At 44.1% G+C, this 144,179-nt stretch overlaps 1 protein-coding gene across 1 annotated transcript; it reads right to left on the bottom strand.

Annotated features, from left to right (window-relative positions):
- Positions 1-9,838: 9,838 nt before the first annotated feature.
- Positions 9,839-77,072, bottom strand: AASS (aminoadipate-semialdehyde synthase). The gene is made up of 24 exons (XM_066591841.1): positions 76,940-77,072; positions 71,832-72,049; positions 44,185-44,361; positions 40,488-40,572; positions 39,745-39,812; positions 39,383-39,529; positions 38,787-38,865; positions 38,588-38,715; positions 38,280-38,428; positions 36,845-36,967; positions 36,652-36,763; positions 30,260-30,319; positions 30,102-30,169; positions 27,859-27,980; positions 26,228-26,357; positions 24,998-25,108; positions 20,561-20,669; positions 20,168-20,308; positions 16,957-17,124; positions 15,887-15,982; positions 13,356-13,471; positions 12,910-12,998; positions 10,936-11,112; positions 9,839-10,286 (listed from the first exon to the last, which is right to left on the bottom strand). Exons 2-24 carry the CDS (start codon positions 72,039-72,041, stop codon positions 10,168-10,170), a joined length of 2,784 nt encoding a protein of 927 aa, XP_066447938.1. The 5' UTR covers positions 72,042-72,049; positions 76,940-77,072; the 3' UTR covers positions 9,839-10,167.
- Between the last annotated feature and the right edge of the window lie 67,107 nt (positions 77,073-144,179).

Here is a 144,179-nt window from a genome sequence, read left to right on the forward strand (position 1 = left end):
TAGTCTTCATTTATCTAATTTTTAGGAACATGTAATATTTTGATCGCTTTTTATTCCATTTTTCTAGTGGAAAGATTAACAAAATCTGTAATTGTCATGTTTTTTATTTTCATTTTTCACTGCATTCTCTGAGCAGTATAAATAATATATTAAAGTAATTCTACAGGCCAGTACGATTATGCCAATACCAAATTGTAATATTTTTTTTTCTTTTTCGAGACTTCAGTTTAAAAAAAAGTAATGAGTTTAAATCCCCCTCCTTTTGCCATATCTATAATAAAAAAAAAATCTAAAATCATAAAATAAAAATACATATTTGGTATCGCTGCCTCCGTAAAACTCCAATCTATCAAAGTAGTGCATTATTTACCCCGCATGGTGAACGTAGTCCGAAAAAAACATAAAGAACGCCAGAAATGCACTTTTTCAGTCGCCCTGTCTCCCAGAAAAAATGCAATAAAAAGCGATGGAAAAGTCGTATGTATTGCGAATTAGCACTAACGTAAACTTCAGGACATCCTGCAACAAATGAGCCCTTGCTCAAGTAAGTCGACGGAAAAATAAACAAGTTATTGTGCGCAGAAGATGCAGCAGAAAAGAATTTTAAAAATTAAATGTGTTTGAAAAAAAATACAAGTGCTGCAGCAAAAAAAAACAAAAAAACTATACAAGTTTGGTATCGTAGTAATCGTACTGACACATAGAAAAAAAGCTATCATGTCATTTTTGTTGCAGTTTGTGCGCCGTAGAAACCAAAACACACTGAAAGATGGCCGAATGTCATTTTCTTTTCATTTTACTCCACTTCGAATTTTGTAAAAGTTTTTCATTATATGGTACTTTAAATAGCACCCTTGAAAAGTACAGCTCGTTCCGCAAGAAACAAGACCTCATACAGCGATGTCGATGAATAAAGGAGTTATGATTTTTTAAATGGGGGGGAGGAGAAAAAGAAAAGGGGGGGGGGGAAGGGGACCCATGTCATTAAGGGGTTAAATAATGTACTAACTTCCTTCTCTGGGTCATTACGACACAGGGATACCACATGTGTAATTTTGTTTTTCATTTTTTACAGTTAGGCCCCCTGTCCACGGCAGTTTATTCGCCGGCGGTAAACCGCCAGCGAATCACATTGGCCGACGCTTCCCATAGCATTACTATGGAAAGCGCCGGCACCTGTCCACGAGTTGAGAATCATTGCGATTCTCTGCTTGTGGCGGGCAATTCACAGCATGCTGCGAATTGCCCTGATTCCCCGCAGTCAACCTATCTATTAGATAGGGCTGACCGGCGGAGGTTCGCCGGCGGCTCCCGTGGCGGAGCTTCGCCGAGGAATGCCACATCGCCTGTGGACAGCTGGCGTAAAAGGGAGAAAAGTGTTGTTTATATAATAATTTTTTTCCCTTTTTTTTTTTTTTTTTTTTTTTTAAATGTTTTAATTTTTTTTGTCCCTTTAGGGGACCTCCACAGAGACCCATCAGGACCCCCTGATCACATTCCAGGGTCCAATGGTGATAGCCCTTTACATGCTGCAGTAGCATAGACCGTGGCATCTAAAGGGTTAACACAGCAGAGATCAGAGGTTTTCTCCCATCTATGCTGTAAGAGCTGGTGCCTGGCTATCCTCTGACAGCCAAGCACCAGCTCTCACTGCCACAGAAACTATCAGCTGGCTTCTGACAAGCCGATGGTCTCCATGGCAACCTGTAAACAAAGCAGTGCAGGAGTTTGAAAATAGAAGCTGGAGATTGCTGGCAGATCGGTAACATCTTCCTGCTTCTATTTTTAACCCCTTAGTGATCAAGCCTGTTTGCGCCTTAATGACCAGGCCAAATTTTGCAAATCTGACACGTGTCACTTTAGCATGGAAAAAACCAGAAAGGTTTTGCATATCCAAGCGATTCTGACATTGTTTTTTTGCCACATGTTGTACTTCATTTGGGTGGAAAAAAAAGACCAATAGAATTTGTATTTCTTTATTAAAAGCGCCAAAATTGGGAAAATTTTGAAAAAAATCGTCATTTTTTCACATTTCCAACTGCAATATCTCAAATATGTGCAAACATAATTTAGAAATTTTTGCTAAGATATATATTTCCATCCGTTTACTTTATTTTGGGCGCACATTGGAAAAACGTTTTTGTTTTTTTTAACCATTTAGGAGACGTACAAATGTAACATTACTTTTCAGCATTTTGAGGAACACTTTGTTTTCCTACACCAATCCAAGATTGGAAAGGCTCATAGGAGTCAAAATGATAGATACCCCCACAAGTGATCCCATTTTAAAAACTACACCCTTTAACGTATTCACTGAGGGGTGTCATGAGTATTTTAACCCCACAGTTTTTTTTCAGGAGTCAATGCAATTTAGAAGAGAAAAACTAAAATTTCATATTTTTGCAAATATGTCATTTTAAAGACAGGACTTTTTTCTATAGTACACAGGAAAATTAGGATTTGCACCCCAGAATGGATACCCCTGTTTGTCCCCACAAGTGACCCCATTTTGAAAAGTAGACCCCTTAACGAATTTATCTAGGGGTACGATGACTTTTTTGACTTCACAGTTTTTGAATGAATCTAAGCCAAGCCGAAGGAAAAAAATTACGATTTTCATTTTTTTGGTAATTCTGTCATTTTAAAAGCAGTTTTTTTGTACAGCACATATATGAATGAAGACTTGCACCCCAAAATGGATACCCCTGTTTCTCCCGTGCTCAGAAACATACCCATTGTGGCCCTAATCGTATGTCTGGATGCACAATAGGGCCTAAAATGAAAGGAGCAACCGGTGGCTTTCGGAACAGAAATTTAGCTTGAAGATTTAGTCCCCATTGGCCACTTGTAGAGCCATTGAGTGACCAAAACGATGGAGAACCCCCCACAAGTGACCCAATTTTGAAAAGTAGACCCCCTAACGAATTTATCTAGGGGTATGTTGACTTTTTTGGCTTCACAGTTTTTGAATGAATCTAAGCCAAGCAGAAGGAAAAAAATTATGATTTTCATTTTTTTGGCAATTGTGTCAATTTAAAACTGTTTGTTTTGGACAGTGTACATAGGAATGAAGACGTTCACCCCAAAATGGATTCCCCCGTTTGTCCTGTGTTCAGAAACATACCCATTGTGGCCCTAATCTACTTACAGGACACATGGCTAGGCCTATAATGGAGGGAATGCCTGGGCAGAACTGAATAAATTCCAGGCCCCATTGCCCACTTATACAGAAAAAAAATTGACATCCTAAAAATAGTACCCAGAAGCTGGCAGGATCCATGGAGGATAATCGCATCTGGATTCAAATGCGGAAGCCTCCGAGAAGATGTTTCATCTCCCCCCACCGATCGCATCGGTGAGGGGAGATGAAACTGCCACTTTTTAAAGAACTTTTACGTGATCGCCATTATGCATTGGATAACGGCGATCACGTGACCAGTAACCGCATACCGCGGCTCCCCGTGACATCTCCAGGCTCTTGGCTACCTTTGGTAGCCAGCAGCAGGGAGATTTTACATTTCTTGGGCAATCTTTCACTTTTACGCATGCGTCCGCCATCATGCTGACGGGCGCATGCGCAGAAGCTGGGGTAAGGTCCACGGATCAACATCCCACCAGGGAATAAATCCGGGACCTTGGGTACGTAATTTCATCCCCCCTTACGGATACAATCCGTAAGGGGAGATGAAACTTTAACTTTTTAAACTTTTAACATTTTTTTTTTTACTTTTTAACTTAATATGATCACCGTTATCTGATGGATAACGGTGATCATATGACTGGAAACCGCATGCAGTGGTCCCCAGTCATATCTCCCTGCACTCGGCTATCTGTGACAGCCGGGTGCAGGGAGATTTTGAATTTGCCGGGCTCGCCGGCTTCTGCGCATGCGCGCCACATCGGCACATCGCAGAAGCCAGCGGGGGGTCCCGACACCGGCCGGAGGACATCGGCGGACCTGAGGTGAGTATTTTCACCTCCCCTCATGGATCGGATCCATGAGGGGAGGTGAAACTTTTCTTTTTTTACACTTTTTTGCACTTTTCCGCGATCGCCGTTATCCATTGTATAACGGCGATCGCGGTAACGGGGACCGCTCACCGTGGTCCCCGCTGGCATCTCTTGCCTCCCGGCTACCTACAGGAGCCGGGAGCCAAGAGATTTTAAATTTCCCGCGCCGCAGGGCCTTCTGCGCATGCGGCTGACGTAATGCCGCCTGGCGCGCAAGCGCAGAAGGACGGCTAGGGGGCCCGAAGCATCGGGACAGCAGGGAGCCGTGCCGCGGACCTCGGTGAGTAATTTCAGCTGCTCCGATGGATCCGATCCATCGGAGCAGCTGAATCTTTAACTTTTTGGGCACTTTTATTTACTTTTTTGCGATCGGCGCTATCCATTGCATAGCGCCAAATCGCAATGCCAGGGGGGGGGGTCCGAACAGCCAGGGATGACAGCTCCATGCTGTCCGCTACCTGCGGACACCGACAGCATGAAGCTGTCACGTCCACAGCCCGAGGGGCTTTATTCTCTGCAGGACACGTTTTTACGTCCTCAGAGAATAAAGCCCACTTCGGGAGGACGTAAAAACACTATGGCCCGGTCGTTAAGGGGTTAAAGTCCTGCACTACTCTGTGTGGGTCTATGCAGGCAGAGCGCAATGCCACAGCTTATTGCATTGTGCTCTGCAGCTCCCATAGTGAAATCTTCCGGGCTATGTCGCTATGGGCAGTGGAGCTAGTCTCGGAAAATTTCTGGGCGTGCCACTCAAGGGGTTAAGACCAAAAAAAAAAAGCTGTAAGCTATTTAAGGCCAGCTTCACATAGGCGATAAAATAGCATGAGATTTGTGCGGTTTTCTGTCTCACATTTTATGTTGATTGTGGTTTCAAGAGTCAATGGCCATGAGAAAGACCATGCAAACTTAAAAGGAATCACTGTATTATTATTTTTAGTGAAAAAATATACACAACCTGAGAAAGTGAATCACTATTATATGTCATCAATCTGTGATCAGTGCAGGTACAGGCATTGACCCCCACCATTCACATGAATGAAAAAGCCTATGTGCCTGAATCTCCCTCTTTTCGGACACGACTCTTCTGCAAGAAAATGCAGCTCAAATCTCCCTCAGGGATGTATAGCTTGTGTGGGTGATGTTGTCATGTTCTACAGATGTCACAACCAGAGTATTAAGATGCAGGGCATGAACACGAGTGTAAGGTCAGACTACACAGAGGATTTGCTATTCGTCTCTAACCATGGTGCAGCAATAAGCTAGTGGACACAGGTCTTCACCTGAGCAGTATACACTATAAAATGGTCAGATATTTTCAATAAAGGTGCTTCAATTTCATTTTTGAATCATTGGAACAAAAAGGAAAAAAACGCACATACTTTTGGTCAGATTCAAATATATTTTACTGCGTTGCTCATGTCATTTCCATTGGTATTTTTTCAGTGTGTTTTATTTTAAAAGGTTGCAGTCACACATGGCGGCTTTTGGTGCAGATCCACAACAAATTTCAGCCTTATAACCGAAGGGGTGAAGTCTACTGCAGATCCATGTGAAAATCTGCACAAACGGTACAAAACTTGGTGTGGATTTTTCACTGTGATAAATTCACACCAAATCCACTTTGTGTGAACGCACTCCTAAGGGTGAGGCCTCGTTCACACGGACAACAAAGTCGCGCGATTTTCTCGCGCTGCGACAATGCTACAAATCTCTTGTATGTGAAGCCCATGCTGCAACTTCTCCCCGGTCCCCGACACAGTCCTTCAGCATCTCTTCTGGACGGGGGTAGGAAAATCCCCGCCTCCAGAAACCGCTGCCTCTGACTGGTTCAAAAAGGGCTTTATGGCTAAAAAAGTTTGGGAACCACTGGTCTAAATGATCAAAGTTTGATAGTATTAGGGCTGGTTAATCAAACTAATGGAATTAAAGCGTAATTGTTGTTAGCTTACAGCTGCTGAAAAGTGTCATATGCTAGTGTGTTTTATACTTTGTCACACTTAGGTATTCTCATGCATCAAACACCTGACTACAATTTAGGGGCGAAAAGGGAATCCTGTCAGCTGGATGAAACCTGTGAGGGACTTCCCACACTGTTAGGTGATACTGAAGTAATAGCTGTGGGAGCAGCAATAGTGGGGGGTCTGGGGACTGCAACAACTAATGGCATGTAAATAGAAACAATCACAGTTTTTTATGGCCGTTTTCAAGGCCATTTACTGAGGCCTCATGAGAAACAGCTTCAATCAGCCTGAGAGAAGTTCTGCTTTCAGACAGACATCACTGCATTTGCTAAGTTTAATAACCAATGATAAGAGAATTTTTCAGATCCTGCTAATATGTCTGATAATTTATATTATCCATTTGATCGTCTGTTATATTCCACTTATTTGTAAAAAACCACCATCTGCCACGGGAGTATACGAATCTCTTGCGCACAGATGCTGCCCATAGAGAATATGCTAGCCTTACACAAGCTATTCCTCTCAAAGGGAAGTAGAAGTAGGGATAGACCGTGCGGTTAGGGTATTGAAGGGTTCAAAAAAAAAGGGGAGAGAATGTTAGCGCAGCAAATATTTATCCATTTCTTTATCTTATAACCATGTCTCAGTCTGACATTTAATAAACTTGTAATTTTCTATAACCAGAGCATTCCAGACATAACATCTTAGTTTTGCCAAACTGGTGGAAAACAACCTTGGTTATTAAGCAACTTGTGACAAGAAATTCAGATTGGTGACTTTGACATTATAAGCACCAGTTTCCCAAGGCTTTTAAATATATGATACAGAAGCATACTGTACATGGTAGAAATAGGGTTGTTAACCTAACACTATAATATGAGATGCAGCACTAATAAAAAGGGGGAACTATCTCAATTACACAAAGCTTAATTTGATATTTTGTAGTTCTGTGAAGTACATCATCTCATTCTTTTTAGGGTTTGAAACACCTAAATATACCTGGAGCATCGGTATTGCGCCAACAGAAAGCACATATGTAAATCCATTAGTTTAATTATAACTAACTACCACCTGGCCATTCTGACAATGGACAGGACATACAGCCCTTGTCCTCCTCCCCCTTACTGTAAACTGTATTTACAGAAAATCTGTACAAACTAGCACAAATCTTCTCCTAAAGAGTACAATTCACACTTTAGTACATTACTTTTTCATAGTAATCTTCCTCCAAGATTCATTATACAGCTAAAAATTCTACAACAGTGCAGTCATCCCATAGGATTAAATGTGCATCTGGTGGGATGCTCATGACAGCATCGACTAGGGGCATGTTAGCAATTCAATTAACCTTAGGAAATATTAAAAGATCTTCAGTAATAGTGTGTATATATATATATATATATATATATACACACACACACACACACACACACACACACACACACACACACACTGTTGACAAATGATATATGAAACAGCTGTAAGAATAAGGCCTCATGTCCACGGGGAAAATCGGGCCCGCTACGGATTCTACATGTAGAATCTGCAGCGGGTCCCTCCTGCCCTGCGGACATGAGCGCTGAAAATAACAATAAATAAGAATTTACCTATCCGTAGCGGGCGGCGAAGCTCTGCTCTTCCTCACGGCCGGATCTTCTTTTTCGGCCGGCGGATGAATTCCTTACGCCGGCGGCACGTCGCCGGCACGTCGTCGACGTGCCGCGCGCATGCGCCGGGCACATCCGCCGAGCCGAAGCAAGGGAGATGCGGCCGTGAGGAAGAGAAGAGCTTCGCGGCCCGCTGCGGGTGAGTAAATCCTTGAAATTCCTATTTTAGGTCTCCCGCGGATCCGGACGGCTTCCATAGGCTTCAATAGAAGCCCGCGGGAGCCGACCCCGCGGGAGACCCGCACGAAAATGGAGCATGGTCCAGATTTTTTCATGCTCCATTTTTTTTTAAATCCCTTTTATTGACGATCCGCGGGTATTTATCTACCCGCGGGTGGTCAATGCATCCCTATGGGGTGCGGATCCGCGCGCGGGAGATCCGCTGCGGATTTTAAATCTCATTTTGCCCGTGGACATGAGCCCTAAAGGTGGCCTGCACTGAGCACAGCATGCAGCCAACATCATTATTTCGGGAAAGTATTATACCAAACGCAAGGGGAAAAAAACATTTTTTCGCACTTCACAACCTCTTTTTAAGGTTTTAAAAATGGCTGCCAATACAATAAAACAAATGCAGAACTACTACTGCAGCTCACAACCTCCCAGTCTCTTTAATAAAGACTACCACCTGACAACTACAGTCAGAGGCCGCAGCCATGACGTGCCATTCCCCTGGCACCAACGTTCAGATGCCGAGAGCCATAATGCCAGAACGGCACCTGACCGGATGCTTCGGAAGGGTGGTAGCCATTTGTAAACAAAGACGGGGAGAGCTGCACCGCTCGGCTGCCAATGCAACAGGTAAGTAGTACTTCGTTTATTGTTTTAATGCATTTGCAGCCAATTTTAAATACATCGCACACCCTTTAACTATGTGATGGGAAAACAAAGTTTATGTTGCATACATGCAGTAAGAAAAATCAGTCTTGTGTTGCTCTGCAAAATATCAGTTTTCTATTATCTATTAAGAATTCCATGTAGCGCAAAGGTTACAGCAATGGCTTTGTGTTACTGGGCTAGAAAAGGTCTACAAAGAACTTCACCATAGAAGCAGTTGAGTGTTTGGATCAGCGATTCCGGTTTTACTGACAACAGAAGGATGAAAAATTCATAAGTCTCCAATTTATAGTTTAGTCGACGCAGACAGAACTGACGGCATCCCAACTGGAAGCTTGTAGATCAGTCATGTGTCTCTGGTCCTGGGTGAGGGATGACCAAAGGTTTCTTGACTTTACCAACATCAGAATATTTCATCTTCATATATCTATTCATGGTTTTGGAGAGCCTGAATATTTTTACATTCATATCTTAGAATATCACAGAAGTAATACCATATATTCCGGTGTATAAGGTGACGGGGCATATAAGATGACCCCCCAGCTGTCGCCTTATACGCCGGAATACGGTGTAAAAAAAACAAAAAACACACACACAAAAAAACCCAAAAAAACAGTACTCACCTCCACCAGCATTCTGCGGCGCTGCTGCAGGCTGTCAACTCCCTCCTCGTCCCTGACAGAGCATTGCTTTCTGGATGCGGGGCTTGAAATCCCCGCCTCCAGAAAGCTAATGCTGTGATTGGCTAACTCACGTGCCGTCAGCCAATCACAGCCATTCAATGACATCATTGAATGGCTGCGATTGGCTAACTCACGCGGCGTCAGCCAATCACAGCCATTCAATGATGTCATTGAATGGTTGTGATTGGCTGACGGCGCGTGAGTTAGCCAATCACAGCATTAGCTTTCTGGATGCAGGGATTTCAAGCCCCACATCCAAAAAGCAATGCTCTGTCGGAAACGAGGAGGGAGAGACAGCCTGCAGCAGCGCCGCAGAGTGCCCTGGGAGGGGAGTACTGCTTTTTTTTTTTGTATAGCCAGCGTAAAAGACGACCCCCGACTGCAGAGCAGATTTTTCGGGGTTAAAAGGTCGTCTTATACGCTGGAATATACAGTACTTGGAACATAAAATGCATTTTGGTCATTCACTGCACAGTATCGTAGATTATTCAAAAGGTCTCCATTCCGTAACAGACAAAATGGCCTTATTGCCCACTGCTACCAAAGTTCAGCTTTCATTTCTAAGACTAAGCTGGAAAAATGAAAGCTGTATTATGGCGGCTATGAACAATAAGGCCAGTTTTTCCATTAACCAAACAGGTTTAAAATAAAGCTGGGTATACTGCAGGCAACACAGGAGGCACTTGGTATTGTTTAATGATGGTATTATGTATTTGGGGATTGATCTGAACCCTTCAAGCAGCGGCAGTGTTTCCATTAGGTACTTTTGTGAAATAAGACCTGGTGTACTATCCAGTGTGTTACCTATGGATGTAGTTTGTTCATAGTTTACAGTACAATCACATAGTATTACATTAGCTTTTTCCATAGATCGTATGTACATTCAGCATTGGAACTTTGGTTGTAGAGCATTCGCTGTCTTGGACATCTTGAGGCTTAACATCCAAATGTAACAGTGATGAAGTATAATCCAGTGTGTTCTGTATGGTATATATTTCATTGCAGCAATTAAAGTGAAAATGTACTCTTGGTATTATAGAAAATGCCTTCTTCTGTAACTCGTTCCAAGATTGGTCCATAGATGTTCTTAGTCAAAGGGATTACCAAGCCTTTGCTTTCAATTTCACCTAAGATAAAATAAATAAAAACATGACTAAACCCATGGTAAAAGTGTACACGTACAAGTAGGTAACAGTATCACAGCGTGGACGACACCATTGAATATGGCCGACATGCGGCTTATAAATAGTGTCGTAACCAAGCATCCAAATCAAAGCAATATGTTGTACAAGCTTGAAATGTCAATGTACATTCTCAATCTTTAGGAGCAAACCAAGGTTCAGAAAGTTGGGTAACCATGGCCAAACTGCTAAAACTGCCAACAAAGAGCATACAAGATAATGCAGATGACACTTTAACAGCTGAGAGAAACTTTGAGGTTGGAGAAATAATGAACAAAATGGTTAGCTAGAGCTGTTAGACAGTTATGTGCTGCTTGGTGAGAACAATAAGTCGGCTGTCTGCACATCATCGCCTACACACAGGCTGCTGCCATAACCAGGAAGATGCGGTCTACTCCTCTGTGTAAGCTTGACATTACCCGCATGTAGCAGTTTAGATGGTCTGGTTATATTTTATAACTAAAGAAAAGGTATAAACAGAGATGTGCGGGAGAACAGAGGAACACAATGGTTATTGAGTAAGATACGAATCTCGTATGGCTGATACATTTTAGCCATTGCAACTTAGCCCTATAATACACACTGCACTACCCACCGTCCAAAACCATTTTTGCAGCGATAGCTGTTGGGTATCCCACAGTTTTTGCCATAGCAGAGTAACCATTAACTTCCCCATACACAACCAGGCTAATATTTTTTGATTCCAGATGTCCAGAAGGGTGCCTGATGCCAACATCATTTCTCATGACAATCATATCACGTTCTCCTGGACCTGAGAAGATAAAAATAGCAGAGGTTACAGACTGAACAATTTGGAGGAACCATGTGCTACAATGCGTTGACAAGAACGGGAATTTCGCAACTTCCATTTACAGAATTCTTCTTTATTGTTGCCCCCGTGTGCAGAAACAGGGCAATGTCTATGCCGCTCTGCAGTGCTCATCTTCCTTTGCAGGACTGGAGCTCACAGAAAAACTGAAAGACTAGTTTGCTAAAGGCGACAGAAACATCCCGCCAGACATGGATTAGCCATAATTTGGTCAACTGATTACAGATTGCGTTACATAGTTTTTATCCATTTTGGTACCGTCACGCCAGGCTTAACCCCCCTAACATTACAGGACGCAAGTTTACATCCTGAGCGCATGGTACTTAACACAACAGGCCGTAAAATTTACTTCTTGTGGATGGGCAGCAGACCTCCGGCTGCAATAGTGGGGATAGGTGAGAACGACGACCCCCCCACTGTTAGGCCTCGGTCAGATGAGCATTTTTTTTGCGCACCAATAGGTGCGCCAAAAAAGCGCCACTCACATCTGCTGAAATCACGTGACCGGGCAATTTTTTCATCTGCAGAAGACCCGAGCTTCATGCGCATAAAATTCACCCATTCACTGGAGCAGCTGTGCTTGGGGAAGCGCAGCAACTCCAGAAGCAGAGAGTGAAGAAGCTCCGCAGGGCTTCAGGATTTCCCCATAGCAGGGAGAGAGAGTGGAGCTATGGGGGATTTTCCCATAGCAGGGAGAGACGGAGTGGGGCTATGGGTTAATCCCACATTGCTCCACCCTTTTTTTCTGCAATGGGGAAATTCCCCATAGGTCCTCTCTCTCCCTCCCCCTCCCTCCCATTCTCTCTCTCCCTGCTATAGGGACCCCCGAGGGATATCCCCATAGCACATAGAGTGGGTGGGGCTACAGATTCTCAGATAGATTCCCCATAGCAAAACAGAGGGGTGGGGCTAGGGACAGATCCATCTAGCTCCGCCCCCTCCTCGCACACTCTTGGGGGAAGCCCTCGGGGAAAGTCTCGAGAAATCCCTTGGGGAGAGAGTCCCCCTACTGCCCCAGCTGCTGGGGAACTGCCACACAGGGGGGCAGGAGGAATACCCCGCAGCTTACAGCAGGGCATTTAAAAGGTGCTGCTTAGAAACACATTTTAAATGTCCTGCTGTAAATCCCCGTTAGTTCCTGCAGGGATAAGGGGACTCCCCAAAGGTGTTCTGTTAAATCCTGCGGGGACTAACAGGAGTTTATAGTGGAACATTTAAAATGTGCTTCTGAACAGCAGGTTTTAAATGTCCCACTGTAAGCTGTGGAGAAATCTATTCCAAACGCAGGAGTTTCTATTAACTCCTGCTTCCATAGGAGTCTATGGAAACTCCTGCGCAGCGCACACCAAAGATAGCCAATGTTCTATCTCGCATGCCGTTTTGCGCTACTACATTCTTCAAAGTGAGCGATTCTATAAGAACCCATTGGTTGTTTTAGAAGCGCTTTTTTTGTGCACCCAAAAACAATGCTCATCTGACCGAGTCCTTAACCCCTCACATGCCTCAATCAATTTAGATCACAGCATGTAAAAAGGATGGCAGATGGAACACACTCCCTCCGAAACGCCATCAGTCCTCTGGTATTTAATCGTGGAGTACCTATGAGTTGCCATGGCAACTGGACACCAAATATGTAGCAAAATATGCAAAACCTTGGCAAAATTTGTAGCGGAGCTTCCACTTGTGTGGTCATACCCATAAAGTTCAAAACAGTGTGACGTTAAGTGAGATCAAACCTACCAAAAGAAAGCATCATCTCCAAATGTTTAGCCAGAGCACCAACAATGGAATCTGCTACAGGCACTGGTTCATCGCTTAGTAATCCAAACCTGTTCAGGCAAAATACAATTGGAGTTACTGAGAAAACTACAGAAATGTAAATTACAGCCAGTCATTATGACATTAGGGTTCGACTAAATATTATTTAACCAGGACGTTCGGTGATGACAGCCAATCGCTGCCCAGAACAAAGAAATCACTATGACTGGAGGAACAGGTAGTAGTCACCCGTCATGGTATCCCATCAGTGCACACAGATGGACAAGGTGCAGTGGAGGACATGTTTTATGTTACATGTTATGAGTATCTCTGGTAGAGGTACAATAGCTCCGTATGGTTAAATCCACAAGCTTTGCTCTACAAACACTATTTTAGAAGAGTTGTGAAGTAGAAGGTAGAGCTCTTACCACTGGACAACCTCCATGTTGCTGTCATTCTTTCCTACTTTATTATACACAGCTTCTTTAATGTAGTCCATACTGCTTGTGGCTGGAACCTTCAGCATATGACAGAGGAGCTCCTTCTATATATTGGGGTTTGAAAATACATTTTAGCCATTGCAATTTAGTCCTGGTATGCTACATTCATACATGATATAATGAGTCATTAACGGACATACATGTAAGGTTTGCCAAAACACCTTCACCAATATTATTGTCTTGCACAGGAAAGACTAGCTTTGCAATGAGTTTTCCACTATGGCTTTGTCATTTAAGGTTTTTATTTGTGTACAATAAAGTCATTATATTCTTATGTTGGCGTGATCATTTTTTTCTTTTTGAATTTTTAAAAAATATCTACACTGGTTTAGAATCAGCACAGATAATAGAAGAACATTAGAAAACAACTAATACAATCAACATCAAATAAGAGTCAACAGTCCTTTATGTTGGACTATCAGCAGATATCACTGAAGTTTTGGCAGGTCCCAGCCAATTTCCCTCAGTGCTCTCTGTAAACGTATGGTTAAGGTGGCTAAATGCCCAGTTTTGTTAAATTATCTATCTATCGAGCTCTCCAGAACAGGAGCAGCATCTTTCCATAAACAGCTTTCACTAACCTGAAATATCAGTGCAGATATAACGTCTAAGGTTGTTTGGCTGCCTCCTTGACATGACCTGGTACAAATCTGGCCTTGGGTAGAAATGGCCTCAGCCAACAAATATATCCACTGAGATTCATTTATGCAATTAGTAATAGTCTGCCTGATGCTAAGTTTTTTTTTTTTCTGGAATAAAAACTGGCACCTTAACCCCTTGAGTGGCGGGTTTCCTACCACCCTGTCGTGCCCACCAGGGCAGGTTTTTTTAAATGGTCTAATCATTGAATTTCAACTAATTTTGCAGTTGCGTCTCAAGAGCCATAACTTTTTCATTTTTCCATTGACATGGCCATATAAGGGCTTGTTTTTTGCGGGACAAGTTGTGATTTTTTTAAACAGGGGGGAGGAAAAAAAGAAATGGGGAAAAAAGAAAAAAAGGTGCCATGTCATTAAGGGGTTAAATAATGTATTAACTTCCTTCTCTGGGTCATTACGACGCATGGATACCACATGTGTGATTGTATTTTTGATTGTTTACAAAGTAAAGGGAGACAAGTGTTTTTATAATTTTTTTTTATAATTTAACTTTTTTTTTTTTTTTTTTTTGTCCCTTTAGGAGACTTCCACAGGGACCCATCAGGACCACTTGATCACATTCCGGGGGTCCGATGGTGACAACCCTTTACATGCTGCAGTGACAGCCCTTTACATGCTGCAGTCACATAGACTGCAGCATGTAAAGGGTTAACACAGCAGAGATCGGAGGCTTTCTCTGATCTCTGCTGTAAGAGCAGGTACCTAGCTGTCCTCTAACAGACAAGCACCAAGCTCTCCCTGCCACAGAGACCATGGGCTTGCTTCTGACAAGCCGATGGTCTATATGGCAACCTGTAAACAAAGCAGGAGATTGCCGGCATATCGGCAATATCATCTGCTGGTTTTTCAAAGCCCTTGCTTTGTTCTCTGTGGGTCTGTGCAGGCAGAGCACAATGTCACAGCTTGTGGCATTGTGCTCTGCAGCTCCCATAGTGATACATAGCCCGGAAATCTTCCGGGTTATGTCGCTATGAGCAGTGGAGCTCGTCCCGGAAAATTTCCAGGCGTGCCACTCAAGGGGTTAAGGCATCATGTCCACGGGCACGCATGGTTTCCAAGTGTGGAATCCCGCAGCGGATTCCACCTGTACCCACAGCCATGAGGCGTAAAAAGACATGCTGCACTTTTTACAAAAACAATTTCCTGCGAATTCGCGTCACAGACGCAGTGTCACCTGTGTCTGTGCCGCAGACTGGACGGCTTCCATTGACTTCAAAGGAAGCCGTCTGCACGAGAAACAGCAGAAAATGGAGCATGCTGTGTTTTCTTTCCCACGCGCGATCCGCATGCCGGGAAAAAATGACATCCGCAGGTATTACCTGCGGATGCCCAATAAATGTCTATGGGCATATTGAACTGTGGATCATCCAGATGGATTCCACAATTCAATTTTGCCCGTAGACAGGAGGTGTAAGGAGGATCTGTCACGCCAGCTGCCTCTCCACTTCTAGTAGTGCAAAAAGACTGAACCAGGGAGTCGTTCAGAAACTCTGCCCAGGGCCCAATCTCTACAGGAGCTGTAGGAAGGACCCATCTTTCATTACTTATTCTACTAGTAAAGAGGCTGCCCAATTGTGTGCCGCCTCATTTGATAATAAATCCACTGAGGCCAGCTAATTAAAGAAAACAAAAATTAGACAAGTGCCCGGCTGCTATACGCCAAGGCTCTTATTCTGCCCCACCAATAAACAGCTACGATATTGCTGACGATCATGGGAGGTTCTCAGATAAAACTTATTACACAGCCCATATCCATGTATGCATTTATGATAAAACAAGCCACCTGGGGTGCTTACTTACCCATGTTATTGCTGGTGCATCTATAGCTAGCAGTGGGCAAGGATCGGCATTTATTAATCCCAATTTCACAAAGCCACTCATTGCCTTAGCAAATCCCTGGAAAAAAAGCCATGGATTTAGACAGCAATGATGCAAAGCCCTTATGTGGTCTTTAAATGCAATAAATTGTTTTTGAAAGGAGAAAATTTTGTTCCACTTGTGGTCAATGAATCCTGCTCAAAAACTTTTGATGTACTAGTAATTAATTGCAAATACATTTTAAAAAACAAAAAACCTTTTCATAGGAAACCATAAAACAATTAAATTGTTAGGAAGGAATGTTTGAAATCCCCCCCCATATGAGAGAAGTAGCGTATATACTTGAGTATAAGCCGCGTTTTTCAGCACATTTTTTTACTCGAGGTAAAAAAAAAAAAAAAAAAAATGCAACACTCACTTCCCAGGCAGCGCCTGTGTCCCCGGTGCGATGGTCTCCCCGGCAAGCTGCTTGAGAATTCTCCCTGCTGTCATCTCCCTGCTCAGCTTTGAATTACCCCGCCGTCAGTGTTGTGTAAGAAAGCGCTGTGATTGGATCGAGCTCCAGCCAATCATAGCCGGTGCTCGACCATTCACAGCCATTCAGTGAATTACATCACTGAATGGCTGTGATTGGTTTATCGTGTGCCGGCTGTGATTGGCTGGCACTCAATCGAATCACAGCAGTTACTTAAACAGCGCTGACGGCAGGGGAATTCAAAGGCGAGCAGGGAGATGACAGCAGGGAGAAGTCTCAAGCAGCTTGTCACACTGCCGGGGAGACCATCGCGCCGAGCACGCAGACGCCGGCTGGGATGTGAGTATTGCACTTTTTCTCTACCTAGTATGTTCTCGAGAATAGCAAGGTTTATACTCGAGTCAATAAGTTTTACCAGTTTTTTGTGGTAAAACTTATTGACTCGGCTAATACTCAAGTATAGACGGCATTAGCTTTTTCATTAAACTTTTCCTTCTCTTTGGGTCCACTCCCCCTTTGGCTCAAGAACAACCTGGAATTACAAATACAGTGTTTGTGATAAACAGCTAGAACTTACCTTGTATCTCAAAGTTCCTCTCATTAAGGTATGTGCTGACTGAATGCCATAGGGGTCAGCATATTTTGTACTATCTCTGTTAGGGAAACCTTCTAAATTCAAGCCAGGGAACCAGTCCATGTCTGTGACGGACTCAAGTAATGACCCCCCAGCTGCAATATTAACAACCTAAGAGAAAGGGACACAGAACAAAAGGCAAGTAATGTGGGGGAGAACGTGGAGAACTTATTACAACATTTAAGCAACTTTTATTTTACATATCTATATAATATTCTGGCATATCTCCATAAATCCCAGTACATTATGAATAGTAGGGCAGCCTGTGGCACAATGCCAGTGTCGCCGCACTCCGTGTACCAAGTCCTGAGTTGGAGACCTAGCAGAGGAATGTTAAAAAGATAGACTAAATAATAATTAGAGTTGGAGGTATTCCAGAAGAACATCTTATCTCCGTGCACACTAGCCGAATTTGTTTCACGCAATTAGAAATACCTCAATCATAAAGACATCGCCGATTTCTCTATGAGCATGTGGATAAATGTGCTGTCTCACTTGCTACATTACTTACTGGATTTTGGATTCATGGAAGATAAAAACAAAAAAAAAAAAAGTTCACCAGCCTGATCCACACTTCAAGGAGCAGCACAAGCTACGCCTGACAAGAGATGGGAAGGCCAGGAAAAAAAAAATATGAAAAATTGGGGGAAAAAATAGTTTTTTTCCCCAAAGCCATTTTTTAGGTTATATAGTTTGACTACCATGTCATAGATATATTATTTATCATTGGAACAAATTCTACAAAAAAATGGCTTTGGAAAAAAACATTTTTTTCCCAATTTTTCCCATCTCTAAGCCTGACCAGACAGAAGTAGGAAAATCATAGGAAAAAAAGACATTAGTCTAGCACTTCCAAATCAAAATTTTAAATAAAAAAAAACAACTTTATTGACTATAAATAAAAGTCTATTATGACAGCAACCCACATCAAAATCACTTCTGCTGATGTGCTTCTGACACCAAGCTGGCTAGGACACAGGGTTGGCGATGCATTAACAAAAGTGATTTTGTCATGGGTTGCTGTCAAAATGGACTTTTATTTATAATCAGTAAAATTCAGTTTTTAAATTTTGATTCACAAAAAGAGCAGAACTGACAGGTTCATCCCATATTCAAAAGGCTAATTGGGCTGATGCTCATGGCCCTTCAGAGATACTAGAGGACTCCCATTCATAATATGCAGAACTGTAGAACCTTAAAAGGACAGTATTTGGATATGGCCCCAAAAACTATAACCCATCTCCCTAATTAACGTGGATATTAATTTGTGTTCCAAAACCTTTGCCAATAGATTGGCCCTTATTCTCTCCTGAATTATTCACAACGACCAGGTGAATTCTATACAAGGCCACAAGACCTCACATAATACAAATAAAACCATGACTCGGGTGAAAGCCAAATCTCTGCCATTGTCTCCTTTCCATTGATGCCGAAAAGTCTTTCAACCGTGTCCACCGGGGATTTGTGTTGGCTTTACTCCATCAGTTAGGTTTAGGCCAAATGTTTCTGAACAAAGTTCTAGCAGTATACACTGTCTCAACAGCGGAGGTAAGAGTTAATGGTCTTATCTCCCCCATCTCAATCTGTAAGGCCTCATGTCCACGGGGAAAATCAGGCCCGCTACGGATTCTCCATGGAGAATCCGTAGCGGGTCCCTCCTGCTCCGCGGACATGAGGGCTGAAAATAAGAAGAAATAAGAATAAACTTACCTCTCGCCCGCTCTGGATCCTTCCTTCGCCGCGGCGTCATCTTCTCTGCGTCGCGGCCGGATCTTCTTTCTTCGGCCCGGCGGATGCGCAGGACGACGTCGGTGACGTGCCCCGCGCATGCGCCGGCCCAAAGAAAAAAAGATCCGGCCACGACGGAGAGAAGATGGCGCCGCGGCGAAGGGAAGAACCGGAGCAGGTGAGTAAATTCCGATTTTTGTCTCCCGCGGATCCGGACGGCTTCCATAGAAGCCCGCGGGAGCCATCCCCGCGGGAGACCCGCACGAAAATGGAGCATGGTCCAGATTTTTTCATGCTCCATTTTTTTTAAAATCACTTTTATTGACCATCCAAGGGTATTTATCTACCCGCGGGTGGTCAATGCATCCCTATGGGGTGCGGATCCGCGGGCAGGAGAAGTGTTAAAATCCGCAGCGGATTTTAATTCTTCTTTTGCCCGTGGACATGAGGCCTAACACCCCACTGCACTGTTGCCCAATGTCCCCCTTATTTTATGCTATTGTGATGGAGCATCGGCCAAGGTGATACAGAACATCATATAAAGCTTCTCAGTTTGGGACTGACAGTTTAACACCGCACTGTATACGCATGACTTTCTATTATATGTCTCACAAGCCTGCATTTTTTTTCCTTCCATAGTGCAAAAATTTGAAAGCTTTGGTCACTTAACCAAGAGATTTTTCATTTTTCGTAGCGGCTTTCCATGAACCATAACTTTTTCTTGTTACCCGATTGTACCATATAGTAAAAAACTACTTTAATAAAACTGATTAAATATAAGTAATTAGAAATGGAAGTGCTCGGAGGACCTCTACTGTCGAAGAAGTGTTGGGGCCATGAAGTTCAGTGCAGGATACAAGTAGACAGCAGTGTCCTCTGTAGGAAGGGTTTTAAATGCATGATGGACAGCAATGGTACTCGCCTACCACATCAGAAGTACAAAGTGGACGTTCTGTTCCTTACTGTACAAGGATTCAAGCAAAGAACACTACTTTAGTAGCAGCAGTTTACACCTGGACATCTTCCTTTGGGTTTATAATGCTATATCCACTCCATTAGGGACCTCCTTTTCCACACTAGAAGTAATAATTCTAGGGAGAATACCCCTGTACAGAAAGTCTTCAATAAACCATCCCATGATTTTTTTCTGTCAGACTGTGAGAGGAAAAGGGACACTTCTATTGCCCCTGTATAAATTAGGAGATATACTAGGGTACAGAAGAGGCTTCATACACGACTATGGGTCCCCTTTTAGAGCTTGATCCATAATACAGCGATGTCCATGAAGCTTCAGCGTTTTGTCAACTTGATCTTCATACAGCTCAGCAAGATCTACAGCATCAATGCATTCCAAAAAAACAATGGACTTTTTTGAAGATCTAAAAATAAAAAGTTGCGAATACATAAAAACTGTATATCAACTGACCTCTCCATTCTTTAAATAGGTGGCAGGTTGTATTGTGTTCAAGAGAACACCCAGAGGACTCCAGCTGAACTTATATCTCAGGGGGTTGTCAGAACACTCAGGAGCCGGAAGACCTCCACAGAAAGAGATGTAGGATTCCACCTGCAGAAAACAAAACACCTCCATCAGCGGCGGCAGCATGCTGCATGTCACACCGGCCTTTGTCAGGAGGCTGGCAGGAGATACAGTTCAGCATTCATCTTAGGTTGCCATGTTCGCAAAAGTAAAATCCGGACTTTATTTACAGATTTATAAACATACCACTATTGGTGGATTGGATTTGATATTTATTGAAACGGAATAACCAGAAAGAGAAGCAGTCAGTGATGTATACATATATATCTCTGTACTTACCTTAGCGCCGACATCTTTAGCTTTATCAAAGCATTCCATGGCCAACATATGGTCAAGACCCGGATCCAAACCCATTTCACCCACGATGGTAATCCCAGCATCTTCAGCACTACAAGTACATAGAAATATACAGAATTGGCCACATATCCTGCTGCAAAGCAATACGTTTTATGCAAGCAGAGGACTCGGCAGGTGTGTAACTTCTTCGTGATGAAGCCTGTTTGCACCTTGATCACCAACTAACTTTTCTGGGTTTTTTTCATCGTTGAATTCCAGAAACTTGCTTTTTGCGGGTATTTATTTATTTAAATGCCATCATTTTTGTATACATATAATGTATTGGATTGGGGGGAAAAAATAAATTCTGCCATTTCTTCTTTGGATTTCCCTTTTACGACATTCAGTGTGCAAAATAAATGATGTGATATTATTTTCTGGCTCAGCATAATTCCAGTGATACCAAGTTAATCCATTTTTTTTTTAGGTTTTGCTATTTTTGAACACAAAACACTTGGTAACGCCATGCTATGGGGGGTTGCTTTTTACAGCATGAGCTCTAGTCTTCATTTATCCAATTTTTGGGAACATATAACATTTTGATTGCTTTTTATTCCATTTTTTTTTCTAGAGGCAAGATGAACAAAATTCTGGCGTGTTTATTTTTAACAGCGTTCACCGTGCATGTCAATACCAAATTTATAGCAGATTTTTTATTTTTTTTGTAATTTTTTCACACTTTTTTAAAATATAGATTTTTTGCTTAGCACTGCATTTAAAGACCCCTAACATTTTTATTTTTTGTCAACAGTGCTGTGTGCGGGATTTTTGGTGGGACGAGTTGTACTTTTTAATGGTATCATTTTTTTGATCCAGCCGACGTTTTGATCACTTTCTATTTAGTTTTTTGCCATGTTTGGTTTTTTTTCATGACATGTACTGTGTGGGCTAAACAAAGTACTCACTTTTTTCTCTGAGTCAGGCTAATTTCACACGGGCGAGCGCGATATGGGGTTGTGAAACCCCCCCCTTCATATCGTGCTCCCCATCATGTGAATTCTCCAAAGGATGTGAGGCTGTTTTCATCACTTTGGAGATGCAGGGATCCTCTGCCGCAGCTGTCAGCCGCGGTGGAGGATAACAGAGTTTCTCCCATGGTTTCAAAGGGAGACCTCACACTGTGTGCACCTAGCATGTGTATGATGCTGCCATTGGCCTCGTTGAAAACAATGGTCAGTGCAATGTGAGATCACGCACAAGATAAAAAAAATTTGTTTCAATTTGTTTCCTGCAGAGCATCACATTGTGGTGCCACGCGGGAAAACATCACTTACGTGTATGACCCCATTCAAAAGAATGGGGTTCATATTTGTGCGTCTTGCAAGTCACAAATCCTGTGTGATTTTAGAGCGCCCGTGTTAAGGCGGCCTAACTACAAATGCAGCGATACCACTTCTGTGTTTTTTGGGGGGGTTTTTTTAATAGTAAAAAGGGGGAAGTTGGGGCTTTAGCATTTTTTTTTACACTTTAACTTTTCATTTTTGCCCCACTAGTGGACTTGAATATCAGCATCTTGTATCATTCTTCTCTTCACTACAGTAGTGCATTAGAAAGCCTAGGAAGCTCAGCCAGAGTCTAAGCCTCACATAGGCTACCATTGTAGCTGGCAGACACAGAGGCTATATTTAAGCCTCTGGGTGCCAAAGCAACAAATTGGGACCCCACCATCACATTGTGGGGTCCAATGGGTGAGAGTGGGAGCATCCTCCCTCTGTTAGCTTTTTATATACTGACTATCATACTGACTGTGGTATGTAAAAGGTTAAATACCGGGGGTTGAAGGCTTCCTTGGTCCCCGCTGTTAGAGCAAATGTCATCCGACAGCGGCACACCTAGTCTCCCTGGCACGGGAGACCTGTGTCAGGCTTTTCATGCAGCCACCGTCAAAAAAAGACAGTGGCGCTGCAGAATAAAGCCCCTTAACGGCCGCCGTCAAAAGACGTATGGGCGGTCGTTAGGGACTGTTATATTTAATATTTACATACTATAGCAAAACTCCTTTACATGACAAACAGATTAGCACGTGTTAAAGCAAAAAGGTATATCCTGTTGTGCTTGCATGATAAAGCAGATAATGAACACAATTCCAGGGTTGAGCTTGCCAAAGTGAAAAGCATTATTACACTGTGAAAGCCAAATACATAATAATCTAGTGCTCTATGCTGTCACAGACCTTTAACGCATCAAGGACACGTGACTGACTGACACAAAACCCTAAACTGCAGAAATAAGCAACCGACAAGCAAAACATGCCGCAAAAAATGATTATAAGGGTATGTCCACACAGAGGAAAATCCACAACTACTACAGAGCAAAATCCACGTTACATGCAGATTGGCAGCAGACTTCACCCCTAGCGCTGAGAGGAGAAAACGGCAGTGAAAATCCACAGCATAAATGGACAATGCTGCAGATCTAAAGATAAGCAGATGTGATCTGGCAAATCCGCAGCATCTTCACAACATGTGAAGATGCCACTACTGTACATTACCATGTGGCATATACACTGCAAATTTTCTGCCGTGGATATGCGTGCAAAAAATCTGAAGTGCATAACAATACTAGCAAAGTGGATGAGATGAAAATATTATCCACATGCTGTATAAAACACCTGCAGTGCAGATTTAAAAACCACAGTATGTCAATTTACGCTTTTGATTTTCAGAGCAGATTACACCAAGAATTGGTTGTGGATTTCACACTGCAGAAAATTCATCCCTTGTAGCCATGCACTAAGGCTGTAGCCATATGGGGCTGTTCGACTGCAGATTTCCCACAGCGTAGAATCCACAGCATGTCTCCTGGAATTTGACAGCATTAAAAAAAAAAAAGTGCACTAAAATGGGTTTTTATAGCAGAAATGCTGAGGATTCGCTAAAGATGTTACACTTTGCACTGTAAAAGGCAAAATCCACAGTGAAAATTTGCAGCATAAATTGACATGCTGCAAAGTTTAAATCTAAACGAGTTTCATTAAAGGGGTTGTCCTGCGTCGAAACGGGGTTTTTTTGTTTTTTTTACCCCCCCCCCCCCCCCCCCCCCCGTTCGGCGCGAGACAACCCCGATGCAGGGGTTAAAAAAACAAACAGGAGAGCGCTTACCTGAATCCCGGCGGTCCGGCGTCTTCATACTCACCTGCTGAAGATGGCCGCCGGGATCCTCTGTCTCCGTGGACCGCAGGGCTTCTGTGCGGTCCATTGCCGATTCCAGCCTCCTGATTGGCTGGAATCGGCACGTGACGGGGCGGAGCTACACGGAGCCGGCATTCTGCACGAGCGGCCCCATAGAAGACAGCAGAAGACCCGGACTGCGCAAGCGCGGCTAATTTGGCCATCGGAGGCCGAAAATTAGTCGGCTTCATGGGAACGAGGACGCTAGCAACGGAGCAGGTAAGTATAAAACTTTTTATAACTTCTGTATGGCTCATAATTAATGCACAATGTACATTACAAAGTGCATTAATATGGCCATACAGAAGTGTATAGACCCACTTGCTGCCGCGGGACAACCCCTTTAAGATTTTGTGATTATTTTTGGGCACGACGTGTTGATCGAGATTTGTTTAATCCTCATCTACTTTGCTGCTACTGTAAATGCTGCGGATGTTCGGATGTTCTACCAGGAGTATGGCCTCACCGGACAGACATGCTATGGATTTTCCACAATGAATTTGCACACAGAAAAATCCACCGCACTTTACAGAATCAGGAAAGTAAATGAGATAAACAAATTTCACCAAAATGTGTAAAAAATAAGCACAGAATCCGCATGAGAGATAGCCAGCGGTGCGGCTTTAAATCCATAGGACGTCTACTTCTGCTGTGGATTTTCACCATGGATTTCAACTTTTGCAATGCACAGGCCAACTTCCATGGCAAATCTGTATGCAACAAATGTGCATTTTACTGTGGCAGATAGTCCTTGCCGTGTGGCTGTATCCTTAAGGAGAATAGTACACTTGTTAAATTTAGTCATAAAGAGCATAAATGGGTAACAAATTAATGGTTCAGACGAGGAAATCCATGGATAGCAGATTACTATGTCAGTACAAGTGAGGCAGTAAGCGCTGCTACTTACCTACTGATGAGGTAGGCAACGCAAGGAAAATAGAACATGAGACAAATCTTCAAAATGACAAAACAAATGCACTTTTCTATCCAAGAAAGTCAAGCTGATGAGAATTTTATTTTAAAAGAACTAGATGATCTGTATAGAATCATACTACTAATGCTGGAAAAGTTATATATGTACAAATATCAAGTCCATGTACCCTGCTCGGACCATCCGAGGGAGAGGGGGGCAATTAAATGGTTCTAGTTTTTGCAAATGATGCATTTTAAAATAACTGAAGATTTAAGAAAAGAAAGCAGCAAACCTTACCTTTGCTGGAGTTCTTTCATGGAGGGTGTTAAATAACTGGCAGTTACCAGGTTCACCTTATTCTTGATGCATTTCTTCGCCACTAATGGATGTGCAGAATAAGGCAGTAAACTATATTGTGGAAGACAAAATATAAGTGACAAGAACAGATACTGCATTGTTGAATGGGGTAAGTTACATATAAATCAGGCCACTAAGTGTAATGAATCATTTCAGTAAAGGGTTGACTTTTTTTTGTCAATGCAAACAGTCATTCTGCTGCATGTGGAAGACACAGCAACAATCCTAGCAGGAAATGAAGTCCTTATCAGAAGACAAAAAAAAAAAAAAAAGTATTTATTTTTTTATTTTCTATTATTTATCGGAGTTGTTATTGTGGCAGTCTTTGCCATATTTGTATCTGCAATCCTCACATCTCAAAAAACCCACTCTGTAAGGCTGGATTCACACGAACGTATATCGGCTCGGTTTTCACGCCGAGCCGATATACGTCGTCTCTCTCTGCAGGGGGGGGGGGGCTGGAAGAGCCGGGAGCAGTGCTTTGAGCTCCCGCCCCCTCTCTGCCCCTCTGCACTATTTGCAATGGGCAAAGGCGGGGCGGGGCTAATTCACGGAACTTAGCCCTACCCCCACCCCCGCCCTGCCTCCTTTCATTGCAAATAGTGCAGAGTGGTGGAGAGGAGGCAGAGAGGGGGCGGGAGCTCAGTTCCTGCTCCTGGCTCTTCCATCCCCCCCCCCCCCTGCAGATGAGGACGACGTATATCGGCTCGGCGTGAAAACCGAGCCAATATACATTCGTGTGAATCCAGCCTAAGGGTGTATACACTGGCGGCAGCATATTAGTTGCAACACATAAGGTAAAATCCACACAGATTCACTGTGGAAATCTTCAAACGTCTATCCCATGTGCAGGTACTCAAAAGGTACTATATGGTGTCAGTAGAGCCGAGGTCGAGCCAGCACACTCGTCCGTATTACAGGCACAAACGCACCTGTAGGGTACTTGCGTGAAGCCGGCCCTTCACTACGACCCATACTACTACCATTGTGTGTTTATGGAGATTACTTGATTTTAGGCACCTGTTTGCAATGGATGTGATTACAGCACCAGAATTCATTAACCTGTAGAGGTATGTACTTTAAACAATATCTTGTATACAGGGTGCTATTACTTTCCCAGAAAAGCAATAAAACAAACATTGTCAAATTTAAGAAAATAGCTACAGTAACCTGACAACAAGTTGATGTTTCTTCACTAGGGAGGACAACTTCTCTTCACTCTTGAAGACATCCAACTCCACTGGGGTCGTGTTGTTATACTTCTTTGATAAATGATCCACCTGATCTTTAATCATGGACACTGAAAAAACAAACATTAACTCAACATAATATCCCAAATATAAAGCACTTAGTATGGAAAGGAGGCTTATGCGCTGCAGCAGCAGTGAGCGGAGGAGGCTCCAGGCTTGGACAGACCACCTCTCCCACAATCAAAACACTTCTCTCCCAAGCAGCGTACAGACTGGGCAATCAGGGCAATTAGTGCTAATATAACCTTTGCACTCTGACACTGTGCCATGTGACACATCCTTCGAGATGGTAAGAGGCTTGACTGTACAACACAAGCAGGGGCTTCGAGACCAACTTATCTTTGTACAGCTGTTAGCAGAAGCCATCTCCTCGTGTGCTTCCAGAACATCAATCAGCACTGTCCCCCTGCAGCTTTAGAAGAATCCCATAGGAAGGATGCATGTATACATATATATTTCTGACTGGATGTATGGTGCGGCTTGTTAATTTTGTAGTGGGGAAATGGGGGTCAGTGCGACTTATTACTGTACTGTATTTATGTACAGAGGTAGGTTTTGGCCTTTTTTTTGCACACTGTTAAAAGTTTGAATTTCACCCCTGGGTATACATGCAATATGCCACATGCTTTTCATGTACAGTACATCCCATTGATTTAATATATAATGCAGAATCACTACTAAATAAGTTCTAGATAGTGAGTAGCAGGTTGCAAAATGGCCTGTGTTATGGAACTCCTAATAACCATGTGGTGTGTGCAGCTTGTTCCAATTTGAAACCAACTTAACACCATTTCTCAATCATTTATATGTTTGACTGGCAGGTTGGGGCTTCAGATGCTGTATTGGAAATGGCAGTAGGAGCTTAGCAACTAACTCTAGCTCCTGTCCCCTCCAATTGCAAAGAGGGGAGAGGAGGAGGGAAGGGGGTGGGAGTTTAGCAGACACGCTGCTAAACTCCCTTCCACCTCCCTTCTCCAGCAGCTACCATAGGCGTCTATGGAGATGGCACCATATTCTGGCCAGGAAGATAGTTCAGGAACTATCTATCATGCTGGCCAAGATAACGCATACTGTGCACATTTCGGCCAGGCACTTTTACGTCGTGGGAATATGCCCATCTGAACTGATGCATTGTAAACTCAATGCATCAGATGGGCAGCATATATCGGCCGGGTGTGAAAGCGCGGCCGATATACACTCGTGTGAATGAAGCCTTATTCTGCGGAAAGGTTATAACCTTCTTATAGATCTCTGGTTGAATGGAGTGATTGAAATCAATAGAGTGGCAGTGCCCATATGTTCTATCAGCAGAATGAGATTTTGCAGAGTTCAAGCACTTGCCAATCTCCGGTGCTCCCATTAAGATGAGCAAAAAAGCAATGCACATTTAGAACCCCCATTTTTTTGGACTTGGTCGGGGGCCTAGCATTTGGACTCCCACCAAGGTCATCCCATAACCTGTTGATAGGGGATAACTTTATATCTTGGCTCCACCCATGTTATTTTGTTATAGATGAGTAAATCTTAAAAGTTCAGAATACCCATGATTACCTGCAGTAATTTCCACATTAGGATCTCTTGTAAGGTAACTTATGACAGGCTCTGAAACATAACCAGATCCAAGTACCAGAATCCTCTTCTTTGATTCCACAGTCATTAGTTGGGCGTACTCTCTGGTAATTAAATAGTATAATCTCATTATCCTTCATAGATAAAGCAGCAGCATCTATGCGTGAACATAATAACCTAAGTGACTCTATCACAATAGTCATGAAGCAAAACCATCATATGTGTCCATATTTGCTTAAAAGGAGATCCTTGGACAGAGTAGTTCATCCAATAATCACATATCTTAAGGCGAGGCAAGGAGAGTTAAAATTCAGCTAGGATTTGTATACAAACCGGTTTAACTTCTTAAAAACTAGAATAGTGTTACATATATAACGTGAAACTACTGGTGCTTGGAAATTCACCAGAGTCACTAATGACTCTTTTACAAGGGCCGAGAATTTCACGATTCTCGTTTGTCCAGTGGAAAGAGCTGGTGACATCATCACCAGCTTGTCTGCACTTGGGCAGCCCGTCTAGACTGCCCCATTCTCGTTGAGATACGCTCAGTCCCCGGGCACTTAGGGAAGTGCAGCACTGAAAGAGAAGTTCAAACTAACCAATATCATTCTGTTCCGTTTATTTGGACGATTATTTGAACGATAATTGTTCTGTGTAAATGGGGCTTAAAGGGGTTGTCTCGCGAAATCAAGTGGGGTTATACACTTCTGTATGGCCATATTAATGCACTTTGTAATATACATCGTGCATTAAATATGAGCCATACAGAAGTTATTCACTTACCTGCTCCGTTGCTGGCGTCCTCGTCGCCATGGTGCCGTCTAACTTCGGTGTCTTCTTGCTTTTTTAGACGCGCTTGCGCAGATGGATCATCTCCCTTCGGCTGGTCTCGGAAGCATCTGCGTTTTGGCTCCGCCCCCTTGTACGCATCATCACGTAGCTCCGCCCCATCACATGCCGATTCCAGCCAATCAGGAGGCTGGAATCGGCACGTGACGGGGGCAGAGCTACGCGATGACGCGTACAAGGGGGCGGAGCCAAAACGCAGATGCTTCCGAGACCAGCCGAAGGGAGAAGATCCATCTGCGCAAGCGCGTCTAAAAAAGCAAGAAGACACCGAAGTTAGACGGCACCATGGCGACGAGGACGCCAGCAACGGAGCAGGTAAGTGAATAACTTCTGTATGGCTCATATTTAATGCACGATGTATATTACAAAGTGCATTAATATGGCCATACAGAAGTGTATAACCCCACTTGATTTCGCGAGACAACCCCTTTAAGTAAGAAATGTAGAAAAGGGAGCCTGGGCATCAGCATATCATCAGAGTAAAGGAGCAGGAGCTGTGAAAAGACTTTAAAACCCCATGGCTGTTGCCCGCTCCTCTGCCGTGGCCGGCTAGAAACTAGGAGGCACGTCCAGAGAAGTATCCGGATGAAGAAGCAGGAGCAGAGATCTGTTTTAAAGCACTGTGGCTGCTGGATATAGAAGTTTCCCTTTGCCTCGTGTCCCCCAAAATACATGGACACTGGTCTCTAGGAGGGTGGAAGTCTTCAGATGTATAGTCATCTCTGTGTAGCATCTCATATATTTGAATATATCCATATGGACTGTCAATAAAAGAGAACCCATTCTAGTTTAAAAAATTACTGTGAATGAAAGTTTACTTGAAGATTGCCTGTTACATGCCTTAATTGAATGAGGAAATCCTGAAAACATGACCTGTTGGGGGCCCTGAGAACTGCAGTTGGGTCACACTGCACTGTGCTACATTGACTGACCACCACTACTGGTAGCCACTGTACACTACAGTCAATGTTACAACTGAATGTCTGGAGCTGAAACAAACCCATCTTGATACAAACATAAATCGGACAGGACTTATCAAATCCATAATCTTTTCATCCCAACCCTGATATCTACTGGATTAGTATCACAGGAGCATTAGCTGAGATCACTGACTAGCATCACAGCCTCTGCTGCGGGGAACAGGTTCTCTTTAACCGAAGAGTGAGGACCAGGCAGTACAAATCTTACTCCCCTGATTAATCATCAGCCTTTAACTGGAAATAAGAGCATTTTTGTGAAGAACCCTGCAAGTTACAGTAAGCTCTGTACAGAAGTCTTGCATGACAATTCCATGTACTGTATAGGGTGTACATAGGTCAAACTATAAAGCAGGCTAACTGACACGGGTGGATGTGAACACTAGATGTTAATTGTACCTGCTCTCCCTGAGCTTCTGGATGTACTTGTATTTCGGAGTTAGTGAACCATTGCTTGCAATCACTGCCTAGGTTTACAAAAAAATATATATTATTAATATGTCCTCAAAGCACAGCATTACAGAGGATTAAACTGATAGAAAGGTACAGAGACTTACATCGCGAACAACAGGAGAAAATTTTTCCTGATCAATTGGTCTTTCAGCATTTGACATCAGCTGGAGAAAAAAAAAAAAAACATACATAATACATAGAAAAATAGAAAAAACAAACATATACATAGAAAAACAGAAAAACAAACATATACATGATACATAGAAAAACAGAAAAACAAACATATACATGATACATAGAAAAACAAACATATACATAATACATAGAAAAACAAGCATCTACACATAGAAATACTGTGGTGTGGATATAAACTGCACCGGGACTTTATCTAAGCCTACTCATGTACAACAATCAACTCCAACTCCTCCAAGTACCTTTTATCTTGTTTTTTCATGTCTTTCTGCTATTGCAGCTCCTGCAGTCGCACTGCTTATTTATTTACATGCTCAGACTCCGTGAGGTCACTGCCTCCTCCTCCTCCTCAGTTCCCATGAGCCTTCAGGCTGCTCTGCCAGCACTAGACATGCCCACAGTACACTCACTGGCCAGAGACATGCCCCTCCTCCCCAGAGCTCCGCCACCTCTCTTGGCTTCACAGGGAGAGCTGGCAGCCTCTGTATGTTAGCTCAGTCCTGCAGCATATACCTCTGTAACCCGATCCCTTCCCCAGCTGGCATGGACGGACTTGCCCATTCCCTGCTGCTGACACTTTACAGCTGGTATCTGCCAGTATCTAAATGCCCAAGGTTGTGCCAGTGATCCCAGCGCAGTAGGGGCTCATACACACGGGTGCACGCGAGCTGCGCCGGACGCTCTTGGACTCCACTCATCACACTTCTGTAGACTGCGTGAGATATTGCACTTCCAATTGTGGTCCATAATACGGACTGAACAGGATGAGCTTGACTTTTTTTCAAGCGGACCATTAGTCCACGTGAAACAACGCCATTGTTTATAGCCTAATTAGCTATAATGGGTCTAAAATACATAGAGGACACACGGATGGAATATACATGCGTGTGCGCGAGCCCTGAGGCTGCTATTACACCACAGTGTGGGAGAAACGCTGACTGCAGCCGGCACCTGGACTTGTCCTAGTGACTGAACTGAGGTGCCGGCTGCAATCAGAGTGCTTCCGCCTGCATTATATGGAGAAGCACTCATGGGGTTTGTTGTCATTTCAGATTCAACCTCGGGATTTTCCACATTGAATTCGCCTAGAAGGCTGGCTTCACACAAGCAACAAAAATCGCACAAGATTTGTGCGTTACACGTGAGTGAAGTTTTCTCGCATGGCACTGTGATGTGATAAACACATCGCAGCATGTTCTATCTTTCTGCGAGATCGCCTATTGTTGTCAATGGTGCCAGCGACAGTAGCTCTGGCCCAATTGAAAGCAGTTTGAGAACTCCATGATCCTCTGTGACAGCAGCGGCAGGGGATTCCTTCATCCCCGTGGGGAATGCCTTCGGAAGCTGTGGGTATGAAGGAATCCCCTGCCGCTGCTGTCACAGAGGATCACGGAGTTCTCCAACTGCTTTCAATGGGGCCGATGTGCTGCCACCCCATTGACAGCAATGGGATGAGGGGATTCCCCGCTGTGATGCGCGGTTGTTTTCATGTGAAAATGCCTCACATCCACAGGGCTTTATCACCTTCGCCCCTGTGTGAAACTAGCCTAAGAAAGCTGCATAAATCCAGCAATGCCACATACTGTATTTCTGCTGCACATTTAGCCCCATCATTGTACAAAATCTGTGTGAGACATTCTGACATAATTCCTTGCAGATCCGCTCGAAGTGTTCACATACCACTACTTGACCGCTATCCACATAGAAACACATTGGAATTTCGCCCATGGATTCAGCCTATTGTCAGGGCTACATTCAATGCAAAAACTGCGGCAGAAGAGCAGTAGAGTTCTGCCACGGATTTACGGACGAATTCCATACAGTAAGGTTCCTGACACACAGGCATGAAAATTCACACAAACAAACTGCGAGAATAGAACCCATTGCTGCCAATGGCTTCATTCTCACTTTCTTTTTCACACATCCGTGATTTCGCGTGCATGAAGAGAAAGGACCTTCCTAGAATATGCGCAATCGCGGCCGTAAAACTCCATATAAGTCAATGGGGATGCCTGAAAATTTCAATTCAACCTGTCTGATCACTATAAAAGCCTGAAGACCGCGCACAATGCCAAGTAGTACACAGAATATAACCCACTGATTTCATCTCTGTATTTTCATGCACATTTTGCATGCTCCCAAGCAAACAGAACGTGCTCTATTTTATATGTTAATCATTTTTATTAAATATTTGCATTAACAAGGTTATAGTAACATAATTAACCATCACTCTATTTTTGTGCACCATAAGTCCCCATGCAATACACAAGTTGATGCATGTAGCACTGCACAAATATGCTGGAAAAGAGCACATGTTGAACTGATTAGGCTGACTACCCATTTAAAATGTGGTGTGTCCTACATGCGCAAAAGAACATGCCCTGCGTTTGGGAAAAATACAGTAAAATACGCTGACAGGCCTCATTTATAGCACAAATACATTGCACTGAGGTGTGCGCAATTGTGCATGTGTGCGTGTCAAGGAGCTCCAAGACCAGCTTCACACAGGCTCAAGCACATTTCTCCCACGAAAACATGTGGTATATTTCCATGGTCAAAATTAGTTTTTTCCCCCTATGTATTTCACGCACAGCTGCGTTTGTGTTTATCTCTTTCTCTCTCTCCCTCCCCCCATTCTCTCTCTCCCTCTCCCTCCCCCCATTCTCTCTCTCCCTCTCCCTCCCCCCATTCTCTCTCTCCCTCTCCCTCCCCCCATTCTCTCTCTCCCTCTCCCTCCCCCCCATTCTCTCTCCCTCTCCCTCCCCCCCATTCTCCCTCTCCCTCCCCCCCATTCTCTCTCTCCCTCCCCCCCATTCTCTCTCTCCCTCTCCCCATTCTCTCTCCCTCTCCCCATTCTCTCTCCCTCCCCCCATTCTCTCTCTCCCTCTCCCTCCCCCCATTCTCTCTCTCCCTCTCCCTCCCCCCATTCTCTCTCTCCCTCTCCCTCCCCCCATTCTCTCTCTCCCTCTCCCTCCCCCCATTCTCTCTCTCCCTCTCCCTCCCCCCATTCTCTCTCTCCCTCTCCCTCCCCCCATTCTCTCTCTCCCTCTCCCTCCCCCCATTCTCTCTCTCCCTCTCCCTCCCCCCATTCTCTCTCTCCCTCTCCCTCCCCCCATTCTCTCTCTCCCTCTCCCTCCCCCCATTCTCTCTCTCCCTCTCCATCCCCCCATTCTCTCTCTCCCTCCCCCCATTCTCTCTCTCCCTCCCCCCATTCTCTCTCTCCCTCCCCCCATTCTCTCTCTCCCTCCCCCCATTCTCTCTCTCCCTCCCCCCATTCTCTCTCTCCCTCCCCCCATTCTCTCTCTCCCTCTCCCTCCCCCCATTCTCTCTCTCCCTCTCCCTCCCCCCCTATTCTCTCTCTCCCTCTCCCTCCCCCCCTATTCTCTCTCTCCCTATCCCTCCATACCATCTCTCCAAAATGCACACAAGCTCTGACCAATGAATACTAGGCTGTATTGCTGACTGTAATACTGAAGGACAGCGAAGTGACAGCTGGGCATGTCTGCCTGACCTTGCACTCCCACTGAGAATGCCCAGCTGTCAAGCCTAAAGTCTCCTGAGTTGCACTGAGAGCCAGACCTGAGCTCTCGGGCCCAATGTCCACAGGCGGATTTGATGCGCGGGAGATCCACAAATCAAGCTGCCCATAGGGATGCATGGGCGCCCGCAAAGCAGTGAAAAATCATGCAAATGTGTTTTTTTCCCAGCGTGCGAATTGCACGCATGGGAAGAAATCACAGCACGCTCCACTTTCTGGCGGATCCCACGTGGACAGCTGCCATTGAAGTCAATGGCAGCTGTCCGTTCCACGGACGACCCGCAGCTGTCGCTGTGGACGTGCTGCGGATAAACAGGAAATGAAAAAATAAAATAGCACTGCGCATGTGCCGGGCGCGTTGGCCAGCATGCCGGACACATCCGCTGTGCTGAAGAAAGAAGATATGGCCACGATGGAGGAGACCCACGCTGGATCCCGAGAGGTAAGAAAATGTCTTTTCCTTTCTATGTCTGAGGGCAAGGCTGGATTCCACTGTGAGATTCAGCAGTGGAATCCGTGCGTACAAGTGGACATTGGGCTTCACTGCGCATGCCCAGGCCGGAAGTCTGCTGAACTAAGCTGAGAAGCCGACCTCCGTGCACAGCATTACAGAGGTCGGGACGTCACCAGAACACTGAAAGTGCTACTTCAGGAGTCACGTGATCGGAGTTGCAGGGAGACAAACAGATACATCTTCCTCTGGTAAGTATATTGAAGTCTTTCTATGTGGATGATTGCTTAGAAACTGAATTATTGTTTTTCCCCCTTTAAGCAAGCAATTGTTTGGCATTTGAATTCTACACTTTGATGTATTAAAAGGTATAATTAACTGGGACAGTTATGGGGTTGTTCAAAAAGCTAAACAAAATAGCACCAGCAAATGGAATAAGGTTGTAAAAAAGGAAAAAGCTAAATAAAAATGGAAGTACTCACCTCCTAAAACTCCTTCAACTCCAGCACCAATTTGCAACTCAAGAGTGTGGGGCTGTTTTTTTACCCCAGTAAACCATAAACTATGTCTAAATCCTATGTTATCTCATTTAAAAGTGGGTCATCTTACATTGTAAAAGGCTGGAAAAAAAACCCTCACCCTTTAAAACCCCCAATACTCAAGTGTTCATGCACTGGTGGTCCCATGATGGACTTATATCCTTTTTTTTAATGAATCATACTAGCATGTGATCACTGCCACTAATCACTGTCTTCACCACAAATGCAGGAAATACCAGCATGTGAAAAACAAAAAAGGGATAGCACCACCGAACCATCAGGCCTGGAGCAGTGAGGGGATTTAAGAGGACAGCACTGTGTTTTGTTTTCAATCCCATTGCATTTTTCCTTTTCCTCTAAGACAAACTCTTTAAAACTGGGTTCACACAGGGCGGACTTTCCACACAGAAATTCCACCGACATTTTTAAACCCAAGACTAAGTAGCAAAGTGAATGAAATTTGCAAAACATCTCGGCCACACATTGCGGACAAGCTGCGAGGAAATCGACATGCGGTGCGGTATTCAAATCCCCAACATGTCAATTATACCGCCGGTTTCGCTGCAGGCCCTCTTCTCTCTATGGGGAAAACATTCCGCAATGTAATACAGGACAAGCCGCTTCGAGCTTGTGCAAAATATTGTGGGTTTTGAAGCAGCCTTTCTGCTGCGGAAATCTTGTGGAATTTTCCGTGTGGTCCCGCTGCAGACATTCCGCAAGATTTCCGACCTGTGGGAACCCAGCCTAATGGAGGATAAAGAGCACTAGCTGTCACAAACAAAGAGCAAGTAAACTCCCTGATGAAGGGAGTGGGAGGAGGCAATAATATGAACAAATGGTGGCTCAGTGGTTAGCACTGTTGCCTTGATTCCAATCCAACAAAGGACAACAACTGCATGGAGTTTATATGCTCTCCCCGTGTTTACATTGGATACTTTGGTTTCCTCACAAACTCCTTTAACATACAAATAGGCGAGTACAAATTGTGAGCCCCAATGAGGACAGAACCGGATATCAAGTGATGTAAAGTGCTGTGTAACATGCATAAACTGTATAAAGGCAGTTTCTGATTTTTGTTCTACAGTTGTAGTAAGAGATAGCAGGATCTGATCTGTCTCGCTCTCCCCCTCTGTGTAGTCTGTTAGCTTGTCTGCAACCCCATCCTCCTCACTGAATTAAAAGCTGGTTGAAAGGGGCAGGACACCACTTCAACTTCTTTCTCAGGCTGTATAGCAGATAGAGAATTAAGCTTGGTCTTGCTTTAAAGTTGAAGGTGTTGTCTCACAACAGCTGATACCTAGAATGCAGCCCCAGCACATTCCAGAGTGTCCACAAGTCTGGGGCTGTTCCATTAAAGTTAATGGAGATGAGTTGCATATATATGTCCTCTGCTACCCCACAGCTGTGGACATGCCGAGGATACATTCTAGGTATCATCTATTGTGAAACCCCTTTAAAGATTCTTGGTTTAAAACAGCCTGAAACAGAGCCTGTAGAAACACAGTTGAGAGAGCTGCAAGAACATGCTGCTCTCACTTCATGCTTCATTTCAGCCTGCTATCTTGGGTTGTATTATGGCTAGAATTAAAGATTCTTGGCTTTAAAACAAGCTAAATCAATGCTCTTTCTGCCTTACAGCAAGGATGTATCTCATATGTTCTTGGCTACTGAAGTGCCTCCGTGCAAGTATGTAGGAGATACGTACTGGTCAGGGAACGGATTGGATCTATGAGCAAGACTATAAAATACATCAAATAAAATCCTCCATACACTTACCATCTCCTCAATGTATGGGAACAACAGGTCCCCAAAATACTCAGTTGCTTCAATTGGAAGCTGTGCAGGCAAATTATCGATCGAGCACATCAGAATTCCATTTCCTTCAACACTAGAAGATACAAGTTTGTTCCACAAATAATTAAACTGTTTCTTTCTGCTTCATATGTGAAAATAAAATTACATTGCTTACCTGTCATGAATGATATGCTGGTCAGCATCATACATGCAAAAAGGCGTATCAATTGTTGTACATTCAGTCATGAACTCTATGGATCCCCCGGTGTCTGCAGAGATGTCTCCAATGGCTAAAAGTCTGGAGAAATAAAATAGGTACAACATAAAGGACATGTAATCTAAAACCATACAGAGTGGGATGCTGATGTGCAATTGCATCAAAAGGAGACCATACTTGGGAAAAACATACTGTGTAGGGGCTACCATACATTATTACAGGAGATTTAGTATATGAGCTCTCATCGCGGGCTCTCTAGTGCCACCCATTGGATAGCAACCATGTAAGTCAATAGGGGAAATTTACTGAGGACGCCATTTGCATCACTGGGCTTATTAGAATTTCCAGAACAGAATAACGAAAATCTTAACATTGCCCGATGCTAGCCTTCAGTTAACTTTAATTACAAATATCACTGGTTCATCATACACATCCAATCTAAAATCAAATATACAAAATGCTTTAAACGGAAAAAAAAAAAGATAGTTGCCAATTCTATTTTTTTCTTCCAGCGATTTCATGGATTATAAGTAAATGCAAATTTTCTCCATTCTAGTTTAAACCTTTCCAATCCAATTTGTATCCTGGTTTTCCTAGGGGGCTTACTCTTTTTCTGCCATTATACAACGGCGCTATATGCTGGCTAAAGCCAGTACTGCACGAGGTGACACGTTGGATAGGCTCCGACAGCAGAGTGGCTGGCAATCTAAAGTAAGAGAACCCCAACGGATGTCTTCCAACATCAGAGCTGTACAGCCTTAAATCATAATGTCTTCAGAAGTCAGACAGTGGATTGGAAAGGGTTAACCTACAAGGCCTTGCATCCTATATACAATAGATGCTGATATTTCAAAAGGATGATTTGCTCCCATAAATTTGATTAAAAGACTGCATTTCCTTTAGCAAAAAGATAAAATAAATTATATTATTGAGACAAATATTTAGTTGCACTAACTGTATAAGTTATCTCTATCCATATACTCTCTTAGGGCATAATAGTGGGTGGTCTTCCTCCATGAGGCAAAGCGGAATGTTGCTAAGTAAGAGCAGCTCCAAGGTCCTCCATCTATTAAAGGGGCACCATTCAGGAAAAATGGAAAAATGAAGCACAAAAGGTTCTCCCGACAACATGGACCAATGGTTTCCATTCACTTCACCTGTAGTGATCAGCTCATTGCAAGGTGAGTCATGGTTAGAAAAGATGTTGCCTTGGTAGGACAATCCCATTACTAATGCCTTTAGGACAGGCTATTTTATTTTCCCTCCCCTTTGTTACAGGTCACTTAAAGATTCTTTGGTACATAAAATATATTATGTCTATGCAGAATATAATATAGCCCTGAGGTTGTATACATGTAATCAAAACCAGGTGAATCCAGACAGCATTGCCTACTTGTGTGGTAGCACCGGACATCCTTCGGTGACAACTGCAGAAGACTTAACAGGAGCTAACAGCCTTTGAGCATCCTGTCTGTTGAGCAAACGGGGGGTATGTGGATCCCAATATATTCCATTAATCAGGCAGGTTGTATAAGGTGCAATCTTTTTGGAAAAATAACACAAATAGGAAAGAGGGTCACAAAGGTTGCTATGTCATACAGACTGAGTAATAAATAAAGTGCAGATAGGTAGACTTTAATATAGGATATTGATTAATTAACGCAGTCATCCATTAATGTGTATAACGTATCTTTAACTTACATCAGTATTAAACCTTGATGTGTAAAGTTCTGGATTCCTGTCATATTCTACTGGGTCGTACACTCCATCGGTTTTCCTTACAAGGTGGTGATGACGACTTAATACAGTTGCATACATTTTCCTAAGATCTACAGAAAAGAGTAAGTAATGAGGTGGTAGGAAATTACATAACAAAAGCCTTCCAAGAAATGTGTATTACCTCCAGTCTTGGAAACTTCTTTTAGTTCATGAGGTTCAACAAACTCACAGGGCAATTCATTAAACATTTCCTGAGCTCCCTAATTTACAAAAGAAGATATACTTATGAGAACAGGTATCAGCATGAGCTACATAAGACGTACAATGCTGTAGTGGAAAACATTAAGGGCTGCATGTATAGTAGTGTCCAGCTGTATGCACATTACTGAAAGACTGGACAATAATTGACATTTTATCAGAAATGGTCACTAACTTTCAAACAACTATCTGAATGCCAATGTGATCACTACCAAAACCACGATTTACTTGATTTACCTAAAATGACATGTCCGTGCTGAAAAAAAAATCCTCTAAAAAGTGTTGACCAACAGAGGTCACCCTTCCTCCTAACTTGCTGTCCATTACCTGTTAGGTCAGGTGAGATTATCTCTGTTACTGGATAGTGACCAAAAGCAGAACAGGAAGTGACATAGGGAAAGAGGGGGTGGGGGGAGTGGGGTGGAATAACTGTAGAGCTTTCTGTGTGCCATCACTTGTAGCTTACTACCTTACGCCACTCCTTTATACAAACACAGGGCTAAAGTTACATTCTTTTACCTTTGACACATTGCCTGTCCCCGTAAACACAAAGGTCAGAGGTCCAATAGATTTTGGCATTAAACCGAGAGATATTTCATATCCCGCATCCCTCACAGCCTGGACTGCTTGGCTGCTGTTTCGGTAGTTGTGAGCCATACCTATGTGCTGCAAAAACATTTCCTTCATTAGACAAAAAACATAGAAAAAAGATACAATAGAAGAACTGCAACAAAGAGTAAGAGTCTCTTTAAAAGGAAAAGTCCGTTTATAACGTTTTTTTCCCCAAAAAGCCAAAAATCAACTGTTGGTATTTTATTTGGATGTTTTTACAGTCTATCAATTGCAATTACAAATGTACATTTTACACAGGCACAACTTACCATGAAAGGAGTGTGGTGTCCCAGTGCAAGAAATCTCAGGCCCAACCCATGCAACATGTTGATCATTCCTGCATAAATGGATTGAACATGTTCAGAAGAGGTTTTATTTGCTGACAGTCCATTCTTGGGACAGCAGATCCGTGTGTTCACCACCTCTTCCCTGTGCGGTGACACAGATCATTCACAGAGGCATGTCTGATATCAGAACATAGAGGAAAGGCAGTCACATGGACGTCTGGATGTTACGTCACTAGAATGGGATGCCACTGCAACCGCATTGTCTATGAATCACTGCAACTTTTCAAGCGCGGAATTTCAATTCCATGTTTTATTTGTTTTTGGTGGGGGTCCACACATGAAAAGAGCGGAGGTCTTGCAGGCATACCACCATTCCATTCACTTTAACAGAACCACTGAAAATTGTCGAGTATAAATGGTCGTCAATCTACAAGGTGCCCTTTGAAATGAACGCAGTGGCTGTGCACATGCATGAGCTTCACTCCTTAAGGATCTGGGGGAGGAGGGGTGGGGGCTGGTTATTCCTTATCCTGTGAATACAGCATAACATCTTAACCTGGAACAACGCCTTTGATTGACATTTTTTGCATACAAAGGTTTTGAGGGGTTTTTCTTAATATGTCTATGAATTCATATTTCTATAGGTTGTTCACCAAAAAGTGTCCCCTAGACTACGTGATGATAAATCTAAGTGGTGACAATTTCAAGAAAAGGAGTACACGCACCTGCTACACCAGCCCACTGTCCAAAGGCCACAACTCGCATCCCCCTATGATCCATCATTTTTTCATAATCAATGAGTCGTATTTCCTTTGAGAAAACAAAAAAAAAAATCAAAATAGAAAAACTGGAACAGAAACTAATAGCAAGTAATTTGTTTCTTAGAGGCTACAGACACATTATCACAGAAAAAAAAATATATTATTTGCTTCCCAAGTACAAAATGAAGCAACCTTCTTCATTAGAAATTTTCTGTCTGCAAATACTAGCTAACTATCCTGCTGAATCTAACATAGATCCAACAGAGGACTGCTACTGGCTGTCAACAGGAGAGGAGGGGAAGAGGTTCTATAAATCAGATCAAGGAGTGTAGAAGGAGGAAAGCATCCAAGTCTGCAGAGAGAGCAGATTACATAGTGTTTCCGCAAAAATAAGGCACCCCCTGAAAATAAGACCCCCCCTGTCCCAAATATAAGGCACCCCCCAATAGTAAGGCATTGTAAAGTGTGCAGGCAAGTCAAGAGGCCTGTCCCCTGCTGCCATCCCCGTTGTCTCCCACCTCCAGATGTATAGGTAGATCTGCAGACAGTCTGCTGTTGTCCTGTCCCTGCTGTGGTGTACGAGTGTGCTGTTGTGAGCTCCCCTTGCTGGCTGGAAAAGTACATACTGTACGTTCTGCTCCTGCTGTACATGTCTGCTGTGATGAGCTCCCCCTGGTGGCCGGAAGCTGTAATACCATCCCTGCTTACAAGTGGTACAGGAACTTCTGTCTGCAGACAGGTACGTTACTTTACAGCCCTTATTTTTTTATGGCTCTGTGTGTGAGTCAGGCAACCTGTGTGTGATTCTTAAGGCTGGGTTCTCACAGAGCGTATTTCCAGCGGAAATCTCGCAGTTTGGCCACAGCGATAAACAGCTATATTTCTGCCGGGAAAGCGCTGCTTCAAAACCCACGGCACTCAGCTGCTTGTTTTGAAGCGACCTGGCTGCATGCTTTTCCGTTTCTGTGGCCGGTGAATCCGCACCACAACACCGGCTTCTCCCAGCTTTGCCGTGACAGATTTGCTGTCCCATGTGGACGAGATTTCTGAGAAATTCCGTCCACAAAGCTGGCCAATTGAGGGATTAGCGGCCACAGACGGATTTGCCGCGGCGAAATAAGACACCCCCTGAAAATAAGACGTAGCGCATATTTGGGAGCAAAAATTAATATAAGACGCGTCTTATTTTCGGGGAAACAGGGTAGGTAGTAGATAGGGAGGAGGAATCATATGGGCTGTGTATAAGAGAAGAAAACCCACAGGAGACTGCAGGGGAAAGTCGCACATTCGTTCATACCAGTGCCTATCAGCAGATAGGAAAAGAGATTTCTCATGAGCTGTAGAAGAAAAACTAAGGCCTCAGTCACACGGGCATTTTGAGGCACGAATTTTTGAATGCATAACTGATCACCTAAGCGGGCGTCACGGTGGAAAAAAATGTGACTAGCAGCATTTATCCACTCAAAAGGCCTCGGTCACACGGGCGTTTTAACACTCAAATAGAGCACTGTCCGCTATTCCGCACTGCGGCTGTGACAGCTGCTGTCACAGCTGTGGCAGAGGAGCGTGATGTTCTCCCATTGAATTCAATGGAGCCGGCAATACAGCCGGCTCCATTAAAAGTAATAGGCTGCCAGCAAGCACTGCGGTGATTTTAGGGGAAAGGGCTTCAAATACAAGCCCTTCTCTGAAAATCAATCCAAAAATGTGTTTAAAAAAAATTTAAAAATTTATACTCACCTCTCTGCAGCTGCCGGGGCTCAGCAGCCAGCTCTTCTCCTGCACTGCTCTGAGAAGTATTCAGCAGGCGAGGATTTTAAATCCCCACCTGAATGGGCTGCCTCTGATTGGTTGAGCACTGTGACCAATCAGAGGCAGCTCTCAGCAATTTAATGACAGCTGAGAGCTGCCTCTGATTGGTCCTCGCACTCAGCCAATCAGAGGCAGCACTCACCCATTCATGAATGAGCGTTCGCATCCAGGGGTTTCACATACATAGAACACTGGTTTGCTGCAGTTACATGCATTCTGCGAACTGGTGTCCTACTATTTTCGCCGCAGGCGTTTTTCCGCATGTCAAATTTGCACGTGACTGCAGCCATTGAAAAGCATTGGTTCTCTCTAAAGCGAATTTTTTGAGACGCGGAAAAAAGCATGTAAAAACGCCCGTGTGACTGAGCCCATAAGCATTATAGGAATGAAGCTGTGCTGATACATGAGAGCTAGTGAAGGAAGAAGCATCCTGGACACACTTACGTCCAGCATTTACTATTGGGAAGGACACAACCACATGAGTAAAGTCAAACTACAAGCAGAATGCAAATGCATAAAACAAGTCTGAAAATGAATGAAGGAATGGAAATTACAGATTGACACTCAGTACAATTTTAATACAAGGTAACAGCAAAATGTAAAATGTTTTTTTCTTCATGTCAAAGCGTATGTATCCATAGCTTCTAAAGGAAAGCCTGGCAACTTTCCTGACATAGTAACATAGTATATAAGGCCGAAAAGACATCCAACCATCCGTTTTAGTTCAGCCTATTACCTCCAAATGTTGATCCAGAGGACGGCAAAAAAACAATGCACAATGAGGTAGTAGGCTCTAGGCTAGGGGCACATTTAACATATTTTCCACAGCAGAAACTCAGAGTTGGTAAAGAAACAAAAAAGTGTAACCAAAGCAAAGGAAAAAACTTGGTTTATGCCCAATCAGTTTCCTGGGGGAAGACAGCTGCATTCTATGAAATTGTCTTTACCTGAGGGTGAAGTCACACGAACGTATATCGGCTCGGCGTGAAAACCGAGCCGATATACGTTCGTGTGACTTCACCCTGAGACTTGGATAGCACATCAGATTCACACAAATTACTAGTTGGCCAAACTGATACTAATCAAATAATAATGATTAAATGTGAACAAGGTGTGCTGTAGTTAGGGTTTAATTTTTGTAAGATCAGGCTTTTGAACTGGAAAAAATAAAAACAAACAACCAACCAGTAAAATGCTAGTCGGTCTTCCAGAAAAAAAAAAATCAGGTCCAATGGAAACTAGTTTGCAAATTTGGAGTCAGTTCGCCTCATTAATCCATTAAGGACCAAGCATGGTAACTATACGGCGCTTAATCCTGGGCTTACAGCCCTGCTGATAGTAAAATTACAGCAGCGCTGTAAGCCTCCTGCTGCTGTAATCAATCAGAGGCAGGACGGCTTATAGGCTGTTAGTGACAGCTGATAACCCAGAGGAGAAGGCAGGAGGGGTTTTTAACCATTTCTGCCTTTTCCCTCCCCGAGTACGCAGCGCTCAATGAGCACTGGGTACTAGAAAGTGAAAGTGGAAGGGTTTCTTTCACTATGGGAGCCGGGGGGAGGGGGGAGCGGGGAGGTCATGTGACTGCCGGAAAGGGTAAGGGTGAGGAAGGGGGTGAAGAAGAAGAAGGAAAAAAAAAAGGACAACACAAAAATTAACAAAGAGCAACTCAAACCTCTTCAAGTCCATGGACCTTTGCACCCCCCCATTACAAAAGTGAACATAAGCTTGAATAACATAACGAATATCAGAAGGGATAATGCAGAAAATCGTAAGTTATGTAAATATATATCACATACATACACACGAACATTTCTTTTAATACAAGCACAAAATATGCGTTAATACTTACTTGTTTCAAAATTTCATCCAGCAATGACATATTTGCTTCTTGGGCCTTTATAGTATGAGAAAAAAAAGCATAGGTCTTTTTGGGGATGAGTTTTTCTTCTGGTGGTCTTTTCACGCCAACAATTAGTGATGCCTGCGAGATATCTTCCTGAAGAGCTCCACCAGCTTTAATATAGTCCTTAAAAAGAAAAATAAGTAAAAATACTCAGAAAATGTATTCTAGATGGTGGAGACACTGGCACAAAGCATTTTTATGTGGGGAAGTATTTTGGTACCACATACTTGGGAGTAATTTAAGATTCTCAAGGCTTCAAAAAGAGCTACAAACATGCATGAGAGCCGATTGTAAAGTAACGAGACTGATACAGGTTTTTCCAAGTGGTAGATCTGGCAACACCATCCAGGTATTTGTGAATGTCAAGCATCAACATGTCTAAACCTGCAGTTGGACAGCCATACTCTTCAGCATTCTGCCACAGTCGGTGAAAGCACTTTATAGGTGTCATCAAGGCGGATGAAGTAGTTATTTCTCTAAAAGTACAGTATTTCACCATTACATGCTTGTCCTAACATTTTGCGAGTTTCATTAGTGCCCTTCCCAAGCTTAACACAAAATTCATACACCCCTTCTATTCTCACAATGAAGTCAGAAGCGAACTCAATAAGGTCAGAGTTCGCTTCTGACTTCATTGAACAGATGGATTGGCCGCGCAGGTCGTGAAGATAGTGAACTTCTTCCTTGTCCTCCATGTTTTCTTGACCTTACATCTGGTGATTTTTTATCTGGCCGCGTGTTAATGATAGAGTCTACATGCCACCCTTACCACCCACCATGTATGATTTGCGAGTATGTATCACACAAGCCATTGCATCCTCATCATCACCTCGGCCATCAGTGAATCGGGATACTCTACGTGTATAGCAGGAACCTGACTACAGACTCGATGTGTGTCAAGTGGCAAAGGGGGCTCAGCTTCAGTACCTCTGATGTGGGAAACCTTTTTGATGCTGTGCAAGAAAACATTTTATGTCTTTATTTCCATTGACATCAAATTCATGTATCCGAGTGTCATTAATTGTGTGTCAGGGTTTCAAATCAGCAAGATAATTTGTAATAACGCTGCATTTTAAAAGTATATTTTTTTTGCAAGTTGGAATATGAAAAAAACTTGAAAGTTGAATGCTTCACAAGCAGTATTTGGCTTTAGCATCTGTAAGCCAAAACTAGGAAGGTCTCCAAAAGCAGAACATGCAAATCTTTCCCTTATACCTTTTCTCTGTAGATTCTGTTCTAGGCTTTGGTTGCCACATGCTGAAGCAAAATACTAATGTGTGAAAGGGACCTAAAAAGGAGTGCTCACAGACTTCCAGAACTGCTGGACTTGGTTAACTGAAAGAAAACATGGTAACAAGAGATCTGTCAACTGAACCAATTGGACGGATTATAAATATCAAGATGGAAATACAAAATGGAGTGTGGCAAAAGATGCCAGTCACTGCAAAAAAAGTTATGCACAAGTATTAATCAAAATATGAAAGTTATAAAAGGAAAGCAAGAAGGACATCAAAGGGTCTGGAAAGAAGTCTCAAAGTAATAAGCCTTGAGAATAGAAAACGTACAAGAAAAAAAAAAAAAAAAGAGTGGAAACAGGAGTCAGTATAAGGGCTCATTCACATGACCGTATCTGTAAAATGCTGCGTTTTACCGGTCTGTGTGAGGCGGCAGAGGCCACATATGGCAGCGAGTGCACAGACAAGCACAGTGTGACTTTTTAAAAAATCCCCCGCTCTGTTTCATAGTGGGGTTCCGTATGAATCTCCGCCCATATGCAATGTACTGCATATGGACAGCGTTACATATGCTGCCCATACAAAAGTATAGGGCTCACGCTGCATGGTATGCGGAGAAATAGAGCATGCTGCGATCCATTTCTCATGTGTCACGACACGCAGGGTTTACATGCTAGGTCATTGTGGCTGTAATACGTGCTGAAATCATGGTCATGTGAATGAGCCCTTAAGCTGAATTAAATGGGATTCACATGTTAAAGCCAAACAAAAACCAACAGAAAGGGGAAAAAAAGGCACAGGGTGTTAAAGAGAAGCAATTACAGTGTGGATGATGGGATGAAAGTGAGCATGCGCTCACATGGGCAAATTTTTAACATGCAATATCTGACCAATTGCTTTCAACATGTTCATTCACATGAGTGATTTATATCTCAGACAGATGGTCTACGATGGAGGAAAAAAACTAATAAAAATCGCTGCTTGTCCTATTGTAGGGCGATTCGGTTTCAAAAATCGCCCATTACATCTGCACTGGCAAAGAAGTCTAGAGGACTGCATATAGACAACTATTACATTTCCACACTCATTTACGATACGTGCTTGTATGTTAGGGAAAGCCCCGGGGGAGATGGCAGTCATTACTTAACCATCAATGCACCAATGTACAAAGGAACTGCTCTTATTCCATTGATAGAAAAGAGGCTTAGCAATGATAGTTTCTTTTTGGGAATTTTTCACCGATATAGCTGTACGAGAGCTTGTATTTTGCTGTAGAGTAGTATGTTAACAGCAGCATTTAATGTACCATATAAAATGTATTGAGGTGAAAAACCCATAATTCTATTACAGTCCATCACAGTCTCTTGGGTTTTGATTTAATGGCAACCATATGGGAAAAATTACGCAATATTTTGACATTCAGGACTTTTACAGACATTGTAATATAAATAAGTTTTATTTTTTAAATGACAAATGGACAAGGATGGGGTGAATTTTAATAAACTTAACTTCTTTGCTCTACTGGTGTAGTTCAATATGAGAACACTTGTAGAATGCACTGTAATACTTCTGTACTGCAGTGTATTGTGCATTTTCAGCGCTAAATCATTGAATTCTCTGCCACTGAAAGTCAATGACCACCATATGGCAAACTAAATACAGCCTCTTTGCTTCTACATATACTTACCTGAGTGCCCCAAGGATATACATTATGTGCAAAATGCTGGTGTAAAGTCAGTCAGCCAAGAGGTAACAAGGCGGAGAGAATTGTTAAAAAACAAGTCAAGCAAGAGGAGCCAAGTCTACCACAAAGCGTGCATAACTGTGATAAATTTATTGCATTTTTTTGCCTGCCTGGTCTAGCTTTATGCTCTCTACTGTATATTTCAGACATTAGTAAATCTGACCCATTCATCTTAAGAAAAAGCTAAAAGTTTTACTCCTTTCTAGTTTCATGTGAAATAAAAGAAATGTCTGTATGCTTCTCTTTTTATGTTTTCCAAGGTATGGCAATGAATGAAAAACATGGACATATTCTTCTCTATTAGTTTTTGTACTAGTAAGAAAGAAAATGCATCTTTCAGGAAAGACAAGTTGTCCTTGAATCACGGGAACAAAAACATGTTCATTCTAAAATGTTACATATATTGAATAATGCCGCCTAGCAAACACAATAAATGCTCAAATAGTTGACCCCCGCAACAAAAGTAAAAGTTGAAGAAATGCTGTTACATTTATGACAGATGAATGACTGAGCCCGCTCCATTTTTTTTGTTGATGCCTTTATGAATTGACATGATAAAACCCTTAAAAGCTCAAATGTGTTAATACGGATCAGTGGTCACACTACAAAACCAACAGCGTACATTTCTTGAGTACTATTCAGGTGCTGTTATGCACTTCTTTCCTTTATGTAGCATCCGCTGTCCTTTCAATGAAGACCATCCTTAAATGTTCATAAAGTACTCAAAGTAATCGTGTTTTTTTACGTGAACTAGGACATTTCTAAGAAGCCATTCTGTTATGAGCAGCTCACCCCTAGCCATCCAAGAAAGGGGAACGCAGCTCAAACTGGCTGCTAAACATTGCGAGAGATGCTGTTACATTACAGCGTACAGTCAAGACAAGATTCACACTGCAACTCTCAATTACACATCAGGAAGAAGATGTCTATACTAGTCAAGAACTTCTTAATCCTACATAATTACATAGATTCAACTTTTCTCAAATTGCTCTCCAACCCATGATTGAGCTTCCATGACAAACTTTCATTCTCGCTTGGGCTAAAGAAGGATGCATTCATAAGGCAGATCGCTCTTGACATGTCTCCAACACAGATGGGTTGCCCATTATCCAAAAATTCCTGGGCAATCCTTAACTTTGCAATCAGTCGATGAATATTGCATACATACCGTATCAAGTATACACTTTACAAGTCTCCGATAAACGAAAGCAAGAGGAAATGCATTGGACAGGAATGGCGACGTACAAGACTACATTCATACTAGCGTTTATTCGACTGGTCCAGGTCTATTAAAAATGGAAGTCAGAAACCGGAAGCGAGATGAATAGCATCTGTAAACTTTCTACTTACATCTTTTTTTTAATATCTAAGCAATGGTGGTGTGTGTACTTCAATGAAAATGGCTCAGTGGTTAGCACGCTTGGTTCACAATGTTGGGGTACTAGGTTTACATTTCATTAAGGACAACATCAACTTTGAAAAACTCCACACAGACATCACCCTTGGTCAGATTTGTACCTACAACTCCAGCACTGCAAGGCAGCAGTGCTCATGACTAAGCCACCATGCTTGTTCTTTCATTGCTAGAGAAATAGAAAAAGAAGAATAGACACAAAGAGAACATAGACATCAGCCTTGGTCAGATTTCAATTCCAGCACTGCAAGCAGTAGTTCTTCTCAAGCATATTAGCTCCGTCATTAGAACACACACAATGAAAACATACAATCTACTTGCAGATGTTGTCTACAGTCAGACATGAACCTAGAACCCCAGTGTCATAACGTAGCAGTGCTAGCCACTCAGCCATCATGTTTTTTTCTCCTCCTGCTTCTTCTTCTCTGGAATAAGAGAAGAACGAAAAGTGTCTTATCCTCCTCCTTTACTTTCTCCTCTGGAGGAGGAGAAGGAAGGAGAATAAGAAGGAAAAAAAACATGGTAGCTTAATCATTACCACTGTTGCCTTGCTGCATAAAGGTCCTAATTTCAAATTTGATCAAAGACAACATCTGCATGTGGGTTCAAATCTGACCAAGAGTGATGGCTGAATGGAGTTTTTTTTCCTTTAAAGCTGATGTTACCCTTGATGAGATTCGAACCTAGCACCTCAGCATTGCAAGGCAACAGTGCTAACCACTGAGCCACATTAACTGAAAAGGCACCACTGAAAAAAGAAATTGTCTACAAGTTCCACTCGCCTCCCATTGAGTACAATGCAATAGTTTTTTCTTTTTTTAATGATCCCTATATATTCTGTTTCTGAAACTGGAATTAAAAGCGCAACAGTCTGCTCTTTTGATCCAGAGTAAAAATAAAAGAATAGAGATGGTTACATGATACAGTTTTGAAAGCTTATAACACTATGATCAGATTCTCAAATTTTTCCATCCATGTATGAATTATCTACTGCAGTAGCATATCCATTATGCACATACTGATATCTATACATTTGAATATGAATTAAACCTCACTAGAAGCTAGTAGATACATTTATGTATCATGCGCTTCGTGCTCTTTAGTAGTATTTATGAGACTGTTTGCATATAGTGTGCTAATGAATTGTATCCATCAAGCCATCCCTTTGATTTATCTATGCACCCGCCCTTTATGCATTGTTCCAGTAGGTATGAGCTGGTTTTCAGTATAATGCATGTATGAATTTTATCCAGAAACTCATTTTCTGAATTATTCTTATATGCACTTTATTAATACTCAGTGATCTTGTTGTAGGCTCATTTGCTTGTAATTTTTATTTTCGGTATATCAGCGTATGCGCTTGGGTATGAAAGATTGTGTGTACTTAATGTTCATAAATGGCACTGTGAGGTGAAGGACTTTTATCAATTTCAAAGGGGTTGTCCCGCCGTGGCAGATGCATGTCTGCACTTCTGTAGGGCCATTACATTGTACTTTGTAATAAACGGTGTGCTTTGTAAATGAGCCATACAGAAGATTGATACTTACCTACAGTAGTGCAAACACCCCCCCCCCCCCCCCCCGTGTTGACAATCCTGTCGTCCCTGGTTCCAAAAAAATCCTCGCTTCATTCATTTTTAGAGATGAGTGAGCACCAAAATGCTCGGGTGCTCGTTACTCAGGACGAAAATCTCGTGATGCTCGAGGGTTCGTTTCGAATAACGAACCCCATTGAAGTCAATAGGCGACCCAAGCATTTTTGTATATCGCCGATGCTCGCTAAGGTTTCCATTTGTGAAAATCTGGGCAATTCAAGAAAGTGATGGGAACGACACAGCAACGGATAGGGCAGGCGAGGGGCTACATGTTGGGCTGCATCTCAAGTTCCCAGGTCCCACTATTAAGCCACAATAGCGGCAAGAGTGCCCCCCCCCCCTCCCAACAATTTTTACTTCTGAAAAGCCCTCATTAGCAATGCATACCTTAGCTAAGCACCACACTACCTCCAACAAAGCACAATCACTGCCTGCATGACACTCCGCTGCCACTTCTCCTGGGTTACATGCTGCCAAACCCCCCCCCCCCACGACCCAGTGTCCACAGCGCACACCAAACTGTCCCTGCCCAGCCTTCAGCTGCCCTCATGCCACACCACCCTCATGTCTATTTATAAGTGCGTCTGCCATGAGGAGGAACCGCAGGCACACACTGCAGAGGGTTGGCACGGCTAGGCAGCGACCCTCTTTAAAAGGGGCGGGGCGACAGCCCACAATGCTGTACAGAAGCAATGAGAAATCCAATCCTGTGCCACCTCCATCAGGAGCTGCACACGTGGGCATAGCAATGGGGAACCTATGTGCCACACACTATTCATTCTGTCAAGGTGTCTGCATGCCCCAGTCAGACCGCGTTTTTTTATAAATAGTCAAAGGCAGGTACAACTCCGCAATGGGAATTCTGTGGACACACAGCATGGGTGGCTCCCTGGAACCCACCGGCGGTACATAAATATATCCCATTGCAGTGCTGAGCACAACTGATGTAACGTCAGATAAAATACAGGTGGGCTTCGGCCCACACTGCATGCCCCAGTCAGACTGGGCTTCTTTAGAAGTGGACACATGCAGTTACAACTCCGTGTGGACCGACAGCATGGGTGGGTGCCAGGAAGCCACCGGCGGTACATAAATATATCCCATTGCATTGCCCTGCACAGTTGAGGTAACGTCAGATAAAATACTGGTGGGCTTCGGCCCACACTGCATACCCCAGTCAGACCGGGGTTTTTAATACATAGACACAGGCACGTACAACTCCCTAATGTGAGGTCCGTATGGACCGACAGCATGGGTGGCTCCCTGGAACCCACTGGCGGTACAAAAATATATCCCATTGCAGTGCCCTGGACAGCAGAGCTAACGTCTGATTAAATACAGGTGGGCTTCGGCCCAAACTGCATGCCCCAGTCAGGCTCGAGTTTTTTATAAGTATACACAGGCACGTGCATCTCCCTAATGGGAAGTCCATGTGGACCGACAGCATGGGTGGGTCCCAGGAAGCCACCGGCGGTACATAAATATATCCCATTGCAGTGCCCAGCACAGCTGATGTAACATCAGCTTTAATGCAGGTGGCCAAAAAATTAATTGGATTACACTGTAGGCGAAGGCCCAAAAAAATTGGTGTACCAACAGTACTAATGTACCTCAGAAAAATTGCCCATGCCCAACCAAGAGGGCAGGTGAAACCCATTAATCGCTTTGGTTAATGTGGCTTAATTTGTAACTAGGCCTGGAGGGAGCCCAGTTAAAATAAAAATTGGTTCAGGTGCAAGTTTCAACGCTTTAATGAGGATTGAAACGTATAAACATTGTTTACAAAAGTCATATGACTGAGCCTTGTGGGCCTAAGAAAAATTGCCCGTTCGGCGTGATCACGTGAGGTTTCAGGAGGAGGAGCAGGAGGAGGATGAATAGAATACACAGATTGATGAAGCTAAAAGGTCCCCGTTTTTGATGGTGATAGAGAACGATGCTTCCATCCGCGGGTGCAGCCTACGTATTGTTTAGGTATCGCTGCTGTCCGCTGGTGGAGAAGAGAAGTCTGGGGAAATCCAGGCTTTGTTCATCTTGATGAGTGTAAGCCTGTCGGCACTGTCGGTTGACAGGCGGGTACGCTTATCCGTGATGATTCCCCCAGCCGCACTAAACACCCTCTCTGACAAGACGCTAGCCGCAGGACAAGCAAGCACCTCCAGGGCATACAGCGCGAGTTCAGGCCACGTGTCCAGCTTCGACACCCAGTAGTTGTAGGGGGCAGAGGCGTCACGGAGGATGGTCGTGCGATCGGCTACGTACTCCCTCACCATCCTTTTACAGTGCTCCCGCCGACTCAGCCTTGACTGGGGAGCGGTGACACAGTCTTGCTGGGGAGCCAGAAAGCTGTCAAAGGCCTTAGAGAGTGTTCCCCTGCCTGTGCTGTACATGCTGCCTGATCTCCGCGCCTCCCCTGCTACCTGGCCCTCGGAACTGCGCCTTCGGCCACTAGCGCTGTCGGATGGGAATTTTACCATCAGTTTGTCCGCCAGGGTCCTGTGGTATAGCATCACTCTCGAACCCCTTTCCTCTTCGGGTATGAGAGAGGAAAGGTTCTCCTTATACCGTGGGTCGAGCAGTTTGTACACCCAGTAATCCGTAGTGGCCAGAATGCGTGTAACGCGAGGGTCACGAGAAAGGCATCCTAACATGAAGTCAGCCATGTGTGCCAGGGTACCTGTACGCAACACATGGCTGTCCTCACTAGGAAGATCACTTTCAGGATCCTCCTCCTCCTCCTCAGGCCATACACACTGAAAGGATGACAGGCAAGCAGCATGGGTACCCTCAGCAGTGGGCCAAGCTGTCTCTTCCCCCTCCTCCTCATCCTCCTCATGCTCCTCCTCCTCCTTCTCAACGCGCTGAGATATAGACATGAGGGTGCTCTGACTATCCAGCGACATGCTGTCTTCCCCCGCCTCCGTTTCCGAGCGCAAAGCGTCTGCCTTTATGCTTTGCAGGGAACTTCTCAAGAGGCATAGCAGAGGAATGGTGACGCTAATGATTGCAGCATCGCCGCTCACCATCTGGGTAGACTCCTCAAAGTTTCCAAGGACCTGGCAGATGTCTGCCAATCAGGCCCACTCTTCTGTAAAGAATTGAGGAGGCTGACTCCCACTGCGCCGCCCATGTTGGAGTTGGTATTCCACTATAGCTCTACGCTGCTCATAGAGCCTGGCCAACATGTGGAGCGTAGAGTTCCACCGTGTGGGCACGTCGCACAGCAGTCGGTGCACTGGCAGATTAAACCGATGTTGCAGGGTGCGCAGGGTGGCAGCGTCCGTGTGGGACTTGCAGAAATGTGCGCAGAGCCGGCGCACCTTTCCGAGCAGGTCTGACAAGCGTGGGTAGCTTTTCAGAAAGCGCTGAACCACCAAATTAAAGATGTGGGCCAGGCATGGCACGTGCGTGAGGCTGCCGAGCTGCAGAGCCGCCACCAGGTTACGGCCGTTGTCACACACGACCATGCCCGGTTGGAGGCTCAGCGGCGCAAGCCAGCGGTCGGTCTGCTCTGTCAGACCCTGCAGCAGTTCGTGGGCCTCTTCTCTCCTAAGCTGAGTAGTTTCAGCACGGCCTGCTGACGCTTGCCCACCGCTGTGCTGCCGTGCGACACCGACTGCTGGCGACATGCTGCTGCTGACACATCTTGATTGCGAGACAGAGGTTGCGTAGGAGGAGGAGGGTGGTTCAGTGGAGAAAGCATACACCGCCACAGATACCACCACCGAGCTGGGGCCCGCAATTCTGGGGGTGGGTAGGACGTGAGCGGTCCCAGGCTCTGACTCTGTCCCAGCCTACACTAAATTCACCCAATGTGCCGTCAGGGAGATATAGTGGCCCTGCCCGCCTGTGCTTGTCCACGTGTCCGTTGTTCAACGCGGTTACCTTGGCAGTAACCGCGTTGGTGAGGGCGCGTACAATGTTGCAGGAGACGTGGTCGTGCAGGGCTGGGACGGCACATCGGGAAAAATAGTGGCGACTGGGAACTGAGTAGCGCGGGGCCGCCGCCATCATACCTTTGAAAGCCTCCGTTTCCACAACCCTATACAGCAGCATCTCCAGGCTGATCAATTTGGCTATGTGCACGTTTAACGCTTGAGCGTGCGGGTGCGTGGCGGCGTACTTGCGCTTGCGCTCAAACACTTGCGCTAGCGACGGCGGAGGTGAGGGTGTGGGTGCAGGCCAGGAGACGGTACTGCCTGTGTCCTGAGAGGGGGGTTGGATCTCAGTGGCAGGTTGGGGCACAGGGGGAGAGGCAGCGGTGCAAACCGGAGGCGGTGAACGGCCTTCGTCCCACCTTGTGGGGTGCTTGGCCATCATATGTCTGCACATGCTGGTGGTGGTGGGTCCCCGGCTGATCTTGGCACGACAAAGGTTGCACACCACTGTTCGTCGGTCGTCTGCACTCTCAGTGAAAAACTGCCAGACCTTTGAGCACCTCGGCCTCTGCAGGGTGGCATGGCGCGAGGGGGCGCTTTGGGAAACAGTTGGTGGATTATTCGGTCTGGCCCTGCCTCTACCCCTGGCCACCACACTGCCTCTTCCAACCTGCCCTGCTGCTGCACTTGCCTCCCCCTCTGAAGACCTGTCCTCAGTAGGCGTAGCAAACCAGGTGGGGTCAGTCACCTCATCGTCCTGCTGCTCTTCCTCCGAATCCTCTGTGCGCTCCTCCCTCGGACTTACTCCAATTACTACTACCTGAGTGATAGACAACTGTGTCTCATCGTCATCGTCCTCCTCACCCACTGAAAGCTCTTGAGACAGTTGCCGGAAGTCCCCAGCCTCATCCCCCGGACCCCGGGAACTTTCCAAAGGTTGGGCATCGGTCACAACAAACTCCTCCAGTGGAAGAACAGTTCCTGGGAGTCTGCCTGCTCCTCAGAATGTGTCATTGTAATGGAGTGAGGAGGCTGGGAGGAAGGAGGAGCAACAGCCAGAGGATTCAGAGTTGCAGCAGTGGACGGCGCAGAACTCTGGGTGGTCGATAGATTGCTGGATGCACTTTCTGCCATCCACGACAGGACCTGCTCACACTGCTCATTTTCTAATAAAGGTCTACCGCGTGGACCCATTAATTGTGAGATGAATGTGGGGACGCCAGAAACTTGCCTCTCTCCTAATCCCGCAGCAGTCGACTGCGATACACCTGGATCAGGAGCTCGGCCTGTGCCCACACCCTGACTTGGGCCTCCGCGTCCTCACCCGCGTCCACGCCAACGTCCTCTAGGCCTACCCCTACCCCTCAGCATGGTGTATTACCAGTAGTGCAGAAACAGAACGCTGTAATTAAATGTGCCGCTTATTGGCCTGTGGTTGGAGGCTGACTTCGCTTACGGAACGCACAGCAGAGCCAGGAAAGAATTTTGCGCAAGCCTGCTGTAACACTTAGCTGGCTGCGTATTAATTAGGACTACTACCCCCAGCAGAGACGCAGTACACTCAGGACGGTCACAGGCAGCCCAAATAGAATGTTTTTTCCCAAATTTTTTTGGAAAAGCCCACTGCCTATATAGACAGTATACGTCTTTCACCTTTTTCACTGTCCCTGCCTCAGCACTACTGGCCCTATACTATGTAAAATTACTGCAGACTGAGGACGCAATGCTCTGCACGGCCGATATACAAAAAAAAAAAAAAAAGTGCAACACTGCAAAAAGCAGCCTCAACAGTACTGCACACGGTCAGATGTGGCCCTAAGAAGGACCGTTAGGAGTTATTTTAGGCTTCAAGAACCCCAACACTCTCCCTATAGCAACTCCAGCAAGACAGCACTTTCCCTGAACTATGTCAGAATGCATCTGTAGCGAGCCTTGGGAGGGGCCGATTTATATACTCAGGTGACACCTGATCTCGCCAGCCACTCACTGCAGGGGGGTGGTATAGGGCTTGAACGTCGCAGGGGGAAGTTGTAATGCCTTCCCTGTCTTTCTATTGGCCAGAAAAGCGCGCTAACGCCTCAGAGATGAAAGTGAAAGTAACTCGAACATCGCGTGGTGCTCGCCTCTCTCTAGTAACGAGCATCTTGAACACGCTAATACTCAAACGAGTATCAAGCTCGGACGAGTACGTTCGCTCATCTCTATTCATTTTTCCTCTTTTCGTCGGGCATGCACAGTAGCGCTCGTCGGGCCGTGGTTGCGATTGTCAGCTCGGGAATGCGCGGCAGATTCTTCACGCATGCGCAGTTTGCGCTGAAGCCGATTCAGACAGGAGCGTCCACTGGTCCTGAAGGATAAGTATCACTACTGGGGGCAGTATGGGGCTGAGGGGGTCCCCATCACTGCTGAGGCAGCTACTGGGGGTCCCCATCACTGCTGGAGCAATTATTGGGGGTCCCCATCTCTCCTGTGGCAATTATTGGGGGGAGTCACTATCACTGCTGGGGCAATTATTGGGGGGAGTCACGATCACTGCTGGGGCAATTATTGAGGGGAGTCACTATCACTGCTGGGGCAATTATTGGGAGGAGTCACTATCACTGCTGGGGCAATTATTTGGGGGAAGGTCACTATCACTGCTGGGGCAATTATTTGGGGGAAGGTCACTATCACTGCTGGGGCAATTATTTGGGGGAGGGTCACTTAGTGCTGGGGCAATTATTTGGGGGGGGCACTTTTTGTGCTGGGGCAATTGTGTGTGTGTGGGAGGGGGGGATGTCACTATTTGGCTTTGGGTCCGCACCCCAAACCGCACCAACAGAGTGACAGTCCCTTCTCCCCCCCCCCCCCCCCCGAGCGCGACAAGATATAGTGACAGCCCCCCTCCCCCGTGTGACAAATTACTGTACTTGTTTTTTTTGTTCTTCTGCATTGGGAGCACGCACACAGGGGGGAAAGACGTAGGGCAATGTTGGAAAACAGCACAACGGCGCCATCTTTGAAAGCTTCTTACAGCATCAGCTTACAAAGTAAGAAAAAGACATTAGAGCTGATATGTCTGACGTTTTGAACCCATGTATGCTGTGCTTTACAATGCTTAGTAAAAGGAAAGCATTACTATTATAAAGAAAAAAAGAAAAAAATAATTCACCCTGCATGGCCGGACAACCCCTTTAAGCGCAGTGCAATTTATTGACACAAAGGGTTTTTCAGAGTTATTGATTTTATATAGTTTTCAGCTCACCCTTCGCTAACACTTTAGAGTAATTTTTCAACACATAAATGCCATATTAGGTGAAGTGATTTGCACTTTGGCTATCATATAAAAGCACAAGTTGTTTGAAAGTTAGCAGTCGTTTAAAGGGAATGTGTCACCTACATCTTCTGGATATATTGTTCCTACCCATTTTCTGGTTGCAGATTTTTTTCTATCCAATTTTCTGTACATGACTATGGTGGCTGCCATCTTGCCTGAGCTGCTAACAGCATTTAAAGATCTGCTTTAAAACAAACACATGGACATAGGAACCTGTAACCAGGAGAAGATTGACATATGGCATAAAGTTCTAGCCATGTTCTGCGCTCTGTGCAGAGGTCACAGTGCAGGGAGGAGGAGGTGATGAGCTGCGACCATCACATACTGTCATTAGTGGATCCAGTGTTAACTGTCTCCAACTTTATAATAAAGGGGTTACCTTTCATTGTAATTCTACCTGTGAAAGTGAGATGACAGATCTTCACAGAAGGAGAAATATCAAGTTATAGCTAAGCTCAGGGCCAAGTGTAAAACATACAGTCACAAGAAAAACTAAGAATTCTATGGTATGAATAATAACACATGACAGATTACACCATGACAAAACTAAGCCAAAATGCAGAAGCAGTGTGTGAAAAATTAAGTACACCCCATGAATCAATGGCTTGTAGAACTACTTTTAGCGGGAAACCCTGAATCTATTAATTTTCTGACTGATTTTATCAGTCTCTCACATCATTGTAGAGATGTTTTGGCGGACTCTTCTTTACAACATTGCAATCAGGGCAAAAGGAAAAAAAAATAAATAAAAAAATAACACTTTTGCGCTCTGTCGAACTGTATCAATACATGTCAGGGTCTTACTTGTTAGGGGGTGCCTGGACTCCTGGCACCTCTCGCATCCAAAGAAGCTGAAAATCCAGTTGAAGAAGGCGCATTCCTGTAGATCAATTTATTATATTTAAAACAAATTAATAGTGCTGTGACGCGTTTCGGCTTATACCAAGCCTTTTTCAAGCATGAGAAACAATTTGCAAGCTGCCTCTATTTATAGTGAGCATACAAATGGGAAAAGAAAGGGGAGGGGGGACAATCTACTCTGTCACTCCCCTAACTGGGCGTGGTCTTCGATAATTAGTGTATTGAAATGCATATGAAACTCTTAAGATGTCTTATCCCTATAATATTGACGTCCTCTCGCTGGTATTGCATCACACATCAAATGATGCAGCAGCAGGTATAAGTTAATAAGTGGGACTGCACTGGACGGCGTCCGTGTGGTAGCGCGGCGCCGTTTAGTGACGTCCATGGGATCATATGATAACCCAGAGGAAGGGCGGAGTGTCACGACGCCACGGGGAGAGGGCGTTCCTAGTGACGTGAGTATAGGCACTGGGTATCCCTGGTTTCGGATAGAGGGCGTGGTAATGTAGAGTCAATAATGGGAATTCACTCCCAGTGACGTTAGTATGGTCACATGATACCGCGTAGAGCGTGGTCACGTCCAAAACATGAGGACGTGGCGTCACATGACCGCACGGCCGGGATCACGTGGGGAAAGAGGGAGGGGGGCATATGTTGACAGACCAGCGTTTTGTCATGTGATCATCTAATGGTAGCCCCGCTGGGACAAACACAAGAGGAGTTACCCAGATGCATAGTCACGTCTAAATTGGAAAACATAGCATCACATGACCGCGCGATCCAGGTCACACGGAAACGGGAAGGGGATTAGGAAACAAACTATGTTATATATTGTGACTGCACAATAGTTACATGCCCCCCCCCCCCTCTTTCCCCACGTGATCCCGGCCGTGCGGTCATGTGACGCCACGCCCTCATGTTTTGGACGTGACCACGCTCTACGCAGTATCATGTGACCATACTAACGTCACTGGGAGTGAATTCCCATTAGTGACGCTACATTACCACGCCCTCTATCCGAAACCAGGGATACCCAGTGCCTATACTCACGTCACTAGGAACGCCCTCTCCCCGTGGCGTCGTGACACTCCGCCCTTTCCCTGGGTTATCATATGATCCCATGGACGTCACTAAACGGCGCCGCGCTACCACGCGGACGCCGTCCAGTACAGTCCCACTTATTAACTTATACCTGCTGCTGCATCATACGATGTGTGATGCAATACCAGCGAGAGGACGTCAATATTATAGGGATAAGACATCTTAAGAGTTTCATATGCATTTCAATACACTAATTATCGAAAGACCACACCCACTTAGGGGAGTGACAGAGTAGATTGTTCCCCCCTCCCCTTTCTTTTCCCATTTGTATGCTCACTATAAATAGAGGCAGCTTGCAACTTATTTCTCATGCTTGAAAAAGGCTTGGTATAAGCCGAAACGCGTCACAGCACTATTAATTTGTTTTAAATATAATAAATTGATCTACAGGAATACGCCTTTCTCAACTGGATTTTCTGCTTCTTTGGATGCGAGAGGTGCCAGGAGTCCAGGCACCCCCTAACAAGTAAGACCCTGACATGTATTGATACAGTTTGACGGAGCGCAAAAGTGTGTTTTTTCCTTTTACCCTGATTGCATATTCTTTCCTCCTCAAACGCATTTGTTTGGAGTCGCCTTCTGCCGCTCTCCCTCTGGGATGTCCTAGGACCATTGATCCCTATTTTACCTAACCTTGCTATAAGAGGCTCACGTGGACCAACAAACTGACCGGTCCCTAGCCCGCAGGACCGGTTCAGTTGCGGTGAGTCTCTTTACACCAGTCGTCTTTCCACTGTTTTCCACAACCATCGGAGCGCCGCTTCTGACCCATATTGTTTTCTTTACAACATTGCTTAACTTCATTGAGGCTTGTGGGCATTTGTTTAGGCACAGCTTCCCTTAGGTCCTGCCACAGCATTTCAATTGGGTTGAGGTCTGGACTTTGACTGAGCCATTGCAACACCTTGATTCTTTTCTTTTTCAATTATTCTGATATAGATAAGGATTTATTAGGAAATTATAGCACCAGTGTTTCTGGTGGCGCAATGCACCACACAGCTGCGCTACATGGTACATCCATCCTGATTCCCACATATTACACAGACAGCTCTTAAATATCCATCCCGATTCCCGCGCATTACACACACACACACAAACACACACAGCTCTACTACATGCCACACACAGTTCTACCACATCCATCTTGATTCCCACACATTACACACACAGCTCTGCTACACTCTACATCCATCCTGATTTCCACACATTACAGACACACCGCTTTACTACAACCATCCTAACCCCACACATCACATATGACACACAAAGCTCTGTTACATCCCGATTCACAGCTCTGGTACATCCATTATCATCCCCTCACATCACACACAGCCTACTACATCCATCCTAACCCCACACAGCACATGACACACACAGCTCTGCTACATGGTACATCCATTCTTATCCCCACACATTACATGCACAGCTCTACTACATCCATCCTGATTCCCACACATTACAAACACAGCTCTACTACATCCATCCTAACCCCACACATCACACACACAGCATATAACACACACAGCTCTGCTACATCCTGATTCACAGGCACACAGTTCTGCTACATGGTAGATCTATCACGATCCCCACAAATTACAAACACAGCTCTACTACATCCATCTTTATTCCCACATATTACACACACAGCACATAACAAACACAGCTCTACTACATCCATTCTAACCCCACACACATCTCTGCTACATCCTGATTCACACACAGCTCTGCTACATGGTACATCCATTATGATCGCCACACATTACACACACAGCTCTGCTACATGCATCCCAATTCTCTCACACACAGCTCTGCTACATGCATCCCGATTCTCTCACACACAGCTCTGCTACATGCATCCCGATTCTCTCACACACAGCTCTGCTACATAAATCCCGATTCTCTCACACACAGCTCTGCTACATGAATCCCGATTCTCTCACACACAGCTCTGCTAAATGAATCCCGATTCTCTCACACACAGCTCTGCTACATGAATCCCGATTCTCTCATACACAGCTCTGCTACATGAATCCCGATTCTCTCACACACAGCTCTGCTACATGAATCCCGATTCTCTCACACACAGCTCTGCTACATGAATCCCAATTCTCTCACACACAGCTCTGCTACATGAATCCCGATTCTCTCACACACAGCTCTGCTACATCCATCCTGATTCTCACACAGAGCTCTGCTACCTCCATCCTGATTCTCACACAGAGCTCTGCTACCTCCATCCCGATTCTCTCTAACACACACACACAGCTCTGCTACATCCATCCCGATTCTCACACACACAGCTCTGCTACATCCATCCCGATTCTCACACACACAGCTCTGCTACATCCATCCCGATTCTCACACACACAGCTCTGCTACATCCATCCCGATTCTCACACACACAGCTCTGCTACATCCATCCCGATTCTCACACACACAGCTCTGCTACATCCATCCCGATTCTCACACACACAGCTCTGCTACATCCATCCCGATTCTCACACACACAGCTCTGCTACATCCATCCCGATTCTCACACACACAGCTCTGCTACATGCATCCTGATTCTCACACACACAGCTCTGCTACATCCATCCCGATTCTCACACACACAGCTCTGCTACATGCATCCCGATTCTCACACACACAGCTCTGCTACATGCATCCCGATTCTCACACACACAGCTCTGCTACATGCATCCCGATTCTCACACACACAGCTCTGCTACATGCATCCCGATTCTCTCACACACAGCTCTGCTACATGCATCCCGATTCTCTCACACACAGCTCTGCTACATGAATCCCGATTCTCTCACACACAGCTCTGCTACATCCATCCTGATTCTCACACAGAGCTCTGCTACCTCCATCCTGATTCTCACACAGAGCTCTGCTACCTCCATCCCGATTCTCTCTAACACACACACACAGCTCTGCTACATCCATCCCGATTCTCACACACACAGCTCTGCTACATCCATCCCGATTCTCACACACACAGCTCTGCTACATCCATCCCGATTCTCACACACACAGCTCTGCTACATCCATCCCGATTCTCACACACACAGCTCTGCTACATCCATCCCGATTCTCACACACACAGCTCTGCTACATCCATCCCGATTCTCACACACACAGCTCTGCTACATCCATCCCGATTCTCACACACACAGCTCTGCTACATCCATCCCGATTCTCACACACACAGCTCTGCTACATCCATCCCGATTCTCACACACACAGCTCTGCTACATGCATCCCGATTCTCACACACACAGCTCTGCTACATCCATCCCGATTCTCACACACACAGCTCTGCTACATGCATCCCGATTCTCACACACACAGCTCTGCTACATGCATCCCGATTCTCACACACACAGCTCTGCTACATGCATCCCGATTCTCACACACACAGCTCTGCTACATGCATCCCGATTCTCTCACACACAGCTCTGCTACATGCATCCCGATTCTCTCACACACAGCTCTGCTACATCCATCCCGATTCTCTCACACACAGCTCTGCTACATCCATCCCGATTCTCTCACACACAGCTCTGCTACATCCATCCCGATTCTCTCACACACAGCTCTGCTACATCCATCCCGATTCTCACACACAGCTCTGCTACATCCATCCCGATTCGCTCACACACAGCTCTGCTACATCCATCCCGATTCTCTCACACACAGCTCTGCTACATGCATCCCGATTCTCTCACACACAGCTCTGCTACATCCATCCCGATTCTCTCACACACAGCTCTGCTACATCCATCCCGATTCTCTCACACACAGCTCTGCTACATCCATCCCGATTCTCTCACACACAGCTCTGCTACATCCATCCCGATTCTCTCACACACAGCTCTGCTACATCCATCCCGATTCTCTCACACACAGCTCTGCTACATCCATCCCGATTCTCTCACACACAGCTCTGCTACATCCATCCTGATTCTCACACACACACACAGCTCTGCTACATCCATCCTGATTCTCACACACACTGCTCTGCTACATCCAACCTGATTCTCTCTTACACAGCTCTGCTACATCCATCCCGATTCTCTTACACACAGCTCTGCTACATCCATCCCGATACACAACTCTTCTACATCCATCCAGATACACACACACACACACACAGCTCTGCTACATCCATCCCGATTCTCACACACACACAGCTGTGCTACATCCATCCCGATACACACACACACACACACCTCTGCTACATCCATCCCGATTCACACACACAGCTCTGCTACATCCATCCTGATTCTCTCACACACACACAGCTCTGCTACATCCATCCAGATACACACACAGCTCTGCTACATCCATCCCGATTCACACACACAGCTCTGCTACATCCATCCTGATTCACACACACACACACAGCTCTGCTACATCCATCCCAATTCTCACACACACACCTCTGCTACAACCATCCCGATTCTCTCTCACACACAAACACAGCTCTGCTACATCCATCCCGATTCACACACGACATACACAGCTATACTACATCCACATCCATCCTTATTTCCAAACATCACCAGACTGCTGGATACAGTAATGAGCCCCTGGTCATGTGATCCCTGGCTCCAGCCACACAGATGATCACATGACGGTGACATCATCACAGGTCCTGGTAATAGCTGCTGTTGGTTTATCCAGTCTACAGTACTTTCTACCAAACTGTACAATGGCTCCTCCCACAACAGCGATGTCAGATGTCCTTCAGTCTACAGGATCTCTGAGGTGATGGTAGGTTGGTGTATTCAATCAGGATTGACGAGTTGTGTCTGAGATAACAGCTTAGTAATATTCTCATTTTGTTATTTTTGTCCTCCCCTTTTCAAGAGCCCTAACAACTGTGGTGTTCTTCTGTTGGTCGGGCTCTGTGTTTTATATATGCTGTAGGACCTTCGATGACATCAACAGGGGGCAGAGTGATGACATCACCAGGGGTGGAGCATCAGAAGCACTCACATACTAACTGACAAATGGTCATTAGTAGTTTGGTTTTGCTGGTGTGTTTGGGATCATTGTCCTGTTGCATGACCCAGTTTCGGCCAAGCTTTAGCTTTTGAGTAAATGGCCTCACATTAGACTCTAGAATACTTTGGCATACAGAGGAGCAAATCAAGCCTGAATGATCACCCTTCCACCACTGTGCTTGATAGTTGGTATGAGGCGTTTGCGCCAAAATGTTGTGTTTGGTTTTCGCCAAACGTAGCGCTGGACATTATGGCCAAACATCTTCACTTTGGTCTTGTCTGTCCAAGGAGAATTGTTCCAGAAATCCTGAGGTTTGTTCAAATGCAATTTTGCAAACTTTAGCCATGCTGCCATGTTCTTTTTGCTTTCTTCTAGCAATTCTTCCAAAACAAGCCATAACTGTTCTTTCATAAACTTGAATACTTAATAAGCTGAGACCTTTAGAGTCTAAGATATAGCTTTTGTTTATTTTTTGCAATCTCTTTGGGTGTTGCACAACCTGACCTTGGGGTGAATTTGCTGAGATATCCCCTCCTGTGAAGATTGTCAGTGAACGTTTTTCAGTTGTGAATAATTTTTCTCACTGTAGAATGATGGACTTGTTTGGAAATGGTCGTATAACTCTTTTCAGATTGGGCAGCAACAATTAGCTTCTCTAAGATCATTGCTGAGGTCTTTTCTCCTTGGCATTGTGTTAACACACACTTAAATGCTCCAGACCAAAAAATTACCAAAACTGCTGCTTTTTAGAGGTGATCACACTTACTCAATTAATCCTATACATTTGATTGGCAGCACCTGGCTGCTACATTTTGGCCTAATTTCTGTTAAATAAATGACATTGTGTAAGGGTTCACTCACACAAACATATGGTCATTGCGTATTATGCGTGCAGTTTTTGCGCACGTAATACGCGGTACCATTCTCAAATAGATTTTACCTGGGTCTCACAGTGCGAGAAATGTGTGTACAAATAAAATCACAGCATGCACTTTCTTGGCGTGCAATAGTACACGTAAAACGCTCACATACACGCCAAAATAGTGTATAGGGGTTTATTGGCACACAGCAACTTACACTCGTCTGAGAGGCCAAATTTGTCATGTGTTGCTCTTCACCTGAGGGCTTATTTAGACGCACGCATATCGGCCGGGTATTCACGCGGGGGGAGGAGGCTGGACGAGCCGGGAGCAGTGCACTGAGCTCCCACCCCCTCTCCGCCTCTCGGCACTATTTGCAATGAGAGGAGCGGGGCGGGGCCGGAGCTAAGTCACAGGAGTTGGCTCCACCCCCATCCCGCCCCCCTCCCATTGCAAATAGTGCCGAGGGGTGGAGAGGAGGCAGAGAGGGGGTGGGAGCTCAGTGCACTGCTCCCGGCTATTCCAGCCTCCTTCCCCTGCAGAGAGGGACGCCGTATATCGGCTAGCGTGAATAAGCGTCCAATATACGGTCATCTGAATAAGCCCTGACATTGTCTTTACCTCATTTTAAGACCTTCCAAGGATCAGACTTTTTTTTTTAATGTCCTGAAATTTAAAACCATGGAATTCAAAGAGGGTGTACTTAGTTTTTCTCTATCCATAGCTATACCAATAAGGCCTCATGTCCACGGGGAAAATCAAATCTGCTCCGGATTTGTAACGCGGATTTGGGCCGCGGATGCAGTGCGGATGAGCTTAAAATAGTATTTTATTGCATGCGGATGACACGCGGATGCGTTTTTTTTCACGCGTGTATGCACGCGGATGGCATTTTTGCATCTGCGCGTGAAAAAAAATGCAAGGCCACTGAAAAAGAAGCCAAACTTGTAATCCGCATGCAGATTTCACGCACCCAAATAAATGGCATTTAACACCCGCAGCGGATTTCCCGCACCCCATAGAGATCAATGGGGCCATCCGGAGCGTGATCCGCACCTAAGGCCTCATGTCCACGGGGAAAATCAGATCCGCTGCAGATTCTCCATGGAGAATCTGCAGCGGGTCCCTCCTGCCCCGCGGACATGAGCGCCGAAAATAGCAATTTAAAAGAATTTACCTATCCGGCGCGGGCGACGAAGATCAGCTGTTCCTCACGGCCGGATCTTCATTTTCGGCCGGCGGATGAATTCCTGACGCCGGCGGCACGTCGCCGGCACGTCGTCGACGTGCCGCGCGCATGCGCCGGGCACATCCGCCGAGCCGAAGCAAGGGAGATGCGGCGGTGAGGAAGAGAAGAGCTTCGCGGTCCGCTGCGGGTGAGTAAATGCTTTAAATTCCTATTTTAGGTCTCCCGCGGATCCGGACGGCTTCCATAGGCTTCAATAGAAGCCCGCGGGAGCCGTCCCCGCGGGAGACCCGCATGAAAATGGAGCATGGTCCAGATTTTTTCATGCTCCATTTTTTTTTAAATCACTTTTATTGACGATCCGCGGGTATTTATGTACCCGCGGGTGGTCAATGCATCCCTATGGGGTGCGGATCCGCGCGCGGGAGATCCGCTGCGGATCCTAAATCCTATTTTCCCCGTGGACATGAGCCCTAAATGGAGCATGTCCATTTTTTTTCATGCTCCATGATTTTTCTAATTCACATTTATTGACCATCCGCGGGTATTTAGCTACCCGCGGGTGGTCAATGCATTCCTATGGGGCGCGGATCCGCGCGCGGGTGATCCGCTGCGGATTTTAATTATTATTTTCCCCGTGGACATGAGGCCTAAAGGTTTCACAACCTGGGGTTTCTTGAGCCCTGATCAGAGGTTTCACAGAACACAGCAACAACAAAACCTGTTACTTTTCGCAATAAGGGTGGCAAACTGATTTTAGTCTGCTTGAAGATGCTTTGCAAAGCATCTAGCATAATTATATATATATATAAATTATGCTAGATGCTTTGCAAAACATCTTCAAGCAGACTAAAATCAGTTTGCCACCCTTATTGTGAAAAGTAACAGGTACACACATATAAACACACACAGACACACACACACACAGACACACACACACACACAGACACACACACAGACATCTGATCCTAATTACAGCCTGGACCACAGTGCTTTCCCAGCCCCTACTGCAAGCTTCTTTGAGTTAGGAAACACACTGGGGTCCCCCTGGAAGAGAAACATGTTTTTCAGGGGGTTCCTCTCCAGTAATAACATTGGAAATGACCAATAAAACAACAGAATACATAAGAACGTGTCATGAAAGAATCTCCGAATCACTTCGATTGCAATGCAAAGTTAGTACCACATAAAGTGACACGTCAAATTTGAAAACTGGCACCGTCTCATTAAGGGTAAATCTGGCCGCAGAGCTAAAAAGTAAAGTTTTTTTAATGCATTAAGGACGAAGCCCAGTAAATTTACGGAACGTGGTCCTGGGCTTCAGGCCTCCTTCACACGGGCGACACGGCATTGCTGCAAGAAAAATCGCAGCGATATCACATCACTGCACCGTGCAATATCACTGTGTCTTCTCGTGGCAAAACTGTGAGTTTGTAGCATCACATGCGAGGTTTTTCAGGGAAAGGAGGGCTTGAAATATAAGCCTTACCCAAAAATAAGCTGTAACTGAAGAAAAAATATATATATATAAATACATCACCTCTCCCGCACTGTCTGGGGCGCCGCAGCAGCTTCTCCCCAGGTCCTAGCACTGATCATCATCTTCACCTTCTGGCCGGGGATTGAAAAATCCCCAGCTGCTGGAAGCGCTGGCTGTGATTGGCTGACACTTAGCCAATCACAGCCAGTGCTCGATGAATGGCTGTAATTGGTTCAATCATAGCCATTCATCGAGCACTGGCTGTGATTGGCTAAGCGTCAGCCAATCACAGCCAGCGCTCCCAGGAGCCGGGGATTTTTCAATCCCCGGCCAGAAGCTGAAGAAGAGAAGCAGTGTCGGGACCCGGGGAAAAGTTGCGGCAGTGAGCGCTTATAAGGTGATGTATGTCTTTTTTTTCTGCAGCTAGGGCTTAGATTATAGCTTTGACAGTAGGATTTCCTACTCTCAAAGTTGCATTGCACAGCATGAAAATCGGGTTTTCATGCGATGCAACAGGGAGGAAGTCTCTATAGGGAAACATGGGCTACAAAACCTCGCGTGTCGCAGGCATATCGCTGGACCCGTGAGGTTTGTGTCGGGTTGTTGCATGCTACAAAACATCGCATGTGTGAAGAAACCCATAGGATAGTATGAGCTTTTCATACATGGGATTTGTAGCATTGTAGCAACGCAACAAAATCACACAACTTTGTCACCCATGTGAAGGAGGCCTTAATCCCAGCTGATAGTACAAATACAGCGGGGGAATTAAACCCCTGCTTCTGCAATCAGTCAAAAGCAGGTCGGGCTGTCAGCTGTTAGTCACAGCTGATATCCTGAAGGAGGAGAGAGAAATGGTTTTGAATCCCTTCTGCCTTCGCCTTTCACTGGTACACAGCGCTCAATGAGTGTTATGTACTAAAGAGTGAAAGTGGAAGTGTTTCTTCTACTACGCGAGCCAGTGGTCACATAACTGCCAGGATAATCTGGCACAGCAAAGCTACAGGGTCCTATCAGACCCTGATCAGCTCTGCCAGTGACTATTGTCACTACTGTCACTACAGGGGAACGTTTTCGCTATAACTACGGCTCCTATGGATGCCTCAGCTACAGTGGAAAATTTTCAAAATTAAAAAAAAAAAAAAAAAAAAGACCGTGTGAATGTCCCCATCATAGGGGACATAGATAGTAAAAAAATAATTACATACATAAGTAAAACAAAATTACAGAATAAAACAATATATGCATAAAGAAAATAACCCAAAGCCGACACCAACAAAAACTGTTGCCGTATGCACCCTGTAATCCAAAACCATACATATTATATATCAAAATGTCCAAAAACAAAATGAGGAACTCTTTCCCATAGTTTAGTATATTTACTTTAAAATAATTTATAGTATAACTATAAATGTTTTAAAAAAAACATTTTGTAGCTTTTTATCCCCAAGAACACTAAAAAAAAAAGAAAAAATAGCCCTATATGACACCGAAAAAAATGCAGCTAAAATAATTTTGGTAGCTGAAGGAAAAATAATAGGGCAGTTAAACCTCCACATGGGTAAAATCCCTAAAAAGGGTCTAGTCCTTAACCCCTTAGTGAACAAGCCTGTTTGCGCCTTAGTGACTGAGCCAAATTTTTGACATGTGTCACTATAACATAGAATAACTCCGTAAAGGTTTTGCATATCCAAGTGATTCTGATATTGTTTTTTCGCCACATGTTGTACTTCATTTAGGTGGTAAAAATAGACCAATAGAATTAGCATATATTTATTAAAAGTGCTGAAATTGGAAACATTTTGAAAACAAAATTAGTTTTTCACATTTTCAACTGCAAACATACTGTACAAATTTTTGCTAAGATATATATTTCCATCTATTTACTTTAAAGTTTTTCAAATGTGCGTTCAAAATAGTTTTCTTTTTAACCATTTAGGAGACGTACAAATTTAACATTACTTATCAACATTTTGAGGAACACTGTTTTCCTGCACCAAGCCACGATTGGAAAGGCTCATAGGTGTCAGAAGGATAGATACCCCCAGAAATGACCCTATTTTAAAAACTACACCCCTTAATATATTCACTGGGGGATGTCAGGAGTATTTTTACCCTACAGGTTTTTTCAGGAGTTAAAGCAATTTAGAAGAGAAAAAAATAAAATGTTGTATTTTTGCAAATATGTCATTTTAAAGACATTTTCATGTGCACTATAGAAAAAAAATATGAGGATTTACACCCCCAAATAGATACTCCTGTTTGTCCTGTGTTCAGAAACATACCCATTGTGACCCTAATCTTATGTCCATTTGCACAACGGGGCCCAAACAGAAAGGAGTATTATACTTCCAACTATTTTTAACTTTTACGTGTTCGCTGTTATCCGTTGGATAACGGCGATCGCGTGACCAGGGACCGCTCACCTCAGTCACTGCTCCAGGCTCTCGGCTAGTAGCCAGGAGCAAGGAGATTTTACATTTCCCGGGCCCTACTTATGTCCACCATTTTGTCGACGGGCACATGCATTGAAGTTGGGGAAAGATCCCATCGGGGAACATCGCTGGAGGCCATAGGCAAGTAACTTCACCTCCCCTCACAGATTGGATCCATGACAGGTGAAATTTCATTTTTTTTTTACTTTTATGCGATTGTCGTTATCCATTGGATAGCGTCAATCACGTGACCAGGGACCACGTACGTGCCCCTTCACCCCTGTGAAATCTCCAGGCTTTTGGCTACGTTTGGAAGCCAGGAGCAGAGAGATTTTAAATTACTCGGGCAATCCGTGGCTTTTGCACATGCGTTCGCCATTTTGGCGACGGGGGCATGCGCAGAAGCCGGGATAAGGTCCGCAGATAAATCCGGGGGCCTTAGGTACGTAATTTCATCCTCCCTCACAGATATGATATGTGAGGGGAGATGAAACGTAACCTTTTTAAACTTTTTTTAACACACTTCTTTAAAAAAAATTTTTTTTTTAACTTTACATGATCACTGTTTTCCAGTAGATAAAAGAGATTACGTCACCAGGAACCGCATACAGCGATCCCCAGTGACATCTCTCTGCTCCTGGCTACACACGATAGCCAGGAGCAGAGGGATTTTGAATTTTCCGGGGTGCGAGCCCCTCTGTGAGTATTTTCACCTCCCCTCATGGATCCAATCAATGAGGGAAGTAGAAGCTATAACTTTATTTTACTTTGTTAAACTTTTCTGTGATTGCCTTTATCCATTGGATAGCGGCAATCACAGACCCAGGGACAGGTCACGGCGGTCCCCGGTGACATCTCCTGGTTCCCGGCTACCTCCAGTAGCTGGAAACCAGGAGATTTCAAATGTCCCACAACAATCTTTTCTTCTGCGCATGCGCCGTAACATTTCCTTTGGTGCGCATGTGCAGAAGACGCTGGAGGGTCCGTTCCGGACCAGATCAGCGGGGGACATCGCAGAGGATGGGGGTGAGTAGTTTTAGTTCCCCTCTTGGATGCGATCTGTGAGGGGAGCTGCAACTCTAACTTATTAAAATTTTTTGATTACTTTAATGTGATCGGTGCTATCCATTGGATAGCACCGATCGCATTGCCGGGGGAATGGGACTCCCCACGGCCAGGGATGACAGCTCCATGTTGTCGGCTACCTTCAGGAACCGACAGCATGGAGCTGTCACGTCCTCAGCCCACGTGGCTTTAATCCTGAAAGGATGCATGTTTTTCTATTCTCTAGGATTAAAGCCCACAAAGCCAGGATGTAAAAACACTATTGGGCCCTCACGAAGGGGTTAAGGTACAAAACAGCCTGGTCCTTAAGGGGTTAAAGAAACTGACAAAAGTGATGTTTATTTTCACAAGAGGACAACAAAAAATTAAAGAACTAGCTGTGGCTAGTTCTATTACTAAGAACATACCTTCTCATGGATAGCTCGTCTGTTGGATGGCTGCACCAGGACCTTGTAGCCAAGGTTTGTGAGCTCCTTCACATGCTTTGGAGCCAGAGGCGCTCTCCTCTCCCAGGCATTGAGGTCTTCCCTTCTTATAGCTAGTACAGCTTTATGGTGACGACGTACCAACTGGTTATATACTGCATTATATTTCTGGCACTTCAGGATGTGCCACATGTTGAGACCTAGTAAGTGTAAAACAGAATTTACAATATAAATGACAATAACTAAGCAAATGCAGAAGTTTTAGAGTAGCACAAAGTAAATCAAAAACAGAAATAGCCTTAAAACTGATTCTCTGGTTCACGGTACAAACGTCACCAAACTTGGAGAATGTTCATATACCCGCGCTTCATGTATATAGGATGGCCGCTAGATACTCAGCCTACCTGGTAATCTGCAACTGTCTGGTTTCCACACAGATAGCAATAGTTATATTAGCACCTTGTCCATCCTCTACTGTCCCCTGCAGGTCCCCTGTCCCAAGAGCAGTAGGAAGTGCCTCCGACCACCGGAGAGGTGTTGCCGCTCTCTCTTCGGGATGGAGGGTAAGTGGTTTTACTTAGTGGTAATACGTTAATGGACACAGCACAAGGGTGTCTGACTTCTGAGCGTCCATACTTCACAATGTAGTAATATTCCATTCACTTCTTCGCCGCGAGGTTGATGTGAGCTGCAGGTTAGCAGCTTGTGGTCCCCATTATTAGAAATGATGGCCTTTCTGCCAGGTTCTGGAGAGCTTACAGTCAACAAATAAAAATAAATCTCTGATAGGCGCAGGATCCACTTACTGGACTCCCACCCAGCAAGAGAATGAAGAGAAAACAATAATAATGTATTCACACCCAAGGAGGAATCAGCATGAATATTGATAGTAGAGTTGGACTCACCTAGTGTGGGGAACCCGTCAGGACGACAGATCTCCACACAGGAGGTCCAAGTTTGCTTTAAGGGGTGGTCAGTGACACCAATCTGCACCAAGTCACAGACAGGTAGGGAGACCAACATAGGAGGTACCCAGGAGTGGCCCGCCTCGGTGGAAAAGTGTAGATTTAAAAAAAAAAAAAAAGCTCCTGCTCCGGTAGGTGTACTGGACCAGGAATAGCCAATGATGTCATTGAATGGCTGTGATTGGCTGACGGCGTGTGTTAGTGAATCACACTATTAGCTTTCTGGAGGAGGGGATTTCAAGCCCTGCGTCCAGAAAGCAATGCTCTGCCGGGGACCAGGAGGGAGCGACAGCCTGCAGCAGCGCCGCAGAACGCCGGGGGAGGTGAGTACTGATTTTTTTTTGACAGGAGAAGAGAAATCTTCTAACTGATCGCACACTTGTTCACGCGATCGCGAATTTAACGCGCAATCATGCCGAATAAATCGTGTCCGCGTGTTAAATTCGCGATCGCGCTAAAAATGGCGATCGGAACGAATTTTCGCCACATTCGCTTTATAAGACGCAGGAACTTCCCCCTCCCCCCCCCCCCCCGCTTTGGAGGCGGAAAAAGTGCGTCTTATAAAGCGAAAAATATGGTATATCTCCAATGAGGCAGATGGATATCCTCAAATCTTTTATTCCATGCAGGGATGACATACACCAAAATACAGAATGGCAGGCAACGCGTTTCAGTGGGCTTCACAACTTACTCAAGCCCAGTAAGATAAGTCACAATGACAGGTTTAAATAAGTCATTTAGCCACTTACTTTCTTGAGAAAGGTGTGAAGCCCACTAAAACGCGTTACCTGCTATTCTGTATGTGATCTCTATGCCTGGATTAAGCAGTGATGCCAGGGGAATGGCACCTGACAGCTGCAGCCCGATTGCCTACAGTGGTCAGGTAGTTTCCTTTCTGAAGCAAAGACCGGCAGGACTGTAGGGCTGACAACAGGTAAGTACCGATACTTTTACGCATTTGGATTTATGTTTCAAAAAAATAGTTGAGCATCCTGACCCAGAGATGTCTACATAGTGCACGATTAGCACTTGCTTATCCCTGCTCCTATGTTACATGTCTCCTCTTCTCTCTAACATGGAAACTACATGCAAGCAGTCATACAAAGATAAGCATTTCTGTGTCCAGGTGGTTGAGGGACACAGAACTGCCTCTTCACAAGCAGCAGGTTGTGTCCACCTGATATGAAGACATTGATGGAATATCTTCAGGATTTGCCCAATGTCTAACAGGAAGAAGGGTGCAAGAGGGTAAATTTAAAAAAGGGTTTGGTACCGTGTTAGCCAGTGGAGTAAAGTGTGATTGTTCTCAGCAAGAGAAACCAAGTAATCTTGTAGATATGATAGCTTTTAATGGCTGACAAAAATACATGATGTTACAGCAAGCTTTCGGATGTTTCTGTTATCCACTCTTCATCGAGCTAAAATGAAACTGGTTTGGATGGCTCACAATTATAACACAAAAATGCAGGGGGGGGTACACCCCTCTTGATCTAAATAAATGTTCAAACACGGACGTTAGACCCCTAAAACTAACACCAATCTAAGCAAAGACATAGATACTTAATCAGTTCACTGAGCTGAGGAATGTGACAGTTTTATATCTCTTATCTTTACTTGAACTGCACATGGAAAGATTGTAATACTAGCTCTTCAGCAGCACCTATTGAGGTAAATGGCATATAAAAGGCCACAAATCCCTATTTATGAATGAGATCACAGAATCAAATACGTGAGTGCCCTCATATCAACCCATTGGTGGGTGCTGCAGTAGGAGGCCTATCTTAAATTTCTAAAAAAAATGAAGAACTCTGCACTCCAAAAAGCGATGCAAGCAGTTTCAGTTTTATTGAAAGGACAATCCAAGCAATGTGACATTTCAGTCTGTATGGACCTTTATCAAACATGAGGAGCAGAGCAGAAGATCATTGTGAGACACTGACGGGGGTTAATCCTTGATGGTCGCTATATTTCGCCGAGGTTCAGGTATTATACCCATTAGGTATGAAGGGAGTTAGTGTCTCACTACGTGAGACACGGGAAAAACCAGGGTGTGATGTGATCTCCAGCAAAGGTAGTTACTGGAGATGTTTTTGTAAAACTTGTTTGGGCCTGGTTTTTTGGAATGGATGGCAGGCTCGGTAGTGGGGCTGTTCATTCCACTCCCTCTACTTCAGGTCTTATTAGGGGGGAGGTAAGATCCTCAGGTGCAGACGCTGGGTAATTACTTAGTCCATAGGCCGCCTGCAGACGGCTGGGTCGGATCCCGCGCCGCTGCAGAGACCTGCGGCTCACTCGCTCCCGGCGTCTTCCATCTCTGCTATGCACCGGCTGCCTCTGCGAGACCCACACAGAAATAGGACATTCCGCAATTTGTTTTCCGCGTGTGTTTTCACGCGGACAAATCGTGGCTGTGTGCAGGCGGGCACAGGCGGAAAATCCCGCTGCAGAATTTCCACCCGTGTACAGGGGGCCATAAAGTCTGCAAAGCTGCAGACAAAGTTGAGGCCGGGTGCAGCCAAGCTGTCTGGAAGCTGCTGGTCTCAAGAGACGCTGTGTTTCTGACCAAGGCACTTGGTCTGAACAAAAGTGCTTTATGTTCATGCGGCTGCAGCTAGCAGTGTCCTATAGTCAGGGGAAGGACTCTGTTTAGTTAGAGCTGGAGGAGCAGGATTTTGGTTTATGTCTAAAGTTAAGGCTGTTTTATTTGGATTGCGAACTTTTTATTAAACGCAGGCCAAGCCTGTATGTGTCGTGGACTCTGTCAGCCATTCACACTGCAATCCCGTGCTCTACCTGAGCTGACTCTCCCACACATGATAATGCACAATGTAATAAAGGCAACTGAATAAGATCTAGTAATGGCCACAGTGCTGGAGACACAGTAACAGAATACGACTAAATTGCAAAGAACATAAGTGAATATAGAAGGTAATGGTATTAAACTGGGACTTCAGGGTTTGAACGGAGCGGGATGGGGAGCCGATCCGACTCCATACAATGTGGGTATCAGCTGACTCCTGCGATCAGTGTAAACCACTTATCATGGCAGTTAACCAGTTCTGACAGTGGAATTTAAATGGCCTGATTGGTATTCCGGCGTCCCAAACAGCCCACCCAGTAGGAGATCGTGAGGTGCCATTTGGTGGGCCTCTGTGCAGTGGCCATCGCATGTAGCTGCAGGCACGGCTCGCGTTGATTTCATTGAGACGCCGACCTGCAGTTACAAGCATCAGCCACTACACAGAGGTCGGTGCCAAGACTTCCACTGCTTCTGCTCTGACCTCTGTGTATTTGCGGAGCTGACAGCATGTGTTCGCTCAGCTGATCAGCCATGGTCCTGGGCAACGGACCCCGGCCAATCAACTATTGATGACCCATCCTGATGATACGCTGTGTACGGTGTATTTAGTGTGTGTAAGGCCGCCTGCAGACGAGCGGGTCGGATCCGGCAGCGAGAATTCTCGCCGCGCGATCCGACCCGAGCGCCTGCAGGGACGAGCGTGTACTCACCCGCGCCTGGCGGCCCCGGCTCTTTCATGCCGTGGTTTGTTTGCCGCGCGAGATTTCGCGCGGCCAAACCGCGGCCGTCTGCATCGGAGTGCGTATTTTAATGCACTCCTATGCAAACTTTCAGCGGCGGAAATCCCGCGGCGGGATTTCCGCTCGTGTGCAGGCGACCTAATACGCCTCTTTGCAAGTGGGACAGCCTCATTGAAATGAACAGAGCACAGACTGTGCATGATTACAGCACACCATTTGCATCACTGCAGGTGGTGAAGTGGTTCTCAGTGGCGAGACCCCCACAGTCAGTCAGAGGATAACTTGTGGCCCTGGTACAACCCCTTCATAGGCCTCGTGACTGCACTGCCCGCCTGCCCAGCGCTCATCATCCTTTTATTCACCCTGGGCTTATAGCGCCGCTTCCAGCTTTTCACTAGACAGAGCAGCGCCCCCTACCTGCCCGTAGCTGCGCTGCAAGTTCCCGTGCACCAGCGCTCAGTGGGCAAATGTATGCAGTCCCTGCCACTCATGCTGTAAAGCGCTTAGCAGCCGGCACCGTGCGCTCACTGCAGGCCCGCACGCCGGTAACGACCTACATAGGGGGTGGAGAACAAGGTAACCTACCTGCCAGCACCGTGGTGACAGCAACAGAGGGAGCGGGCGGCCCGTACCACCTGCAGGACACCCCCGGAGAGAAGCACTCACGAGCCCACGGCCGAGATACACAACTTTAGGGACTGAAGCGCGTCATTCCCCGATCCACCAATGGCGGCTTCCAGACAAGACACAGCCTTCCCCGTCAGCCAATAGGAAACAGGGAGCGCAGCCCGGCACTGAGGGCAGTGTGACTCCACCCTGCAGGAGGATGCCAGCGGCTGGTGAGACACATGCAGAGGAGGCGGCTGCACGGTGCCACTGGCATCACTCACAGGGGGCATCCTAACCCTCATTTCAGGGAGCCGCAGAGCTCAGAGGGATTTACATGGAGCTGCAGGAAAGTTGTCGGATGCTCCAAAGAACACCTGGGGAATTGATGTCCGCCCGGAGAGGGGCACATGTGCAGCCAAGATGGCACCCCCACTTTACTGTTGTGTATAATTGGAGAGCACCCCCACATCATTACACAGTACGCCATACACCTGCAGGCGCTGACAATGCAGAACACGGGTGAAGCAGGCATGCATTACTAGGAAGTGCGGAGGTTTTCAGTGTAAGGCCGCCTGCAGACGGGTGGGTCGGATCCGGTGGCGAGAATTCTCGCCGCGGGACCTGACCCAAGAGCCTGCAGGGACCAGCGCGTACTCACCCACGCCCCGCAGCTCCGGCTCTTTCATGTGCCGGCTGCCAGGCAGCCGACGCATGCACAGACCGGAGCCGGCGGCAGGTGAGTGACATTTCTGACATGCCACGGTTTGTTTGCCGCGCGCGATTTCGTGCGGCCAATCCGCGGCCGTCTGCATAGGATTGCGTTTGTTAATGCAATCCTATGCAGGCTTCCAGCGGCGGAAATCCCGCCGCGGGATTTCCCCCCGTGTGCAGGAGCCCTAAGGTCGCCTGCACACGGGCGGAAATCCCGCGGCGGGATTTCCGCCGCTCAAAGCCTGCATAGGAGTGCATTACAATACGCACTCCTATGCAGACGGCCGCGGTTTGGCCGCGCGAAATGTCGCGTGGCAAACACCGCGGCATGTCTTTTTTTTGTGCGGGGCTCACAGAGCCTCACACAGATATGTCACTCACCCGGCCGCCGGCTCCGGTCTGCGCATGCGCCGGCAGCCGGCACATGAAAGAGCCGGGCGCAGGTGAGTACGCGCTCGTCTCTGCAGGCGCTGGGGTCGGGTCCCGCAGCCAGAATTCTCGCCGCCGTATCCGACCCGCTCGTCTGCAGGCGGCCTAAGGCCTCATGTCCACGGGGAAAATCAGATCCGCTGCGGATGCAGTGCGGATGCACTGTAATTGTCTTTTATTTTTCATGCGGGAGATGAATTGAGCTGTGTGCTCTATGAGCTCCCGCACGCGTGATCCGCACTAAAATGGAGCATGTCATTTTTTTTCATGCTCCAGAAATTTTAAATTCACTTTTATTGACCGTCCGCGGGTATTTATCTACCCGCGGGTGGTCAATGCATTCCTATGGGGCGCAGATCTGCATGCGGGAAAAACGCTGCAGATTTTAATTCTTAATTTGCCCATGGACATGAGGCCTAACTCTACTACACATACCTCCTGGAAGAGCTGAGCTTCAAGCCAAAAATACAACTCATTGTGGCTTCACACAAGTGTAATTCGCGGCGTGCAGCAAGTCCGCAATGCACTATCTTGGCAGGAATACACTCAGAATATGCACCAAGATAGAACATGCTGTGATGCTTATTGTACATGCAAGGGGTTCTCTGTTACAATATGAAATTTCAATGACCGATGCACTTGTTTAAAAATAACAAAAGCAGCGATACTTACCCGGTGATCCGGCGCTGCAGCCCCGCGGTCCTCACAGTCTTTGTTTTGGAACAGCTACCACTTGATCACTTCAGCCTATAATAAGCCGCAGTACCCAGATGCCATTCTTCTGGCATATCCACTCAGATGTTTGATGCCAGGAGAACAAGTCTGATTGGCTGCAGCAGTCAGGTGGTAGCCTTCCAAAACAAAGACCGTGAGGACTATTGGGCTGCAGTGCTGGATTGCCAGGTCGAAGGACGGGTTTCGTTATTTTTAAACTTGTGTATCTGTCATTAAAGGGGTGTTGTTAGGGTCTTAAAAGATTAGGGAGATAAGCCCCAAGACATATGTTGCTCCCCACCCCCCAATGACATACGTCTAGTTATAACATTATTGCCGCTATGCCAGAAGCAAATATTTTCACCATACTGTAATTAAATTACATACAAAAGGCACTACACAAAGACCAATGTTAGCACCGTACAAGGCCAAGTAATACCGACACACCATTACCGCTACTACTCCATTGTGATGGGCTTTACTACAGAAAGACCAATAATACCAATCCCACAGCACAAGGCCCAAATAACATTGCTACACGATGACCACTACATACTGACTGAATGTTATTGTATAAAACCGCTGTACAAAGACTGATATTACTGCCACACAGTGACCATAAACCACAGGGAGTATAAAGCCAAACAATCACTTTGTTAAAGACAACCATGTGGCAGGTAACACATAATGAAAACAAAGGTTTGGTACGATGTTAGCCAGTAAAGTGTGATTGTTCTCAGTGAGAGAAACCAAGTAATCTTGTAGATATGGTACCTTTTAATGGCTAACAAAAATACATGATGTTATAGTGAGCTTCTGAACCAACGCAGTGTTCTTCTTCAGGCTTAAATGAAATAGATCCAAAGAGGCATGCATATTTATACACACACACATACTCATGACAAGGCACAGACATGGATGTGATTGGTTTGCACTTAAAGGAATACTGCAACAGAAACACAAATATTTTCAACCAGACACTGATCAGGGAGTGAAGGAGTGAAGGTTTTATGAATTAGTGTTGGGGGCGTCACCAGGCCAGTATTGTTATCTGTGCTATATATTTCTCATACCTCCCATTCATGCATGAATCCTTGTGAAGAATTTAACCCTCTAAAAGTGTCAAAAGTCAGATCCTTACATTACAGGGATAAGTTCTTTATTGTGTGTCAGAGAACAATGCACTCCTGATTATAAAGTTCCTCAAATTAGGAGGTTGCCTGTAACACAGGAGTGGAGGGTCTGGGAATATGGTTAATATGGGAATTATATTATATAGCCTAAAAATAAGGTATCTATGAGTAATAGTAAAGATAGCTACATATAACTAACCAGTATCATAGCCAGAATATATAAGAATAGTATCCACCAATGGAAACTTTTTTCAAAGGGTTGACAGACACTCCCACACTTCCTAATATACCAATCTCAGTGATCATATGACATGAAAATAAGGCTAGATACAAAACAGTGCATGAGCTGGAATTTGCAAGTAAAAAGATGCTCGCTACCCAGCATTCAACAGTCGGACTGCACACAAACCAAAAGAGGTCATACGTGCACACCGAGGACAAATGAGATTGGGCAGCAAACATCCAATCGGTCGCCATCTGTAAATCATAGTATTAGCCAGCTTCTCCTATCATTTCTTAACCCCTTAACGACCAGCCCATAGCCTTTTTACGTCCTGCCCAAGTGCGCTCTATTCTCTGAGGACGTAAAAACATGCGTCCTACAGAGAATAAAGCCCCGTGGGCACTGGACGTGACAGCTCCATGCTGTCGGTGCCCGCAGGTAGCTGACAGCATGGAGCAGTCATCCCGGGCTGAGGGCAGTCCCCTCCGGCATTGTGATCAGCGCTATCCAATGGATAGCGCCGATCGCAATAAAGTTTAAAAAAAAGTTTAAAAAGTTAAAGATTCAGCTGCCCTGATGGATCAGATCCATCAGGGCAGCTGAAAATACTCACCTGGCTTCCCCAATGTCTGCCGCGGAGAATGGGTCATTCGGGACCCGGCACAGCTCTTCTGCGCATGCGCGGCAGACGAATAACGTCACGTGCATGCGCAGAAGAAGAAGACTGGGAACTTTAAAATCTCCTGGTTCTCGGCTCCTGAAGGTAGCCGGGAACCAGGAGATGTCCCCGGGGACCACGGCAAGCGGTCCCCAGGCCTGCGATAGCCGCTATCCAGTGGATAGCTCGTGAAAAAGTTTTTAAAAAAGTAAAAATAAAGTTAATTTCACCTCCCCTCATGGATCGGATCCATGAGGGGAGGTGAAAATACTCACCCCCGGTCCTCAGCAGCGTCCCGGTCTTCCGGGACCTGAGTCCCCTTCTGCGCATGCGCGCCTGATGATTGACATCGGGCGCGTGCACAGAGGGACTCAGGACCCGGGAAATTTAAAATCCCTCTGCTCCTGGCTGCCATGTGTAGCCAAGAGCAGAGAGATGTCCCTGCAGAGATGATCACTGTTATCCAATGGATAGCAGTGATCATTTAAAGGGAAAAAAAAAGTGTAAAAAAGTAATTTTAAAAAGTGTAAAAAGTTTTAAAAAGTTTAAAACGCTTACATTTCATCTCCCCTCACGTATCATATCCATGAGGGAGGATGAAATTACGTACCTAAGGCCCCCCGGATTTATCCGCGGACCTTACCCCAGCTTCTGCGCACGCGGCCGTCGCCAAAGTGGCAGACGCATGCGCAAAAGCCGTGGATTGCCAGGATAACTTAAAATCTCCCTGCTCTTGGCTACAAAACTTAGCCAAAAGCCTGGAAATTTCACGGGGGACCGCGGTGAGCGGTTCCTGATCACGTGTTTGCCGTTATCCAATGGATAATGGTGATCACGTAAAAGTTTAAAAAAAAGTTAGTTTCATCTCCCCTCATCGGTGAGATAAGATGAAACTTTTTACCGGAGGCCTCCGTATTTGCACCCTGACTCGATCCTCATCCGTGAACTTACCCGGATTCTGCACATGCGACCGCCGGCAAAATACCGGACGCATGCGCAGGAGTCGGGGAGCACAGGAAACTTAAAATCTCCTTGCTCTCGGCGAGAGCCTGGAGCAGTGACGGGTGGCCTCATTGAGCGGTCCCCGGTCACGTAATAAAAAAGTAGCAAACTATCATAGGTCGGTCTCACATGACCGGATAGGAATTACGGATTCCGCATGCGTCTGATCCGTGGTATTACGCAGATCAATCGCATTGGATTACACAATTCTGCTCACATTAGTGGGTTGGAATTGTGTAATCCACTCGCAGAAAAGAGAACGCAGTAGGTTCTATTTTACCGCGGCTATCCGCAACGTAGACCCTATTATGCTCCATGGTCTTGGATATACCCGCTGCCCATACGCAACTACCTTGTATACGGGCTGCGGGTACCCGTGTCATTGCTAAGCAACGGTGCGGGAAATACAAACCAAAAAAAAAATTTGTACTGCGAATGACCGCCCGTGTGAGTAGGCAGTTATGCGCAGTACATTACGTGGCCGTACGCAGGGTCACAGCCGGGCTCACAGCTGGGATCTGCTGCGGGCCTCCGCAAGCCGATTCCGCCTACGGCTGCGTGAGCCCGGCGTTATTCAGACCGCTCCCTGTAATACGTATTTTACAAGAAGCCCCAGGAACGCTTGCCTTCCTGCAGTTCCAGGAGCAGCTTGTTGAGCGTCTTCTGTGTGAGACCGCCGCACCTCCGCAAGCTTACGAAGACTCACGGAACGCTACTTTTTACACCCCATACCCGCCACTGAGGTCAAGAAATGACCCCCAAAAAGCATGAGAAGAGGGCAGATACCGGTTTTATTGCCCCATGTGCCCATTCCAACCAGCCTCCGTAATAACCCCTGTCTTCGGAAATACCACACAGTTCACATTATTACTTTTATCTAGGATTAAGGCCTCAGTCAGACGACCGTTTTTTGCCGTGATTTGCGGATCGCATGACGGATGCGCATCCGCAAATCGCGTGACCGGGACGACGATTCGCCAAAAAATCTGCAGCTAGCAGCGTTTGCGGCGAAACGGGCCCGATCAAAGGAGCGCTGTCCAACCCATTAAAATTCAATGGGTCGGCAATAAAGCCGGCTCCATTGAAAGCAATGGGCTGCCGGCGAGCGTGGCATGAATTTTCGGGAAGGGCTTAAACATATAAGCCCTTCCCCAAAAACATCCAAAAATGTGTAAAAAAAAAAATATATATATATATACTCACCTTGTCCCTGCAGACGGAGTACAGCTGCGGCTGGCTGGCAGTTCTCCTGAACTGCTCTTTGTAGTAGTCAGCAGGCGGGGATTGTAAATCCCCGCCTGCTGAATGGGCTGCCTCTGATTGGTCACAGCCCTCACCAATCAGAGGCAGCTCTCACTCACCCATTCATGAAATCATGAATGGGTGAGTGAGTGCTGCCTCTGATTGGCTGAGCGCAAGGACCAATCAGGGGCAGCTCTCAGCTATTGAATGACAGCTGAATACTACACAGAGCAGTTCAGGAGAACTGCCAGCCGGCCGCGGCTGAACTCCGTCTGCAGGGACAAGGTGAGTATATATATTTTTTTTTTACACGTTTTTGGATGTTTTTCAGGGAAGGGCTTATATTTTTAAGCCCTTCCTGAAAATTCATCCTGCGCTCGCGGGCAGCCCATTGCTTTCAATGGAGCCGGCTGTATTGCCGGCTCCATTGAATTCAATGGGCGAACATCACTCTTCTCTGCCACAGCTGTTACAGCTGTGGCAGAGGAGAATGATTTTTATAGTATATGTTCTCAATGGGGTCGGCGCTGCTGCCGCCGGCCCCATTGAGCGCATATATAGAACATAAGGAATCACAGAACGCAGATAGGGTATGTTTCTGAACACAGGACAAACAGGGGTATCCATTTTGGGGTGAAAATCTTCATTTATATGTGTGCTGTACAAAAAAAAACTGTTTTTAAATTGACGCAATTGCCCAAAAAATGAAAATTGTAATTTTTTCCTACTGCTTTGTTTAGATCTATTCAAAAATTGTACGGTTAAAATACACAGTACACTCCTAGATGAACGCGTTAAGGGGTCTAGTTTTGAAAATGAGGTCATTTGTGGGGGTTCTCTATTGTTTTGGGCGCTCGAGAACTCTACAAGTGTGCTATGGGGCATAAAAAGCCTTCAAGCAAAATTTATGTTCTAAAAGCCACTAACTGCTCCTTTCATTTTGGGCCCCGTTGTGCATCCAGACATAAGATTAGGACCACAATGGGTATATTTCTGAAAACAGCACAAACAGGGGTATCCATATAGGGGTGCAAGTCTTCATTCACATGTGTGCTGTACAAAAAAAGCTGTTTTTAAAGTGACAGAATTGCCAAAAAAATGAAAATCACAATTTTTTCCTTTTGCTTTGCTTGAAGTCATTCAAAAACTGTGGCATCAAAATAGGTAGTACACCCCTAGATACATTCGTTAAGGGGTCTAGTTTTCAAAATGGGGTCATTTGTGGGGGTTTTCTATGGTTTTGAGTGCTCAAGAACTCTACATGTGTGCTATGGGGGCTAAAAAAACTTCAAGCAAAATCTATGTTCTGAAAACTACCGATTACTCCTTTCATTTTGGGACCCGTTGTGCATGCGGACATAAGATTAGGGCCACAATGGGTATATTTCTGAAAACAGCACAAACAGGGGTATCCATTTTGGGGTGCAAGTCTTCATTTATATGTGTGCTGTACAAAAAAAGCTGTTTTTAAAATGACAGAATTGCCAAAAAAACGAAAATCACAATTTTTTCTTTTTGCTTTGCTTGAATTCATTCAAAAACCGTGGGGTCAAAATGGACAGTACAGCCCTAGATAAATTCGTTAAGGGGTCTAGTTTTCAAAATGGGGTCATTTGTGGGGGTTTTGGGTGCTCAAGAACTCTACATGTGTGCTATGGGGGCTAAAAAAACTTCAAGCAAAATCTATGTTCTGAAAACTACCGATTACTCCTTTCATTTTGGGACCCGTTGTGCATGCGGACATAAGATTAGGGCCACAATGGGTATATTTCTGAAAACAGCACAAACAGGGGTATCCATTTTGGGGTGCAAGTCTTCATTTTTATGTGTGCTGTACAAAAAAAGCTGTTTTTAAAATGACAGAATTGCCAAAAAAACGAAAATCACAATTTTTTCTTTTTGCTTTGCTTGAATTCATTCAAAAACCGTGGGGTCAAAATGGACAGTACAGCCCTAGATAAATTCGTTAAGGGGTCTAGTTTTCAAAATGGGGTCATTTGTGGGGGTTTTCTATGGTTTTGGGTGCTCAAGAACTCTACATGTGTGCTATGGGGGCTAAAAAAACTTCAAGCAAAATCTATGTTCTGAAAGCCACCGATTACTCCTTTCATTTTGGGCCCCTTTGTGCATCCAGACAGAAGATTAGGGCCACAATGGGTATGTTTCTGAGCACAGGACAAACAGGGGTATCAATTTTGGGGTGCAAGTCTTCATTTATATGTGTGCTGTACAAAAAAAGCTGTTTTTAAAATGACAGAATTGCCAAAAAACCCCAAATCACAATTTTTTCCTTTTGCTTTGCTTGAATTCATTCAAAAACCGTGGGGTCAAAATGGGCAGTACACCCCTAGATAAATTTGTTAAGGGGTCTAGCTTTCAAAATGGGGTCATTTGTGGTAGTTTTCTATGGTTTTGGGCACTCAAGAACTCTACATGTGAAAGACCGTTGTGCACTCAGATATAAGATTAGGGCTCAATTGGGTATATTTTTGAACACAGGACAAACAGGGGAATCCATTTTGGGGTGTAAATCCTCATTTCCATGTAAACTATAAAAAAAAATGTCTTTAAAATGACATATTTGCACAAATATGAAATTTTAATTTTTCTCCTCTAAATTGAATTAATTCCTGAAAAAAATCTGTGGGGTCAAAATACTCATGACACCCCTCAGTCAATACATTAAGGGGTGTAGTTTTTAAAACAGGGTCATTTGTGGGGGTATCTATTGTTCTGACACCTTTGAACCTTTGCTATCTTAGTGTTCCTCAAAATGCTGAAAAGTAATGTTAAATTTGTACGTCTCCTAAATGGTTAAAAAAACATTAAAGTTTTTCAAATGTGCATTCAGAATAAAGTAAATAGATGGAAATATATATCTTAGCAAAAGTTTGTACAGTATGTTTGCACATATTTGATATATTACAATTGAAAATGTGAAAAAACGATATATTTTTCAAAATTTTCCCAATATTGGCACTTTTAATAAATATACACAAATTATATCGGACTATTTTCACCACCTAAATGAAGTACAACATGTGGCAAAAAAACAATGTCAGAATCACTTGGCTATGCAAAACTTTTACGGAGCTATTCTATGTTAAAGTACACATGTCAGATTTCCAAAATTTGGCCTGGTCATTAAGACGCAAACAGGCTTGGTCACTAAGGGGTTAAAGTGTTCATCATCAGTGACAAAAGATGGTAAGGCATGGACACATAATGCCCTAGGGATCAGTCCTATCAGTATGTATCTCTCGAAGAAGGCCCTGTTCCACCAAGTGTTCGGCATTGGAGGTTTATGTGAACTGATTTGCACTCAAATATAGTTCCAAAGGAAGTAAAGGTATTAATCCATGCACATCCACCGTTCGGGGATCATGGACCTCCAAATTCCCACAGTAAATCCAAAGGCATTAGGGATGAGCGAGCATACTCGCTAAGGGCAATTACTCGAGCGAGCATTGTCCTTAGCGAGTACCTGCCCGCTGGGAAGAAAAGATTCGGGTGCCGGCGCAGGTGAGTGGTGAGATCTCCCCTCCATTCCCTGCTGACACCCGTATCTTTTCTTCCGAGCGGGCAGGTACTCGCTAAGGACAATGCTCGCTCAAGTAATTGCCCTTAGCGAGTATGCTCGCTCATCTCTAAAAGGCATAAAAAATAGTGGCAAAGGCAATGTTTTGACCAGAGGCCTTTATGATAAAGACCTCTGGTCGAAACGTTGCTTTTTTATAACATGAAGCAATAAAGAGTTCTTGATTTTTACTTTACACCCTTGATGCTGCCACTATTTTTCATGTATTTGAAACAGCTTGTCATTTATTTGTCTTCCTATGTTTAGGACACTAAAGACGTCTTGTTTAGACTAGATTGGATCTATATGAAGCTGGACGTATTTTTGGTGTAAAAAAAATTGCCAGGGGCAAGAAAATAGCCTAATAGTTATACCCTCCCAAACACAGAATGATAAAAATGTATACTTTATTAACATATATGCACTCGAAAAATGACAGACACTTTAAAATAAAGGAATAGGTGGCTGAACTAGATCTTGAATAAGTCCATAGAAGAACTAAGTATATATTAGCTAGGCAAGCTGTATAAAGAAAAAAAATAAATTATATATATATATATATATATAGGTAATTGTTCATTTAGTCAGGTATACCCTAGGGGTGCTTCCTTTCTTTGCAAATGTTTTTGGTGTCAGCTGATATTGAATCATTATATACCAACATTAGACATCATGATGGATGGGAGGTGGCCTGCTTGTTCTTAGGGACAACTAACTAAGACAGTGATTTACGTGTTTTTACTTTACAGCTTTTGAGGTTTATTTTAACACATAATTATTTTACTTTCAAAGATAAGATTTTTGTTCAGAACCAGGGGACTGCTATGGGGGCAGCTTGTCCGCCCTCATATGCTAATCTCTTTTTAGGCTTCTGGGAGAGGGAGATTTTACACGGCGAGAGTATACTATCTGCAGACCATATATTATAATGGCTGCATTATATTGATGATTTGTTGTTAATTTCACAAAGGTAAGAGGAAGAATTATTGGAATTTATGTCTAATCTTAATGATTGGAATATCAAATTAACATGTCAATACAATAGATCTCGTATTGAGTTTTTGGATATTGTCATTAAAAAAGATTCTGACAATATGTTGCAAACTGACGTTTTTAGAAAGGCAAACTCTGTTAACTCATTATTATTGTTTGGCTGTGATTGTACTTAGTGTTGGAGTAGCCCTCCATGGATATACAATGATGAAAATGCTCAGCTATTTAAGTTGGAACTCCTGCATGTTTTTGTAAGTGGCCACATAGTGGTAGATACCAGCTGTGCACAGGCACTCTAAGGAATTAATAAGTGATATACTTTCTGTGATAACTTGTTTCTGCAAAATTTGCAATACCGATATCTTTGACTCCTCACTTTTCCAGCAGTCCAAACACCTTTACCAACCTACACAAACCATTCATCCCACTGCTACTCCCATTTCTGTGCTTGTCACTGCCCTATCTGCCCCTATTATTGTACCTGCTATGTGATATGGTGCCCGCAAATACTATACTTCAGAAATAAGAGTGTCCCATCTATGATTATCCCCCAAGAATAATGCCACAGTTAGTACCCCTGAAAATAGTGCCCCATATTGTGCCACATTAACCCTGGTGGGCCCTTGAGCCCGCCCAAATTTTTTTTGTTCCCATATTGTGCCATAGACATTATTAGTACACCACGGAGTAAAAGTACCAAAGCTTGTACCCCATAGAGTAATAATGTTATTCTTAGACCTACACCACACAATATTAGTACCTCCTTTGTGCCCCCACACAGTAATAATGCCCCTTGTGCCCTCAAATAGTAATAACACCAACAGTATTGCTCCATTGAAAATAATAATTGTTCCTGTGTGCCTTCTATTAATAGTGCTCTCTTTTGCCCATTGGACATTAATCATGCCCCCTGTGTGCCTTTTTTAAGTTTATAATTCCTCCCTGCAAGTGCACCCTTAAATAGTAATAACAGCCCCCTACAGTGCTCCCTTATATTCTATTAATAGTCCCCATTGAGGACTATTTTAATAAAAATGCCCTGGAGTGCCCTCTTACAGTATATACAGTAGCAATAATAAGGCCACCTGAGGCTTGCCCCCCTATGCAGTAATAATAAGGCCCCCAGTGGTGTGCCTCCAGAGAATATAATAAACATAATACCTAACCACTGATCAGCGCAGCGTCCTCTTTCTTTCTTGCACTGTTTCTCTCCCAGCACAGGAGGCGTAGTGATATCAGTACTGCACTGATCAGCAGTTAGGTGAGTATTAAGTTTATTGTTTTCTCTATATTATATGGTGTTTTTGTGACAGAGATTGGTAAAGCTCTACCGTAAATATCAACTGTTTCAGCATCCCGCCCGGGGATCCGAGGCACTGGTCTAGAGGTCTGGGGTTTGGGATCGGGATGTTTAGTGCTAGCGATGCTCCTGGTCCAGAGTTAGAAAAACATGGCTGCTTTCTTCAAAACACAGCAATAGCCTTGTCTATTTAAGTGAATAGGAGCTGAGCTGCAATACCAGACGTAACCCACAGACAAAGGTGGTGCTGTCTTTGGAAGAAAACAGCCATGTTTTTGTAGCCCTGGACAACCCCTTTAACCCCTTAAGGACATGGCCTATTTTGGGCTTAAGGACGCATCGATTTTTGGCAGATTTTAATCTCCATTTTTCAAAAGCCATAACTTTTTTATTTTTCCATCGACGCGGCCATATAAGGGCTTGTTTTTTGCTTGTCGAACTGTATTTTTTGTTGGTGCTGTTTTTGGGTACATAGACTATATTGTAAAATTATTTTTTTTATGATCGCAGGGAGAGAAAACGCATCAATTCTGTCATAGATTTTTTTTTTACAGCGTTAATTATGCAGCATAAATGACATAATACATTTTTTCTGCCGGTAGGTACAATTACAATGATAACAAAATTCATATATATATTTTTAGGTTTTTCCACTTTTCTGCAATAAAAACCAGTTTTTTGGAAATCTTTTTTTTTCTAAAATCTTTTTTATTTTTCTATGTACGGAGCTCTGTGAGGGCGAGACGAGCTATAGTTTTTATTGGTACCATTTTGGGGTACATACAGCTTTTTTGATCGCTTTTATTGCGTTTTTTGGGAAGCAAAATGCTAAAAATTTGCATTTTGCATCAGTTTTTTATAATTTTTTTACGCTTTTTGCCGTGCAGGATGAAAAGCGTGTTAAACTTATTGTACACGTCATTACAGACACAACGATACCAAATATGTGGGATTATTTTTTTATGCTAATATGAGAAAAAGCCCCCAAAAAGTTTTTTTTAACATTTTTATTATCATTTTTTTTACACCATTTGTGTCCCTCTGGGGAACTTACACCATACCACTGATGATCGCTATGATAAGGCATTGCAGGACTTCTCTCCTGCAATGCCTTATCGCTTATTACAGTGATCATAGGCAGTGGTAATACAGGACGCCTGTAGGTGGTGCCCTGTTACCATGGCAACCTGCCGGGCTCTCTGTGATTATATTGCGAGAGCCTGGTAACATCACAGAGGGAGCGATGCACCCCCGCTGTTGCAGTGACAGCCAGCTCCTGCTGCCGGATAGTGCTAGATCTCTTATGATCTCGCGCTATCCCCATGACATAAGGGTACGTCCAGTTGCGGGAAGTACCCCGCCTCCAGGACGTACCCTTACGTCATATAGAGGGAAGGGGTTAAATAAGCATATTGTAACCTGACAACCCCTTTAAGCAGAGAAAGTAAATTTAACTCTTAGTTACTATAAAGCCTTAGCAATTATTTTTAACTATTCAATTACTAAATCACAGACCACATCCCTTTGCACAGGCCACAATTATATAGTGATCTGTAAGGAGGCTGAGGGCTTCTCACAGTGAATGGCTGTTTTCCTCTATCAGACAGAGGACCACTGTAAGAAAATGGATGATAGCTGCCCCTAGTCCACTTACAGATCACTGATTGTGGCTAGCTGCTCTGTTTTCTTTAGCTTGCACTCACTCCCCACCACTTGCTCAACTTCTCTTCCTGGCCCATCAACAGCTGCATTGCTGGGTGTCCTAAGTGCCCCATCTTTTTCAAAAAGAGGATTCATTGGAGGAGTTACTACTGCTGAGAGCTGTTTAAAGCAAACAAAACAGCGAATGTGCGAGCTGTGAGTGTGGTTTGTTTTTAAGTATGTGACTTAACATCAGTTGACTTTAGAGTTGGGGATTTTAGAAGGGAGTCACTTATAGCTATTTACTGTTACTTTTGTTTTATACGTATTACTTGATTTTTATCTGTACTATCCAAATTTAGAATGTGCTCCATGATTGACAAAGCTGTCCAGTGTACATCTTGTGCCATGTATGCAATACATGAGCAGCTGTTTGATGGTGCATACTGCTGTACGAGATGTGAGCGTGTTGCACATTTGAATGCCAAAATTATGGATCTAAACAAGCAGCTTGCAATACTGAGATCCAGTGACAAAATAGAAAGCAGTTTGCTGCTCACCGAGTAGACACTCGCTGGGATAAATGTGGAGGTGGATAGTAGCATGGGAGCGCAGAATGATCAGGCAGCTAGCTGGGTGACAGAAGGTGAAGTATAGGGATGAGTGTCAGGGAGGCTAATCCTGAACTAGAACACCCAAGCAAGTTTCCAAAGTTGGCAGATGAAGAGAATGCTGTTACTGGGTTAGCACTGTTGAAGTATGACTGCTAGGGGGATGTTTGCTCCAATAAGAAGTGGAATAGGAGTGCAGAGCAGGCCAGACGGATTCTAGTAATAGGGAACTTAATGATTATGGGGACAGACAGGTCAATCTGCCGCAAAGACCCGGATAGTCTAACAGTGTGCTGTTTTCCTGTTGCTCAAGTTTGACTCAGGTTGACAGATTACTGGGAGGGGCTGGTGAGGACCTAGTGGTCATGGTGTACATTGCCACCAATGACAAAGTTGGAGGTAGATGGAAAGTCCTGAAAAATGATTTCAGAGACGTAGGATGTATGCTTAGGGCAAGGACCTCTGAAGCAGTATTTTCTGAAATACTATCTATACCGAACGCCACATCAGAAAAGCAGTGGTAGAATAAGGAAGTAAAGAGGTGGCTCAAGAGTTGGTGTAGGAAGAAGCAATTTGGGTTCCTGGAGAACTAGGAGGATTGCTGTTGGCTATAGGTTCTACTGTATGGATCGGCTGTATCTAAATGAAGAGGGTGCAGCTGTGCTGGGGAAGAAGATGGCTAGAAGGTTGGAGGAGTGTTTAAACTAGGGACTGGGGTAAGGCCAACTACAGTGATAGAGGGGAAGATAGTATAGACAGTAATCTAGGACCAAGTAATAAAAATGGGGGTGAGGCGATGGGAGGGGTTAGTACAGTTAGAACAGGTAATAGGGATACACTTAAAATAAAAAATAGCCAAAAATTGCTAAACTGTATGGTGACTAATGCTAAAAATCTGACCAATAAAGTGAACCAACTGGAAGTAATATTGTCTGAGCAAAATTGTGACATAGTGGGAATAACAGAGACCTGGTTGCAAGAAAGCTGTGACTGGACAGTTAATTTACAGGGTTACAGTTTCTGCAGAAAGGATCGTAAAAGGGGTAAGGGTTTGTTTTTATGTAAAGTCCTTTTTAAAGCCCACACTATGTGAAGATATATGTGAAGGTAATGAACTTGTTGAGTCTTTATGGGTATAGATACATGGAGGGAAAACAATAACAAAATTCTCATAGAAGTTTGCTATAACCAAATATAACAGAATACACTGAAAATCTATCATTGAGGCAAATGGATGAAGTATCAAATCACAATGACATAATTATTATGGGGGACTTTAACTATTCGGATATAAGCTAGGAAACTGAAACCTGTGGATCTCATAAAGGAAACAAGTTTCTGTCAATAACTAAAGATAATTCCCCTTTCCAGCTTGTACAGGACTCAACTAAAGGGAGAGCCATGGTGGACTTAATATTAATCAACAGACATGACAAAATAACAGGGGTGTAGGTTGGGGGCACTTAGGAAATAGTGACCATAATATAATAAATTTCCACGTGTCTTTCAAAAGGGTGTATTGTTGGGAGGCCCACAAAAATACTACACTTTTTAAAAGTTGACCAGTTTACAGATGCCCTTGACCTTATTGACTGGAATTATGAATCCAGAAATCAGAGTACAGGCAATAAATGGGAAATTTTTAAAACCATCTTAGATACTCACTGTAAGAGGTTTATACCTTAAAGGAATAAAAGAGCTAGGAATATGAGAAAACCAATGTGGCTAAATAAAGATGTAAAGGGAGCAATAAACAACAAAAAGAAAGCATGTAAACTACTAAAACAAGAAGGCAGTGAAGAAGCACTATAAAGCTATAAGGAAAACATATTTAAAAAGCAAATAAAAGCAGCAAAGGTGCAGACAAGGAGGTTCATTTCCAGAGAGAGTAACACTTAGTTAAAATGAAAAGTGTTGGCCCTTTAAAAAGTAATGAGGGTAGAATTGTGGAGGGTGATGAGGAGAAAATCTGCAAATCTGTTAGATAGTTTTTTCGCCAGTGTATTCACTCAGGAAAATAAAATGTCAGGTAAATTGCAGAGTGATAAAGTAAACTCTCCATTAAATCTCAGCAGTCTAAGGGGGCTTTTAGATGGAACAATTATCATTCAAAAAATCATTCCAGCAAGCAAAAGTGAACAATAATTTCTTGGTCTAAGCACAAGCCAACCACTGAAAGACGAACAAGAATCTTTAGCTTCTCACTCGTCATTCATTTTATGCCGGCATAAAGCTTATTGTTCGCTTCTTGTTTAGTTTAAACACTGATCGTTCAGTGTTTCACATAGCGAATGTGAAACACTGAACGATACTGAATGAAAACCCCTCTTCTGCTATGCAGCTAGGTGGAGATGTTGCTAGGGAAATCTGTATTTAGGTTACAATATAACAGGTGAAGGTGCTCCAGCTGTGCCTGCACTGTTTTCTGTAGTGCAGCTGCAGGCACAGCTGTCCCATATAACACTTTCTAAGTAAAGCCTGCTTTATATATTGTATTGATTCTTACAAACTCACTACCCTTTCCCCAGCGCTGTGTTGATTAATCTCTTGCCTGCGCTGCTCTTTCCTGGCAGTCTGATGTGTAGGGAGAAGCCGTTCTATGAATACGTCGCAGGAGTTGTCTGGAACACAATTAAGATCACTGGCGTACCATGAGGGGTCGCAGGGGTCGCAATGGCTATCCAGCCCCTGTGCTGGGGGGGTCCCAGAGGCTCCACCATATTCTAAATGCACATTGCGTGCATTACCAGCACTGTTGGCCTTGTGATTGCTGCGACCCACAGTGTGTGGTTGCGGGAGGAGGAGGGATAGAAGAGGAGTGAGGCAGGAAGGCAGCACTGCAAGTCGGCACTCACAGAGGTGAGAGCTGTTACTGGGGGGGTGGCAGCCAATTACAGGCTGCAGACTCCCACGGCGAGCAGTCCTCCAGCTATAGGTTGCAGTTGTAAGTGGTAACAGCTGCAGTCTATTAGTGCACTGACGGCCAACGATTACCAGGGGGAGGGGCTAGGTCCTCGCTCTACTCACCTCCGGAGCGATGCATGCACAGCGGGTAAATAAAAGAGCAGGAGAACCTTTGGTGGCATAGCAACGCGGGTCACATGAGCTCCAAAGGTCCTTCACTTTCATTTACTGGCGGCTCAGACATCGTTCCAGAGGTGAGTAGAGCGGGGAGTGTACCTAAATATGTATAGCTGGTATAAGTTATACCAGCTGTACATATATAATAATATACAGGACATACACAGGTATTACCAGCATGGTCCATATCCCTATATACAGGGGGATGTACATCTACTGTATATAGTGATATAGAGCATGCTGGTGTAATCTGGAGATCTCCTGTATATAATTACATATGTACAGCTGGTATAACTTATACATTCTGTATACAGTGATATATACCATGCTGGTATACCCTAGCCCAGTTTATATCAGCATGGGTAATATTACTATATGCAGGATATATAGCTTCTACCAGCTGTACACACATAATTTTATACAGAAGATACCCAGTTTTGGGTGGTTTCACACCTGCACTCGAGGATTATGCTTTCCTGTTCCATTTGGGAAGCAAGATAGGGGAATCCCAGCGGCTCAATGCGCCTGTCTATGGACAAAACCAAACAGCTTCGGACAGACTCCATTGACTATAATGGGATCCATCCTACTTCCGCCCGGCTTTTGGAAGGAAGAAAAAGCGTGGCGTGCAGCGCTTTTTTTCCGGTATTTGGTGCCGGATCTGTGATGGAATCTCCGGCCAGAGGTCCCCACGCAGCTGTGAACCTGTCCTTACACCAGCATGGCCGATATCACTGTATACAGGTGATTTTAATTGTGGTTAAAAAATGCAACAAAAAACATGAACACAGCCTAAGGGCTCACTCACACGGGCGCATCGGCGCCCGTGTTTCTCCAGGAGGAAGACGGCCGTACCTCAAGACGGACGTCTCTCTGCAGCGCCAGGAGAAAGAACATGTGACCTGCAGAGAGACGTCCGTCTTAAGGTACAGCCATCTTCTTCCTGTAGGAAGGGCTCAGTCACACGGGCACATCGGCGAATGTGTACGGGTGCCGATGCGCTCGTGTGACTGAGCCCTTAGGGCAGCGGCACACGACTGGGTTGGATTCTGCATGCGGGAGCCCGCAGCGGAATCCAACCCTGTGCCCGGATGGCATCCGCGCGTACCTGTCATTTCTTCTCCTTCTTTATGTACTGCGGATGGTCTGCATGGCGAGGCATCAGACCTGCGCAGTACAGTTGTTTGCTTTTTTTATTAGATAACTACTTTTCCTGCGCCGTCACTAGGTGATGACGCGGGTGCCCGCGACCTTTCTGCAATGTCGTTGCGGAAGAGCAATGGGTCTGGCAGCTTGCATTGAGCTCAATGGAGCTCAATGGAGCTCAAATAGAGTATGCAGAGATTTTTCTTCCACAAGCGGAAAATTGCTATTGATTTCTGCTCATGTACAGGAAAAAACACTTTTCCATAGCATGTTTATGGGTGGTATTTGTTGTGGAACCAAGAGGTGGATGCCCGCTCCAGATTCTGCAATGCAAATCCATCCGCATGCAGCCGGCCTTAGGCTAATTTCACACGGGTGAGTCTGATATCAGGCCGTGAAACTCTGCCCCATATCATGCTCGCCAACGTGCGATGTCCCCATGGATGTGAGGGGTTTTTGTGTTAAAACCAGCATCGGGGAAGTAGCGATGCTTTTAGCTGTGGTGGAGGATTGCAGAGTCTTTCCCACTGTTTTTAATGGGTAAACTTTGCATCGCATCACACTCTCATGCACGTCATACGCCGTGTAATGCTGTGCTGGCCTCATTAAAAACAATAAGTAATGAGAGGTGTTCCAAGGGAACACCCAAAGATAGGACATACGACAATATTTTCATGTGATGCAGGGAACAAAATCACTCAAGTGTATGACCCCATTCAAAAGAATAGGATTCATATTTGTGCACCTTGCAACGCACAAATCTCGCGTGTGAAAGTAGCCTAAGACGGCTACCAGCAGATTTTTATGTAGTCCAGGAAATGAGTCATGTTTAGAAATCTTACACAAAGGGGCTAGATCATGTATGTAAATTAGCATGGTTTAGGTATGGGTACGGGTATGGCATGGAGGGAAGGGGCACCCAGCTGAACTTTTGCACCCGAGCCCCCGAGCTTTTAGATACGGCCCTGGTTAAGATAATACGTAAATCCTACATACCTGTTTTACAATCCAGACTACCACTAACTAGAAATAACCTTATTTTTTACTTATGGTATGTAGTTCAACACTTAATTATAAAATCAACAACATACAACAAAGATAGAACAAAGGGCATAAACTGCCTCTAGTGAATCAGTAACTGCGCTTTGCCCCACACAGTCTGTAAATATCCCCAAAACTGATCACAGCCAGAGGATTTTGTAAATACTTGGGCCCAATGTCCATGGGCGGATTTGATTTGCGGAATCTGCAGGAGATCCGCAATTCAAAGTGCCCCTAAATTTAAGCATGCGGGTTTGATTTGCAGACCATTTGGTGCGGAAAACAAATCACGGCATGCTCCATTTCAGTGCAGATTCCGTGCGGATGGGCTCAATAAAAGTCAATGAGTGTGGATGATCCGTATAGCATCCGTAAATACAATTGCAGATGCACTGTGGATTTGAAGGTTAAAATCAATTAGGGAGGTGGCAGAAAAGCTGAAAGGTGGGATTTCGAATCTTCTTCCCCACGGATGATCCACAGTACATCTGCATGGAAAAACTATTACATCCACGATCACCCGCAAACGGTTTCTGCAGGTCTTCCGCTGCGGAAATCCGCATGCAGAATACGATCCGCCCATGGACATGAGGTCTTAAGGAGAGTCCCCAAAAGCCCAGGCTCACTTACATTAAAGTCTCAGTCCTTTTTCTATATGTTCAAGCCTGACTTTACTAGTGCACTGCAGAATGGTGTTGCGTGACTAGCAGGCATGCATAATCCCGAACAGTCATTTCACATGTACACACATCCAGTGTTTATTGAAGCCAATTTTGACTCACGGTCCAATCACAATGCAATGCTCGATGCCCTCCTTTGTGAATTGATCTGCGCTCCAATACCACAGTGTCGCTTGCTATCGCAGCCTGTCTCTCTGTCTACCTCTGTTTCCATGTGAGAAAAATTTCTGTCAGAAAGAAGAATAAAAGGCACACAGCTCAGGAGCAGAGGCAAGCTAAAGGTGCACTGTTTAACCATCTCTGGAATTATCCTCACTCCTGAAATCGCGTTGTTGTCAATGATTACAGGCTCACTGGCCCGAATAAAGAGTTCTCTGCTGAGTTCTCTTCTACTGGCCATGAGGCAAGTTATCCCTAGGAAATGGAGTTCCACCATCTCTCCCACAAGGCTGATGTGGCTGGAGTCATTGGATAACCTAAAATATATGGAAGCGCTATATGTGAAAGACGATTTGAGATTTACCAAATTCTATATTACATGGGCGGTGTGGATACAATTTCACTCTTCACCAGGATTGAATGCCTAGCTTGTTGACGGTGCCATTGCGCCTTGACGAGACACTCATGGCCTACCATCTACTGAACGGAGTCTGTGGTCGGTCTCCTTGATTAGTTCAGGTCCTTGACTAAACTGGACAGGTGATTCCTAATCCTTGTTCCACTACCCTGACCCCCTCCTCCCCCCCCTTACCCGAGTCCCCCTTTTCTTCACCTTCTTCAGTGTCCTTTGTAACACCTGTCACCATTTCACTTGCTAAAAATACAATTAAATTCTCTGAGTATATAATTGCTGTGGCCAACCACTGGGACCCTGTAGAGAAGTAAAAATGCTAATTAATTTCAGGGGACAAAGTGTGTATTATGATTTATTTCTGGGGACACAATGAGTAGCACTATTTTCAGGTGATGCAGTGCGTATGGTGCTGCTATTCTGAGATGAGACAAGGATGTCTGGGCCACAAACTCTGCAGAGCCAAGAATTAGCTGAAAGAGGTCATGAAGGTTTGGACCTGATAGAGAAGAAAAAGGAGGCCAGAGGATATTACCTGTGAGTCACTTCAATGGGTATTCTGGAATTTTCTTTTTATTATTTCCTATTGCTGACCAACAAGTCATCAATAAATGATCAACGGGGACCTGCTGCTCAGATCTCTGCCGATTAGTAGATTCCTGAGGCAACTGTTACTGGTCAGTGCAGGAAGCTGAATGCATTGACCATAGAGCAGTGGCACATGTTGGTACTGCAGGCGCTGCTCCAGTTGAATTCAATGGACATTGTACCATCAGATATTTATAGCTTATACTTTTGATACGCCATGATTGTTTCAAATGGTAACAGCTGTTAAAGTTTTTTTGCAGCCCTTGGAAGTTGTTCAATGTGGTACTTGGACCAGAAAAGGCCATGCACCCCTCTTTTAACCATTATTAAAGGATTTGTCTTTATTTCTTTTCACAACAAATAATGAATGCAAACTGATCAGTTAATAAGAAAGATTGTTTCAGTTTGCACGATTTTTACATCCATTATGATCAGTTTTTGTTGGATACATTTTTTTGCTGGTTTGAAATGTCACTCTAGTTAAGAACTGCACATGTGCAGTTGTATTAGATTGAGCTGTCAAAAGCATAAATAGATGTAAAAAGAAAAAATTCTATTTAGATTTGACATCCAGTGAGAGCAATGTTAAAAAAAGAAAGCTCCATTCTGTTCAGTTTCTGTTATTTTGGATTGAAAGGCAACCAATCTGAAGCAAACTGAGTAAAAAAAGAACCAATCAGTGGAGCTTTACATGATGTGAACATAGTCTTACATGTAGCAGCCCAGCTTTAGTATATCTCTATATAATGCAGTCACCATATACTAAAGCATGAATATTAATGAGTCACATCAGACTCCTCTCCAGCTGTGTGCTGCTCTGTTTAAAACAGAATTTTTCAAAAATACCTTCACCAATCGGCATAAGTGACAGACCACTGAAATAATAGGTCTGTCACTATACTACGCTGCTTGCAGCCTGGGCAGAGTTGTGGACTTCACAGGTTCCCTTTAATAACATAATTGGAAAAGATGGTTGATAACAATCATCGTTATGTGTATGCCACTAAAAGAAACTTGTTCCAACCATCACCACCATGTGTGATTGTGGGTTCCTAAGCATTCCACAGTGTTAGGAATTACTTTGTAACCTTTTCCAGACTGATATACTGTAGTTTCATTAGTTTATTTCCTTCTAAATTTTGGTAAAATTGTGTCCTAAAAATGTTATGGTAACTTCTCTCTCATAGGTGAGATATCACTAATCCTGCGAATTTCACTTGTTCATCAACACTATGATTATTATGTTCAATTCAGCGGTATGATGTGGGCATAGGACCAATGACATAAAGGTCTGTCATGGAAGCTAAAGGCAAGCCAGTCTATGGAGGCTTAACGGCGTTAACGTATACGTCCAGTTCTAACATGTTCTGTGACACAGGAAGTCCAATTTCTGTAACCATAATACAAACCCTAAAATGCAGTCATGTTACTCCCATGGGACACTAGTCTTGTGTACACATGCTTCCTGTGCAGTCAGAGTTCTGCGTACTGCTGGACACACTCTGTGTTCATGGGCCTGCAATGTGACTGAGGTCTGAGTCTTACTGTATATCATTTACCTAGCATAACAGTTCTACTACTGCTTTTCTAAATGAAAAACTTGATTCCCTCACTGTAGACCAGGACTCACTTTGTCTTACTTTTCTCACATCAGGGGTCTACTGTCATCTTTTTATTGTAGACACGGCAAGACTTTGGACTTCGAGTTTCTCACCAGTCACTTATTTCTTTCGGTATGGTTTGAATTGTTTGTGTTAAACATCCTGTTCGACAGTGTTATTAAAATGCTTTGGGCAGCCCAAATACAATCTAGTATTGTACAAGAATTTCATCTCTTCAAAGTCCCTACTGTGCTAACATTTTCTGTAGCAGAATTCCCATCATGACACCAGTTTGCTGTCCTGAAAGGAGCTTCATGTTCAGCCTGATCCTATATGTCTCCAGCATGTAATCATCAAATTGTATTTGATTCTTTTATTGAAAGGGTGTTTCGTATCAGATGTTCAGCATGTTGCTTTAATAGAAGTTTTTTCTGCTTTTTATTGTAAGTAGAGTATACCTTAATAGTCATTCAGCCTTCCCTTTATCTACAGTCATCTGCTAACCACATGAGTTTTATTGCTTTTTGCGCTCTTTTCATAAGGTGGGAAGGATACATAATATACTGTGTTTAGATCAAATTGTTAAACTCTGCCCTATGTTCATGCTAATAGTAACACTGAAAAGAAATAGTAGGAGTACCTATTACATAAATAACACACAACTCCTCAACAACTCTACACAATTAGTAAGGCACAGCAAAAAAAAACCAGTTGCAGTTGCGTCTGAGTAATTGACTTTCAGTGTCATATTTTCTGCCACTTATAGACAATATCAGAATATATAACAGTGTGTAATTTCATGTAACTTTTAAAGGGCATTGAAAGGTTAAAGAAAACACATGAAACCTGCACACTTAGAAGAGTTCACTGGCATTATTTATTTCCCAAATCCTGCATCGTATATAGAATAAGGCTCCTAAGGCTATATTCACATCTGTGCTAGTTAATCCATTTTCATGTTCCATTTTAGGAGCAGAAAAACAGTTTCCCTGGATTCACTTATTTGTCTCATAACTGAATTGAATTGTGCCGAATGGATCCTATTGAGTATAATGGGGTCCTTTCGGTTCCTGCACTTGTCCGCCATTTTTACAGATGAAAACATTGTGTATGCAGGAGATTTTGTCCAGCAATTAATGCCGGATCGGTGGCAGAGGCTCTGAATGGAGTCTATTATGCAGATGTGAACAGAGCCCTATCAATGTAAATTCAAGTTCCTTCACCCTTTTTGCATGCAAGTGCTTGCATACATCTGCACAGCCAGTGGCATTATACACAGGTCTACTCTATGGAATGTTCTATATAGGGTATTCAATACAAGGTTAATATTTCTAGTCACTATCCTGCAATAGGGGAGGCACAGTAGACAAATGGGCCATAATTCTAACTAATACCCATTGTTAAGTGGTCTAATTGTTTATATAAATCATAATTAATATAAACAAAAATGAAATATGGACAATCTCTTAGACTACAGTAGACAAGACCAAAGTAATGGACAGCACTCCAAGACATAGTGGAAAAATTAGAATAAGTTTGAAAAATGCTGATCTGTTGAATTTACCCAAAAGATAACAGCCAATGATACTTTCCGCTCAAAAAGTAAAGCTAAATTGATTGAAACTTGAATTTTGCACCGCAATTTTTCCGCAATATCGAGGTTGGGTGGTGATACTTTATATGGGCTTGTGGGGTATATGTGCCAGGGCAGCTTTTTACTCCCAGTCTGGCTCTGCGTAGGTCTGATGTCAAAGTTATGTCCTATTGATCACCCATGGGAGGACATGTCATTGACAATCCCACTCCCACAGTCAGCTGGGATCAGACAAACCTCCTCAGTGGTCATGTGTCTTATACATTAGCATCACATATGAGGCCAGTGATTGGCTGCAGTGGTTACATGGAAGTATGGCAGAAGCAGAATGGGAAATCAAAATGGTCCTGGAAAAAAAAAAAAGGCCCCATATCTCAGGTAGAACCAAATCAGCAGTAGGTGGGGCAACAAGTAGTCAGAGACTAGCAAATGGCCAGCAGCCATGAAGGTGTTCAAATTTACTCTGAAGCACAGAACATGTTAGAACTGGAAGTATAAATTAACACCGTTAAGCCTCCATAGACTGGCTTGATTTTAGCTTCCATGACAGACATTTATGTCATTGGTCCTATGCCCACATCATCCCTGTGTTGACTGACAGCTGAGCTCTCGTTGTAATGGCCGGGATCTGAAAAACTCTGATTCCTGTCATTTAACTCCTTAGATGCCACAGTTAACAGCGACCATTGCATCTAGGTGTATAAACAGAGACGGAGCTCTCCTCTGTCCCCATCGGGCTATTACAAAGGTAATCATGGGATGCCAATGGGTAACCATGGCAGCCAGAGACATAGGAAAGACCCCCCAGGCATGCCACAGCTGTATGACTATTTGGCTGATCCTTCAGCACCACCTAATAGATTATATTGTAATTTTAGATGCACATAAAATAATTCTTTATCATAAGGGCAAAAACACCCCAAAATGGCATAATTGTGTTTCTTCCATTCCTCCCCACTTAGACGTTTTTTTTAAAGTTTCCAATTCATTGTATACTATGTTTCGTAACATAATATTTAATGCTGAAAAAAGACATATCTCCATCTAGTTCAGCCCCCTCCCCCCTGGTACTGATCCAGAGGAAGGCAAAAAGAACCTCAATGAGGTGGAAGAAAAAAGAAATCCTTCCTGACTCCAAGTCTGGCAATAAGAATAATCCCAGATCATCAACCGTTCTGAAGTTATTAACAATTATAACATGTAATATTGTAACATTCAAGAAAGGCGTCCAGGCCCCACTTAAACTCTTTTATCAGGTTCACCATCACCACGTCCTCAGGCAGAGAGTTCCATAGAGCACTGAGACTAACAGTAAAAGAAAAACCTATGTTGATGTCGAAACCTTCCGTCTTCTAGACGTAGAGGATGCCCCCTTGTTAAAGTCATAGTCCCTAATATAAACAGATCATGGGAGAAATATATCCATACATAGTTATTAAGTCTCCCTTCAGACATCTTTTTTTTCAAACTAAATAACCCCAATTTTGATAACCACTCTGGTTATTGAAGTCTGCCTATACCATTTATTACTTTACTTACCTGCCTTTGACCCCATCAAGCTCGGATACATCGTTTTTGAGTACTGGTGCCCAAAACTGTACATAATATTCCATGAGTGGTCTGACTAGTGATTTGTGAAGAGGAAGAACAATGTTCTGGTCATGCGGCCCTAGACCTCTTTTGATGCACCCCATGATCCTATTTGCCTTGAAAGCAGCTGCCTGACACTGGTTGCTCCAGTTAAGTTTACAGTTAACTAAAATCTCAAGTCCTATTCCATGTACGTTTTGCCCAGCGGTTTCCAATTTAGTGTGTAATGGTGACATGTAGCTCCCCTGCCCATGTGCATAACCTTACATTGAAACCTCATTTGCCACTTTTCTGCCCAAGTCCCCAACTTATTTATATCTCTTTGCAACTGCAATCTGTCCTCTCTTGTGTTATTCACACTACCTCACTGGCGTAACTATAGGGGATACGGTTACACCCAGGCCCAGGAGCCTTAGGGGGCCTATAAGGCCACTCTTCTCCATATAGGGAGCCAGGTACTATGAATAAAGCATTATAATTGGGGGCCCTGTTACGGGTTTTGCATTGGGACCCAGGAGCTTCAAATTACGCCTCTGCTCTACATAGTTCTGTATCATCTGCAAATATTGCTATTTTACTATGCAATCTTTCTACCAGGTCATTAATATATTAAAAAGAATATGGTCCAATATTGACTCCTGTGATAACCCACTGGTAACGTGACTCGATCAGAGTATGTACCATTAATAAACACCCTCTGCTCTCTATCACTGAGCCAGTTACTTACCCATTTACACATATTCTCACCCAGACCAAACATTCTCATTTTATATACTAACCTTTTATGCGGCACGGTATTAAACGCTTTGGAAAAGAACAGATACACAAGATCCAATGACTCTCCCTGGTCCAGTCTAGAACTTACCTCCTAATAGAAACTGATTAGATTGGTTCAACAGGAGTGATCCCTCAAAAACCCATGCTGATATGGAGTTATACAGCTATTTTCCTTGAGTTACTCTAGTATAGCATCTATTAGCAGCCCTTCATAGCAACCCTTCAAACATTTTACCCACAATAAAAGTAAGACTGACTGGCCTATAGTTTCCAGGTTCACTCTTTGACCCTTTTTAGATATTGGCACCACATTGGGGATGCGCCAATCCAGTGGAACCAATCCTGTCACTACAGAGTCCTTAAATAAAAGAAACAACGGTCTGTTTATCACATTGTTGAATTCCCTTATAACCCGGGGGTGTATTCCATCGCGATTAGTCTTTTTAAATCTTTTTAAGGAAGATCTACACTTCTTCATGGGATAAATTGGTGACATTTAGTTGAGAATTTACTTTATCACTCTGCATCTCATCTGACTTTTTATTTTCGTGATTGAATACACTGGAGAAAAAACTATTTAATTGATTTGCTTTTTTCTCATCACCCTCTAGAATTTTTCCTACATTATATATTAAAGGGCCAACACTTTCAGGATAAATATTTTTACTATTTATATAGTTGAAGAACAGTTTAGGGTTAGTTTGACTATCTTTGGTAATGCGTCTCTCTGTCTCCACCTTTGCTGTATTTATCTGCTTTTTACATAATTAATTTTTTTCCTTATAGGTTTTTAGTGCTTCTTCGCTGCCTTCTTGTTTTAGTAGTTTAAACGCTTTCATTTTGTTCTTCATTGCCCTCCTTTACATCTTTATTTAGCCAAATTGTTTTTCTCCTATCCCTAACCCTTTTATTTCTGTAAGGTATGAACCTCTCACAGTAAGTATTTAAGATGTTTTAAAACATTTTCCATTTATTCTCTGTACTCTTATTTTTTAAGACATTATCCCAGTTAATAAGGTTGTGGGCATTGAGTTGATAGACCTTTACCTTCCTAAAGTTTAGTATTTTCATAGCCCCTCTATAAAACTCCCCATTGAAAGACAAATGGAATTTATTATATTATAGTTAGAGATGAGCGAGCACCAAAATGCTCGGGTGCTCGTTACTCGAGACGAACTTTTCGCGATGCTCGAGGGTTCGTTTCGAGTAACGAACCCCATTGAAGTCAATGGGCGACCCGAGCATTTTTGTATATCGCCGATGCTCGCTAAGGTTTTCATTTGTGAAAATCTGGGCAATTCAAGAAAGTGATGGGAACGACACAGAAACGGATAGGGCAGGCGAGGGGCTACATGTTGGGCTCCATCTCAAGTTCCCAGGTCCCACTATTAAGCCACAATACTGGCAAGAGTGGGCACCCCCCCCCCCCCCAACAATTTTTACTTCTGAAAAACCCTCATTAGCAAGGCATACTTTAGCTAAGCACCACACTACCTCCAACAAAGCACAATCACTGCCTGCATGACACTCCGCTGCCACTTCTCCTGGGTAACATGCTGCCCAACCCCCCCACCCCCGCGCGCACGACCCAGTGTTCACAGCGCACACCAAAGTGTCCCTGCGCAGCCTTCAGCTACACTCATGCCACACGCTGGCCTCATAGCCACACCACCCTCATGTCTATTTATAAGTGCGTCTGCCATGAGGATAACCGCAGGCACACACTGCAGAGGGTTGGCACGGCCAGGCAGCGACCCTCTTTAAAAGGGGCGGGGCGATAGCCCACAATGCTGTACAGAAGCAATGAGAAATCCAATCCTGTGCCACCTCCATCAGGAGCTGCACACGTGGGCATAGCAATAGGGAACCCATGTGCCACGCACTATTCATTCTGTCAAGGTGTCTGCATGCCCCAGTCAGACCGAGTTTTTTTATAAATGGTCACAGGCAGGTACAACTCTGCAATGGGAATTCCGTGTGCACTCACAGCAGGCTCCCTGGAACCCACCGGCGGTACATAAATATATCCCATTGCATTGCCCATCACAGCTGAGGTAACGTCCGATTAAATGCAGGTGGTCTTCGGCCCACACTGCATGCCCCAGTCTGACCGGGGTTTTTAATACATAGACACTGGCAGGTACAACTCCCTAATGTGAAGTCCCTGTGGACCCACAGCATGAGTGGCTCCCTGGAACCCATCGGCGGTACATAAATGTATCCCATTGCAGTGCCCTGCTCAGCAGAGCTAATGTCACATACAATATAGGTGTGCTTCGGCCCACAGCGCATGCCCCAGTCAGACTGGTAATATGTACCTTAACAGTAACCGCGTTGGTGGGAATGTGGTGGCGACTGCGGACCTAGTAGCGCGGTTTTATTTAGTTGGTTTTCGGAATGTGGCCAGGATTAAGTGGGCCGAGGCGGGGGGATGGTGGGGGGGCTCTCTTGTTGTGTCAGGAAAGGTGAAATTCTTGGACTGCCACCAGACGGACCAATGCAAAGGTATTTGCCAAGAATGTTTTCATTGTTGGAGGAGGAGGGGGATGTTTTTGAGGTACTGCGTGTCCTCCCCACGTGTCCGTGGTTATATGCACCTTAACAGTAACCGCGTTGGTGGGAAATGGCCTCGCCACCATCATGTTTTTGGGAAGCCTCCGTTTCCACACCCCAGTGACATAGCATTAGCAGCGGTATAGGTAGAGCCCAGAATTAGTAACATTTCAGCGGTAGCATTAGGGACAGGCCCCAGTAACATATCACTAGCAGCATTATAGGGGGAGCACAGTATTAGTTCCATTTCAGTAGTAGTAGAAGTCCAGACAGGCCCCAGTAACAATTCCGAAGCAGCAGTATAGGAGGAGCACAGTATTAGTTCCATTTCAGTAGTAGTAGCAGTCAAGACAGGCCACAGTAACATTCCCGTTGCAGCAGTTTAGGGAGATAACAGTCTCTTTCACATTTCAGTAGTTGCAGTATAGACAAGGCCCCAGTTACATTTATGTTTATGTAGCAAAAGTGTAGGCCAACCCCACACACCTTGCTCTACCATGAGTGCAGGCGAAGCCCATAAAAATTAATTGAATTACACTGTAGGCAAGGGCCCCAAAAAATTGGTGTACCAACAGTACTAATGTACCTCAGAAAAATTGCCCATGCCCAACCAAGAGGGCAGGTGAAACCCATTAATCGCTTTGGTTAATGTGGCTTAATTTGTAACTAGGCCTGGAAGCAGCCCAGTTAAAATAAAAATTGGTTCAGGTGCAAGTTTCAACGCTTTAATGAGAATTGAAACGTATAAACATTGTTTACTAAAGTAATATGACTGAGCCTTGTGGGCCTAAGAAAAATTGCCCGTTCGGCGTGATTACGTGAGGTTTCAGGAGGAGGAGCAGGATGAATATAATACACAGATTGATGAAGTAAAAGGTCCCCGTTTTTGATGGTGATAGAGAACGATGCTTCCATCCGCGGGTGCAGCCTACGTATTGTTTAGGTGCCGCTGCTGTCCGCAGGTGGAGAAGAGAAGTCTGGGGAAATCCAGGCTTTGTTCATCTTTATGAGTGTAAGCCAGTCGGCACTGTCGGTTGACAGGCGGGTACGCTTATCCGTGATGATTCCCCCAGCCGCACTAAACACCCTCTCTGACAAGACGCTAGCCGCAGGACAAGCAAGCACCTCCAGGGCATACAGCGCGAGTTCAGGCCACGTGTTCAGCTTCGACACCCAGTAGTTGTAGGGGGAAGAGGCGTCACGGAGGACGGTCGTGCGATCGACTACGTACTCCCTCACCATCATTTTACAGTGCTCCCGCCGACTCAGCCTTGACTGGGGAGCGGTGAGACAGTCTTGCTGGGGAGCCATAAAGCTGGCAAAGGCCTTGGAGAGTGTTCCCCTGCCTGTGCTGTACATGCTGCCTGATCTCTGCACCTCCCCTGCTACCTGGCCCTCGGAACTGCGCCTTCTGCCACTAGCGCTGTCGGATGGGAATTTTACCATCAGTTTGTCCACCAGGGTCCTGTGGTATAGCATCACTCTCGAACCCCTTTCCTCTTCGGGTATGAGAGTGGAAAGGTTCTCCTTATACCGTGGGTCGAGCAGTGTGTACACCCAGTAATCCGTAGTGGCCAGAATGCGTCTAACGCGAGGGTCACGAGAAAGGCATCCTAACATGAAGTCTGCCATGTGTGCCAGGGTACCTAACACATGGCTGTCCTCACTAGGAAGATCACTTTCAGGATCCTTCTCCTCCTCCTCCTCCTCCTTCTCAGGCCATACACGCTGAAAGGATGACAGGCAAGCAGCATGGGTACCTTCAGCAGTGGGCCAAGCTGTCTCTTCCCCCTCCTCCTCATGCTCCTCCCCCTCCTCCTCCTCCTCAACGCGCTGAGATATAGACATGAGGGTGCTCTGACTATCCAGCGACATACTGTCTTCCCCCGCCTCCATTTCCGAGCGCAAAGCGTCTGCCTTTATGCTTTGCAGGGAACTTCTCAAGAGGCATAGCAGAGGAATGGTGACGCTAATGATCGCCACTCACCATCTGGGTAGACTCCTCAAAGTTTCCAAGGACCTGGCAGATGTCTGCCAACCAGGCCCACTCTTCTGTAAAGAATTGAGGAGGCTGACTCCCACTACGCCGCCCATGTTGGAGTTGGTATTCCACTATAGCTCTACGCTGCTCATAGAGCCTGGCCAAGATGAGCGTAGAGTTCCACCGTGTGGGCACGTCGCACAGCAGTCGGTGCACTGGCAGATTAAACCGATGTTGCAGGGTCCGCAGGGTGGCAGCGTCCGTCTTGGACTTGCGGAAATGTGCGCTGAGCCGGCGCACCTTTCCGAGCAGGTCTGACAAGCATGGGTAACTTTTCAGAAAGCGCTGAACCACCAAATTAAAGACGTGGGCCAGGCATGGCACGTGCGTGAGGCTGCCGAGCTGCAGAGCCGCCACCAGGTTACGGCTGTTGTCACACACGACCATGCCCGGTTGGAGGCTGAGCGGTGAAAGCCAGCGGTCAGTCTGCTCTGGCAGCTGTGCTGCCACCCCGCACGACACCAACTGGTGGCGACGTGCTGCTGCTGACATATCTTGATTGCGAGACAGAGGTTGCGTAGGAGGAGGAGGGTGGTTTAGTGGAGGAAGCATACACCACCGCAGATACCAGCACCGAGCTGGGGCCCGCAATTCTGGGGGTGGGTAGGACGTGAGCGGTCCCAGGCTCTGACTCGGTCCCAGCCTCCACTAAATTCACCCAATGTGCTGTCAGGGAGATATAGTGGCCCTGCCCGCCTGTGCTTGTCCACGTGTCCATTGTTAAGTGGACCTTGGCAGTAACCGCGTTGGTGAGGGCGCGTACAATGTTGCGGGAGACGTGGTCGTGCAGGGCTGGGACTGCACATCAGGAAAAGTAGTGGCGACTGGGAACCGAGTAGCGCGGGGCCGCCATCATGTTTTTGAAAGCCTCCATTTCCACAAGCCTATACGGCAGCATCTCCAGGCTGATCAATTTGGCTATGTGCACGTTTAACGCTTGAGCGTGCGGGTGCGTGGCGGCGTACTTGTGCTTGCGCTCAAACAGTTACGCTAGCGACGGCTGGACGCTGCGCTGAGAGACATTGCTGGATGGGGCCGAGGACAGCGGAGGTGAGGGTGTGGGTGCAGGCCGGGAGACGGTCGTGCCTGTGTCCTGAGAGGGGGGTTCGATGTCAGTGGCAGGTTGGGGCCCAGGGGGAGAGGCAGTGGTGCAAACCAGAAGCGGTGAACGGCCTTCGTCCCACCTTGTGGGGTGCTTGGCCATCATATGCCTGCGCATGCTGGTGGTGGTGAGGCTGGTGGTGGTGGCTCCCCGGCTGATCTTGGCACGACAAACCTTGCACACCACAATTCGTCGGTCGTCTGCACTCTCAGTGAAAAACTGCCAGACCTTTGAGCACCTCGGCCTCTGCAGGGTGGCATGGCGCGAGGGGGCGCTTTGGGAAACAGTTGGTGGATTATTCGGTCTGGCCCTGCCTCTACCCCTGGCCACCGCACTGCCTCTTCCAACCTGCCCTGCTGCTGCACTTGCCTCCCCCTCTGAAGACCTGTCCTCAGTAGGCTTAGCAAACCAGGTGGGGTCAGTCACCTCATTGTCCTGCTGCTCTTCCTCCGAATCCTCTGTGCGCTCCTCCCTTGGACTTACTCCAATTACTACTACCTGAGTGATAGACAACTGTGTCTCATCGTCATCGTCCTCTTCACCCACTGAAAGCTCTTGAGACAGTTGCCGGAAGTCCCCAGCCTCATCCCCCGGACCCCGGGAACTTTCCAAAGGTTGGGCATCGGTCACGACAAACTCCTCCGGTGGGAGAGGAACCATTGCTGCCCATTCTGGGCAGGGGCCCGAGAACAGTTCCTGGGAGTCTGCCTGCTCCTCAGAATGTGTCATTTTCATGGAGTGAGGAGGCTGGGAGGAAGGAGGAGCAGTAGCCAGAGGATTCAGAGTTGCAGCAGTGGACGGCGTAGAAGTCTGGGTGGTCGATAGATTGCTGGATGCACTTTCTGCCATCCACGACAGGACCTGCTCACACTGCTCATTTTCTAATAAAGGTCTACTGCGTGGACCCATTAATTGTGAGATGAATCTGGGGACCCCTGAAACTTGCCTCTCTCCTAATCCCGCAGCAGTCGGCTGCGATACACCTGGATCAGGAGCTCGGCCTGTGCCCACACCCTGACTTGGGCCTCCGCGTCCTTGCCCGCGTCCACGTCCTCTAGGCCTACCCCTACCCCTCAGCATGGTGTATTACGAGTAGAGCAGAAACAGAACGCTGTAATTAAATGTGCCGCTTATTGGCCTGTGGTTGGAGGCTGACTTCGCATACGGAACGCACAGCAGAGCCAGGAAACAATTTTGCGCATGCCTGTAGTGAGACGTAGGTGCGTAGGACTGAGCTAGTGGAATTCAGAGCGCAGAAGCAGTCAAGTCGCCAAAGGGCAGTGGTACGCCTTAAGTATTTGGCTTCCCTTTTTTTAAATGGTTAGGTGAAACAGCAGACAGATACTGTAGGCAGAGTATATTATGTTTACTGTTTCCCTCTGGCGCTATGACGGCGGTGATATAACGGAGACAGCAGAGCCAGGAAACAATTTTGCGCACGCCTGTAGTGAGACGTAGGTGCGTATCACTCAGCTAGTGGAATTCACAGCGCAGAAGCAGTCAAGTCGCCAAAGGGCAGTGGTACGCCTTAAGTATTTGGCTTCCCTTTTTTTAAATGGTGAGCTGACACAGCAGGCAGATACTGTATGCAGCGTATATTATGTTTACTGTTTCCCTCTGGCGCTATGACGGCGGTGATGTAACGGGCACAGCAAAGCCAGGAAACAATTTTGCTCAAGCCTGCTATAACGCTTAGCTGCGTATTAATTAGGACTACTATCCCCAGCAGACACGCAGTACACTGAAGACGGTCGCAGGCAGCCCAAATATAGTATTTTTCCCCAATTTTTTTGAAAAAGCCCACTGCCTATATAGACAGTATATCTCTTTCACCTTTCCCTCTTTCCCTGCCTCACCAGTACTGCCCCTATACTCTGTACAATGACTGCAGACTGAGGATGCAATGGTCTGCACGCCCGATATACAAAAAAAAAAAATTGTGCAACACTGCAAAAAGCAGCCTCCACAGTACTGCACACGGTCAGATGTGGCCCTAAGAAGGACCGTTGGAGTTCTTCAAGCCTAAAATAACTCCTAACGCTCTCCCTATAGCAGCAGCATCACCAGCACTTTCCCTGATCTCTGTCAGAATGCATGTGTGGCGGGCCGCGGGCGGGGCAGATTTTAATACTCGGGTGACACCTGATCTCCCCAGCCACTCACTGCAGGGGGGTGGTATAGGGCTGGAACGTCACAGGAGGAAGTTGTAATGCCTTCCATGTCTTTCTATTGGCCAGAAAAGCGCGCTAATGTCTCAGAGATGAAAGTGAAAGTAACTCGAACATCGCGTGGTGCTCGTCTCGAGTAACGAGCATCTCGAACACCCTAATACTCGAACGAGTATCAAGCTCGGACGAGTACGCTCGCTCATCTCTAATGATAGTCACTATTTCCCAGGTGCCCCTCAACTTGCACCCTTGTTATTCTGTCAGTCCTGTTGGCTAATTTTAAGTTCAAAATGTCTGTCCCTCCAGGCCTGTACAAGTTATTAATTAAGGTAATTATCTTTAGTTATTGACAGAAACTTGTAACCTTTCTGAGATCCGAAGGTTTCAGCTTTCCAGTTTATATCTGGAAAGTTAAAGTCTCCTATAATAATTACCTCATTGTGATTTGCTGCTTCATCTATTTGCCCCAGTAATAGATTTTCAGTGACTTCTGTTATGTTTGTAGCCTATAGAAAACCCCTATGAGTATTTTATTATTGTTTTTTCCTCCATGTATATCTACCCATGTAGATTAGTGTGGGCTTTAAAAAAGATTTTACATAAAGGCAAACTCCTCCCCCTTTCCATTTTTTGTGATCCCTTCTAAACAGACTGTAATCCTGTAAGTTCACCGCCCAGTCGCAGCTTTCATTTACCCAGGTCTCTATTATTACCGCTATATTGTAGCTTTCCACAGAAATGATTATTTACAGTTTGTCAACCTTGTTGGTCAGACTTCTAGCATTAGTCACAATACAGCTTAGACAATTTTGCTTTCTTTTATTTTAAGTGTTCTCTATTAACAGTTCTAACTGTACTAACCTCCTCCCACCGCTCCACCCCTATTCTCATTACTTAGTTCCAGGTCACTGTCTACGCTATTTTCCCCTCTATCTCTCTGGTTGCCCTCTCCCCAGGTCCTTAGTTTAAGTACTCCTCCAACCATCTAGCCATCTTCTTCCCCAGCACAAAGCAGAAAGGTAGTACAAGCAGCACTCAGGGAACTTCAAGTAGATGAAATCACATCATATGGTGTGTCTTTATTAGGTCCACAAACATGCAACGTTTTGACCTATAAAGCTTGATAAAGACCTTAAATAGGTCGAAAACATTGCGTGTTTGTGGACCTAATAAAGACACATCATATGATGTGATTTCATCTACTTGAAGTTCCCTGAGTGCTGCTTGTACTACCTTTCTGCTTTAGATTACTGGGTCCCTTGGAAACGGGATTCTTGTAACAGGTGTGCACCTCTTAAGCTCACTTGAAGTGGATAAGGGGTTGTGCTGCTGGACTTTTCTTTGAGACAAGGTGCAACCCCAGCACAGTTGCACCCTCCCTCATTGAGTTGCAGCCCATCCCTACAGTAGAACCTGTAGCCAACAGGAAAGTCGTTTCAGTTCTCCAGGAACCCAAACTCTTTCATCCTACACCAACTTTTGAGCCTCTTATTTACCTCTTTAATCTCCAGCTGCCTTTCTGGTCTGGCACAAGGTACAGGTAGTATGTCAGAAAATACTATTTTGGAGGTCCTTGCTCTAAGCATACATCCTAGTTCCCTGAAATCGATTTTAAGGACCCTCCAGTTACCCCTAAGTTTGTCATTGGTGCCAATGTGTATCATGACCATTGGATCCTCACCAGCCCATCCCAGTAATCTGTCAACCTGATTCACAATGTGTTGAACTCAAGCACCAGGAAGACAGCACATCTTTTAATGATCCCAGGCTTTGTGGCAGATTGCCCTGTCAGTCATGCTACAAATTGAGTCTCCTACTATTAGGACCTGCCTAGTCTCCCCTGCACTCCTTTTCCCCTTCTTACTGGAGCAGACATTACCTGGGCATCAGAGGCCATGTTGTGCTGCAGCAGTGCTAATCCTGTTATGGCATCCCCTTCATCTGCCAATTTTGCAAACTTGTTAAGGTGTGCCAGTTCAGCACCAGCCTCCCTGGATCTCTTCCTTCTATTCTCCCAACTAGCTGGCTGATCATCTTGCACTCCTGTACTACCATCCACACCCACATCTACCACAGCGAGTGCCTGCTCAGTGAGCAGCAAACTCCTTTCCATGGCGCCAATGGATGTCAGTGTTGCAAGTTGCTCATTTAGATCCAGGATCTGGGCTTACAAATGTGCAACACGCTCACATATCATACAGCAGTATTCACCCCTCAACGGCTGTTCAAGGACTGCATACATGGCACAAGATGTTCACTGGATGGCATTGTCAATCATGGAGCACATTCTAAATGGAGATGGTACAAATAGATTAGATAAAAGTAATAAATGCAAAAATTCAAATAGGTAAGCAGTAATTAAATACGAGGGATTTTTCCAAAATCCCAAATCACTAATCCCAAGCCACACACTTTAGATACAGTACACTTAGAATACAGCACGCACACTCACTCAGCTTGCATGCTAACTTATGTTCACTTTATATAGAACTTATCTGTAACACTTTTGTTCCCCCTCTGTTTGGAAATGGTCCCATTGAAAAATACAACTAGTAGCACAAAAACAAACCCATATGCAGTTAAGCTGTCCGAAAAATAAAAGTGCTATGATTTTTTGAAATTGGGGAGAAAAAAAGAAAAAAGACAAGAACCTCTGTCTCATTTATTAAATGTCCTCAATTTTGAAAATTGTTACAATAAAAAATAAATCATACATGAACAGGCCACTGTCTTTCTTTTGTTGCAAATTAATGTAAAATATTACACTATTTGTATACTCTTTCTGATATGGTTTACTGTTACCATGCAGAGGGTAATAAAAGTGTACAACAAGGATATATAAAGTGTAACGTTGCCTCAAATAAGATACAGTACAAATGGTTCATTGGAACATGTCAAAGCTTTGTGAAATCTATACTGAAACAGGCCAGCAGGATACAATAATCTTCCCATGGTTTGTTTGAAAGCTATTATGTTACCATCATCATTATACAACACCTATGTTAGCTATGAAAAGCACTGATCAATAAAAAAAATGAAAACATTGCCTTGAAATTGCTGTGAAAGATGAACTACCTTATGTGATAATATACCAGGTGTAATGCTCAACAAAGTTACCAGCTTTAGATGAGTCCTGCGGAGTCACCTCACACATTGCTTTCTAGCCATAAAATAGCATTAGCGCCGTGTGCACACATGGTGAAATAAGCTTATTGTTTTTTTTTTATTTACTACTAAAGTGATCCAACTCTGACCAAGTTCCTTCAGATACTGCATACACGCGTCTAGATGTTGTTTTTACATGCGATGCTTATTATGGTGCCCTCTGAGCTCTTTAGATTTCCTCTCAGGACATCTGTCTAAAATATCTTGTGCTGGTGAGAATGTTATGGACCGGTTTGCAAAAGCATAGGAACGCCTTGCCACCTATATACAGGCTGATCTAGCCAGTGGGACTCATCAGTGGCTTTAGGGGCAGTGATGTGCAATCTCCCTTCTAGGTCTCCTGGTCCAAATGGAAGCCACCCACCTCACTAATACTGCGTTCAATAGTTTCACTTGACCAATCTGCTCTTCACTTGCCCTGAATAGTGTCTGGCAGATGGCACATCCTTCTCCGGGCTCTGTTACCTTCTTCTGATGCTTGTTCTGTGTGCTTGGATGAAAGGTGACAAAGCCAGGTGGAGATTGCATCATCTTTTTACAAAAGATACTATGTGGGGAGAGTAAAGAGCAGTAAAACTGCCTGCATACTCTACTCATGTGAGGCGAGGGAGGTAGGTCCATTATATTATGAGACACTGTTACATTATCGGGTATAAAGGAGATCACTGTTACCTTCTAGGTAACTATTATGCTATGGGGATGCGAGGGAGGCACTATCAATTTATGGGGGCATAAAGGGGTGCACAATTGCCTTATGGGAGCATAAAAAGAATAAAATTACCTTCTGGGTGCAGCATTGTAGGGTGACCCCAGATACAGCATGTACGTTGAGGAGCTGGGAGAGTAAGATGGTTGCTCGTCACAACAGCACTTACCATGCTCCCTCCCGGAGGGACGCACATATCCTTGCTAGGGCAGCACTGGACCTCTCCCGGACATCCCTCGGAGAGCGGTGCCCAATAAACTTGAGAACAGATATAGGGGTTGCCACCATTTTGTTACCCACCGGAAAGACCCTTGGTGGTAAATAAATGAGCTGCAGACTGGTATGGCATACCTCAAGTCCCTGGTAAAACTTTACTTCTCGTCAAACACTGTGTGAAAGGCACAAATTACACAGGACAAATGTGCAGGACAACAAGAATCTTCTTTAGTACCTCTATGTGGTAATCCCAGGGCACAGGACGGCCGTGTAGGAAAACAAAATTTTAGTACCTCTACAGGGTGATCTCAAAGTACAGGATGGCTGCGTAGGAAAATAGCCCAAGAGTACCACTGCATGGGGGCTGGGCCTTCACTCACCACAAACACGCTCACGATCTCTCTTTTGGGGACTCTCACTCCTCCATGGTCACTGGCACACAGAAGACCAGGAACCGCTCTTCCTCCTCCATGCTTCACCACATGGGAGTTGAAGGTACCCCCATGTGGCTGGAACTCTTTCTAACTGAATCTCTAACTCTGTGATGGACTTCCTACCACACCCAAAAACACTTATACTTATAGACAACATGGAGCACGTGACAGGACACAATGTATACATTGCAAACATCTCCCAGTCTCTTGCAAATGCTTAACTGCTCATTTGCTGCAGCTGTGCAATACACATAACAGAATGATAAGGCACTTTTGCACAACGCACCTCTAAAAGACATGACATGTATGACATTATGGAGGGCTCCAGGAATAGAAGTACTGGGCCACTACATTGGGCACTATCAATTTATTGGGGCACTATAACGTAGGAACACAAGGGGTGCACTGTTACTGTGTAGATGGCACTGAGATAGGGAAAGCAGCAGAATGTGGACAGAGATGAGTCATGACTGCAAGAAGTTATCATAACAGTCTTGGGCTCAGAGAAGGGACAAAACTGAAAGTAAACAACAGCAATCAGAGAAGATGTCACCTTTGATCACTGGAGGTAGCTGCACTATAATCACTATCACTGTGTACCACCGGTATCTGGCTGTTAAATGGTGGCTGGATTATTTGGAGCTATACTTGAGCTGTGCCACTGTAAATGAGGCCGCCATGTTATAAATGTTTACTTATAGATCTGCTATTTGCAGTCTGATTTTAAATTTTGCAACAGGGCCTGTTAGCCTTTGGCTACACAGCAGCCAGGGTGTCTCTGTACCTCTTCAGAATATCCTGGCTGCACTAGCATTTGGGCGCTCTTCCTCAGACTGCATAGTGCTGTATAGATAGCTTTACAGGTGGTGCACACAACTCGCTGCCCAGTCAGGTGTATGCCAGGCTCCTCCTGAATCATGTGGTCAATTAGGTAACAACCACGTTGACCAGCTTTTGCACTACTCCAGTCAGTGTGGACTGATTGCACAGTGGGGTAGCGTTATAGCATTCTACTTTTATGTTCTTAAGATGGAATGTCAGCCAGAGGTCACATGACAAACATAAATAGTGCCTGACTTACCCCTTTGATTGAGGTCTGTTGGGTTTCTGTCATGCTATCTGGTATTTTAATGGACAATATAGTGCTGAATGTGGCGTCTGGGATTTTGTACCATATCTACTCCAGAGCCTCTGACACAGATGTGAACAGAGTCTTACCATTCAGTGACGGATGCATTCAGCCATTTGAGATCTCCTTAACTCAGAAGAACTTGGGGGAGGAGGGGTGATGCATCATCAAACTGAAGACCAAAGACAAAACGGAGTCCTGCTAAGTAGAGAAACACCTGTGATAGAAAAAGGCTGTACGCTAAGACAAAACTGCACCGAATTTGGAGTAAAATACTGTGTTGCTGTTGGTACTTGTAACCACCGGTTGGCGTAGAAGTGTCAAAGACTATAATGCTGTAAACTGCTAAGTTATCTGCCTCTGTAAAGACGTGTAACTGCCAAGCTAATGCCTCTGTTAGACCGCTTTCACACAGCCGAGAAAATTGCATGAGATTTGTGCGTTGCAAGAAAACGCAACGCACAAATCTCGCGCAAGTTTCTCGACCGTGCAAAACCCACCTAATGGCGTGTTCACATGTGGCTGATTTGCTGTGGATTTTCCCTTGGATTTTATTGCAGATTTCACCCTTTAGTCTGAAGTCAATTTAACTCCTTAAGGACGTGGATATTTTTTTTATTTTCGTTTTTTCCTTCTGACTCTAAAAACTCTTTTATTTATCCCTCAACATAGTTATATCAGGGCTTCGTTTTTGCAGGATAATTTGTGTTTTTCAATGGTAGTATTTCATGCACCATATGATGTACTGAAAACCTAAACAAAATAGAGTGAAATGGGAAAAAAATGACAATCCGCCATCTTTGGGGTGGTCTTTCTATAGTGTACCAACTGCAGCAAAAATTACATGCTAATTTTATTCTGTGGGTTATTACAATTACTACGATACCAAATTTATACAGTTTTTTTTTTTTGCTGTACTGCTTTTAACCCCTTCCCGCTCCAGGGCGTAAGTTTACGTCCTGGGAGCGGGGTACTTCCCGCAACAGGGCGTAAACTTACGTCCTGGGGATAGCGCGAGATCACATATGATCCCGCGCTATCCCGCAGCGGGAGCCGGCTGTCAGTCGCAGCCGGCGTCCCGCTGCAACAGCGGGGGGGCATCGGAGATGTGCCGCCCCGCTGTTAACCCCTTCCCTGCCGCGTTCTAAATAGATCGCGGCAGGGAAAGAGTTCACAGAGGGAGCGTGCTCCCTCTCTGTCTTCAGCCGGCTCCCGCAATGTAATCACGAGAGCCTGGCCTGTCGCCATGGCAACAGGACGCCAGGCACTGGCGTCCTGTATTGCCGATGCCTATTATCGCTGTATAAGCGATAAGGCATGGCAGGGAAGTAGCCCTGCCATGCCTTATCACAGCGATGGGCAGTACTGTGGTCAAAGTCCCCCAGGGGGACACAAAATGTGTGAAAAAAAAGATTAAAAAAATGAATTAAAAAAATGTTTAAAAAAAGTTTAAAAAACCCCTCTTTTATGCTTTTTCTCATATTAGCATAAAAAAAGGTTAAAAAAAATTTAAACACGACATATTTCGTATTGTCGCGTCCGTAACGACGCGTACAATAAGCTGCACATGTTTTTGAGTGTGCACGGAAAAAAGAGTTAAAAAAAAAAAAATCGCTAAAAAACAGGTAAAATGCAAATTTTTTGCATTTTGCCTCCCTAAAAACGCAATAAAAGTGATCACAAAAGCTGTATGCACCCCAAAATGGTACTAATAAAAACTACAGCTTGTCTCGCAAATAATAAGCCCTCACAGAGCTCCGTACGTAAAAAAATTAAAAAGTTACAGGACTTTGAATGCAGCGATTTAGAAAAAAAAAAGGATTTCCAAAAAAAGGGTTTTTATTGCAGAAAAGTGGAAAAACCTAAAAAAAATGTAAGAATTTTGGTATCGTTGTAACCGTACCGGGCCGCAGAAAAAATGGATTGTCTTATTTATTTCTCATAATTAACGCTGTAAAACGCTGTAAGCCAATGCATCAGAGGGGCAGCGTATATCGGCTGTGTGAATAAACCCTTAGTTTGATAGATCAGACTTTTATGGATGCAGCGATACCAAATATGTTTTTGTGTTTTTTTTATTTCGATTTTTTAATTATAAAAATGTGTTGTTGTTTTTTTTTTTTACTTGTTTTAAACTTATATTACCTTTTACTTTTTTAAACAATTAATTAAAACTTTTTTTAACTGATTTTTAAATTTACCCTGTTGAAAGCTTCCAGGGCTGCCAATGCAGATTGCCTATTAGACCATGCCTGTCAGATCACAGTGTAATGTAATACTATGGTACGGTATGGTATTTCCTCCTCCAACAAATTTTACAGCAGGTACTATGAATTCTAATAAGTAGCGTTCTCTGAGCATCCGCCAAACCCAGATTTGTCCATGAGACTTCCAGATAATGTGTAATTGAACACAGCAGAGCACATGCATCCACTTCTCCGGAGTCTGGTGGCAGCGTACTGTACACTTCCCCAGCAAGCTTTGTGATCTTAGGTTTGCATGCAGTTGCTTGACCAATGAATACCATTTCATGAAGCTCCTGACACACAGTTCTTAGGGTACCTTTACTCGATATCGCTGTGAGAAAATCGCGGGAATATTGCACTTTTGCTCATGAGATGTCTGAGTGTCGCTACCACTTGCGATTTTCTCGCAAAAAAGACAATAGGACTTTCTAATATTAAAAACGCATCACGTGAAAATAGCAAATTTGTGCATTGAGATGAAAAGAAGGCTCCATAGGGAAACATCGGTGATAAAAAAAAAAGAGCAAAAGGCAGAAAGATTGGACATGCCGTGATTTTTTTTTTCACGCAACATCACATGAGTTAAAACATCACAAATGTGGAGGAAAACATTGAAAAGCATAGGTTTCGTAATTCTGTTGCATTGCATGAAAATCAAGCGATTTTATCGCCCATGTGAAACCTGCCTTAAAGTGATGTCAATGCCAGAGGCAGTTTGGAAGTCTTCAGTCAATGGTACAACAAAGGATAGCCAAAATTATGTGCCACACACTCTTAAGCACTCAACAGACCCACTCTGTAGGTTTATTTGGTCTACTGCTTTCGGTAGTGGCTAGGCTATATGACTTGCAGGGGTCACAGTTGTGACCGGGCTTCTAAGTCAGGGGGGCCCAAAGACCCAACCCCTTGCTACTCTGATAGCCTGCACTCCTCGTGACCTGGTCCTCGCACTTCAGCCAGTATACTCCCACATACATCTTCACAGTCACTCATGCAGTTACGACCGCTGTCTGCACCACCCAACTGCTTAGTCTGGCTCATTAAATGGCCCCTTTTATACAGGACAAGTGTCTTGGCAATACTCTCCCCCTTTGCTTTTACACAGGAGTGATTATCATTCAGTGAAAGAATGTGGAGTGGACCGGAGATCTTTCAGGCCCACCCACCTCCATTTACAGCAAACAGGCAGTCATTCACAGATGAACGACTGCCTGTTTACACAAGCAGATTGTAATTTGATTTTTATGCCTGCACAATCCGAACAAATGAATTATCGTTCATCATTCATTTATCACCGAGGCAGAAAAGTTCCCACTGGAACAAAACTTGAGTCACTGATGGGAACCACTAATTAATAAGACTTAACTTTTAATAATAAAATAATTTTAAAAGGTTGCGTTGCGTAGCTAAATACTGTTCTGATTTTCTATGTGCTTCAAAAAAGATCGGGTAATGTCACTAGTGTAGACAAAGTCAATCAAAGACCTATAAGTATAGGATATGTTGATATGCCAGTCCAAGGTATGGCTGGAACCTAAACATATCACTATTTGTCGCTGTGATATAAGGTCTGTGATAGACTACTAGATATATATTAGCCTGCAGTCAATCACGACCGTTGGCATAGCAGAACAGGTCAATCAAAGACCAATAGTATTGATCTGCTATGTCACTAGTCACAGTACCGACAAAGGGCCAGTATATAAAAGAGGAACCATAGATAAATTATTATGAGCACATAATAAATATAATCAAATTATATGTGCTCCCTGGCTCACAGTCTGACCATGGTATATTTATTAGAGAGACAGAGTGTATAGATATAGAAAGCACTCCATTCACATCAGACTGATTTACTGATGAGTGCATTACCCCATTAAAGATACTAAAGATAATGTCACTAAGCATAATAGCTTTGTTATCACTGATGCTTTCCAACTCAGTAAGGAGACCAATTTACTGCTTAGGATTCACAAGCAGAAATGGACACTCCTAACAAAACAGGAGGAATAAGATATTCTTTTTGTTGTTAGTCAGCATTCCTCACTGTCTAAAGAGCGAGGATGGACTATTCTTGTTTAACCCCTTCATGACATGGCCTATTTTGAGCTTAAGGCCTTAGTCACACGGGCGTAAATACGCGCGTATATACGCGCATAAAAACCCACGGGCGTAAATACGCGCGTAAAAACGCACCTACAAAAGATAGAACATATTGGTGGCAATGGACATGGTCACGCGTTTTTTTTACGCGCGTATATACACGCGTATTTACGCCCGTGTGACTAAGGCCTAAGGACGCAACAATTTTTGGCGGATTTTCTTCTCCGTTTATCAAAAGTCATAACTTTTTTATTTTTCCGTCGACGCGGCCGTATAAGGGCTTGTTTTTTGCGTGGCGAACTGTAGTTTTTATCGGTGCCACTTTTCGGTACATAGACTATATTGTAAAACTTTTTTTTTTTTTTTTAATGATAGCAGGGAGAGAAAACGCATCAATTCTGCCATAGATTTTTTTTTTTTTTTTTTACAGCGTTAATCATGCAGCATAAATGAGACATTCCATTTTTTCTGCGGGTCGGTACGGTTACAACGATACCAAAATTCTTACATTTTTTTTAGGTTTTCCCACTTTTCTGCAATAAAAACCCTTTTTCTTGGAAATCTTTTTTTTTTTCTAAATCGCTGCATTCAAAGTCCTGTAATTTTTTTATTTTTGATGTACGGCACTCTATGAGGGCTTATTTTTTGCGAGACAAGCTGTAGATTTTATTGGTACCATTTTGGGGTACATATGGCTTTTTTGATCACTTTTATTGCGTTTTTAGTGAGGCAAAATGCTAAGAATTAGCATTTTGCCTCAGTTTTTTAGTGTTTTTTTTAGCGTTTTTTTCCGTGCACAGTCAAAAGCATGTGCAACTTATTGTACGCGTCGTTACGGACGCGACAATACCAAATATGTGGGATTTTATTTTTTTTTTACCTTTTTTTATGCTAATCTGAGAAAAAGCATAAAAAAATGGGTTTTTTTACTCTTTTTTTACATTTTTTTAATCTTTGTTTTTTTTACACTATTTGAGTCCCTCTGAGGGACTTTAATCACTGCCCTGATGATCGCTGTTATAAGGCATGGCAGAGCTACTGCTCTCCCATGCCTTATCGCTTATACAGCGATCCTAGGCATAGGCAATACAGGACGCCAGTGTCTGGCGTCCTGTTGCCATGGTGACAGGCCGGGCTCTCGCGATGACATCGCGAGTTCCGGCCGGAGACACAGAGGGAGCAGCGCTCCCTCTGTGAACTCTTTCCCTGCCGCGATCTACTTAGCTATTATGCTTAGTGACATTATCTTTAGTATCTTTAATGGGGTAATGCACTCATCAGTAAGTCAGTCTGATGTGAATGGAGTGCTTTCTATATCTATACACTCTGTCTCTCTAATAAATATACCATGGTCAGACTGTGAGCCAGGGAGCACATATAATTTGATTATATTTATTATGTGCTCATAATAATTTATCTATGGTTCCTCTTTTATATACTGGCCCTTTGTCGGTACTGTGACTAGTGACATAGCAGATCAATACTATTGGTCTTTGATTGACCTGTTCTGCTATGCCAACGGTCGTGATTGACTGCAGGCTAATATATATCTAGTAGTCTATCACAGACCTTATATCACAGCGACAAATAGTGATATGTTTAGTTTCCAGCCATACCTTGGACTGGCATATCAACATATCCTATACTTATAGGTCTTTGATTGACTTTGTCTACACTAGTGACATTACCCGATCTTTTTTGAAGCGCATAGAAAATCAGAACAGTATTTAGCTACGCAACGCAACCTTTTAAAATTATTTTATTATTAAAAGTTAAGTCTTATTAATTAGTGGTTCCCATCAGTGACTCATCGTTCATCATTCAGATCATGCAGGCAATTACCCTGAACAATTATCATTCAGATTCCTGTGATACAGTGAGAATCTGAACGAATCGTTCAGTGTAAAAGGGCCCTTACACTGAGTTCTGAGGAGACCGGGGGGCAAGCAATAGACTGTAAGTCAATGTCAGACCTTTGTAACAAGCCTTGTAACAATGACTGGGAATATAAGCCAAAGCCAGAGTCTTCCCCAGAAGAAAAAGATGAACAATACACAGACAGCTGTTTCAGGGGGTTTAACCTCTCTGACTTGCAGGAATCCTGCCTTCCAATAGGTGGTGCTATAGAGGCATTGTTCAATTTCCTCTTTGCATAAATTTGCCAGAGGAGCATGCTGGCCTTATAAGTCTCCTCGCTAGGTGCTCTCCCTGAGGAGAAACTATACTTTTCTTGACTCACATCAAAGGCCTCTCACCCACCTCAGCAAACCTACTGCACACTGATGAGAGTCAAATACTCAGAAACAGCTATATAAATGATGAACTGGCAGCATAAACGGATGTATGAAGGTATAAAAGCGTTTTATTACCCCATTACAAATGAATGCGCCGTTTCGGCACTGTTGTGCCTTCCTCAAGCTTGAGGAAGGCAGGAAGGCACAACAGTGCCGAAATGGCGCATTCATTTGTAATGGGGTAATAAAACGCTTTTATACCTTCATACATCCGTTTATGCTGCCAGTTCATCATTCATATGGACATTTATCTGGAGCCTTTCTGTTTTTTTGGCTCTTAACTGGCTTTTGCATTTTTTGATTGCCTGACCCTGGTAAGGGATTATTTAGTGCTGTTGGTGGGACTGACTTTATACTCAGAAACAGCTGTCTGTGTACGGTTTATCTTTTTTGGCCTTGGCTTATATGCCAAGTCCTTTTTAAAATGTCTGACATTGGCTGGCAGGAATACTGCCTTCCAGTAAGTGGCGATATAGAAGCATTGTTATAGTTTATCATTTACATAATACTAGCTGATATACCCCGCTTTGCCCGTGTTAACTTCGTACAGATGATTATCTGTTGTTCGCATCTGTGGTTACTTCAGATGAACTGAGGAATACAATATGTATACACATAGAGGAGCATTAGATTCTCCTCAGACTGCACATATCGATGTCTCTCTGCAGAATGTGCCACCCCTCCCCCTTTCTCACTTTTTACCCTTAAAGGTAACACCCTTTTTATTCAAATTTACCCCCAGACTGGAGGTTGCAGCTCTCTTTCTAGCCTTAAAGTCATGCTCCATGCCTGCAGTTCATGGCCGCTTTATACTACTCAGTAAATGCACACAGAGGTGACTTAGATTCATTTTAGTATATACACATAGAGGAGCTTTAGATTGTCCTCAGTATATAGATGTAAAGGTGACATAGATTCTCCTCAGTATAGGCTTTAAGGTTTCTGAGAAAAGAACTATCTCATGTATCACAGATTTTTTTTTCACGCTTAGAATTGATTATTGAAGTTGCGACCGCATTTCTTTTCTGATTTAGGATGTAAAGAATGGTTGTGCCAAATTTCATGTTTGTGAGGTTCAGATGTGTGCTATTAGGTACATTACGAAGGGGGTAACATCCACTTGCTAAAAAAAAGATAAAAGATCCCCAGCGCTCCAGATTCCAGAGAAAAGCAGCCGTATACCCGTATCACATAGGGTAAACGTTTTTAAAGCAACGAGTTTCAGCAATCTTCATTTGCCTTTCTCAAGCATACAACACATATATTACACAGATTACATCTATATATACATAGGTAAAAACAGACTTAGGCCGGCTTCACACGAGCGTGACGGGCTCCGCCGCGTAATATTCCGCAGTGAAGCCCGTCACGGCGCCCCCCAGAGACCCCATACTTACCAGCGGAAGATAGCGTGAAGATGCTTCCCCGCCCACCGTCGTCGCGTCATGTGACACGCCCACCGCGTCACATGACGCGGCCGGCCATGTCACGTGACGCGCCGGCCGCGTCATATGACGCGGCGGCGGTAGGCGGGAAAGCGTTTTTTTTACGCTATCTTCCGCTGGTTACAGCGGGAGATAGCGTGAATGGACGGCTTCCATTGACTGCAATGGAAGCCGTCAGCGCGTACACCCGCGGCAAATAGAACATGCTGCGGGTGAGGACGGGAGATTTCACGGTGCGAAATTCCGCGGTGGAATTCCGCATCGTGAGCATTGAGCTATTAGGTTCAATAGAACCTAATAGCAGGGGGCAACGCAGCGGATTTTTGCCGCAAATTTACGCGGCGTAAATCCGTTCGTGGGAAGGAGGCCTTACAGTTTTCAAACCTGCTCATGTGACCACATACATCACTGTTTCCCCGTAGCAGGACGCATAATGCATTCCATTTCTCCACTCATTCATTAATTTCACTTTTACTATAACGGAGTGTTTTCTATCATCTATTAACCCATTACATAACCCAGTCGGTTCTCCCATAACCCTCACTAGAATATGCACTATTATACTTATTTTCATATGTCTTATACATAAAAACTTTATACTATTAAATATTTATACTCCGTATAAATCATAATAATAATATAAATATAAAATATACAAATACTAATTAATACTTGTTCTACTACTAAAAACCTCCAAATAGATGAATTCCCATATATTATATCACATACAGTACATAACCATCATAAAACAATAATATATCTCTATCTAAAATGTTATATTAAATTATTTTTATTATTGTTATTCTAATAAGATTAATACATTTTTTCCAATATTTCGGTTAAATCTGATGGATTTAATGCCTTCAATTTAAAAATCCAGAACATCTCCTTTCTCCTAAGTTGACTAATGAATTGAGGTTAGACTTGTTTTAAAGGTGTGTCATAAAGATCTTCGGTTTGACAAAGATGTGATTCTGCAAAATGTTGGGATATACTTTGTTTTGAAAAGCCCCTCCTTATATTAAATTTATGATTAGCGACCCAAGTTCCCAGTGCATTTTTCATCATTCTTTGAGCACGGAGGAAAATCTTTTTAACCTTTTCTGTATACTATTCCTACTAGGAAAAGCAGTAGAGTTACCAAAAATTATGCCAAGGGAGAAACAAGATTTGGTGCTTGTTTTAAAAGCAATGTCATAAAGTTTCCAAGGACAAATTCTATCAGGTGAACACAACATCCAAGCACGAGCCTTCTCCAAGGAAAAACTGTAGAGCAACAGCTGTTTCTTGTTTTTAGAAAATTTTTATTTTGGGAGAAGGAGGAGGGGTGAGGAAGGGACAGACAAGGATAAATGTCCCACAACTCTTGGATGTACCATGAAACATGGACCACCTGTTATGTCTAGTTCTTACATGAACTCGAGAACTAGGACGGGACTCGCAAGCGGACATAACCCAACAACTCACAAACACCTAAAACATTCACCTACCATACCTGCACGCATAAACAGATGGAATCGTAACGATACATACGAGGTATTGGTTTATATTTTGGCCAATATGCCTAAGCTCGTGACAAGGTTCCCCATTGTCTCGTGGGTCCCTACTCTCACAAGACAACTTACCCCATGAATCCTGCCTGCAAGCGGGTTGATCGTCCCAATAGGGACAGCCCCACGCTGGAACCTAAGCACCTGGCTCACCCTAGATGAAAAATAATCCAAGCAGAACAGGACACAGTTCACACCAACAACCAATCAAATGCATACCACATGGAACAGGACTGTTCACCTCATGTCTGGCCACCAGCACACACACGTAGAACATGTCGCTGTTCTCACAACACACACTGCACAGAACTATAATAAAAGTGGCCTCTGGACCCTTTAGGCATCAAAAAAAATTATAAACTCCTCCAACAGACACCCCTCCATACAGGAGGTAGTAAACTATTGTGCACCTCTAAACAGGACCACTGCGCTTTGCACAACTGGCCTCAGTCACAGTACACTAACCCATAGAGGAATAAAGATGGCAACCTCCCCTAGACGTATAGACGCATGCGTGTCAAACAGCAGGAGTGGTAACAAGATGTGTCTGCATCAAACAGCAGGAGACGTAACAGGACGCACAATGTCAAAAGCCTTTCTGTTTGCACCAAACCCCTATGTGTTATGTACCTGTGTTTTATTCCCTTCCAGGCTGTGACAGTTAGGTGTCTAATACTTCTAGTTCTTATGTGAACTCGAGAATTAGGACGGGACTCGCAAGCGGGCATAACCCAATGACTGGCAAACACCCAAAACACTCACCTAGCATACCTGCACACATAAACAGATGGAATCGTACAGTATTACGAGGTATTAGTTCACATTTTGGCCAATATACTTAAGCTTACGAGTCTGTGACAAGGGTCCTCGCTGTCTCGTGGGTCTCTGTTCTGACAAACAACTTACCCTATAAATCCTGCCTGCAAGTAGGGCGATTGTCCCAATAGGGACGCCCCCACGCTGAAACCTAAGGACCTGGCTCGCCCTAGATGGAAAACTATTCACCTCAAGTCCGGCCACCTGCACAGACATACAGAACATGTCGCTGTTCTCACCAATACACACTGAACAGGACTATTCACACCACATGTCTGGCCACCTGCACAGACACACAGAACACATCATTGCTCACACCTACAGAAATGTGCATGGATACAAACACAAGGGTATTGTGTGGTAACTGAGGAAACCAGCACTTTCTAGAGAGAAGGGCTGGTATTTATATGCAGCAGACCGATGGGGATTGGCTGGCTGGAGAACTCCACACCCAGCAAGCTCAAACATCCCACTACTGTAGCAGTGTGTTCCCATAGAACTACAGGTTCCAGGAGCACAACCTAACACCACCACTTTTGGCTTCATAACCCACCTGCAGGATATTGACCCAGCTGTTAAGGATATGTAACGATCTTGGTCATGCTTGCTGAACCACGTTTCTATGATCAGCATTCTTCAATGTCAAATAAACATTATCACTAACATATCATATATGTATATCATATATGTATCATATATATATCACATATATATGTGATAATGTCTATTTGTGTAATGTGTATATGTATCTTCATGTAAATATTCATCGTAGTTTTGGGGTGAATTTATTTACAGACTTAACTAGTAGGAGAATCCATCTTTTATACTTTGGAAATGCTATACCTTCTACAAGTGGTAGAAGACGGTGCAGCCGCTGTGGTCACCACACAATAGGTAGGAAGATGAGGTGTCTATAACTATGGAAACCATTACCAGGATGCATGCTGGATTTGTACATTCACTTTCCCTGAAGTCTCGCCTACACAAGCCTGCTGCTGAGAGAACTTCCACGGAGCAAAGTGAAGTGGAGAGATTATGTATATTACATACTAGCTGATATACCCAGCTTCTCCGAGTTAACTTGATATAGGTGTTTAGGTGTTGTTCGCACATAAAATTTTATGAAGTAAGGGTTACTTTAGAGTAACCGAGGAATAAAATATGTATACACATAGAGGAGTGTTAGATTCTCCTCAGGCTGCATGTACCGATATCCCTCTGCAGAATGTGCCACCCCTCCCATTCCCCTCATTTAAGACCTAACGAATGCTTGCACCAAATTACACGCTTGTACGACACCAGGAAGTTACATTACATAGGGGTGTACTTACTTTTGCAATTAGCATTGAATAATCAAGTTGTGACCCTTTATCTTTTCCCGTTTAGGGCCTAAAGAATGGTCGTGCTAAATTTCATGTTTGTACGACAATGGGAAGTTAGATAATTATATTAGGTACATTACACAGGGGTGCCAATACTTTTGCACTTAACATTGAATAATCAAGTTATGACCCCTTTACTTTTCCTATTTAGGACCTAAAGAATGCTCCTGCCAAATTTCATGTTTGTACGACACCGGGAAATTAGAGAATTAGTCACAAGTCAGTCAGTCAGTCAGTCAGTGAGGGCTTTCACCTTTATATATATATAGATAAACAGTTCATTTCACTTTTTTTGCTACGTTTATTGTCTGGGCAACTTTGGATGCTTTATATTGAAAGTGGCCAAGCCCTTTAAAGATGCAGCGATTTCTTAAGGCTTTTTTTGAGTTCCTCACAAGCAGAAGAGACCTTATCTATGAGCCCAGCTATTTGTGCTGGATACTAGTTGGTACCTGCAAGTGATAATACGACCATGACTCTTGAGCCCACGCCATCACAGCACTGTAATCGTACAGCAGCTCACACTAACTCTGAGTGCAAGCCATGACATAATATTATGGTGCAGAGCTGAAAGGGCTGAAGATTGAACAGGCAATGAACAAAATTCATTAGCGCGTCGTGTGGACTCGCATCGTAGTGGGACTCTCAGCTACATCGCTTCCAGAACCCAACCACCACCCAACTGTGCAGCAACCCCTACATGGGAACACACATTTAGGTCACTCTCACACACGTGCTTTTTACCGCGATTAAAAGCTGCGGTAATCATAGTACAACGCTCCCATTAATTTAAATGGGGCCTCGCAGACCTGTGCTCTCTGCTCTATTCTGGCGCATTTTCACACTTTTTAATGCACCTCAATAACCATCGCAATGATGGGGTGCACTAAAAAGTGCTGTTAAACACTATATAGTCCATTTGAAAACGCTGATAAAAATCGTGGGTGAGAGTGGCTTAATTGTTATTATGTTGTTGTTGCTTCATTATTTTACATCACATAAAAAAGATGTGTCATCACAATCAAAACAATGTATCCAACCTGCAAATTATAATGAAGTGACACAAGACTACTACAAAATACATAATCTGCAGATTATAGTTCAGGTACACCGTAGAGACATAACAACACACCTGCATAAAAGCATCCTATATAAGTAAATTAAACAACTTTCAAAAATGCCTTCCAACCCAGTGTAATTCTGTCGATGTTTCTTATATGATACAATTCCTAATGGAGTGGAGAACCACCCCAATGTTTTTAGAACTGTATTCTTCTTTAGTTATTAAAAGTACCAAATAAACATACAAAATGGGCCTTTTTACCGTTTTCATTTCTGTTTTACTGTTTCGTCATGGAAACAGCAAAAGGGAAAGAAAATATTTTTGTTTTCAAGCACAAAGAAATGTAATAAAGTGGAAGGTCTTCAATTTCAATACATTTCTTATTTTCTATTTCCATTCTGTCTTTTTTACACCGGATCAAAAGTGCAGTCTGCTAGTTTGAATAGTATTGCAGCTTCAACTCTTGATTTAGATTTTTTCTAAATAAACTGCATAATTATTGTTTGAATTCGTTGTAAATAAGATATTGGGAGATATATTGGGATATTTCTAAATAGATAGAGAATTTTTTGGATAAGCAACATTTTGATTGCCGCAGTTCTACCCAACCATGAAAGTCCCTGAATATTTAGCTTGGGAAGATCTTGTCTGATTTTTTTTTAGTAGAGGCAGATAATTTGCTTCATAGAGATCACTCAATGGATATGTTACATTTATTCCCAAATAAGGAAGTGTTTTGTCTACCCACCTGTAAGGTAAGTGATCCTACAGGCAGGACTCTACTGTTTTTGGTAAACTCATGTTTAGTATCAAAGATTTGGAATTATTGACCTTATAGTAGGAGGTGTCACTAAAAGATGAAATAATGTTGGAGACCTCCAGAAGTGTAGTCTCCGGGAAGAAGCAAATCAAGATAATATCATCTGCAAAAACATTTATACAATGCTCCTACAAGTTCACCTGAACCCCCTTAAAGTTTGTAGAAATTCTTATTTTTTTCAGCCAGAGGCTCCATAATTAGGCTGAAAATTTAAAGAGAAAGTGGACACTCTTGTTGGGTGCCATTTAAAATAGGAAATGATTGAGCAAATAAACCAGATGTAAAAACCCTGACTGATGGAGATCAGTAAAGGGCCAAAATAGCTGTGAGTATAGGCCCCTCAAACTCAAATTTACAAATAAAAAAAACAATCTCAGGTATCCTCAGTGTACTTGGTCGAATGCCTTCTCCACATCTGACACATAATGGATTGTGTTGATTAGTCTTTTGCTAAATTGCCTTGCGGATGCTAATGCATTACTATGGGCGGCTAGAGATGCGAGTCTCCTGCGCTGATTTTATAATTAAAATCTGCCCGTGGACATTGGGCCTTAAAGTATCCCTGTTTTGTTACCTTGCCAATAGTAAAGATGTAAATAGTAAAAAAAAAAAAGATATCTTCAGAGCAAAAATATCCTGTCTAGCGCTTCACGGGATAAAGGAGTGGAGATGGGGTGTATAGATTACACCAATATGTGAAGTTTAATAGCAACGCGTTTCAGCCCTCGGTGGGGCCTTTTTCAAGCATATAAAATCAAATTACACAATCATTAATATAGGGAATTAAAAAATAACTTACAATTGGAGATCGTTACAGCACTCGCGGCAGGCGCCATGTTGTGGGCGGAGTCACCGCGCCAGCGTCATGACGTCAATGTGTATGAAAGTACGTACAAAAAGCTGAAATGAAAACAGAATCTTCCTAGTTAGAATGGATACTAGGAGGTGGCAAATCAAACCTGAGTATGAAGATATTATTACTTACACATTATACTTAAATCTAAAAGTTCCGGGTACCGGCCCTGGTCATGTGATGCGTGAACGGGATGACGTCATCACGTGTAGCACGCGCATAGGTCATCTAATGGTGATCCTTAGTTAAACCCAAGTCATGTGATGCGGGTACGGAATGCCGTCATCACACACAGCATACAGAGAGGGGGCGTTGTTAACCCTTGGAGATCCCTCTATGTATGTTTAGCTTGGTGTCCCAGGCAATGTAATCAAATCATGTAGCTTCTATGTGCGTAGTGTGCACATTTGATTACGTTGCCTGGGACACCAAGCTAAACATACATAGAGGGATCTCCAAGGGTTAACAACGCCCCCTCTCTGTATGCTGTGCGTGATGACGGCATTCTGTACCCGCATCACATGACTTGGGTTTAACTAAGGATCACCATTAGATGACCTATGCGCGTGCTACACGTGATGACGTCATCCCGTTCACGCATCACATGACCAGGGCCGTTACCCGGAACTTTTAGATTTAAGTATAATGTGTAAGTAATAATATCTTCATACTCAGGTTTGATTTGCCACCTCCTAGTATCCATTCTAACTAGGAAGATTCTGTTTTCATTTCAGCTTTTTGTACGTACTTTCATACGCATTGACGTCATGATGCTGGCGCGGTGACTCCGCCCACAACATGGCGCCTGCCGCGAGTGCTGTAAAGATCTCCAATTGTAAGTTATTTTTTAATTCCCTATATTAATGATTGTGTAATGTGATTTTATATGCTTGAAAAAGGCCCCACCGAGGGCTGAAACGCGTTGCTATTAAACTTCACGTATTGGTGTAATCTATACACCCCATCTCCACTCCTTTATCCCGTGAAGCGCTAGACAGGATATTTTTGCTCTGAAGATTCTACCACACTGGGTTCCCTATCATTAGGGACCCCTGACATCCTAGCAGCTCTCCGTTTCAGGATTGGGAAGAAGGATTCACTGATCTACCTTATCTACAGGCTATCTCGGAATTGGAGGTACTAGTGAGTTATCCCACCTAGGGAAACTCACTAAGTACCGGGTAAGTCCTTTCTTTTACCTCATTATACCACAGTATTTCCATATAGCACTGAAGGAGCGCTACTTCTGATCTCGACCCCTTTATCAAAAAAAAAAAGATATTAAATAGTAAAAGATGGAGGTTTGAGTTGTTCTTCTATATTGCAATACTACTATGCCACTTTACTAGATCAAGCAAAATCCATATGTCAGGGTGACACTTCCAAGATTTGGGTCTAATTGGAATTATTATTTTTGGGTAAGTTGGCACTGTTAGATTTTTCATATGCCACAACGCTTTTTTAAGAAGACTATGTATTTTTCGATAATGGGCTCCATATCCAAATGTACAGCTCACTTAGAACTGAATAGAAAAATACTATACCATTGGTATTATACACCTTCTAAATTAGCCTCCTTCTACAATACCTCTAACAAATTTTGGAGATGCCCATCAGTGGGCACTATGAGTCATATATGGTGGGATTGCCCCCCAATATTAAAATTCTACAAAAAAAAGGAAAGCTGCTTTCAAACATCTGTAGTTTTCCAATAATTATAAAGGTCCCTCTGACTCTATTAGCTTTAAACAATCGATAATTAATTATCCAAGAAACTCTCAAACAGTGATTCTACACTTTACTCTGGTAACCAAAACCAAGATAGCTAAATACTGGAAAACAGATGATGTACCAACCTTAAAAGAAATCATAGCGGGCATAAATCATAACTGCTGGTATGAATCTATGATTGTATCCTCTTATGATAATAAATCGTCCTTTTTCAATAAATGGGATATATGGATAACAAGTAGACATAACACACTAATGTACTAAAAACTACCAATTAGTGGCTATATATGCAATTGAAATATGATGGAGTAATATAGGCATGTCTATTTTTCTTATTGTCTCTATTCTTATTTTCCCTAGTTTATACAGAAGGCTGAACCCATTAGTATTTTCACTTTAGTTATACGTTGATACATGATATCTTAGTATCTATATATATATATATATATATATATATATATATACACATTGGGGGTTTTTTGTCTTTTTTGTTACACTTATGTTTGGAAGAACTTTTCAATAAAAAGAAATATGATTTAAAAGAAGTGCAGAATGCGGCGCTTTTTGTTTCCAGTTTGGGATCTTTTTTGACTAACAACCGAGAACCTGACCTGCTTCTGCTTGATTGCAAGAGCAGAGACTTTAATCCTGCACCGTATTTCTGCTATCGGGCAGCATTAAAGCTCAGGAAAAGGCATCGTAAATTTACAGCGCTTGGTCCTTAAGGGGTTAAAGCTGTGGTTGATTGGCCCACTCCGAGAAATCTAAAAGACATTCAACACTTTATAGGGTTTGCGAATTTCTATCGAAGATTCATAAAGGACTTCTCAAAAATCACCTTACAAATCACTTGTTACAGTACTAGTAGTGTGCACAGGTACTCACGGCGCGCTTCACCCTGACCTTCACCCACGCCAATGTCCCTTCCTGGAGGTAGACCCAAAGGTGGACAGGTCCAGGCCACCAGCACTGACCCTACGCTGCCTAGTGGCAGGACAAGAAGGAACCAACATACCTATACCGAGGACAACTTATTAGTACTGACAGGCTAGGTAGATGGACTAAACCAACATGACAGAAAAACCACAGGACAAAGGCAGAGCTGGATCGAGACAAGGTAACCTCCACAGGAGCAGGACAGAAGTCAAACACACCAGGAATGGAACAAGGTACCAGAGCCAGACACTCAGCAGGTCTGAGCAACAGGACTGCTCAGGGATCACTGGAGAATAATCGGCAACTCCCAGGCAGCAGAGCTGGATCTTATAGGGAGGCGGGAGAAGCTGATTGGCAAACAGACAAGTCAATCACCAGTACACCTCTCAGACACTAGAAGGGTAATTAACCTAGACTAGAAGGCACAGGAGCTGTTAACCCTGGCTTGTCTGGACAGAACCTACAGAAACAAGGTGTGCTGGCAAATAATTAACTGTGTACTGTCTGAGACGTAACACTATCCCCCCTCAAAAAAGGAGCCTCTGGACCCTTAGGGCAAAAATATATATATATATATATATATATATATATATATATATCAACTCCTTCCATGGACGAAACGTCTTACAGGACTTATGCATACAGGCCTGAAATAAACGCATAACCATCACAATAAGGAGCAAAAACATACTTAAGACAACTTGAACAGAACTATTGTGCCTTACACAATCGGCTTCAGTCACAATAGTCTGTAATGAACAGGTGTGCGAAGCCAAAAAAAAATATCATAACTTTTCCCAGAACCAGGATGGGGGCTAATAGTACCTAACAGGGGTATTCGCAGGAATACACCTGGTTAGACAATGGGTTGCCCACCCAGAAATCTCATTAGAAACCCAGTCGACAATCGGGTTATGAATGTTAAACCAGGGTAATCCAAGGATTATATCAGAAGGCAGGCCCTCACATACATACAAGGATATAGTTTCCACATGAAACTGCCCAACCTTTAAACGTTTGTCCTGAGCAATGTGTTTTAGACGTAACGGGGACAAGTCTACCCTGGTAACTGACATTGGTTTAGGGAGAGTCTTTATCCTCAGACCAGTTTTTAGGGCAAACTGAGAATTAATCACATTAATGTCCGATCCGCTATCCAGACAAATACCAGCAGATATGACGTTATCATGTAATATTACCTCAGCAGAGACGTCTTGCCTGGATCTAGCCAACCAAGCAACTTGTGGATCCCGCTGAAAAACTGGTTGCTTGTTCGGGGTCTCACTACACAACTGCAAATAAAGTGCCCGTCATGCCCACAATAAAAACACAAACCTTTCTTTAGAGGAATATTCCTACGTGCTTTATTAATAGAGACTGTCCCTATCTCCATAGGTTCATCCACAACCTCTTCAGGGGATATAGACAATGAGGAAGGAGATTCAAACATAGTCTCCTGCTTTCTCTCCCGCAGGTGGCGATCAACTCCCAGGCAGCAGAGCTGGATCTTATAGGGAGGCGGGAGAAGCTGATTGGCAAACAGACAAGTCAATCACCAGTATACCTCTCAGACACTAGAAGGGTAATTAACCTAGACTAGAAGGCACAGGAGCTGTTAACCCTGGCTTGTCTGGACAGAACCTACAGAAACAAGGTGTGCTGGCAAATAATTAACTGTGTACTGACTGAGACATAACATCACTTAGTTCACAAAGAAAGTCAAAACATATTCATGGTCTTCAGAGGCACAGGACACTTTTGAAAAATTAAAAGCTCTGTTCAATTCTGCACCAGTACTGGTCCATGCAAATCCAGAACTACCTTATGTTGTGGAAGTGAATGCCTCTGATTCAGCGGTGGAAGCTGCCTTATCTCAAAGAATTATAGAGAAAATGCAACTGCACCCATGTGAATTTTTGTCTCATATCATGTCGCCTGCAGAAAAAAACTATGACAATAAAGAATTGTTAGCTATTAAAATTGCCCTCTCCGAATGGAGACATCTTTTGGTAGGCGCCAACCATCCTGTAGTAGTCGTTACTGACCACAAGAATCTAGAATTTATCCATGTGGCTAAAAGACTGTCGGAAGCACGTTGGGCCTTTTCTCCAGATTTCATTTTAGAACTTCTTATGGGCCTGGTTTAAGAAATGGCAAAGATGATGACTTGTCCAGGATCCTTGCTGAACCAGAGGAGGAGTCTAATACAGACTGTACAATTTTGTTCCCCAAAACTTTCTGGGAATACTTGACTCAAAAGAATTCTTAACTAAGTTCAAAGATGGATACCAAAATGACCCCTTTCTCAATCACCCTTCTAAGGACGTGGACCTCTCTTTTAAGAAGGGGTTTTGGATGCAGGAAAACAGACTGTATACTCCCAATCCTGTTTGACTTGAAGTCCTTCAACTGGTCCATGATTCTAAACTTACAGGTCATCTTGGAGTCAGGAAAACTCTAGAATTACTGCTTCGATCATTTTGGTGGCCTACTTGTAAGAACGATCTGAAAAAAATACATTGCCTCTTGTGTAATGTATGCGCGAAACAAGACACCACAATCTCCTCCATTAGGACTTCTTCAACCACTTCCAGTCCCCTCCAGGCCTTGGGGATCAATATCAATAGATTTTAATATCAAGGTCTACACTCTTCAAAAGAAATGACTATCATCCTTGTGGTGGAACGACTCACAAAAATGGCCAATTTTATTCCCACAAAAGAGATTCCCACTGCTGAACAATTTGTGGAATTATTGAATAAGGAGATATTTACATTGCATGGCATTCCTGATAACATAGTTTCTGATAAAGGTGTTGAGTTTACCTCAAGGTTTTGGAAAAGCTTCTGTACTGCCCTAGGGATTACTATTAACTTGTCTTCCGCTTTCCAACCCCAGTCCAATGGCCAGATTGAAAGGACCAAGCAGACTCCTAAGCAATACCTCCACTGTTTCATTTCCTAACTCTAGGATTGGGTGAACTACTTATCAATGGCAGAATTCGCCTATAACAACTCCAGACATAGTTCTACATCTCAAAGTCCCTTTTTTGCTAACTTTGGCTAACATCCGGTGTTTATTCCTGACCTTCCTGTGAATACTACCACCCCTATGGTCACTCACAGGCTAACTACGTTACAGGAAACACAGAAAAAGCTTTAAAAATGCTACAAGAAGCCCAGGAACACTATAAAAAGGCAGCGGATAGACAGACACAGCAAGGCTCCCTCTACCTTCCAGGTGGGTGATAAAGTTTAGCTGTCTGCTAAGAACCTAAAAATTCTATTTTCCCTCTCCCAAATTGGGGCAAACGTTTATTGGGCCTTTTCAGAATTCCGCAAAGTTGGCCAAGTCCCCTTCCACACAGTCTTACAGTCCATCCCGTGTTCCACGTGCCGCTGCTCAAGCCATTTTATAGCAACACCTTTCCTGGAAGAAGCCAGCCATCTCCTCCTCCAGTGAAGGTCCAGACTGAAGAGAAGTTTCTTGTGGACCAAATCCTGGACTCCAGAACGCATAGAGGGAGGTTGCAATACCTGGTGCAGTGGAAGGGGTATGGCCCAGAAGAAAACCCATGTGAACCGGTCCACAACATTCATGCTCCCAGATCAAATTCACTGCAGGTATACAGGAATGCCAGCCCCTAGGATGTCAGGAGGCCGTCCTGGTAGGAAGGGACTACTGTTGGGACTTGAACCTGGGCTCTCCCCAGTGAGCTATCCAGCCTGTTGGACAGCTCTCCTGCTGAATCGTGTCCCAGTTCCTTGCTCCCGCAACCCAGTTCCTGGTTGGCTTCATCCTTTTTCTTAATTGGACTTCTTATTTAAACCTGGCTCGGTACCTCCCCTCCCTTGTGTGATTATTGTGCTCCCAGCCTGTAGTCAACATTGGAGGCAACATCAAATATTGAGTGGGGTGATTGTATGGAATGGACAGAATGTTTTGACCATTCTGATCGCTTTACTGAGAAATGCAATGATGCGGCAGACAGGTTGTCAGGATTTGCTCATTCAACTCCTCCTGCAACCCCAGTAAGAAATGCACAGTTTATTTGCTTCCTCTGGTGGGACATTTAATAGGTTATCTCACTCTGTAATTGAGAAGGGTAAACATAACCTTCTTTTATTTACTTCATCTGACTCACAAAATGTTTTTCTAACTCTGACTAAAAGTAATGCTGTTTTGTCTTCCTTCTCTCTTTTTATTTTGACCATTATCACTGTACCTAGGTGATTAGAGCCCAAGGGGATATGTGTGTAGGGGTGGGTGTGGCAGGTTGTCTTTTTTCTTTTCTTGTTTATATTCTCCACTTCTCCTTCTTTCTCCTCTACCCTGCAATGAGCTGGTGTTTTAAAATTATATGTGTAAAATATAAAAAAAAGACTATCATTTACCACGGTTCAAAAGGTTAATATAATTTTGTGGAATGTGTGAGGATGGGGGACAAAACTAAAAGATATGCCATTTTTTCATCTATTCAACAATTTCAACCAGCTATTGTTTGTCTATTAGAAACACATTTAACAGGAGCTGCTGTGCACTTGCTTTATTCTGTATCGGCACATTCTTTTCATATTGTGTGTTTGAGTTGTTTACATGGAGTAAGTGTACAGAGTCATAAAAATATCTCTTTTAAGTGTGAGTCATCATTTATAGATTCCATGAGGAGACTAACTTGTCTCTAATATTTTTTGGTGGTAATATACCGTATATACTCGGGTATTAGCCGACCCGAGTATAAGCCGAGTCAATAAGTTTTACCACAAAAAAAATGGTAAAATTTATTGACTCAAGTATAAGCCTAACTATACTCGAGTATACACTGCTGGAAAAAAACCCTCCATGCTCCCCTCCCAGTCGGTGTCTGTGTGGCAACCTGTGTGAATTCTCTCAGCTGTCATCCCTGCCGTCCTCTCTGCTCGGCTCTGTCATCTCTGTCAGTGCTGTGTAAGTAAGTGCTGTGATTGGATTGAGTGCGACCCAATTACAGCCAGCACTCGATTCAATCACAGACCTTACTTAGACAGCGCTTACAGTGGGGGATTTGAAAGCAAGGAGATGACAGCAGGGAAAATTCTAAAGCAGCATGCGATTGGCTGTGAATGTTTGAGCACTGGCTGTGATTGGCTGGCGCTCGATCCAATCACAGCGTTTACGGCGGGTATCGAAACTGGCTAATTGAATGTCCCCGTTCAACGAAATGTCATGCAACAGGTGACTCTTTGTTCTTAGTCCTGATGGTATTTTTGTGCTTCACCATTCGTGATCTCACCTCTAGGGTCGTCTCTCCGACGTAACCCAAGCCACAAGGGCAAGTGATGAGGTAGACCACGAATGATGAAGCACATGTGGTCTGTCACTCAGCTAACTCAGCCAATCAGAGCAATCTCTTGCTGAGTGGCTTGGAATTCAATCCCCATCACTAGCAACAGATGCTTTGCCAGCTTGACAAGCACCCAGCAGCCAGACAGAAGCTCCGAAAGTGGTGGTGGAGACCCTGATGGCACCTGAAAGTTGTTTTATTTCCCCCCCAGGTAGTGTAGCTAGGTCATTTAGCGCTGCCAAAATTGCAATACCAAGTTGTGCCACCTTTTTGGCAGCGCTGAAACCAGTGCCCATTCATTTCAATGGGCGATGCAGGGACAGAAACGCTTGTGTAAACAGAGTTTCATTAGTTTCAAATTTAGCCGATTGCTTTCGGACGGATTACTAACGAAATTAGAGGTTTGACTGTATAGCAGATTAGTCAACATAAATCTAAATTTCAGGATGTCATAAGGGCCCTTCAGCGACGAGCTTTAGATGCACAGCAAAAGTTTATATATTCTCCCACTAATCACACAGAAATTAATTGGAAAGAGATACAGTCTCAGTTTGCAGATCATCTGAAAGTTGTCGCAAAAAATATGGATTTTTTTTATGACGTGGAAGATCTTTAAGGAAATGAAAGCAGGGGGTCAATTTTTGAAAAATTATTTAATTAAGGCACAGGAATCATCATCCTATGCTGCAGAATTAAGAAGACCTAATAATTCTTTGGTTATAAAGGAGGATGAAATTTTGAAAACATTTTTTTTCTATTTTAAAAATCAGTATGCTTCTAAGTTAAGTGTGCATTGTGAAGATCTTTATCAATAGAGGCTACTTTGACACTGAATGATTTAAAGGGGTTGTCCCGCGCCGAAACGGGTTTTTTTTTTTTTCAACCCCCCCCCGGTCGGCGCGAGACAACCCCGATGCAGGGAGGTAAAGAAAGCTTACCGGAGCGCTTACCTTAATCCCCGCGCTCCGGTGACTTCAATACTTACCGCTGAAGATGGCCGCCGGGATCCTCTGTCTCCGTGGACCGCAGCTCTTCTGTGCGGTCCATTGCCGATTCCAGCCTCCTGATTGGCTGGAATCGGCACGTGACGGGGCGGAGCTACACGGAGCCTGCATTCTGCACGAGCGGCTCCATAGAAGACTGCAGAAGACCCGGACTGCGCAAGCGCGGCTAATTTGGCCATCGGAGGGCGAAAATTAGTCGGCACCATGGAGACGAGGACGCCAGCAACGGAGCAGGTAAGTATAAAACTTTTTATAACTTCTGTATGGCTCATAATTAATGCACAATGTACATTACAAAGTGCATTATTATGGCCATACAGAAGTGTATAGACCCACTTGCTGCCGCGGGACAACCCCTTTAAGGGATGCAATAACAACACTTCCTAATGAAAAGTCTCCTGGGTTGGATGGATGGTCTTCCAAATTAATTTTTTAAGTGTTACCAGGATATGCATCTGCCACATTTATTGATTGTGATTAATGAATCATTACATGAAGGCATACCTCCATCATTAATGAGAGATGCTAGGATTGTCTTAAATCCTAAACTGAGAAAAGATTTGTCTCTGACTGATTCCTGTCATCCAATATCTCTGTTGACCACTGATGTTAAAATCTTGGCAAAGATACTCGCTAATAGACTACTTATAGTAAGGACTCATTTAATACAGTGAAGCTAAATGGTTTTATTTCTGGATGGATGGTTTTAAAGAGGGGAATAATGAAAGGGTGTCGCCTGTCCCCTCTTCTCTTTGCCTTGGCACACAGAACACAAGCCACACAGAAGCAAATAAGACTGCTCACCCTGGACACCAGACACTGGAAGAGGCCTGTATTTATATATGAGCTCAGACCCTGGAGATTGTCTGGCAAGAGCAAACGACACCCAGCCAGCTAAACTATTCCTCACCTGTGAAGGTGCGCTCCTGAAACCCTGTAGAAAAACAGACCCCAGCAGCACAAACCTGATACTAAGTTTGAGGAAATTAGGGAAAGATGGTCTGATATATAATACATAGTTCACATTGAATGCTGGTTGCATTGAAATATCATAGAAAAGCTGATGGGATTTGTGGGGGGGGGGGGTGAGGAAGAGAGGTGAGAAAGTGGAGAAGAGTGAGTTTTTTCTTTTTCTATTTTTTTTTGTATGTGTATTATTTTTGCTAGTGATTGGGATATTATGATTTTCTTAAATATATGATGTTTTGGGTGAGGTAATGATATGTGTTATGTACTGTATATTATACTTATGAATGTATAAATGTCATGAAATCAAAGGGTATTTGTATTCATAGATATCATTTTAATAAAAATGACCTGATTAAATAAAGAAAGGTTTCTTATACACTGTGACAATTTTCCTTAATGCAGTGCATCTATTTAAGGTGTATTGACAATTTAAGAAATCAGAGAAATTGTCACTTTAGTCCTGTGCAAAAATAATAATCTTTTCGTTTTCAAATCCCTGCAGCATATAGACTGTTCGGTGTCAGTGTGAAATGAAGTTACTGAAAATAAAGTGGGACTAGAGTCCGATTCATTTTCCAATAAGGATAAAAAGCAATAAAGCTCTATCACCTCTTACCCACTGATGAAAGCACGGACAGGGGCCTATCACACAGGACGCAATATGTAGCACAATGCACCACAAGCCTTGCTAAATTCTAGGCTTGATGTGAAATTTAAAATGGCTTAAAACCTGCCTGCAATTCCACATCAAAATTCATAGTTAGACCTGCAGATTGTGGTGTGGAATTCTGCAGCTGCGGATTTGGCTGCCTTTATTCCGTCCAGTGTGAAAGGTCCCACATAGAAATCTCAAATATATAATTTACTGGTTAACTGAATAGTTACATGCTTTCAAGCCTTTTTTGGTGATTTTAGTGATTTTTGTCATTCCTGATAGACATTAATGTTCACTTACAGCAAATAGAATCTGTTCTGTTAAAAAGCAAATCCCAATCCAGGAATGTTCTTAATGTAAACATTTGGACTACAGTAAGAGCAGGTGAAAATCAACTTGTATCTAAGTTACCTACACTTCTTGGTATCATCAGTTTATGTTGCTGTTTTCCTTTTATTTATGTAATTAATAATACAAATTTTTTTTAAATATTCCAGTTTTAGGATTAGTGTATTAACAGTATAATTCTATACAGTCTATGCAGTTCTCTATTAACTCTTTGCAATCCAATTTTGGATTTAGGGTTTCGTAGGGGGCTTTCTCTTTCTGCCATTATACAATGGCGCCATGTGCTGGCTAGAGCCAGTACTGCGGTGTGTGACATGCTGGAGAGGCCCCTGACAACAGAGAGGCCACTAATCTACAGTAAGAATACCCTGCCGGACGCCTTCCGACATCGGAGCTGTACAGCTTTCAATCAGAATGTCTTTAGACGTCAGACAGTGGATTGGAAAGGCTTAAAGGGGTTGTCTCGCGGCAGCAAGTGGGGGTATACACTTCTGTATGGCCATATTAATGCACTTTGTAATATACATCGTGCATTAAATATGAGCCATACAGAAGTTATTCACTTACCTGCTCTGTTGCTAGCATCCCTGTCTCCATGGCTCCGTCTAATTTCGCTGTCTTCTTGCTTTTTTAGTGCGGTCTTCTCCCCTTCGGCTCGGTCCAGGCAGGAGCGGCGTTATGGCTCCGCCCCCTTCTACGCATCATCGCGTAGCTCCGCCCCGTCACGTGTGCCGATTCCAGCCAATCAGGAGGCTGGAATCGGCAATGGAACGCACAGAGCCCATGGTGCACCATGGGAGAAGACCCGCGGTGCACCATGGGAGAAAACCGCAGTGCATCCCTGAGAAAGGACCGGCGGCCATCTTAGGAGAAGATTTTTTAAAGTCCTTATTTCGTCGGATCGGTAAGTAGCAAGCGGTTTAAAAACCGCTTTACTTTGCTATTTTATGCCAGGGGGGTGACAGGGGGAATGGGGTAAGGTAAAATTTTGAGGTTTGCCGCGAGACAACCCCTTTAAGCTAAGTACAATACTGTACATAAGGAGCAGTAATTGCTACAATGTATCTGTGTAAGTAAAATGTCTCAATCTGCAGTCCAGGCTGATCAGTTCCAAGAGGACTGTCTGGACTTCGTACAATTGTATCCACTTCTTCAGGCTAGATTTACCTGAGCGATTTTTGCACGCAAGTTCTAATTGCTGGATGGACAGAACTTGCACTTAAAAAGAACTCATTATTTTCAATGAGTTAATATACACAAG

Source organism: Eleutherodactylus coqui, chromosome 2 (genome assembly GCF_035609145.1).
Source record: "Eleutherodactylus coqui strain aEleCoq1 chromosome 2, aEleCoq1.hap1, whole genome shotgun sequence".
Lineage (NCBI taxonomy): Eukaryota > Metazoa > Chordata > Amphibia > Anura > Eleutherodactylidae > Eleutherodactylus > Eleutherodactylus coqui.

Coding starts and splice junctions, on each gene's coding strand:
- AASS (XM_066591841.1), bottom strand. CDS start 72,041: ATGTGGCACATCCTGAAGTGCCAGAAATATAATGCAGTATATAACCAG. Junction 27,981..30,101: donor CAGAAGCTCAGGGAGAGCAG/GTACAATTAACA, acceptor TTTAATTACCAG/AGAGTACGCCCAACTAATGA. Junction 26,358..27,858: donor TAATGTGGAAATTACTGCAG/GTAATCATGGGT, acceptor TTGTTTTTTCAG/TGTCCATGATTAAAGATCAG.